Genomic DNA, 121,547 nt, shown 5'->3' with positions numbered 1-121,547 from the left:
CCGAGTGAGACTGGGGATGAAAATCAGTCGTCGCGACGGTCGCGCAATGGCAGGGCAACTAGCTCGTCGACAAAGAACTCGCGAATGAATGGCTCACCAGACGAGAATGAAGATGAAGACGAGGACGCAGAGTCAGAAGAAAATTCGAAGTCACGCGCATCGCCGGACGACTTGCACGTTGGTGTAGAAACTACCTCACTTACACCGGACGAAAAGCCGGTCAGCTTGAATAAAAAAGAGACTGATGAGGAGGATGTCTCAAAGGCATCTACTAAAGGCAAACCCGCTCCTGCAACAACATTGTCGAACATTACTCAATCGCGCAATCGACGCTCACGGAAACAGCAGACGATGGTAGACAGGGACGACGACACCGACACGTCGACAGCGACTGGACGTGCCACTTCAGTTGGCACCGCTGTCGAGAAGCCATCAAAGCCCCGGATTCCGCAAGGCAAGTCAAGTATCGTGGAGATGCGGAAACGCGTCGCCGCCATCCTCGAATTTATAGGTCGTACACAGGTCGACATGGCGATTGAGCAAGACGAGCGCAAGAAACTGCACTCCCAACGACGCAAACCCGGGTCTCCATTGACATCGTCGGTTTCGACGTCGGCGACCGCCACTGCCAGCGCGGCCGTGATTACTGAAGAAGACGAAATCGACACGCTTTTTGGCACGCAAAAGATTAGTCTCGAGATGATGGACGGTCTTACGCGCAAACTTCTGATATGGGAACAGCAATTTGGCCGCCATGGTGACAAAAACTGACTTTACTGCATGTCTATAACTGTCCATGGTAAGAGACGATAGGCTGTAATGTTACGCTTCCGGCATGGCGCCATTGCGATCGTTTTGTGATACCTGCGGTTTTGCATATTTGGGTTGCTTGTAATATACGGTTTGCTACTTAAATGGTGTTAATAGTCTAACACATGCCACGTTGTGAGGACGGAATTGGGTAGTTGTTACGATACATTGGTGTATTAATAGGATTATTGCTCTAAAATTTTGGTTTTGAAAGACAGGATGTGCGAAACAAGATGAAGATGACTTTTTTGTAATGATATCTGTAACCAATCTAGATCCGATTTAACTAATTTGACCATTGCCAATGCAAATGGCATGCAGTGATGCCGACCCAAAACCAAAGCAAACTATGTACAGTTATCGTGCTTCTCCAGCTTGTTTATTTGACGTTATTATCTGCTTCTGTCACATCCCTTTTCGACATCAGTATGCGACTTGTTCAGACTTCGACCGATCCTCAACCACCACACGAAATGCGACACAACGATTCCCGCCTCCATAAGTGGAACAAGAAGATACAGCACCATGCCCAAATAATCCTGTTTCTTCGGATTGCCGTCCTTATCCGTCTGCGCAAATAACAAACTCGCAAATGATAAAATCGCTCCCGAGCAGTCAATGGCTAAGAACCAAAAGTTGATACCAACGACTTGCCCTTGCCGTCTCCAGAGCTCGAAATATGGAGGCACGAGACCAATGACGACGAGGACTGCAGCCATGACGCCGATGAGGAGGAGTGGCCAGCATGTCGAATTCGGGCTGTTGTGGCATAAAGCGGAGCTCTGGAGTGGAATGATTGCTGCTAATTGAAGGCCAGCGCTGAATGCGACCACTAGTGAAACGACGACAAAGGTTTTTATGAACGGGAATTTGAAGCCGTAATAGAGGCACTGTGCCCATGTCACGAACGACAGGAATGTGAAAATTTCCGGCTGGATCATGAGAGGAAGATTAGGTCGCTGGACGATGAAATATATGCCAAACAGAATGCCAGCATAGGCCCAGAGGAGGAGCATTAGGTGTGGTAGGCCATCGGTCGATTTGCGCCGGAAGTTGGTGTAGATTTGCGGGATTAGCTGGACACACCAGAGGACGGTGCCGACCAAGCCTAAGGCCGTCGCGACCTGACATTGTTAGAATGAACAATAGATATGAACGACGGAGAGAACACACCTCGTTGTTGTAGTTGTAGTCTGTCATGTTGTTGATCAAAGTATATTTGTCGATAGACGAGCGAATTGACAACAATATATATCCGCAAGTGCCAGAAGCATATTTACAGTCGACGCATCAGGAAGCCAAAGAGTGCCGAGCAGATTAACAGGGAAAGAATGACCGTTTAGAGAAGTCTCGAGCGGCCATCACAGAAGTGATGCGGGCGATCAGGCCGATGCGCATCCCTTCTCGCCCGTGGCCAATAAACTTCGGCGCGTGATGTCACATGTACAGCAAGCAATTCACGACTGTTACTAAGTGTACTTTTGCGTGTTTTGAACGCGATGAATCTGATTTCTAAGCGATTGAGGAAGCCCCTACCGTAACCTTCGGAGTTGTGTGTGGAAAGAGGGGAGTTGGGGGCCACAATGAGTGTAAGTTGGTGACAGAGCCCCACTGAAGCGTCACTCAGACTCACCATTTAGTCGTATTGAAGAAGGGCATCCCATGTTCGTTGCAGTTTTACAAAGGTCACAGTCTCAAGCACTACGTCTTCAGATGGACCGACCGACCGACATGAACCCGAATCTAATTGTCGATGTTACGATCGAGTATCATGGCCGGGATAATTTTGCCGTTTCTGGAAACCGTTATAGCTTCACGTCATTTTTAACCTTCCGCCGGATCTCGGCTCTCACTGGATGTCTTGCATTTCCACCCCCTGAACTCTGTTTGATCACTCATCTCATAATTGAGCTAGTGTACGTGCTTTATACTGTAGTTTAGAGCACAACAGGGGGAGTAGCGAATGTATCTGGTAAATAGGGCAATTTGATTTATTCATAGCCAATCATTATCCTTGAGTCTAATAACTATAAGTTGCGCATGCTTTGTCAAAGCTAAAGTAAGAAGTTGTAAATTGAGGCAACTTCCTTGACATTTTGTAATAATACGCATGAGGTCGTAACAGTCTTTAAACGCCAACTTGTTTGACCAACATGCTCGTGTGCGCAGTGTTACTAATGATATTTGTCTCCGTCGCTATAAATATCGAAGCTATGCATGTAGCTATTGCGCCAACACAACGCAAGAGTAATGTGTAGGCACATAGTCTATACTCGGTCTTCTTTCACGTATCTCACAGTCGCTCCGATCGTGAACTCTCCCGTAGGGATTACAGAACGAACCAGTCGACTTTGAATATCCGTCCCATGCATAAGGACCACATCTCCATGGCCTAGCTCCAACTGCAAAATCGGCTTGAATCCACTCTTTCTAGTATTTGACGGAGGCACGCAGGTTGGACTTATACTGTCATCAGTACCAATATCGGACCATAACAACATGTCAATTTCTGCATTAGTCATCGCTTGGCTACTAGAATTGTGCAGCCTGCTGGTGGCTACGTTGGCGACTTTGTTGCGAAATTTCATAACGGCTCGCGACCCCAGCGAGATACTCGCGATTGTCTCGCCGATGTCAGTCTCGGAATCACTATGATAACCGATTCTTTGGCACTCGACGTGAGCAATGCTAAGTACTTCGTTAAATTGATCACAAGCTTGAATGCCTTCTGCAAGAAGAATATCTTGGATAAAGTTGAGAACCATTGGAATTGCTTTCGGACAAAGGCTAAACGGCGTGGATTTGTGTAACGTTTCACAAAATTTGTAATGTGCACCCGCGTTGTGTGCGAAATATTGGGCCAGAGTGCGAGAAGCCACTATTCAATAATAATTCATTAGCTGCTGTTCATTAGTATAGAGAGACTGACTCGGAATTTAAAACAAGAACAGAAACTGGTACACTTCGTATTTTGCACAGGGTATCGACGGAAGATCGACATGACACTCTTGTATTCTTTTAATATATCGTCGGGACCATTGGCAAACTCGCATAAGATCTTATTCGGGATCACATGATAAATCGTGCCCTCAACGTCCTTAACCTCATATTTCATAACACGGTAGCAACCTTGGATACCAAAATCCATTGTATGACTGGATACGGATACAATGCTCTCGTCTGGAATGACATCTGTCGAAATTGGTGTACCAGTGTATGTCGGATACAACCCGCCCGGTTCTCGTCTTGAGAGATAACTGTCGACACGGTCTAGAATCAGCGATTTCTCGTCACACCCTGGAGAATTGCATATCCATCCCTCCCATGCCTCTCTACAATTCAGTTTACCGCATTTATGGCAGTGCCAACCTCTTATGGACAAAGCATCTCGGACGTGCGGCAATGCGAGCAGATCGTACGGCATCGGCTCTCGATAGTCGAGGCTCGCCAACGCAAGGAAGTCTCCGTTATACTGCAATTTATCGGCAGGTTCTTCGCCATTGACTTTCCAAAATTGAGAACAGTCTCCGTTCAGGCACATGTATCCCTGCTTATAAATTTGGGGAAATAACTCTGTGCAGTCAGAGCATCGATGCACTTCTATCTCAGAAACTGGCAGATCATCTTTTCTATCATTGGGATTATGCCACCATGGTTTAACAGTCCTATCAGTCCGCTCAAAGCGAAACTTCCAGCTTTTATATCGGGTAGATTGGTCCAAATGCTGCCATGCATGTGTCACAAGAAACCAATCCATGACACAATATTTATGTGGCACCTTGACTGGTGAAACTGGACAATCACTCCCTAAAACCAGGACGAGAGGCGAGGCACGCTTTTGATTAGATATCAAAGCCTTGATCGCTTTGTCAGCTGATCCTTGCGAGCTTTGAAATTGGTGTTCTCCTGAATCCGATTCCAAATTGCGACCACTGCATGTACCTTTAGCATTTCATTGTTGTAATAAATTAAGTCGGCTGACTTACGCATGCAAGATTACAACATTGTCGCCAATATAATCGCTTTGAACAGTTAAGCCATCTATTAAATAGCCTAAAGCGACTCCGTTATAAGTATAACATCCTGACTGCAAACTTCGGAAAAAGGGTACAGATTCACAAAGCTCTTGACGTGTCTAGATATCTGTCAATTCGCGACTTGTCAGAGCGCACACAAAGACATACGTCACACCACATAGGAACTGGCATAATAGGGTCAGGCTTTTCAATCAGCACCGGAGTGGGGTCACTAATCGCCCTCTCTGCCGGACAGAATTGAATTGAAGTTGAAATTGCGATAGGAGTCGCAGTAGATGGTAAATTAGAGGTCATTTCCAGAGCCGGAGTGGGAGGTAGCATGGTAGAGACAGTAATCTTATTGTATAAAGGTCTGACTGGCTCGAGAACACGACGTGTTGCTCTAGCGATATCATACCTCTTTACTATTGGCTCCGATATTCGAAGCTTAAGCGCTTTCTCAGCGAAATATGGAACCGTTTGCTCGCTCAGGACGTGATTCTGGGGTAGCATCTTAGAAATCTGTGACAGCTTTATGACATTCTGCGAATTTTCAACTGGAATAAATCTGATCATATCGGACACCATTGAAAGGCTCGAATGCTCGCGCGCACAAGCCGGCTGAACACCAATGTCCTGTGACACAGACAAGGACTCTCCTGCGCTCAATACGAAAGGGATTGCTTCTAACTGTCTGTGTCTCCCCATCGAAGACGTCTCCTTCATCCGCGCTGTAATCCCCACAGCATGAGCCGGGCCGTGCAATGCCATTTCGTATTGCGCGGTTGCAGACCTTTCCAATGCCTGTGGCTGTTGACATAACAAACTCATGGACCCAGCTTGACTTAACTCTTTGTTACCTCTCACCGGACGTCCAAGCTTCCAACACACTGAAGACAATTGGTCACTTTGTTCTAGATTCTGCAACCGGACAGCCTCGCTCATCTGCATCTGCTGACACATATGCAGATTAGCATTTGCACCAAGTTGGACAATATGGGTGGATGGTTCAGCGGAGTTGGATTTTCTTGATCTTTTCCGACGCAGAGTCTCTTCTGGATCAGACACCGGTGCAGCATGACCAGTGGAGCATTCCTTGATCAATTTGCGAACAGATTTGCAATGGCTCTGCTTTCTTCTACTATCAGGCAAAATTCGTGCATTTGACCGGCAACGGTTACTTGTAATGCCGGTTTTTGTTTTGACATCAGGAAATAGTGTAGGGGAAATATCTGCCGCCAAATACGCGTCCTGCAGGCTCCGCTTGATCGTCAATCGGGTACTTTGACGCGCCGTATCCACCCAAGTCGACTGAAGTATCGTCAAATTATCCGCACTCATGGCCATAAATAAGTATTGACGACTATTGCAAATATGGCATATAGTGGGTGAAATGTAATGGAGAAGTCCAGATACAATTCCTGAGTAACTAACACTAGAAAGATATTGTGTCCCCTCGCGTTGGAGGCTTATAGTGAGCTAATGTATACCCTTACCCTATCCACGAATCGGTTTTACCAAACAACCCGTAGCACACAATAATGACTATCATGTCAACTGTGAACTCAGTAAGCGCATTTACATAATATACAGAATCATAGACTAGGATTTACAGTGAATCATCCATACTAGCAGCTCCACCAGGCATCCACGCAAAAGCCGTTGACGCAAAACTAATCTAATCATAAGTCCAAGTCAATGTCAATTTCAAACTCTGTGTTAGCGATGACGTCGTCAACGACGCTGCGTGGCTGTTTGGCCAACTTTTCTGCCAATTTCTTCTCTTTCTCAGCCTCGATCTCGTCGTCAATCTCATCGACGTGAATTGGATTGGCAACAACACCACTAGCTTCTTCCGCAGAATCGTAATACATTCGTGGATTTGTCTTCAATCTGCTAAATGGATCGGAAGTTACTTGCGACTTGTTCGCCAGCATCGCCTTTCGTCGTACTTCGGTTGCTTTGATTTCAGCTTTTCGAATTTCATCTTGATTCGCACGGCGATTTCGTTCATTGACCTTGGCAAGCATTTGCAACGGCGATTCCAGAACAGTGGTAGATAATTTTACCGTCTGGCGGTGGTCGATAGCACTTATCTGTCTATCAATTTCCGCAACCTCTTCCATATCACCATGGTTCATAGCAATCAATCGTTTCTGGTTAAGCATCGTTTTTTGAATAACTGCATTTGTTGGAAGATTAGACGACAGTAATTGCCGAAGGTCGATCATCGCGTTTATCTCGTCTGGCGACAGCGTTCGCTCACGCATTTTTTGTAGTTGCTGGAATTTCAAGTCGATCAGCCGTCTGGATAGAAGTGATATATTATCATTTTTGACTGCATGTTTCCATGTATCAAATTCCTCCGCGGTAAATGGTTTGTCGCTACAAACGCCCATTTCAAAGATCTTTTCGCTGGACCCGTGAGTAACCAGCAAGCTTGAGTTCACTGTCCGGTTCATGAATGAATATGTCTTGCTTTCGATTACGGCTGTGATTGTTAGCGAGAGAATAAAATATTACTTGAATAATATTTACCTTTAACTTGACACACACGATATATCTCCTTGTGCTTATATTCGTTGTAGCCAATATTTATGCGTACAAAACAGTCTGTTTCTAATTAGCAAGCACGAAACGGCTCATCATAGAGTGGTATCCAACCAACTGCGCATCTGTCAAATTCTGGATAGTGACAATATTTGGCCAACAATGTCCGACCAATTCGAATTTTGTTAACGTCATCTACGGTCAGTTCCTGTAGGACGATTATTATCCAATTTCGCAAAATTTGGCGAAGAGAGAGCTTACTCTGGGAGTGGCTGTGTCTGCCCAGACAACATCGTCCTCAGCTTCCACATCTATTTCATCCTCGTCGCCCGCGTCTTCGTCATAGTGTAACTTGGTACCGCCATAATCATGATCCTCGGTCTAGACAACATTTCATTAGTATTGTATATGGCATGAGGCGCAGACTCGTCTCTTACTCGTTGCCGTGCACGGAAATTCTTCTCTTCACGCTTCTTCTTAAGTTCCGAAAGCTGAGACCGCTTGCTCAAAGCTCCTTTTGGTGTATCACGCTTGGAACCTATCCGGCGTTAGTCAGGCCTAATACAAAATATTCTGAGGGATGGTGTACTTCTCGTAAGGGCTTTCGTCTTCTCTTTGCCTGCCCGTTTGCTTTCTTTAAGACGCTGAGCGAGATACTTTCGTTCATTAAATCGTTGCATCTATGACACAGTCAATATCTTCGCTGTGATCTGCAAAATTTGCAGGGAGCAAATTTCATACCTCCTGCGATCGTTCAAAAAGAATCTGTTCCCGTTCAAATTCACCAAGAGATTCCAACCTATCCCCGTCAGCGCCACTACTTCCTTATCTCCTACTCTAAGAAAATGATATCCTACCAATTCATGTCTTCCAAGCTTTTGTATTTGCCCTGCAAAGGGTACGGATTCACAAATTCGTCGTCAAGATCACCCTCATCCTCAGCGTTTCTATTCTCAAATTCATCGTCTACACCATTGTGCATTCCCCGACCTTTGGATACTTCTTTGAGATCATCGAATGCATCGCGATCGTCCTCATCCTCATCCTCAGCTAGCGAATCGAGGTCACCTTCGTCGCTCTCATCTCTATGTCCACAAAACAATCAGCATACTATTCTAACCTGCTCATCACCACACGTGGATAAGCGACATTAACATACCGAGTTTTTCGTCGGCGCTTAGTTGTAGTTGCTTTCCTCTTAGTTCCGCTTAATTTGCGTGATGGTTTCGACGAAATATCCTCATTGACGCCCTCAGCAAGAGCAAGCAGGTCCTCATCGAGATCAGACATTGCGTGTCGGAATGTGAAGTGTAACGTTCAACCAATATCTTACGGCATCAATCTAAATGTACGTTGTGGCAATGCCAGTTGTCACGAGTGGGAAGTCTTTGTGGATCTCGGGAATTTCATTGCGAATTAAGTTTATGAGCAAGCGTGGACCGTACCGTTATTAACAAAGTACGCCATTGTACAAGCACTTTTCTAATTTGGTGACAAAATATTTGAACCTGTCAAGTTGGTTTTGGGAGCTTGCCGCCTTGAATTTTAAACCACGCCGCCGGTTGCAAAAATGCTTTGATAGAGCTTTGCTAACACCGATGCGGCTATCGATATTGAAGCCGTGGGCATGACTATCATTCTCCATCTAACATTGCAGTTCGCCTCAGGCTCGAAGAACAGAGCTACACAATAGTCCACGTCAGGATGATTAACGCAGTGTTAATATGTAAGTTATTATTTGAGTCTTCAATTGCAATCGTAGGTAAGGGCATGATAACGAAATCAAACTCATGATTGACAGTCAACAACTTCGGGCTACCACGTCTGACAAAATTCTATACGCCAGTAGTAGGTCTTCTTCCATTATGGCACTCTTACGGATATTAACAATCCTAGGACCTGCAAACGCAGCAATTGCTACTCTCACAGCTCTTCCAATTGCTCTCAACGAGGCCCTCGACGCAATGCAACTTCCTGACCCCACCACCGCTGCTCTCCTCAGAGCTGGACGATATCCGAGTAATCTACCGGCACTACGCAACGCTCTACTTTGTCTTTGTAGTAGATGAGCAGGAGTCCGAGTTGGGTATTTTGGATTTAATCCAAGTGTTTGTCGAGTCGCTCGACCGGTGCTTTGACAACGTGTGCGAACTGGATCTTGTGTTTGGATGGGATGTGTTGCATGTAGTGTTAAACGAGATTGTGCAGGGGGGTATGGTGGTCGAGACAAATATCAATGACATTGTCGGCGCCGTGGACGAAATTGGAAAGTTACATGGAAATAAGAAAGGAGTCGTGGCCTCAAGTACTTTATCCTTGTCAGGGACTACGAGCACCTTGAGCGCGATTGCACGGGAAACTAGGGCGGCATGGAGTAATCGTTAACGAACAATGTTGTATAATAGTATGGCATGCTGGATTTATTAATCTGGCGAAGGTTTGATGTAAATAATATAGACTCTATTGTCATACAATATCAACTTAAGTGTGAATTACCCCCTGATAACGATATCCTTTCCTTGCGTTAGATATTTAACACCCTTGTATGGTTTAGCCCGATCATCAAGTCCATTCCCACTAACAATCCGCAAACTCTCGACCTTGGCGCCACTCACAAGCATGCCCTGGCAGTCGTACGATATCTTGATGTACTTTGGAAACTCCTGCGGTACAGTCCCGTCAGGCCCAGACTCCAAGTCTTCATTGACAACCATGGTGCCTCGAAGCGACGCGTTCCATCCCATAGGTGTCTTACCGGGAAAGCGCCACACGCCAACGCCTTTCTTCTCGATATTAAATTCCCCGGATGATGCACGCGTACCCTTCACATTCTGCACTCGCTCACCGTCAAAAACAACTTCCACTCGTAAATTCTCGACGAACTTGACGTTCCGCGGCACCCGGCTCCACACGCGTACCTCGAACTCGTCTTTCATAGGCCCGAGCCCGGTCTTCAAATCGCCACCAATTGGGCCGGACTCCACGCCCGAAATAGTGTACTGTAGTAGACAGCATTTGCCATCCGGAGGGATAAATGACAATGTACCCGGTCGCTCGCGCCAACGCGCTAATCGAATACACGGGTGGAACGCCGGACCTTCTAGTAGCCTGTTGCCGAAGGAGAGGATGAGTTGGATATCGGGTACGCCAGACAACTTTGTCGTCGCAAGGACTGAACCATGCGCGATAGCCACAATAGGTTCCGCGAGAACTTGTGGGACAGCAGGGGTGTAGAATGCTGACGCGGAAGGTACGGGATTCGAGCCCCCGCTTATGCTGTTGAGCAGCTGTTGCGTCGGTGATAGGGCAGGGATGATGACTGAGAGCGTCTCTTGAATGTCAATATAGAGTTCGTTGTTGTTGTGCTTAACGTTTGAACGTCGCCAGGGCACGTTTGAGCGCGAGAGGGAGGAGTCGGACGAGAATGACTTCGACGACGAGCTGGACGAAGTTAAGCTCTTCAATGAATTTGCCGCGCCCTTAGGCAGTGTCGGAAGAAATTTTGATAAACCGTCGGCAAATGGTACCAAGTCTCTTAGAGCATTCTCCTCGGTGACAAATGGATACCCGTCTTCGATCATCTCATTCAGAAGCATCATTATGGTGGAGTAATTCTTCTCGATCTTCTGTCTTGATAACGGCGGCTGAAAGTAATCATGCAAAACTTTAATAAGATGCGATATGAATTCAAGCGGAACCAGCGCCGGCATAGACGCTGTACAGGTGATTAAAAAATCCAGTGCATCTTGCCTTCTGTGGAATAAGAGCTCGTCGGAAGATAATCGCAGTAAGACATCTTCGGGAGACGCATCTCGCAGGGCCACTTGCAGAATCTTGTTAGTCGGTGGACTGTCTGACACGGGATACTCAAAAAGTTGTTGGCTATTCTATTAGATACTGTTTAAATCAATGTCATCAACTGGATATACGCACCCATTGATGTCGGTAATATACACAGCGAGAATTGACATGGCGCTTATCGAGTGTTGCCCGTTATTTTAAAATATAGTATGTCTCTGTCGACTAGTTTCACCGACGCTCAATTCGCAAAGAGTAATCAATAAACAGAAGCAAGCGTCGTCTCCGCGCCTGCTCGTCGTGTAAAAGTGTAGATGGGGAGTTATGCTGCAGCAAAAGAAAGGTGGTTCGTGTGCACGTGCAGCCGCGATATGATACTACGAGTTTGGTGACCAGATTTCGCGTGCAATGGCGAACGAATTTGCGCGGCTCATTTGTAGACGGACCGGCAACAATTACATTCTATCCACATTTTTTCTCGCACACCATTTTCCGATATTAATACTTTTATTAATATTTTCTACTTTTATTATCATACGGTTACCATGGTGCTCGAAGCAATCAAGTACACACCACGCAGCCTCGCAGTCCTCGATCAACTCCGTCTTCCACATGAGTCAGTTTACATCCCGATCAAGAATTCGGTCGACGGATTCAATGCTATAAAGTCTATGACAGTCCGCGGTGCGCCCGCAATCGCCATTGTCGCGGCCCTCGCACTCGCCGTAGAGCTCGCAAACACAGAATTCGAGAGTGCGGATGATGTCCGGGAGTTCGTGGGTGACAGACTAAAGTATTTAGTTACGTCCCGGCCCACGGCTGTTAATTTATCTGATGCGGCACGGAAGTTGAAAAACCTGGTGAACGAGACTGAGGGCGACGCGAAGGCGGTTGTGCGCGCTTATATCGCGGCTGCGGAAAAAATGTTGGTGGACGACGTCAGTGATAATAAGAATATTGGCAAGTATGGACTTGAGTGGGCTCAGAAAACTATTGGAACCGACAAGTTCTCGATTCTCACGATATGTAATACGGGGTATGTTGCAATATTCTGACTATAGAGCGTATGTTAATAACGTGAAGATCATTGGCCACGGCTGGATACGGTACGGCACTTGGGATCATTCGTTCGATCCACGGGGCCGGACTTCTTTCACACGCGTACGCCCTGGAAACTCGACCGTACAATCAGGGGTCCAGACTTACAGCCTACGAGCTCGTGCACGACAACATTCCAGCCACACTGATCACTGATTCCATGGCCAGCGTGTTACTGAAGACGCATCCCGGGATCAAGATGATCGTTGTCGGTGCGGACCGTGTCGCACAGAACGGTGACACTGCGAACAAAATCGGGACGTACCAGCTTTCTATCGTAGCCAAGCACCATGGCGTCAAGTTTGTCGTCGCGGCGCCGACAACGTCAATTGACATCCAAACAAAGACTGGCCAGGGAATTGTTATTGAACAACGCAAGCCCGAGGAACTCGTCACTGTGCGGGGACCGGTGGTCGACAAGGATGGAAAAGTGAACAAAGAGGAGGCTAAGACTGTCCACATTGCTGCTCCTGGAATTGGAGTCTGGAATCCTTCGTTCGATGTCGCCCCGGCGGCTTTGATCGATGCTATTGTGACTGAGAAGGGCGTCGCTGAGAAGGACCAGAACGGAGAGTTCCATTTAGAAACTTTCTTGTAACTTGCATATTATTCAATAACATCGCGCGTAAGAATCTATTCTATCGTATCTACAATGTCACTCATCGAGAGCCTTGACTTCTTCCTCCGGGACAGTGGGCATTCGGTCGGTAATTTCTATGCCGCCTTTCAATAAACTGATAATATCGTCGAGTCTTTGGACAACGGCATCGGTCTCTTGAGCGTCTTTTAAGTGGGTGTTAACGTCTGATTCAAGCAGAATCGTTGTGACTCCGGCGCGATGGCCGGCTAACATGTCGTCCACTGAGTCACCGACCATAATGAGGTGTTTTGGATCCATTTTCTGTCTCGTTAGCTTTAAGTCGAAGTAGAAGTTGAGATGACTTACCCAATGATTGGCAATATGGAGGATGCCGGCGGGGGATGGCTTTGGAGGTTTAAACTCCCGAGTCACGATCTATCACTGTGAGCCGGCTGGCAGTGGCCGATTGTTAAATATTGCACATACAGGGTGAAAGAGTTTTTTGGGGAGAAATGTAGTTAGAAGGTGGTTGACAGGGGTCTACCGGCGTTAGCCACTATATAATATGGCGATTAGATAAGAACTCACATTGAAGTTCCTTGTGCAGATTGCTTTACGGAGTTTGTTGGCTTCTAGGAACTGGAATGGACTTAGCGGTGTCAAAGACGATAGTGGGGATAGTTACCACCATCAGCTCCTCGAGACCTGCAGAGAGTTAGGAGATATAAGCTTGACCGTCCTTGTGAGAACATACCGGGCTGAGGTTTCTGTAGGGATGAAATGTCAGTTAAGCACAGATGGCATTATCTGTAAGGACATACCATCTGAACCATAGCGGTTCGCTCGACTTGACGAACTTTTTCGTGGGCAATTTCCTGCTCTGCCACTTCTAGCGAATAGATATGGTCGAGGATGTCGACGGACCGTGCGATTCCGAGTGCTCGACGCATTTCAGCTGATGGCCATTAGCAATTGTCTTAATAGTCGGAATTATAGTCCTACAAAACATCCACGTCTGTGAATAATTATTATTAGTTATACTCAAACGAAGTCCACCCAATGGTTCCGAAGTCCCTGACCTGCGGCAGACACAGAGTGCCGTCCATGTCGAAGATGAGGCCTTCCACCTGGATGTCAGTTGGCATTTTCGGAAAGAGCATCAACCGGGGCATTTTAGCTGCGTGGGTACGTGTATGGGAAGCTGATAAATAATATGTTAAGCGCGTCGCATGCGCTGATGGAGTTGCAGTCATGTCATTTGACAAAGGAGGGGTTAGGGTGTAGGAAAACAGCAGAGGTGGGCCTCTTGAGTTTGCTCGTCTCAATCTATTTCGTAGACAAATTATCCAGGACAGCACAAAAAATCCGATCTCAGATCACAATGGCGTCCGGCTACGAGGACGACTCGAGTCTGTTCCCAGAGTCGCCACCTGCCAGTGCTAGCACAGGAAGCGATATAACCGGCTCCGACAATCCGTATATGCGCACAGAAATACCCTCATCCTCATCCGATGCCCCAGCAGTCGATTTCGGCTTCAACTCCGTGTCAACGACGCCACTCTTCCCCGACGACTTCGACTCTGGGTCCGCCTTTTTCACAGATCCGATCGCGCGATCTACCGCCGCGCGCGCGGATACACTGTCCGGCGTGACAAACGACTTGGCGAACAGCATGTCGGCTTATGCCGATAGCGACAATACCTGGGGCGACGGCCATGACGCATTTGGCGGCCACGACTACATGGCCGTCGATGCTACTAAGGAGTCTGCTGAGGCTACCCGGCTCGAAGCATCTGAACCGTACGAACAGCCTGACGAGGTCTCTCGGAGTGTGCAACCTTCAACGTCAGTAGCATATGGCCCGACGCTCGATGAAGCAGAGCGCGAGGAAGAGAGCCGGCCCAAATTGTGGGACACTGACGACGACGACATTCCCGGCGGGCCAGATGTACCCGATACCGAGGACGAGCCTGTACGATCATCAACTGAGGCGCCGTCCACAGTGAGCACCGCGCCTTCTACTGCACCATCTGCCGCTCCGCATCTGAAGCAGTTGCAGCCCCAACGTGCCCAACCAAGCAGATCACAGCCTCAGGCACCCAGGCATCACGTCGTATACAACCCGCAGTCATACTACCAGCAGGAGCCGGCGCAGTCCTACGATAACCAGGCGGGCTACAACAACCAGCAGGGGCCGGTGCAGCTTGGCCGCGCTCCTCCGCCCCCCACAAAGACCGTCGCCGATTACGTTTTGCGCACAAAAGTCACTGGTATGGAGCGATCTGGAAAGAAGCCGCCATTAATCCGATTTGATGCTTATGTAGGTGGTTGAGTTGATTCAGTTATGACTGGGACTAACAAAAGTAGACCAACCTCCCACGATTCCGCACAACTCAATTCCGCGATATCAGAAGGACCTACAATGAATTTCTCAAACTCTTCAAACATCTCAGTACAGCAAACCCCGAGTGTTTTGTCCCGACCGTACCACTCGACACGACCTACGCTGGCCCTGGCACAGATGAAGACGAGTACCGCATTAAAGCAAATTTCCAGAAATGGCTCGACCGCGTGACCTCCAACCAGATTCTCATGCGTGACGAGGAAATGATGTATTTCATCGAATCCGATTTCGGCTATTCTCCTATGACGAAACGCAAGGCGCCGGCGACTGGATTACGACGAAAAGCCATTAAACAGCTACAGCCGCCACCTGACGACTGTCAGGAACTCGTCGACTTTAGGCCGCTTGCAAAGCGGTTTTATCTCATGTCGAGCGATGTCCGGACGCGGCTGGAAAAAGTTAGCAAGATCAGGAAAAGTTTGGGCATGGCAGAGATCGAGCTCGGACACAGATTCACGAACATGACGGCGCTCGAATTCCAGTCGGGTATGATCAACATGTGGAAAAAGCTCGGAAAGACGGTGATGAGTGTCGGTGACATTCAGGCCATCAAGACCACGACTGAAATGGCAACACTAGGTGACGGGCTTTTGTGGCTCTCGAATGACGCGTTTGTCGTCAAGGAAACACTCACAAACAGACAGATCTTGATTCGAGATCTTTTGTCCGCACAGTCAACTTCCAGGTCTCGCCACGCTACCGCCGCCAGATTACGGAGTTCCGCAACGATCAACCCTCTGCGCGTCGACGAAGCCCTCAACTCCCTCGAAGATGCCAAACAAATCGAAGCAGCCCTGACAGCAAAAGTAAACCGCGTGACTCACAACCTGATTAAAGAGAAAAACGAATGGTTTGCAAACACAGACGAAGACCTACAAAGCTACATTGCAGAATACGTCCGCCGAATGATTGACGCTGAACGTCGGACGCTTGCAGTGTGGGAGTCTATCAGGGTGGACATCCGCGCGGCTGACGGCTCCGGTGGATTGTCGCGGCTCGGACGGAGTGAATTGCCACCCATTGTCCGCCGATCTGGTGTCATATCCAGCCAAGGTCCCAAGGGCGACAGTTGGAGTGGCGATCGCCGGACCGCGCATGGAAGTAATGGGATTTTTCCTCCTATGTTTGATGACCAGAATGAGGATGGGGACGGCATTTCGGAAGTTGATGCAAAGAATGCGGCAGCTTTGTTGGCTGGATCGACATTTTAGTTTATGATTTTTGCAAGTTATTTGCATGAAATGATTTATTTGTTCGTTTAGTTTCCGTTGTGTTCGTTATTTGTGAGTTTCCATCGTTCTTTGTTGATTTAATTGATACTTTTCGACGAACTGATCCAATGCCAAGCATGATCAGAGCAAATGCACCAAAGGGCATTTCCAGCATATATTGAAGATTGCGCTGTCATGTCATGCATGTATAGTATACTAGCCACAATTTACGCTCTAAACATAATAGTGACCGCGAATTAGCAACAGAATGTTACAGTCTGCATCTTCTGTGCAATCTTCCCGCCGCAGAATCTAGCACAAAAATTAATACGTAATAATTCCCGCGGATGCTGTTAGTGCGTCGAGACTAAACATCCCGTGTTAGATGACAGAAGTACTTTCACCTGTCGAACGCTGACGCCAGTGGGCCGGAATGGATGACGAAGAACCGCTGCTATACTTCCCCGGCTTGGATGTGCCTGATGCGGCGACGTCACAGCAGTTGGAAGGCGGAGGCGCAGCTTGTTGTGAGCCGCGGCGGCGATGTCAGCTGAACCGACGCGTTTGTCCACACCCGGGGGCGTGGCGGCTGCTGCCTACTTTTTGCGCGCCACTCGTCCAAGGCACCACTTGCGTTCGTGGTGGCCACTCCATAATAAGCAACACCTAAAGGGCCATCCTGAATTCGATCTTCGCCTGCCAATTATTATTGACTCTACTACCTACACCCAATCGACAAGAGACCATTATATTCGCCCTTTCTTCTTCGGGGTACTACTCAATTCTTGACATAAACAGTCATTCTCCTTCGTTCATAACATCATGGCATCCAATTCGACTCCCTACAATAACTACGAGCCGTATGATCCGCCATCGACAGCCGGCGGTCCTAGTCGGACAGCGGAAATTCAGGCTGTACGTTCTCTTTATATTTGAATTATTCATTGGATGCTTTAGGTTCCATATACAGGGAGATTATGTGTGTGTGCGTGTGTGTGTGTGCGGAGACTGTGTGCGGAGACTAGGCTGTATTTCAAAAATTGCATGTTAGTTGACATTCTCTTGCTAGCAAATCGACGACACTGTTGGTATAATGAGAGACAACATAAACAAGGTTGCAGAGCGGTATGTACATAGAACAGCAGTGTTTCGTGCTACATTTTTGAATGGACTGGAGTTGACTTTTTATCTAGGGGTGGTCGCATTACAGACTTACGAGACAAGACCGACAACCTTGTTGTCTCGGCACAGGGGTTTCGAAGAGGCGCTAATAAGACCCGAAAGGCTATGTGGTGGAAAGATATGAAGATGAGAATGTGTCTGATTGGGTATGTTTACAATCTCCCAACCGATTATTTTGGCAAATAAGCTAATGAACCATAGTGGCATTGTCATATTGCTTGTAGTCATAATCGTGCCCGTCGTCATTCACTTCTCCAAATAGTCATGCCATTTTGGTTTACATCCTCTTTTTAATCAATGACCTGGGTGATTGGCAATGTTATCAGGTCTCTCATGTGTACCATTTAGTTTGAAAGATTTCCGACTCATAGCAGGATTCAATAACTTCCCACATTTTATCATCCAATTATTATGATCTAGTTGATGTGTTAAGAGTGTTTATGTTGTTAGTTTTTGCGCTTTACGCGTTTTGTATTGGTATCGTCCACGATGTGCTTCGTCGTTTCTGTTGATTAGGTTGTCTATAGGATTATGAACTTTACACGTTTTACTCAGGAGTTGAAAACAGTAGTGTATCCTGCACCTTTGTATTTACGACACAAAAACATAGTCCACAGATACCATGCAAAATACATTACCATAGTACTCTAATCGAAAATGCTTCGTCACGCGCCTGATCAAAATCTCGTAATCGAATATGCTGTACATGTCCAATCAACCCAGAGTAGCTATACAATAAACTGCATTTGGCGACATAAATAAGAATGCGATATGCGATATTGAAATCTATTTCTTCCGAGGCAATGAATCTATTTACGAGCACATTAGGTACTATTTCCCAAAAGGCTGCTGCCTTTCAAAAAGAGATACCGAGAATATCTATCAGAGTATATTTTAGTCGCATGCCACCAACGCTCTACAATAAGATTAGGCAATAATCTTAGAGTGAAGGCTCTCAAGCGCAAATTATATCATCATAGACAATAGTAGTCCCGTTATACATACATGCAAACAAATTTATAGCATACCTTATTCGCAAGCAAATGTGAATGAGCTAACATTTCACAAATTTACCCGCCGTACACAAAAGACATCTGCAGGATCAAATTCTGCTCAGCCTCTCGCTAGATGTAACTGTTAACAAACAAGTAATAACTTCTTGAACTGTTGCTAGTCACAGGACCATTCAGGGAAAAAAATCATAATCAGCAACCAGTCACAGGACATGAAATAATGAGAAGCAACTGCAGCCAATTTACCCCTTTTATGAATTTAGTTGCGATTACTTTACTTCGCGACGAAATTTATGCCATTTAGCTTTATGATCCAATGCGGATTGTTGAGCAGCGAGGGCTTAACCCTACCGCTGTTGGTTCGTGACTGTGAAAGAAGCTGAGCGCCGCACGGTGGTGTCGACAATTCTTCTTCGTCAGGCGTTCGTCACTTCGTAAATCCAAAATACAGGCCACAATCTATCTCGAAGTTCAGCACATACCGAGACAATCGTCCCACATACACCAGCACAAATGTCTGAAGAAGTCACTACCGTCAAGGGTTCTTCCTGGCGTCTCGTTGAGGTCGGCCGTGTTATCCTCATCAATAAGGGTGAGTACGCCGGAAAGCTGGCAGCTATCGTTGAGATCATCGACCACAAGCGTGTAAGTAGCCATAATTATACCAGTCTAGCAATAACTACGAGTAAGGCAGGTCAGCTAATTCAGAGTCACAGGTCCTTATTGACGGTCCTAATGATGTCGCAAGACAAGCATTCCCTCTGGCGCGAGCGACACTGACTCCTATCGTCATTCCAAAATTGACCCGAGGTGCCCGTACCGGAACTACTGCTAAGAAGTGGGCCGAGGCCGGCGTTGATGAGAAGTGGGCTAAGAGTTCGTGGGCGCAAAAGATTAACAGCCGTGCGTTAAGAAGGGAAAACACTGACTTTGGGCGATTCGAGGTTTTGTTGTTGAAGAAGCAGGTATGTTCGTCATTTAAATTTTTAATATCGAGAATGACAACAGTGGATGCTAAATAATTATTACAGAGACGGTACAAGGTTAAGAAGGCTCTCGCTAAGGCTAAAAAATTGGCGTAGATTGGGAATTGTATAGTTAGGCTGAAAGAGCATTGTCATATATGTGAATAAATACCTATGAAAACCTATATTGTCATTACTGGTTACGGAACATCTTGTCGTCCGGAGTCATCGACAAGATCGTTAACAACTAGTGAGCTCGTATACCAAGAGTAACATTTCATATATCTATACAATGCTCTCAATACGCAGTTAACAATCAAAATATAGTCTGGAATGCTCTCTCTTGCTGGGCGATCTTGCTACTCAACGCACGTCTGTTTACGTTCACGGACTCGTCTTCAAGAATGGACGGCGCCTTCGAGTGTTTGTATGTGAAGCCTATAAAGGCGCCTCGGTTCATCTTTTCAGGTCGCTCAGCCAGCATTTCCAACTGCGCCTGCTTATCGTGAACCTCCTTGTATTTCGCCATGTCTTCCTGGTTTGAAAAGTCGTCAAAGTACCCAGCGTCAATTTCCGAATCAAGTTGAGGAATGAACGGCGGCTTGACATGCGTTAGAATTGAATTACAAACCAAACTGTCAAGTGTCGTACCTGAATGCGTCTAATATTGGCCCAATCAATCTCGCTAAAGTATGGGTGATTGCGAATCTCGTGCATAGTGTGGATTCGAGTCCTCGGTGAACAAATAAGGCTATCTTGGCGTTAGCATTATCCCGCAGAAGGCTACAATTCACAGACCGAGTCATAATATCCCAGGTTCTATCACTAAACGCGTATTGATTATTTTCATACACGGGACGCTTCAAGACATCCTTCCAGCATCGTAGGTTATTATATGTTTCGTCCATACTTGCTCCAGCGAATGGTGGATATCCACAAAGCGTTTCAAAGAGCATACACCCCAGTGACCAGTAATCAATAGTGTAGTCGTATTGTTTGCCTTCCAGAACCTCCAAAGCCATATAATCTGGCGATCCCACAATAGAGTTCGCGTAATTGAGATCCTTTTCTCTCAGTGATCGATACAAAGCTTGGCGCTCAGTGATTGATCGGAATGTAATCCTCATATCTTTCACTTGATCCAGCTATTCATATTCGTTGTTAGACATTCGCCTACAAATATCTGGATGTCAACGTACCTTAAGTCGCATGCTCTCAACTCGGTCTTTACTTAATGCCCCAGCCGACAAACCGAAATCGGTCAATTTAATATGTCCAGAAGCATCGATAAGAAAATTTTCGGGTTTAAGGTCTCGGTGAATGTATCCTAGCTTATGAAGGCTCTCGATTGCACAAAACATCTCGCTGGTGTAAAACCTGGCATGTCGTGGACTCAAAATGCCCGTGTTGTTAAGCAAGGTACGATAATCTCCACCTGGGACGTACTCCTGTTGACTTGCTAAGTAGAAATTCCAAGCCTAATGACAGAAATCAGACATACCATCGCAAGATAAATATGCTCTGGATCTTGGAAGGCATACAGAAGCTTCACTAGCCACGGTGACTTTGCTGCTGTCAAAATGTCTCTCTCCGTTAAGACATGACGTATCTAATATTATAACTGTTAGGGTCTGGATCTGTTGGTCTTCAAATAATCCGTACGATATACCTCATCTAGTTTGAATAGTAATCGCTTCTTCATAACTTTCAGCGCGCAAATCTCCTTTGTGTCGTACTTTCGAGCCAGATACACTGCGCCATATCCGCCCTGCCCAACTTGTGTAAGAATATCAAAATCGCCATATCTTAGGCGAGTACGCCGCTTGCGGAGATATGCTCTCTCTCTCCCCTTATAGGACCGCCACTGCTGCATCTGTTCTGATGCACTGAAACCTTGAACTGACGTCTTAAATTTCTGAAGTCGCAGATGACGGTTGTGAATGTATGTCAGTAAGTCAAAATAGTAGTCAAGAAAGACTAAGTAGGTAAGCATACAGTCAAAGCGAATCTACTTTCCAAGAACTCACAAATCTGAGAAGCATTGACAAGCCTCTTTATTTTCGGATCGTTCAACTTCTTAAGCTCCTCTGCAGATAATCCGACTGTACCAGTCAATCTTCCAAAAGATGAAAAACTGTCTTCTTCTTTGAGATGGTGATTTTCTGCACTTGCGATGACATCCTTGGTACCCTCGACACGAATCAAAGCCGTTGTGTCGTCATGATTCTCGTTCACCGTAGCTAACTTCGACTTCATAGAACCTGCAGCTCTGTCTTGGGATCCCAAATAAAAGCCACTTAGACTTTTCGATAGGTGATCAACCGTCGCATTTTCTGACGAGTGATCTGGCAAGCGCTTGGGAGAAGTCGAATGTGATGAGTACAATTGCGAGCCTGTCGGAAACGGCAATGACATCCTTACACGCCTCAATAATACAACAGTATATTTGTAACTGCACTGAGATCAGCTGAGTGGAATGGGAAGTACCTGGTGCAGAAGTGGTTAGATGGGACGTCCGATGATTCGCAGTTGGTAAACAACACGACGCACAGCTGTGTATACAACCAATTTGGGAAAAGGTTGGTTGCCACGGAAACCAAACCTTCCTCGGGTCTCGCCTGAATTTTTGGGTGACCGAGTGCCCGCTTCGGACGCGGCTTTGCGGAGCCGCAAGCACGTCCCCGAATATTTTTGGGATAATATCAAAAAACACGATCGAATAGTTTTGAAATATCAAAAACACCATTTTTGCCCGTACCCTGGGTATCTCCCAACTAGCCATGATTGTGTGACGCCCGTGCGTTCTGAGGTACACAAACTTCGCACTAAGATCTGAGCTAATCCACATTGGTCAAACATATTGATTTAGCCTCCGGTCTAACTATTCACTCTCTTGATGTAACTTATATAAAATACAAATTATTTCGCTACGAAATAACAAATCTTTCCTCAAAACCATCGATTAACCCTGATGGTGTACGGGTCAGCTTAGAAGCTGGCGGTTACGGATTTCCGTGGCGATGAAACGGAAAATGGCCAGGCACTCAGCTAACTATGTCAGATTTAACAGTGATATCATAAGAAAATTAAGTTTGGGATGGGTACAATAAACGGAAATACCCAGGGTATGGGCAAAAAGGAAAATTTTGATATTTCAAAACTCGAAGTTCTGCTTTCGAGGGCAATTTTGATATTATTCCTTTTTTTCATTAGTCACGATCTGACGACTGCCTTAAGCTAAAAAACTCATTCGTGATCTATCTGGATATAAGCAGCCTTCCTCCGTCTCTCTAGATTTATTTGGCAAACCTTGTTCATCTCTCTGTGTTCGTGGTGACTGGCTTCTATTATATATTTAAAATGATTTTACGACGGGTAGGACTTCTTCTCGCACGGTCGCTAGGTTCGGCGAACTGTCCGCTAGCACCATCATCCTACATCCAGCACCAGCTGTCCACGACCGGCTGTCTGAATCGTGTTGCGCGGGCATCTATTAGATACAACTCGACACGGTCGACTGTCATTCAACTTCTGAACAATATTGGCAGTAAACGGGAAGTTGAGCAGTACTTGCGATATTTCACCTCCGTCGACAGGTAGGTCAGGTTGTTATTGCTTCGGATATATAGTACTAACATTGTGCCAACTTTAGCCAACAGTTCGCGGTCATCAAGGTTGGCGGTGCCATTATTACACAAAACCTTAACGAGCTAGCATCGTCGTTGGCATTCTTAAATCATGTCGGTCTCTTCCCAATCGTTCTCCACGGTACTGGACCCCAGATCAACGAAATCCTGGAGGCTGAGGGTGTTGTCCCGGAATATATCGATGGCATTAGAATTACGGATAGCAAGACGATGAGCGTTGTTCGCCGATGCTTTTTGGAACAGAATTTGAAATTGGTGGATGCGTTGGAAAAGCAGGGTGTTCGGGCGCGCCCAATTACTGGCGGCGTTTTTACCGCTGATTATTTAGACAAGGATAAGTATCAGTTAGTTGGAAAGATAACAAAAGTCGATAACACTCCCATCGAGGCCAGTATTCAGGCAGGAGCGTTGCCTATTCTCACCTCTTTGGCAGAAACAGCAGATGGACAGATTCTTAATGTCAATGCAGACGTCGCGGCTGGTGAGCTAGCTCGTGTCATTCAGCCATTGAAGATAGTCTACCTTAATGAGAAAGGTGGACTGATTCATGGTGAAAGCGGTGAGAAGATAAGCGTCATTAATTTGGATGAGGTAAGTCGTTGGTAATGTAACGTAAGATTTCGCTAACTCATATACAGGAATACGACAGTTTGATGAAACAGCCTTGGGTCAAATACGGCACGAAGTTGAAGATCAAGGAGATTCGTGATCTACTGATGCACCTTCCGCGATCTTCGTCAGTTGCCATTATCTCCACGGGTGATTTGCAAAAGGAGCTCTTTACAGATTCCGGCGCCGGTACCATGATTCGAAGAGGGTACAAGCTTCTCACTCGTGACAGGCTGGATCAGTTTGAGTCCTTGGATGCCTTTAAAAATGCGCTTGTCGAGGATCCTTTTTTTAACGGCAGCGCCGAGTTGGTCAATTCCTATGTGGACTCTTTGAATTATTCGAAGTTTAAGGTTTACGCCGACGAGCCATTTGAGGCTGTGGCTGTTGTTAAAGAGATTGACAGCGATATTCCTGTTCTTGACAAGTTTGTTGCTTCTAAGGACGGATGGCAGAATAACGTCGCCGACAACGTTTGGTCCGCTCTGCGATCGGATAAGAGTAGTTTGCAATGGGTTGTCCCCGAAGACAGTGAGCGAGCGTCATGGTTTTTCGATCGTGCTGATGGCTCTTTCATCAAGAATGGGAAGATTCTTTTCTGGTACGGCGTTGAGTCCGCCGACACGATTACTAAGATGATCAAGGACTTCTCAAAGACTGTGCCCCAGACCACTAGCTCTCGTTTTAAGCCATCCCAGCCTCGCCTTTACTCCACCCTTGCTCGTCCATATATCGGTCGCGTAGTGAACAAGAGCGATGCTAATCGATACTACTCGTCCAGCACGAAGAACGCTCGAGTTGCACTAATTGGTGCTCGTGGTTATACTGGCCAGAACCTCATCAGCCTTATTAACAATCATCCATATTTGGAGGTAGTTCATGTCTCCTCCAGAGAGTTGGCTGGTAAAGATGTTGAGGGCTACACCAAGTCCGCTGTCAAGTACGAGAACCTTCAAGTTGAAGACGTTGCGCGTCTAGAGAAAGAGGGAAGCGTCGATATGTGGGTGATGGCTCTTCCTAATGGCGTTTGCAAGCCATTCGTAAATGCTATTGCTGACGTTGGCGGCAATGGTGCGATCGTGGATCTTAGCGCGGATTATCGATTTGATAACAATTGGATTTATGGTCTGCCTGGTAGGCCTTCTCTCATGGGTTGCTCTGCATCGAAAATGTACTAATTGTGTGTAGAGTTGAACGACAGAACTGTCATTGCGAAGGCTAAGAGTGTTGCGAACCCTGGTTGCTATGCAACCGGTTCGCAACTTGCCATTGCTCCGCTGCTTCCCTATGTCAGCGGGCAGCCAACTATTTTCGGTGTGTCTGGATATTCAGGAGCTGGTACCAAGCCGTCACCGAAGAACGATATCAAATTTCTTAGTGACAACTTGATTCCGTATACTTTGACAGACCACATCCACGAGAGAGAGGTCTCTACTCGGCTAGGCACTAATGTGTCTTTTATTCCTCATGTTGGCCAGGTGTGTCGCCGTTACAGTCGTACATTGGCTACACTTTTCTAATTAATATGTAGTGGTTTCAAGGTATCACGCTCACTATATCGATTCCCCTAAAGAAGTATCTATCCTCAAAGGATATCAGAAGCATTTACGAAGAGAAGTATACCGGCGAGCCTTTGGTCCAGGTGTCACAGGATATCCCACTTGTGAGGGATATCGCTGGCAAACATGGTGTCGTCATCGGTGGATTTGGTGTCCATTCGAGCCAGCCTCGCGTCGTTGTCGTGGCCACAATTGACAACCTTCTCAAGGGAGCTGCTACTCAGGTATGTCTGGTTATTGGTCGTTTAGGCGATTATTTGTTAATGGCTCTTAAGTGCGTGCAAAATATCAACTTAATGCTGGGATACGATGAGCTGGCTGGTATTACGTTGAACTAAGGTTCTACTGTCACTTTCATATTAGTATTAGTTGTGTGTATATAATGTGAGGGAAAGGATTAAAAGTTCGTTTCGTACTTCTTTCTTGTATAATTTTGTCTTCAAAAGCTATCTGTGTTGCCCAAGTATACATGAAACAAATAATAGAATGGTATAAATCTTTAAAAACTCTCGGAATATCGAACATAGCAATACTTGACACACACCTAGCGATATACCAACCTACTCGTTTTCCTCTTTAGGATCCCCAATACCATCCTCGTTAATGGTAAAAACACACTCCGATTCTGGGAGACAAGGTGAATCATATACTTTGCAGATTCGCTGTTCGCCACGACCCTTCTTTAAAGACAATCTAGTGGTGGACGAATGAGCGAGGATGTTCTATAAGTGTTTAGCAGGCTGTTAAATTCAATATAAGATAGATTAAACATACTCCTCCTATAGGCTTCTTGGGATCTGGATTATACATGGATGCATTGCCGTCTACCTGAGCGACAACTTGGTTTGTAATAAGAACAGCAATACCATACTATCTAAGTTAGCAGACGCGCATTTAATGAAAGAGAGTCGCAATTACTTCATCTGCCAGGCGCTGAAGCGTTCTCAAAAATTTGGCCACATGCATCTGACGGGCTGCAAGTTCACCGCGTCCACTAAAATCTGTACGGTACAGCGACATTATGCTGTCGACAATCAAGATCGAGAACCTAAAAGTATCGCTTAGCAGTCTATTTTGTGTAGTGGAGAGTCCCGACATACCGAGAGTTTGCCATCAGTTCAGCGGCTTGGTTCAATAGTTGTTGTTGGTGATCTGCATTATAGGCTCGGGCATACGCGACGTTATCTAGGACTTCTTGACCGTTCAATCCAAATCTCTGAGCGATGGACAACAGTCGCACTGGTCGAAAAGTACCCTCTGTGTCAATATAGAGACACTTGCCTTCCCCACCACCCATATCAATGGGCAGCTGATTTATGATTAGCCACGTCAGTTAGTTAAGCCAATAAGTAATACCTGGCAAGTGACAGCTAGGGTGTGGCATAGCTGACTTTTTCCGGTTCTGAATTCTCCGAAAACTTCCGTAATCGATCCCGTCTCAATACCTCCTGCAAGTAGTGTGTCAAGCTGCTTGGATCCGGTGGTGATAGAGATAAGCTCACTTCGTCGTTGATGATATTCTGTTGCAGTAGTAAACCCCATAGGAACAAGCTTGCATGCTATACAATTAGTTGGGACTATTTGTGTATTATCTTCAAGGAGAGGCACCTTCTGTCAGCAACTTGTCAGCTTTCGATTCCGAGATTCCCCGAATATTGAGAAGAGTTCGCTTAGGGCTATGTTTGTATCAACTTAGTTAGAGCACAACATACTCTACGAGAATGATTATACATACGTGTAAGCAATCGACTCGACAGTGTTGAATCCAGCCTCAAGCACTTTGCGTAAGTCTCCAGCAGTAATGCCATTTCCCTTAACCGTTCACTATTAGTAAACGTAGCAGATACTATTAACCTATCGACTTACTTCTAACATCGAAAGCGGAGTAGGTCCACTTATTACCGGCTCGTCGCTGTAAGATTCCTGTGCAGTGTCTATACTAGGTAGCTGCGATGGCATTTTGAAAACACTTCAAAGAAGCAGGCAAAGCAATATAATCTAATTAAAACCAGCCTTAATCTGGTGAATAGAAGGCAGCTATGTGATAAGAAAATGCGGGTGAAGAAGATGTCGAAGATTTGTCTGGGCAGCGCGTCAGAGGAGACTAAGCGGACAATTGTAGCCGGGACAACAGTGACGACAGAGCGCAAGTAAACACCGATATAACGCGTAATCAGGTGATCAAATGACGGGTTGGCTGCGAATTTACCTGCCGCCCGCTCTGATTGGCCGATCGGCCGCCGCACAACAGATCAAGAAGAAAACAGGTCGCGTCGTGTTACAGGAACATTGGACTGACGTCCACCGTCGTGGAGAACGTTTCCTTAATATCTTACCAAACAACATCTGGATTTTGAACCACCTAAACAGTCGTCAGTCCATTATGTTTTATTCCTACGACATATTATCGCGACGCTCGAGCGGCCTGAGCACTGTCTGGTTGGTAAACTGTGCTTGAGTGCGTCGGCAAAACTAAATCCAGCATGCGCACTTTAGGCTCATTGCGACTCTTGGATCGAAGTCATCATTGAAGCGTGTCCATCGAAAAGTGAGTATCTAATTTGGTCTTTCTGTCTACAGGGCTAATGCATGTAGGATATCTTGTCAGTGTCGATTCCTGAAGCCTGCAATCTTATTATTCATCCTCCACAACCATTGGCCCTTAGACTTAGTTCCAGTCTGCTCTACGGAGTTACCAGTATCTATGATCAGCAGTCTGGTTTTCTCTACTGTATGGTCTGTCGCTCTTATTATGACGCGTAGTCTCCTGACCGTCACTCTTTAGCGGATGTTACAATCGCCTACACGAAATTGAAGCGCGTTATGTACAACATACCTGGCGAGCGCTCTCAAAATTTGAATGTGACCGCTCTACCGAATAAGTATATTGAACTTGTGAATGATACTGGCATTTGTAGGCGCTTGATGCTAATCTTCTTGCGGCTTAGACACGACGCCTATGTTATGGTTGACGATCCGAGCTTCTCGATCGAGTTCGGACTTTTACCCCCGCTCCCTATCGATGTGCGAAACTCGTTGGCGTCCAGTTCTAATGAGTTTGCCGCAAATTTGAACTCTCTCGACCTTGCAGACTTCTCCCTTGGTTACATGACTGCGTCAGATCAAACAGTCATTTACGATTATTCCATTACCCTACATAGTGACCAACTCCAACTATCGGAATCATTCTCAGCTGGCTTTGGTTATGACGACGATGCCGGACAAGTCAGCTTTGAGTTTGGCCCACATGGAGATATTGTAGATTTTGGTTTGCCTATTGTGGAGCGTGATGATGCCAATGCCGTAGCACGAAAGGGCAAACCCGATGACACTGTTGTCTCGATTGATGACTACGACAACTATGAACGAGATCAGGCGGTAAGTTAAGGTCTGATCGCGGTCAGGGCTCTGCTAACGGGACAGTAGCCATTTGATGAAGACAATGGACTTCCAATTGTATTTGACTATGATGACGCGAACTATAGAGTGGTCGAACGCGCAGCCTCTGTGGATATTCTTGATCAGAAGCATGCGCTTGACGACGAGGACGCCGACAAATCCATAAAAGTTAAGAAGCAGCGGGTTTCACGAGCGATGCGACATGATTCAACGACTCAGCTTCCTATTGCAAAGCTACGAGAAAGCCGGGAATCTTATATGAGCGATATGATTGAAGCTAAAGCTATTAGATTCAAGAAGGAAGAGGATGCCTTTGTACGCGCCTACGCGTCTGATTATTTTGTCTACAATGGAGCTCTAGTTGGAGTTCTGAACGATGCTTTTGGGACGCGAAATCGTTTACTGGAACGTAAAACAGCTGGAGTTATGCGCGGAAATATATACGAGCCCATGGACGATGACGTGATGCCAGAGATTGATATGGCTCGACTCCGTTTCGGTGGCGTAGATGATGGATACGACGAAGTGATTATGAAAGATGATGAAGAGGCTCCGGTGTTTGATGTTTGTTCCGTCGTCTTTTATCTAGATGCTGTAGCGGTTGTGTATTGACAGGTTACAACTTAGGATGTGGAAATGGCTCGACGCCTGTCATCAGATCAGAACTTGCCTATTGGCTCTTCCTCATTACTGCCATGGAATGTACCGTCGGCCGGCGCGAGTTCGACGTTCGGATCTAGACAGCACAGTGTAGCACCAGGGTCATCACTAAATTTTTCGTCTCCAAGGCGACAGTCATTGCGGCAAAGAGGACAACGCACATCAACAATGTCTTTCGCATTGGAACGCCTGAATAGCTTTAATGAGGACGACTATGATTTACCTCCTCCTGATGGTGATAAGCTTCTGGATCCTGTATTGTGTATGTTGCAAGCTAATGTTCAACAGCTCCAGAACTTCAAGATGACGCCAACATAGGGGCTCAGTATTCGACACTTGAGCATGATAGTCGCAATTTCTTTGAGTATGACTATATTGGGATTGTGTATTGAAAGAGTACACCAGACTAACAACGACAGCTACGTAATGATGAAAATGGATACGCTAGGCACTAACATTCTCACTTTCGACAACATTCTCGATACGCAGGATTGCACTGCCGCGGTGGCTGCTCAGGGCTTGATGCACGTCCTGGCTCTTGCTGGTGCGAGTGTTCTGTCAGTCCATCAGCGCTTATCGTATGGGCCCATTGATGTTAGACTAGCTCCAAATGTGGGTTGAACATCGACAACTGCGCTAGCTGCCATCATTGCTTTGTAATTGCTGTCGACTGTTGAATGATGTAAATAGTTAACTTCCGTCGGTTTGCTGTACGTTAAAAATAAAACGGGATCTGAAGTAGAACATGGATGGACAAATTTGACAATAACATTGAAGAATTTCATCCGGCGCTGGGACATTGACCGTGGTGATTCTTGCTACCGCTACCGCGCAGATTGGGGTAATTGTACGCTCCCAACGTCGGCTCGCAGCCAATAACGTGAGGAGCTGCACGTTCCCGACCGACTGGCTTTTCTCGCCGACCATAAAGTGTCCTGTAACTGCCTTTTTTGTCTGCGTGTGCATCCATCCTCATATTCTTGGTTTCTGACAATGTCGCTCACTAGCAAGCTCGCCATTACTGACGTCGATCTCAAGGACAAGAGAGTTTTCATCCGTGTTGGTAAGTTGCAAATCGCAGTCTAGTCTTGACCCATCGCGACAATTATCAATTTATTGACAACGCTAATCGTACTCGTCTTTCGTCAATACAGACTTCAATGTTCCCTTGGACGGCACCACCATCACCAATAATCAGCGAATTGTGGCTGCTTTGCCAACCATCAAGTATGCAATCGAACAGGGTGGGTGTGATTCAAAGCATCATAGGCAATTGATCCTTGCAACTAATAAATTCTACTATTAGAGCCGAAGGCCGTCATCCTTGCCTCCCATTTGGGTCGCCCTGATGGCCAAGTCAACCCCAAGTATTCGCTGAAGCCAGTCGCAGAGGAGCTTTCCAAGTTGCTGGGCACACCCGTTACCTTCTTGGATGATTGCGTCGGCTCTTCCGTCGAGGAGCACGTTTCTAAGGCCAAAGGTGGTCAGTACTTTCGTGCATAATGATGGTGGGGCATTATGAAGGTTGTGCTGATTAATGGCAGGAGAGATTATACTACTCGAGAACTTGCGTTTCCACGCAGAGGAGGAGGGCTCAGCCAAGATCGACGGCAAGAAGGTTAAGTGCTCCCCAGAGAAAGTTGAGGAATTCCGCAAGGGCCTTACTGCTCTCGCTGATGTCTACATTAGTACGTGCATTGTCCTTTTATTCACGCATTTCTCGTGGTTAACGCATTTCTTCTAGACGACGCGTTCGGTACAGCTCATCGAGCACACAGCTCTATGGTGGGAGTTGAACTTCCACTGAGAGCCAGTGGTTTCTTGGTCAAAAAAGAGCTGGACTTCTTTGCCAAAGCCCTCGAGAGCCCTGACCGTCCATTTTTGGCTATCCTGGGAGGGGCGAAGGTCTCTGATAAGATCCAGCTGATTGACAACCTTATCTCCAAGATCGATGCATTGATTATCGGTGGTGGCATGGCTTTCACTTTCAAAAAGGCCTTGGAAGGTGTTAGCGTAAGTCCCATGTGAGGCAAAGACAATAACCATACTAATAACAACCGTCTAGATTGGCAACTCTCTTTTCGATGAAGAGGGTGCTAAAATTGTCGGCGAGGTCATAGAGAAGGCCAAGAAGAACAACGTCAAGGTTGTCTTGCCTGTCGACTACGTCACCGGCGACAAGTTCTCCAAAGATGCTACTGTCGGTTACGCTACTGACAAGACCGGCATCGCGGATGGTTTGATTGGCCTCGATGTCGGCGAGGAGTCCTCTAAGCTCTTTGCTGAGGTAGTTAGCGAGGCAAAGACCATCTTGTGGAACGGGTATGTTTTTGACTGATTTTACTTTTGTAGCTGTGGTCTGACAAATGTCTAGTCCTCCTGGCGTTTTCGAGTTCGATAGCTTCTCCAAGGGCACGAAGTCGCTTCTCGACGCTGTCGTCGCTGCCGCCCAGGGTGGGACTACTGTCATCGTTGGCGGTGGTGACACCGCGACTGTAAGTGTTGTTTTCTCTGTTGGTCAATGCGTAGAAAGTGGCTAATAGGCATTGAAGGTCGCAAAGAAGTGGGGTGCCGAGGACAAGCTCTCGCACGTCTCAACTGGAGGCGGCGCATCGTTGGAGCTCCTTGAGGGCAAGGTACTCCCTGGTGTCGCGGCCTTGAGCGAGAAGTAACTCCCGTCAATGTTGTGATTCTAAATAGGTCGCCAAATGAGAGTTCACGCATATGGTGTAATCCATCACGAAGAAACGGAGCGTAGTGTTTGAAACTTGTCGTTAGTCTATGGAAACGAAAATTAGAATTAATGATACAAATTGTTCGTCTTGTAATACGTAACCGCTTGACGTTGCTGGTCAGTCTCCATTGCAGGCGGGGTCCCAAATCGTTTATGCACAGCACTTAAGGGTACAAGCCCCTCGCTGTGTCCGCCGCTTCACATGGCTCTCAGTTGCCAAACTAATGCAATCGCTAGTAATAGTGACATCTCAACTTGGGTACAATTGAAAAGCACTCGAAGCGCCTACTGATATCCACGCAAAGTCAACCTGTCACTACTTGCCTTTGGTCGGATAAAGTCATAGCAACTCACTCCACTCGACGCTTGTGAACAAAAGACCATTGTTGCTATTCGTTATTTACTAAGTGGTACCATTAAATTGACAGGATTGTCCATCACAATATTCAGCGTTGCATTCACGGGGTGTTTATTCAAGATGGCCCCGAGCACAATTGCTGTCATGAAGGACATAATAGCTGTGCAGTCTTCTCCATCGACTACGATTGTCCATGTGCCCGCTGAAACGAGAAAGCGGAAACGAGAAGCTAAACTGGTTTCGCGACCTTGTCATCCAGGACCGTTCGAATTACATAGCGAAGGCGTTCCAGACGAGCATTACGCCGAGGCATTATATTGCATGCTCCGCAAGTGCAGACGCCTTGTCGTTGTCGTCGGAGCGGGAATATCGGTCGGTGCTGGAATTCCTGACTTTAGATCCTCTACCGGTCTATTCCAAACAGTGAAAGATGATTTCAAGCTGAAGGGTAGCGGGCAGGCTATGTTTGATTCGTCTGTTTACAAAGACGCAGCGACAACGTCAATGTTTCATTCCATGGTCAACACGCTACATACCCTTAGCCAGGAAGCCAAAGTGACAAAGTTTCATAAGATGCTATCACAATTGTCTACAGAGAAACGGCTGTTGAGACTGTACACTCAAAATGTTGACTGCCTGGAGATCTCGCTATCAGGGTTGGAGACCGCAGTACCGCTACCTGTGAAGGCTCCTTGGCCGAAGACGATCCAGCTGCATGGAGGTTTACAGAAGATGGTTTGTGCAAAGTGTGGCTGGATGGCACCGTTCGATCCGACAGTGTTCCAAGTGGATAGGATTCCGGAGTGTAACGAATGCAGAGAATTGGATTCTGTCCGAGAAGTCGTTGGGAAAAGAACACAAGGAGTTGGACGGTTGCGGCCACGCATTGTCTTGTATAACGAGTTTAATCCAGATGGAGAGGCAATTGGGAAAGTGACCTCGTCTGATCTGAAGGCGAGGCCGGACGGGATGCTGGTCGTTGGTACAAGTTTGAAAGTCCCAGGTGTGCGGAGAATAGTCAAAGAGATGTCGGCTGCGGTCCACGCGGCTAACGGGATGGTTGTGTGGGTCAATGAGATTGACCCACCAGCAGCCAAGATGTTTGAAAATTGTTTTGATCTAATGCTGAGAGGTGACTGCCAAGAAATCCCAAGTATCTTGGAACGCTGGGAGAAGTCGAAGACCGAGCCAAAAGGGACGCCATCGACGAAGCAAAAGAAATCCGAGAGTGCAGTTGATATAGTTTCTTCCATTACTAGTAGGGCCATTTCGGAGAACGACAGGAAGATTACAGATGTGTTTAAGGTTAAGAAAAACGCCGTTGGCAGAGTTAAAAGTGTTAACCTAGAGAAATAGGCGCTTTTGTTTGGCTGGGTTATAGTTGTAAATAAGTTACTGAGCATAATCTTAGGCATTTCATTCTTACCGTATATTGGTCTCTATATACATAACATAAAACTGCAGCATTCATTCCTCTCTACCTCCTCCTGCTGCTGCTAGCATTTGGCCAAACTCGTCGTCGTCTTCAATATATTCGTCCTTTGGTTCCTTAGGCTCTTGAGCTTCCGCCCACTGAGTTATATCGTCAATATAACTCAGAATATTGCCCACGCTCTCCGGCGCAGTTGAATCAAGCGGCAAAAACTGGACCATTCCAAAATCATCTATAAGCTGTACCAATGCCCTATTCAGATTATAAAATTTCGGATTCGTGCTCGAATTGATTCCGGATAACAGCGTTGCATCTGGATTTAAAAACTGTTTCAGCTCTCGTTTTGAAACGTCATCTTTTATTAGATCCAGCTTGCTCAGAATATTAATATGCGGTAGTTCAAGTAAGATCATTGCTGACATTGCACTCATGACACCTGAGAAAAATTTGGGTTTGTCGATCACAAATGGAGCTTCGAGAAGATACGCTGCGCACAGTGAAAATCCGAGGTTTCGCGATAAATGCTTAGCAAGTGCAGGCAGAACTGGGATGTGTGTGTACAATTCAATTTGGCCTATTATTTTTCAGCTCTAGTGGTCAGATTATATATCGTTGACCTACCTGGACAATCAAATATTAAAAATTCGTCCTCGTAATCGCCAATTTCTTCATCTAGCCAATCTAAATGACTCATCAAAAATCTGTAGTTTATTAGACGACGTCCGTCAGAAATTGTCCACTGATACTCACTCAAAGCAGTATAACAGTCCGCCATTCGGTCCAAATGACATTTCTTCCATGACATCTTCGAGAGATATTAAATCGCGGATATCGACAGTAAATTCGTATTCGCCTGGTTCAGCCGCTGGATCCAAATTGACTAAATGCGCGCGTCGTCCTACGCTTTGTATATGATTTAACAGTGATGCGCAAAATGTGCTCTAAGAATCAGGTAAGATCGTTAGCTCGCATTCGCTAATTTCGGTACGAAACAGACTTACCTTGCCGACGCCAGCCGGGCCAAGAACGATCACTCCAACTCGAGACATTTTACATAATAATTCTAAAGTAAATAGGTAAATAGCGAATTGTAGTACTATGCGGAAGTGCCTTAATTCACGAAATCTTGACTCGCTGACGAAAGACGCTAGCTTTCTCCGGCGCTACGTTGGGAGATGGATTCAGATATCGACCGCCATTTTGCGATTCATCTCGCTTCAATCATGATTGATAAATGAGTTCGTCAACTATGACTAAGAGTCTATGAAATAGAACTAGTGGCTACGGCTTTCCGCTTACAGCTGATAATTGATAATTGATAATATTTTATATTTTGTATTATTTCGCTGCTTTCGTCCCGATGATTAGCTGGTGCACAAATCGCGTGCATGAGTGCAGCTGTCGGTCTTCTGCTTAGTGTTTCGAAGTTATTATTGTTAGACGCAGTAATTATACTACACAAATTTGACGTTTATACAACTGTCCACGGGTGAAATATCCCCGCCCTACCTTACAGGCGTAGGTAGCAGCATGTGGCAAGGCCCGTCATTCTATATATCTAAGCATCATGTAATTTGTGTAGAATAAATTGCCTGTATATACGTGTATTTATCGTGGTAGCAGTAGCAACATAATACAATGAGTACTCCAAACTAAATAACCAATGTGTCCCGTTAAAAAGAACATATGTTGGATAATATATTATGAAACAAGCAAAGCACAAACACATGACAAACACAATGAATACATTAATTAACAAACCCCCTAGCCGATAATTCCCTAAAATGACCCCACTCACTCCACATATAATAAGCGAAATAAATCTCAGTATAAAGGACTCCATACTACACACCACAATCTCAGTTCATTATTAACATAGAAACGAATACGAGAACTTATGTCAGACCTACAAATAATGAACGGAAACGGATATTAGATATCTACTTGCCCCAGAAGTCCGACAAGTTCCCACCGGCACCGTTGAAGACCAACAAGTTAGGGGTGCCCTCGGGGATTCCAGATAGGACATCAGCAGTGGCATAAGAAATCAAGTTTTTCTTAAGCTTAGCGGGGGTGAGAGAAGACGCGGCGTACTCGGAGTCGCTCTCCGGCTGGAGAGAAACGAAGTAAGCCAACAGACCGCAGACGTGGGGCGAGGCCATGGAAGTACCGGAGATGGTGTTGAGCGCATACGGTGAGCCAATCCAGGTGGACTGAATGTTCAAGCCAGGACCGAAAACATCCACGCACTTGCCGTAGTTAGAGAAGTAGGCGCGCTCATCGCCGAGAGTGGAAGCTCCAACGGTGACAGCCTTCTCCGCAGAAGCAGGAGAGTAGGAGCACGCATCAGCGTTGTCATTACCGGCAGCAACAGCGAAGTGGATGCCGAGGTCGACAGCCGCATTGACAGCCATATCAAGAGCAGGGGACTTGCCACCACCAAGCGACATGTTGGCAACGGAGCCCTTGAAGCCCTTCTTACCTGCCTTGGATTCTTTAACGTGGGACTCAGCGGCGAATTCAACACCTTTGATGACATCCGACATGGTGCCAGAGCCGTTGGACTTCAAGACCTTGATAGCGACGGGCTTTGACTTCTTGGCAACACCGTACTTCTTGCCAGCGACGGTACCAGAGCAGTGAGTGCCATGACCGTTTCCGTCATCATCAACATCACCAGAAGGAATGGTCTTGCCCCAAATAGCACGGCCCTCGAAGTCGACATGGTCGACGTTAATACCGGTATCAATGACATATGCCGTGACACCAGCACCACCCTCAGAGTCGTAAAGGTACTTGTTGAAAGTGCCAAAATTCAAGGCAGGTCGGTGAGAGACACGCGCAAGACCCCAAGGGGCGTTCTTCTCAGTCTCCAGCTCAGAAGCGTAAACCATGGAGTCGCGCTCAACATACAGGACCTTATCGCGATTATGTCAGCAAGGAATCTTCCGAAAGTAGCATAGTGTATGCCATCATCGAGGGTGACAACAACACAAACGAGTGGCAAATGAAAAAATACACTTACATCAGGATGTCTGCGGATCTGCTCGATAGTAGAGGCAGCAAAGCGACCGGAATATCCCTTAAAACTGCCAGCCAAGGAATATACGTGCTTGAGACCGTGCTCAAGACCGGATGCAAGGAACGGGTTTTCTTCAACATCACGCTTCTTCATGGCAGAGTCGTGGACAGACCGGACCCAGTTATGATGGGAACTGGCGGACATCTCGTTGATATGGTCCTTGAACACAATGATGTAGGAATCAGGGATGATGTGCTCGACAGCCGTGGAGGTGGTGAGAAGAGGAGCTTCAGTGGCTGCCTCAGACTTGAAGCCCTCAGGAAGGACGAGAGCCGAAGCAACCGCCGAGAAAGTGGTGATGGCAACGATGAATTTCATGATGCTGCTGTAATGTGCGAGTGTGCAGCGATTCGTAAATATATATATTTTATATACGACGAAGATTGGTGATGGGCTTGGAATAGATTGAGGGAGAGCAAGGGCGAGGAACAGCGAGGAAGTAGTTGCAAGGTATCAGTGGATCGGCTCACGCTTCTGCCGCGGTTTAGGGCTGCGCCTCAACCTTTATCGCTCACCTGCCGCGCGAGCAGCAAAAAATGGGCAACGTTGCCTTTTATGCGCCATAAACGTTTTGTTGTTGAGGGCTATGTGCCAGATAGCGGCATTCTCGTGTGTGACACGTCTCGACCCCGCCGATGCGTCATGCTAACAGTAATCAACGGTGCCACCAACTGTCATTTCTCTGTGGCTTATCCGTCACAACCGGACGTAAATTCGCCTGATTAACTCCGTCCTCGCGCCGTCGTTTCCGAGGCACTAAAACCACGCTGCATTTATGCCATATAGTACCGAACTATGCAAAGAAGGTGGCTTCCGTCATATCAGCCCTCGCAAACGCGTCTTGAGCAACTAGATCCACATTCGACCAACAGTCAATACAGACGCCTATGTGTTTCACGTCTTTTATCGTCCCCATCACAGTGACCGAGAGCGATACGTGTCTGCACCAATATGGAGGCCGTTGAAGCGCGTCTTGCCGAGCTTGAGCACTTGCTTGCGCTTGCACGAACATCTGCTGATGTGATCCCGCTTCAAGTCCCGGAAATGTCAGTTATAAATCATCTTGTCCTTCTCTTTCGATCGATTGAAAGTTTAGTTCAGGAGCACAGCATTCTCCAAAAGTACCTTGAATTAGGCACGTCATTCTATGCATTGATCGATGGCTGAGGTGAGCCGAACTAATTCTGATTGCAGATCCGAGTCATTTTGAAGACAACCAGAATGATCGGCCGAAGGACATGGCCTACGCAGCACACAAAACTACGATTGTTCTTGCACACTCTAACGAGATCGCTTACCTCTCTGCTGCGTTACCGACTGTTTCGTCATTAGAAGAAACTACGCTCGATTCCAAACAGGCCTGGATCCCGTCCGCAGCCCACTCATCGGAAGTGAATGGGCTTCATGTACGCATGGTCGCCGCCGAAGGAGATGTTGCCACACTTCTTGTCCAATCTGTCGCATTATTCGAACGTCTGCTCGCTCGCTCTGTAGCCGGTTCCAATCAAGCTTGGGCAGAGATTGAGGATCGGCTAGGAGCCATCGACAAGAGCATTCGTAGAACGGAGACCTCACTAGTCGAACGTCAACGGTGACCGTAATATCTACTAGAATCGGTAAATAGAAATAATAATATATACTTCACTATGTACTAAACAGACACTAACAAACAAAAAACCAACAAAAAATGGAGAACACATGATACACAATGACTCAGCTACAAAACAAACAATCCGTCAACGAAATTGGTGAAAATTTTTCAATCAATCCGGTCATGCAAATGGTAATAATAAGTACAAAAAAAATATTAAATAAGCTCTAAACAAAGAAACCCCTAGTTGTAAATACGAATGCACAAAACTTAATGAAAGGCCCCGCATACCAATAATGCAAAGTGTTCTCAATTCAAACGCAAAACCACACAAAAACAAAAATGAAATTGATGACAGTCTAAACTAGCCCAACGCGATAATGTCCGACCGCTGTGACTATTAGCATGGATCCTGTTAGTATCGGTTTAGGACAAATGTACGTTATCTGCGCCTCATCCACCTTTTATAAGCTCCGCTGAAATCAGCATGGAACCAACGCTATCTTCCTTCTTGACGTTCTTTTTCTTGCGAGATCTCTTTGAAGTCGAGGTAGTCCACTGATTTTGCTTGACGGTTACGCTGCTGCTGCTGCCAATACTTCCATTCGCTATCAAAGAGGGTCGTGATTTGGTGGAACCAGCCTGTACGTTCGACGCCGCGGCCGCCGCAGAGTACGACATCCCACCATTTTTCACGGGCACGGGTGTCGTAGCGGACGGAAGAGGCATATGTGTGGCAAGATATTCATTGTGGTTAGAAGCAAGAGGACCACCGCTGACGGCCCAATATTCGTCGTCTTCATGTTGAAGGTTCCTAACCTCATGATTCTGGCCGCGCATGCCGCTCGTTCTATTCAACTGATTCTTTCCAAACTCAGCTAGCAACGAATCCAATGGTTCTGACATTTCGTTACTGTACCGGACGTTTCCGATAACATTTGGTGATGAGTCTTCGCTGGCAGACCTCGCTACGGTCTTCGACGGAAATATGCGCTGATCCATTAAAACATCTGCATAAGACTTTGATCCTGACCTGCTGCTGGCGAGCTCCTGCGAGTGACTGTCCTCGATTAGTCCAATTGACCGCGGTACCAGAGACGATAGGTCCCCATTGACGATAACTGGACCATTGGGTTCCCGTCGACTGTCTTCGCTCTCTGTGGAATAAGACCGCGAGTACGTCGAGTTCGTTGATACAGATAGTGGCTTTGGAAGCGGAATTGACGACAGCATTGATGCTGGTGGCGAGGTATAGCCAGGACGACCCATTCCTTGCATTCGGTCGACCAACTCCTTCTGAGCAACAAACGTAGTACCCTCACTATCCGTTGTCATGCCTCCATCCTCATCATCTACGACCAGGACATCAACCTCATCTGAGTGACTAATATGTAATGAGGAGAACTTAAGATCGTAGTCATCTCCAGCGTCATTCACAAAGTCATCAAGTCGACAATCAGGTGGCGTTATCGGCGGATACGCATGTGGAGGAACATCGGGCGAGATATCCGACAAATCGGAACCACTCTCGGAAGACTGCGGCAGATATTCAGACCGCGATCTGGAAAGTGCGTTTCCCTTACTATTCTGATATGCGTAACTCTTGCCTCGTTTGCTTTCTTGACGCTGTGACTGTGGATAGCTCGCGTCATGATTCTGCTGCATCTGATGATGATGACGCAGCCGTGTCGATTGTCGGCTGGGGGATAATGACCGTGCTCTACCAGACCTTGTCTCGCTGGCGTCTGAGCCAGACTGATTGCTAGCTTCGTTAGCGTGTGCATCCTCATAGGCCGGCTGGTAATACAGCGGGAATCTCGGACTAGGAAAGTATGCCGGAATGATATAGCCAAACTGAGCACTGGCGGCGCTTTTCGACGGCTTTATTCGCTCGTTGGAACATAATGCCTCCGCACTGGAGGTGTTTCCGAGCTTAGCTATTGGCGGGAGCGATGCAATGGTGAACGGGTAGCCTTCGGGACTGACGGAATATATGGGCATCATGCCATACTCCGCAGGGAGTTTGAACATGGGAGGAGGATAAACACCGCCTGGGGCCATGATTCTTCTGCCTTGGTAGGTCCCATTGCTTCCCTTCCGGTGGGACTGCGACCGGTAAAATCCTCCCCCAGAATATGGTCGTCCTCCTAAACTTCTACTACTACTGTTTCCCGAGCTCGACACGCTTCGTGTTATTCGTCTGCCGGTACCACTACCCAAGATAAGTCCAAGCCCATCTTCTCTTATGGCATGTGGATTATCATCTTGAGGAAAATCGAATCTCTTCAGGAATTTGCCCAAATTGGCTTCACTGGATAATATTCCATATGCTCGTCGGAATTCTTGCAATATTCCTTTGGCTGATATATCATCTACTGTGTTTCCGAGATTGCGAGATGTGACAAGTGGCTCCTCGATGCAGAAACGGTTATTTTGTAACGTGTCCCAACCCTTTTCAGATTTTGATAATAATCGGCCGTGACGAACGGAGACAACATGGCGGTCGTAATCAAAGTCATATGCGTACCATTTGAAAAATTCGAACAACAGCTGCCCAATTGACTCCTTATTAATCTCTCCATAGCCCGCGAAGTGCTCAAGATCATCGCAAAAAGAAATATCTACGCCGTTAACAACTTTCTCAGGCCGTGACCCGGTGCCAATCTGATGCAGTATCGGAAGAATTGGTGGAGTTCGAAGTTGAAGGAAATTGATAATTAAGCAAATCCATGAATATGATGAAAGCGTGCCACCGCCAGCGGCATCGTTGAGCTCGCGCTGCTTAGTCCAATGTTTGATAATCATTGCCAGGGGACGAACTCGCCAATCGATCTGAACATATGTCTTGACCATCTTCGTATTCTCGAGAGCGAGAGTATTGTTAACATTCATATCGCAAGCAACGTCATATTCTGGATCCCATATTTTCACAATCGGCACCTTAGCACCCGGTACGCAAACAACACGCTCCATTTTGTCTAGCACCAAATTAGCTATAATGCCCGACCAACAATTACATTCACGACATACGGTTTGCCCAAAAATTTGCCAGCATACAGGTGTTCTCCAACCTTCTCCATGAAGTTGATATGCACACATCCACATCCGAATCATTAGAGCATAGTAAATTCTCTGTACTTCCAAATGGATGTACGCGGATGTCGTGTCCTGGCCACTCTTCATTCAACAGCCGTTCCAACTTCGCAATAAACTTTCGCCGTCGACACGCATTGTCGTCGCTAGGTAACAGCTCTCTGAACAACTTCTCCGTATCTGTCGTCAGAATCGCCTCGCCTTCAACCGATAATGTTTCTTTTATAATTGACGCTGGCATTGGAGGAAGAGGACTTGTTCCCAACGAATAAGGTATTCGCCTCCGTGCGTTTATCAGCGCCGTCTCATACTGACAGCTAGAAAGAGCAAATCCATTACCGCCGGATGACTTAGGTGGCGCAATATGAGTGGACTCGTTCGTAGAAATGTAGTTTGTGGGCGACGGACTGCGAGAAAGCCCACAGCTCGAAGATTGCATCACTGACGTCGGCGAGGATGACTCCCCTCGACGCGGAGGTATGGGTCTGCTGGAGGCCGATGACGGTATGGATGGACTAGCAAGTGTCCAAGAGCTAGCAGTTGGAGTCATAGTATAGCCTCTGAAATATCCGCCACCGTGGCCTTGTTGGCCATACGTTCCCAATATCGGTGTCGATGGCGCTGATCGGCTCATGCATCCATGCGAGAAGGTGTGCCGTCGTTGAGACATTGGTTGTTGGAGGTGATGCTGCTGTCCATAATTTATCGACTTATTACTACTAAGATGGCCTCGAGATCTCGTCGACGCAGCAGAGTCCGCGACGGCAACTCCGTCGATTGCAATAGCTGTGGCTTCCCTTTGGGTCAGTCCGCGTGCGGTTGTCGCACTGTTGCTTTTCTCAAGATCGGGCATATCTACTGCAAGTCACAACTTATTGATTTCGGTAAGACTGGTGAGATAAGAATAAATCGTTCCCAGCCCGAAACGAATGACTTTTAGATCAGCGACAAGCACCACCGCCGCCGAATACAGCAAGCAATGCAAAATATTATGCAGGCTGATAGTTAATGCCAAATCTCGAGTTTAGACACCAAGAAGTAAATGAGGCCTCGTGAGCGCTGACTAATATGTAGCCGTTGACTGGTGCACACGTCGGTAAGAACGTAGAAATGCGGATCGTACGTTCGTAAATCAATTTCTCAAACACTGATGAGCGCGGTTGAGTACGGATGAGCACGTTACAGTGCTGAAGGTTCCAAAAATTTAATAACAGAGGACTGAATACAGTGATACAGGCACTCGCCTATAAGATCTGGCACCTGTCAGCTCGACGGTGATGTCAAATATGGCTAGACGGGGGCTCCAAATCGCGACCTTGCTCACCAGGCAGATTGCGAATAAGTTCCTTTGCAATATGGCTCTCTGCTTTGCCACGCGCGAAGCACGCCTTGGCCGAGCTAGGACTGACGTGGAAGACGCGTGCCAGATCAATATACAAAGCTCACGGGGCGCAGGCAGCCTCTTTATGTGAACGAATACTTACGATTACTACCCTTCAAACGCGCGAGACCGCAGCAGAAGTCGAGGGCGAGACAGGTCCCAGGGCAGCAGACGCGAGGAATTGGCGATGTAGACGGCAGATCAATAGAGCAGATACGGGTTCTTTGAGTCACAGGCCGAGAAGTAGCGTGGAGGGCAAGATAATGCAAGTATTGGCGGCCGATTCAAGTCAGAAGCGCAGCGGCCGATTTCCAACGTAGAAGTTCCAGTCCACAACGCGCCGAGTGCTTTACGACGAAGCCTCGTTAAGAGAACAGGTGCGCAGGGTAACCTAGCTAGCACGTGCCCTGCCTGGGATACTTTTGGAACAAAAAAAAGTCCCAGCCAAATAACATTCGACATCTCATGTAGCAGAATGTCTATAGTTATAAGCAGCTAGAAATAAATATAATTTACAGTTCTAAGGAAGTACAGGTTGTGCCGCAGCCTCGCGATCCGTAAGCCACCGTCCAAAACTCTCCGATGTCGATGTGTTTGTCGCAAGCCAGATGAACAAGATATTATCATTAAATCTCACAATCACCTCATTTTGATGACCAGACAACCACATAAAAAAGTCCAGGGCATTAGCGCTCAGTGCTGGCCAATAACAGTTACATGCAAAACCCAATGCGCCAACCAATCTATTCCCTGCCCACAGAAACACGATTTTTTCCAAAACTGTTATCCAAATTCAGTCGTCAGTACTGCTTTCATACCTACCCAAGTTCAAGTTCAATGTTGTCGCGAAATGTTCTGAAGAAAGTCAGCAACAACATCAATCTCGCCAACTTGAGTCGCTGGCGGACTACGAGTATTCTCCAACAGTGCATCTGCATCCATCCAATTCATACCACAGGTGGTGATATCGTCTGACAAAAACTCCTGCCATGAAAGGAGTATCGTCTGCCGGGCTGCCTCAGAATATGATTCAGTGTCGCAAGTGTCGCAAGGTCCCGGAGTGTTCGAGTTTCCAGTAATAGGGCTAGCAACCTGTGTCAGGCTAGTAGGGGCCACAAAAAATGTAGAATACTCCGCGGATGGCGAAACAATTTCACTGCGGGTCTGAGCTAACTGCCATTTTCTCTGGCCAATGATTTCTGTAGCTACGTCCGTAAATTCGTGAGCCAACCCTGACAATCTCTGGAGAACTCCGCTCCCACTCGCTTCTTTGTTCAGTTTCTCCAACTCCCAGGTAATGCACTGCAATGACGACAAATCTGTCTCGTCCAGGTCGACCCCTGAACCGTTATCAGCAATAGCATTGAAAACACCAAAGAAGGGTGCAAAGGGCTGGAACACCAACGCCCAGGAAGTAGTCACGTTGCGTTGTAATTCGTTCGGCTGCTCATCTAAAATTTGTTTGAACAAATGAAGCGCCTGACGCGAGACTCTGACATAAATTTCCCTCGATTCTGGGGATACTGATGCGTGAACTCTGTGAATCATCGTCAGGCAGACGCAATGCAGGTAGTGAATCTCTGTAGCCAGACTGCCTGCTAGCTTCTGGCAATCCGGACCACCACTGTTCCTTACCCCTTCAATCCAAATCAAATTATTGTTCAACAAATTGTCAGCCTCTTGGTGCAACTTAGTTACAACTTCACCTCGCCTGCGCGTCCGCTCAATAGAACCTTCAGGACCCAAACTGGCCAGTTCGGTCTCCGCAGCCGCAGAGTACAATCGTATGTAAATCGCATCGTACATGAAAGCAATTTCAATGGACTGGCGGTACTTCCCATAGCCAAGGGTTGCCGGATCTGCAGCCGTATATGCCTTCTGTTGTGGTACTGGGACTGAACAATCGCGAGTCAGAAAACTTGGCGATCTTCCGAACGTCAATGACATCACTTTATCAACGACGAAGCACGACCAGAATAGACGTAATCGTTCACTGTCCGCGTCTGCCCTCTCGGCGTAGACCATACCCGCATCAATTCCACTAGAAATACCAGGATCATTGACTGTCATATCGTTGGACTGACGATGAAGACCCAGGTCGAGACAATGACGAGAAGCATGAGAAATGATAGTCCAGCACAAGCCGGGATTGTATATCTGCTTAGCGGAGATCGCAGCAATGAACAGAACTTGGATGTTAAGAAGCGAGGGGACAAACAGCACCCGTACATCGCGCAAAATGAGGAAGATGTTTCGGAACAGAATGTTTTCGATAGGTGTGCCGTCGATGACTTTCTCGAAATACGGGAACTCCGCATGCTGTAAAGACTGGATCATCATATAAGATGCGCAGGCCAACTTCTGGACGAAATACTTATCGTTATAGAAGTTGTAACTGCAAATACTATCGCGAATGACTTTGGCCAGCGATAGATGTAGCACTGGATGGATGGAAATCACATTCTCTATAAAGTCTGCGTTGGATTATAAGTAAGATCCCATAATATTCAAGTTTTAAACGTATACTCACAGTCAAGCAGCTCCAAGCAATATTTCTTCTCGGGCAGCCAAGGACGGTGAGAATCAATAGCCAGAGTGTCAGCAACCTCCTCGGACAGACCAACAGTTGTCTTTTCAGCTAACTCGCTCGACCATCTCAGTAATGAGCGATCGCACTCGCCTTGTGCAGCTCCATTGGACAGCACTCGATTCACTCGATTTCGCGCATCCGTTGACATGGAGAGCAGTGACGTTGTTCCCAGATGTCGTAACTGATCGTGGACCTTATCAACTAGGGACGCGCTGCCATTCTCGACTTGGGCCGTAGACGATGGTTTGCCAATAACTGGGAGGGTCAGCTGCGGATTACGGATCTTAGCGTAATTGGAGAAGTCCTCCTGGGCTTGTTGTTGCTGATCCAGCAGGCAGCTTAATTGCTCGAGGTGGTACTCAATTGCACCTAGCCTACCCTTGGTTGCCTGGTCGACGTGCGTATCTGCGCAACCATTCTGTTGTGGGGTCGCAGGGGCAATCGCGGCTGCACTGAAGTCAACCACCTTTGGATGCTTGCCGAGATTGTTAACAACTTCGTCATGGCAGATTCTACGTTTCCGCTTCTTGCGTGCAGAATAGACGCAGACGACGTCTCTCAAAGTGCATTGAAGACAAGGCTCTTTGCGGTCGCATTTTATCTAGATGGAGGTTAGTAATTGTTCCTGACATAATACGAAATTGCAGCGAGACTGGACCTTTCTTGATCTGCACGAGTCGCACTGGTGTGGACAGAGATATATTAGTCATTAACTGCAAGGAGTTGGGAAACAACAGGAGCAGAACATACAGCCCTAGACGATGAGTTCTCGGCAAGAGAGATAGCATTGGAGTCGAGCGATGAGATGGTCATCATGGCCACGCCGCCTCGAGTGTATGACCAAGGACGTATGGCCGCGGAGTTGGCACAGAGCCGAGTTATATTACACAAGAAAGACCGCGGTAATTAAGAGTCACCGAAGATATGAGTATTTTAGGGCGCCGCATATTATTCGGACTTGAGCCGGCAGGAAAGGGGAGGGGAGGGATAGTGGGTGGCAGAGCAAACCAGACACGTCGGTTGTTCGATGAGTCTTCCAAATGCCGCGGAGTTTTGTCAAGTAGATGATGTCTGCGGCGGCCGCGCCGCACGACTTCAGTGTCGCTTCTAAAGAAATGGAATCGTGTAGAACAGTCTGGCACTTCAAGCCAAACATACTGTCAACGGCGCATTTGTCGGACTGGTCGGGAAATGTTGATTAATTGGCTGTAAATATGATATCACTGATGTGACTTTCGAAATTCTAAATTTAGCCTTTTCAAACAAGAACTGAATTTCAGAGAAAAATCAGCATGATTTTTATTTTACCCAAAGTTTTAGATTTGTCTTGACACCAATTCATCGACTTTTACCGACCACTAGAATATAGATTATTAATATATATATAACGTATTTCCCATCGAACCGGCCAGTTCCACACCAAATACTAAATGAGCCAGCATCAACGACCACGTAGTTAAATTATACTAGCTAGAGCTGAAATATATAGCTATTTAGGACAATTTCCTTATAGTATGTCCAAGATTACGACAGCCACTGCAGCGAGGTGGAGCGCCCTGCCTATTCATTTCAGGCTGTTCATCAGGATGGACACTGAGTTGAACATTAAGCTCCTGCATACGGTCACGAGCCTCCCCTGCGGTCAAAACTACATCAGTCCCCAGTGAAGCACGTTTCTAAGCTTTCTTCCTAGTCTGGCGCTCTTTCTCGGCTCGTACACGTTTCAATTCATGTTCCGGTAGGAGACTTGTCTCGATCCCTTGATGGCAACACTTCACATCTGATTGATATGCAATTATGCATGCGGATGGGACTACTTGATTTCTCTGGCCGCTGTCGTCTCTCATATGGATGCTCTGTACCTTCCGGTCAGTTGACGAACTGTCTGCGGTGTTCGCTGGTCGGTTTGGCTTGAATTTGGCTCGCTAGTGGCTAATAGCCTCAGGATCTGGGGATGGTGTACGTAGTTGGAATGTGATATTCTCAAGGACCCGGTCCTGATCAAGAGGGACCAGTCCAGTTCTTGCGAATTCGGCATGTATATTCCGCATATTAACGCGGTTGCTCGTACGTTAGGGTAGATGTAGGAAGTCTTTGTTGATATGGTTTCTACCGGCCTGTATCATCCCCTCAAGAGTCGTGCCATATTCTCGCTTGATGGGTCCAAAGCAGCCTCGTCCAATGGTAGTAGTCGGTGAGACGAACGGGTTGGCATACAGAGCGATATAATACGATTTTCCCCTTGATCCTGTCCTGGAGGGTTGATCTAGAGACATTAAAAGTCGTCGCTGCCCGATTAATATGCTTAATTTGATGCGCATCTATAGCCAATTTGAATTCGGTTTTCATCAGTATATGGCATTTTATATAGAAGTAGTTGAAAGGTGACGCGTTGAAGAATGTTTAGATGCATGTCTTTGGTGTTTATTTTTTTTTTGGGAAAATGGCCCGTTCGATGGTTCGGCCGGTTCTATGGGGGAAAAATATATACATAAGTTATATATATTTTAATAGTACACAATACCATTAATTACGTACAAATCGTTTGTGATGCTACTCCAGTGACCTCTTTCTCACCGTGCCATTACCTGATGTATTTACTGAGCAAGGTGATGTATTTACTGAGCAAGGCATGCCAATATTTCAACAATGGCTATTATTAACTTCTTGTTAAATTGCCGTCTTCAATCTGGTCGGGTTTTGTGTCAAATTCGTGTGGTTAGAACCAAGTCCGGGTAACTTATGTGACCCGCGCATCTGAAAGTTAAACTTACCGGTTTCCCACACTAAACTTGACATGATAGATGCAATCTACCAGTCTTGATAAAAGTTTGTCTAGGTTTTATTGGTGACGCTGTAGATTGCGACTGCGACTGTGGTTTCACTCGTTGCCAAAATGTCTACCGCTGGCAGCCAAATCCTTTCAATATCACTGAGAGCCAGTCGCGGTCTGGTAAGTATTTCTCATGTCTGTATGATTTGTGCACTAATTATATTACTAGGGTGCTTCCCGTTTACTAACAAGTCGATCACTGAATGGAGGACTAGTTCAGTCACATTCGTGGCGTATACAGCTCCCAGGTCTACGAAATGAGCCATTCACCGCGCGGTTTTTCTCGTTCGGTCGCTCTCCTCCGAGTTCAGATCTTGACCGGAACCCAACAGCACTAGCAAACGCTTCTCCCTCAGATACTATACCTTCATGGAAGCCTAATGGAGGATCGGAATTTGTTGAAGACGTTCCTCAACTGACTGCTGAAGCTTATAATACCGACTTAAGCAATTTGGCCATCACCGAACAACCAGCGACCGATGTTTTACAAACTGTCGTAACCCACGCGGGTCAAAGCAGTAGTGATCATATTGGTTACTTAGAATCTATAGGGCTGGCGAAATCATGGATCTGGCCCGGAGATGTTTGCCAGCATTTGTTGGAGTACTTTCACGTATACACCGGCTTGCCGTGGTGGGCCACTATTATTGGGGCAAGTTTTGCTGTGCGAGTGTTGACATTCCCGTTGTATTTGAAGTCTTCAGATATGACTGCGCGTGCGGCTATTGCCAACCCTATCATTAATGAGATGACGATGGAGCTTCTTAAGTCGGGTCAGGTACCGATGCAGGAGATTCAGAAGAGGCGGAAAGAGGTGCTCAGAGAGCATGGAGTAGATACGAGGTGGATGCTGGCGCCACTGTTATTGAATCTTTTTTTTGGCATGGGGTTTTTCTTTGGACTTGAGCGTATGGCCCATGCGGATATGCCGGATCTTAAGACTCAGGGCGCGTATTGGTTTGAGGACCTGACGAAGAAAGATCCCTACTTGGTGTTAAGCGTACTTCCTGCAATTCTCTTTATGATTTTGTTTAAGGTTAGTGATGCTCTGTGATAGGCGCAGACGATAGCTAATTAGTACCTAGGGCGGCGGGGAGACAGGAGTACAGTCGATGAGCCCTAAGATGGTGAAAATCTTCATGGCGCTACCTTTCATTTCGATCTTGTTCACTATGAATCTTCCGGCTGCAGTGTTACTGAATTTCACGGCATCGTCGCTTGTAGGCGCTATCCAGGCAACAGTGCTGAAATCAGCTGCATTTCGGCGGATGGCAGGTCTAGCACCGATTGTGAAACGAAAACCGACAAGTACCGAAAGTACGGACTCGATGCGGAAGCAAATGCAGGTGATGGTGGATGCGCTCAAGAAAGCTGCAGCAGAAGAGGCGAAAAAGAACAAGAAGTTGTAGATTTGTATATTGCCATAAACTTAATTGAATGGACCATGAGCTAATTGGACATGAGTATGATATTGGTCTGCTTCGGATGGGTCAAAGATAGGCTTTAGTAGCTTCGTTGTCATAGAACCATGTATATAGTTTATTTTATGCAAAGTTAAAGATTTTTATTAAGTCAGAAATATGACTGCGTCTTTCGCTTAGCTCCAAATTGAGCGGCTTTGTCCTTTCCTTATTTTAGCCAGTATTAGCTACATTATAAAAGTTGGACACCGGTGCACTGACGCTTCTTCTCATGTCTCCTCGATGAACTGTCCTCAACCGTCCGGTGCATTCACTCAAATAAGTCAGTCGCAGATCAGCCAAATTAAAGAATCATTCACCATGCTGGACAACGACAGAGACAGCATTGTAAGCTCCGGGGATTTAGAGCAAATGCTGACATCTCTCGGTACGTCTGTTTGAAAGGTGTAAGTCCGTGAACTAATTCTAGGACAGGACAATACCACAGTTCGCAGACCATTAGCGATATGATGGCGCGTATGCCGTCACCTTTACAGTTCCCGTCATATTTGACCGCTATGTCATCTATTCTGTGTCAGTTCTCTAGCAAAGAAGAGTTGTTTACGGCGTTTAGTGCATTCGATGACGACGACAGCGGGCAAGCCGACATACGCACGTGAATTGTCCCAGCGCATTGCTCTACCTCAGCGTTTTTTAAGTGAGGTTGACACTATCACCTCCGACTTTTCGAACCAGGGCGGGAATTCCTCTGTCTATTTGCACCACGACTTGATATTACTCTGTCATCTTATCCACGGGCTACTGCCTGGGATATCAGTATGCCTTCCTCAGCTCACTTGACTGCAACGCGAGGAACGAAAAAGTCGCTAACGTCGCCTACTGTTAAATCTCCGAAAGTACTGCGAGCTGATATGAGGGCTCTCGAACTCTTCTTGGGCATAGAGTCGTCTTACGTTCTTCACACAGGTCGTGTTCATTTGCATCCGCCATGATCGAATAAATCTACTAAGTTTACGCTAACCAAACTGGGTTGCCTTTCGAAGTTTATTCGTTATTCCAAACTTGACACAGTTAGGCGTTAATGCCACTATAAACTATGGAACAGCCTAAATTTTCTGATATAGATCGATATTTGGACACACCGCGAGTCATTGTAAGTGATACGAGGCATAAATATGAATATCCACAAATGGCCAAGGCAGCAAGAGATTATCTTGCTATATCCGCGTCAGAAGTCTCCGTGGAAAGGCTGTTCAGCTCGGGCCGAGACCTATTGGGTTGTTCGTAGACACTAAACGGAGAAACAATGAGGATGTTAATGTTGATGGATAATATGTATAGAGATTAGAGAATAGTTGATATAACTGTTGACAGTATAGAGAGAACAATAAATATACAGCGATGACGCCAAGACGGATGGCGGATGGCGGATTTGGCGGATATGTATTCGACATTCCTATTCGCCTAGCTAAGTATGGCGGATAATTATTCGAGGCGGATATTTTGGCGGATACAATCCGCCATATCCGCCATCCGTGGACAGCCCTAGGAGCAGAGTCTGCAATGACTCGACTCCGAAACCTTGCTCTTTGGATCTGCAGAACACCTCAACGAAAGCAGAGCTGGAAGAATGTGTTTAGCATCAAAAACTGGTGTGATAAGTTTGATAACCCAGGTGCACCTCAGAAGCTTGATGATAACGTTGATCAAAGAGTCACGAGGAGTACATTTATTGGGGGCTGTTGACGATACGATATCAGCGACTTTTTCTAGGCTACGAATACTATATCAGCGAAGTAAAAAGCCTTCCGATATTTATTCGTAATTTTCTCGGCGGATTTTAGAGCCTACGATACTATATCCGCGGCTTCCGCCTGCCGTTCCGCTAAACTCACGTGACCTGCCATAGCCCCCATTGTTTAATATCCCCTCGACATCTGATGATTCTAACTGGACTGCTTAAATTCGACCTGGTAAGGAATGAGAGGCATTCGATGAAGGTCGAGACTATGCGAATGTTGATGTTAATGAAACACTACTAAAGTTATAAGCAATAGATTATTAGTCTAACAGTTTCGCCTGAAATGTCAATAGAGGTTGACATCTTTATAAATCGGCTGCACTGCTCGGCCGTCCAAGGAGCACGAAATTCTGTCAAGTTTCTTATCTCATCACTTTGATTTCTACATTCAGACCTACTAACGGTTAATCTGGCGGGTAATTGATATCTCTCCTGTCATCATGTGGCGTTTTAAATACCAGCTAGTCCTAATTAAAGAGATTTTCTGCCAGTAACCGATATTGTCGACTATATCGTAATTTTGTTCGCAAAAAGTAACGTCGCCGATATCTGCGATACGAAATCGGCAAACCGGCGCAAATCGTCAACAGCCGTAGATTCCTCCTTTCTCTTCCGAAAGCTGGCTCCATTTGTAGCAAGTACATAATGTGCCTACATATTTTACGAAGTTCCCGTTGCTTGTATCCTGCTACACCACAAATCAGCGTCACACGGGAGCATCACCTCTCAGACCTTCTGGGCGAGAAAATCTTCATCGAGCGGCCCATTTTAGCCAGAACATGCAGACAATTGCAGATAATTGGTGTCGGCCAGGCAGGCTGAAGAATGGGGCATGAAAGCTTTGCACCTGTCTTTTAGTAAAATCAAATTCCCTCCCAGCTAATGATAGCAGATACCGACGCATCACTGTCGACGCATGCTGTCGTATTCCTCAGCATTGAATTCTGTCTGCAGTGTATTCTGAGAGATTCACTCGAAATACGAACCTATAGAGAAGGAATCCGACAAAAGAATGTTTACAAATTTTATACACTGTACGAAGACATAGAGAGGTACGACCTTCTGTCAGTTTAAATTAGTTGAAGTAAGGCCGGATGGACACGCTAAATTTAGACAACAGATGACGACGACTTTGACGACAAATATATCGAAATCGAATCGCTGAGATTCCACATGATGCTCATCAAAGAAAGACTATGAGACAGTAAGACCAGAAGAAGTAATTGGTCAGTAAAGTGCACATCAACTGCAAATTTTCCATAAACACCTATGAGTTTCAGTGAGCCACTTACACTTAACAAATTCTTCGTCACTACTTCTTTGTGTTTAGTTCATAAGGATGTGGTTGGGTCAACAAACTCCTTCGACTACTTTGAATTCCCCACTTCTAGCACAAGTTGCAACTTAATTCCAATCAGCATGATGAACTATATAATAAAGCTCTTCTTTTTCACTTTTGATATATCAAGCCTCCATCCAGGCATACAGGCATCCACCACTTATCCCCACCATATTCATCTCTCATCGGCATTAACTAGCCTCATTGTTTCTGCGCTCACTAGCTGCCTCTTGAGACACAATAAATCCCGTCCTTAACACCTCACAACAGCAACTTCTGTGGGCTGGGATTGTTGCATTTTTTTTTCGCATGTTTCTAACGCCATCCCGGGAAACTGTCCTTGATGCTCGTTCCATCTGGAGCAGAGCCAAGCCTTTTCTTTAGAGGCTGTAACAGCGATAGGTTCGTTGTTAAAGTGTCATCTATGTCAGAACGCTGCTCTCTTTGAATCTGGTATTCTTGCAAGACGCTGCAACTCCACTTATGCTGTCTGCTGTCTCTCAAGCGATAAATAGAGTGGCCCTGCTCTACTTGGGAGGGATACTCTTTATGAAGCTTTCCTTTGCAGCATTCAGAAAATAAACTCCGAATCTTCAGCAAACTATCTCTGTAACAACGCATTATTTTTATATCTAGCGTTACTGCTTCGTAGTAAGGTTCCGGGTCGTCCATAAAGGTTTGACATTAGTCCAATAAAATTCTTCCTTACATTCCATTCAGACTCTGAAATTAGATTTCCACGGCTGCAAACCAATGCTGGGTGCGAATGCCGAATCCGCGCCGGCTCATGAAGCACTTTCTGGAAAATGTCACAGTTTGTAGGTTGTGTCGTGCATGCAGCCCGGAGCATAATAATCATCGCATTCAAACATCCCCACTGGTGAGAACTCAAACATATTGGACGCAAAAAGAGGATGCCCGGTCCGTTGTGTGTTTGCACATCGCCTGCCGCTTGACCGGCAAGTGCATTCCCTATCCAGCAAATCCAAATCCATTCTCTGTTTGCATATCAACTAAGGCATACCCGCGGAAGATTTGCCGTCCTAGGCCAGAGAATTCTTGTATTTTGACTTCCAGTAGCATCGAGAGGCAAGCTTGAAATTTTCGAACCGGGTGATGGCACAATTAGAAATGCTTCCTGCAAAGTGAACCGTGTCATCGGAATTCAAAGAGTTCAAACCAGTCCCAACGTCATCAGCATCGAGATCGACATGCTTCCCCATGGAAGGACATGTGGGCCGTGCCGAATTAGTGCTATTCCAGGCATGCGTAAGGCATAATTTATACATTATTAAATTGGGGGACTCAAGCTTTTGTAAACGCGAATGACTTCTCATCAGAGTATGGCGTGTGTGCCGCTGACTCTTGCTGGGCGCCACCGAAAGAACAGAGTGAGTGAGATAAAAAAGTAGTTCTTATAAAAATTGAATCATCTGAATGACACAAAAATAATTACTATCATAGAAATTATCTTGTTCGAATCTTTGCAGTGTTGTCGCACCCATCTTTGGGCTTTCTATATCTCTTGTAACGCGCAAGATATTACATATGATTGTTTTCGGAGTCAAAACGACCAGGCAGCAAAAAAAAAAACCGACGAACGAAGCTGTCTTCTTTCTCTCAATCCCCACTCAGCCATCATGTTTCTTTGTACCTGTAGCCAGACATCCATCCGACTCTTCGATGTACCTGTTGCGACATATCGAATATGCACTATGTCGCTGTGTCCTGAGTTGTCAAATTTCCGTGCGAAACATGATATTGTACCCGAAGCCAGGTGTTTTATTTTGACAATGATGCATCTTGTTATTTAACGGTTGGAAGTAGTTGAATCAATTTCTGAGACAGCAGTCAAGAAGTCGCTTCAATTGGACAATTCTCCATGAATGCGGAATCTAGCAGGCACAAATGTTGCGCAAGGTTAAGAATGGCTCGTACTCGTTCATATAATATACAACAGCAAAATGAGCAATCCAGGTGAATCCAATCACTTCAACATGTGATCCCGGATTTCCTCGGCTCAGGCGTAACGGGAGTCGTTGGTGGTTTAACAAATGTTGTATTAGCTAATGCAAGTAAGAAGGTAACTTATGACTTCGCTGAGAGTGCAGTTCATGTACTGTTAAGCAAAGCCGACGAAGTGACTTTCGGATGAATGAGTAAGGAAGCGGGCAAGCTTGTTGAACGAAGACATGGAAGAGCATGACGAGTTCACCAAGGCTCAATATTTGTCTGCTCTAACGTAGGGTATGGGTATTTGGGCCGTATGGGTATTTGGGCCATCGACCTGCCACTCTTCAACTTCAACACGTCTTTTTTCCAGCAATGGGATATCGAAGAAGCAAAACAGCCGTAGATCGTGAAGAACAGATCCAAATGGCTCTGTTGGCTCTGAAAAATAATGAGTGTAGCAGTGTCAACGCTGCTGCTGCTCGATTTCATGTTAGTCGGTCTGCCTTGCTACGACGCGTCTCTGGAGGCAAATCGCAATCTCAAGCAGCTGCAACTCGACAGAATCTCACAATCGCCGAGGAGAAGACTCTTGCACGCTGGATCTCTCGATATGCTATTACGGGAAACCCGGTAACTCATGCGTTGGTTGTGGAGATGGCTGAAGAAGTTCGCGTTCGACGCGTGAGGCACGCGTCAGCGGACATGAACCATCGCCTTACATACAAGCAAATCGGCCACGAATGGATCTTTCGCTTCTTGAATCGGTTCCCACATTTAAAGACGGTTACTACGCGTCAATTGGATTTGGCAAGGCATCGAGAGGCTACTCGTGAGAGAGTTGATCAGTGGTTTGGTGCAATTGAAGCGCAGTTTTCGGAAAAGAACTATGAAGCTTGTAATGTATTCAACATGGATGAAACGGGTTACGGCATCGGAACAAGTCAATCGAACAAGGTCATTATCGATACTTTCCAGAAAAGCCAGTCGAAAGTTGTTCCAGGGCGTCAGGAATGGATGACAACCATTGAATGCATTTCAGCCGATAACAAAGCTCTACCGCCTATGATGATCTTCAAGGGTTTGCACATCAATACCAACTGGGTAGTGCCAGATATTCCGCCAAATTGGAAATTCTCTGCTAGCAAGAGTGGTTGGACATCTGATAGCCATGGGATGGCCTGGTTGACCCAGGTTTTTGAGCCAGAAACCCGTGAACGGGCTGGATCCAACCCCCGTCTCTTGATTGCAGATGGTCATAGCAGCCACATTACGGCCCCATTCATCGCCTACTGCATGGAAAACAATATTGACCTTATGGTCATTCCACCTCACTGCTCACATGTGCTGCAACCACTTGATATCTCAGTGTTTGGTCCATTGAAAGCAGCTCTTGGGAAAGAGACCGATGCCATTACCAGGGTAGGTATCGGCCGGATTAAGCACTTTGAGTGGGTCCAGATGTACAAAAGGGCAAGGGATAAGGCAATTACAGGACGTAATATCCAGGGTGCGTGGAGAGGTGCTGGTTTGTTTCCATATAACCCTCAAAAGGTGGTACGCCATATTCCAGAACCTCCTCCAGCCATACAACAAATCCCACGAACACCTGAGAATCAAGGCGATCTCAATTGTTCCTTGTTGAAGAGCTCTCCCCCAGAAGGCACTGAGCTACGGCAATCGGTTCAAGTCTTGCGATCGATCTTGACTAGCCAGGAGAGGCTAACATCAGCGGTCAAGCGATATATCAATCGCCTGACTCATGTTGTTGAAGCCCAAAATACGGAGCTATCAATTATGCGCAAGCAACTGAGAGATAGCGCAGAGATAGTTCGGGCCGGTAAGGTTCGTTTGAGGGGCAAAAGGGTGCAACTAGAGGGGAATTTCTTGTTTAGCACCGAGGAGATATTGAAAGTTGCCGAGGATGCAAGGGAGAAACAGGCCGCAAAACGGCCTCGTGGACGCCCACGCAAAGGCAATTTTAAGGAAAGTGACGAACAGATTGAAAGGGACGACACCGAATAAATATTTATAACTTGTAATTCTTCTTTAGAGGATTGGTTGCTTAAGTATAATGTGTTGAAACTTCGAACAGTGGGTGTAGCCGGCCCAAATACCCATACGGCCCAAATACCCATACCCTACGTTACTTATATTCAAGAACAGTCTTACATGCGTAGTGTTATGCTGATGTGCTACTGGAGCCAGTTTCGATTGACAAAGAATGTGTAATATATTTAACGTACCCAACCGCCGAATGAGCCACCTGATCACTACTATCTGACCACAATCCTCGCAAAATTAACCATCACATCAAATTAATTCAATTACTCAGAAACCTCTTCCTCACACTCTCTTACCACTATTTCACAAGTACGCGAGTTATGGCCGGGCTGGCCGCATGTGCCACATCGCCGTTCCCTCGGCGCACTCCTCCTCTGCTGACTTGTATTATCTTGCATTTCTTACTCTCCCAGCCGCACATCGTCCCTGTGGCTCTGTAGCTGATGTCCTTCTTGTAGAGTAAGGCTTCCTTCCTCCTTCACGGAGTCGGGTTTTTCTAGCCCTTCGGCGTTTGCTTAATACATCATTTGCCGCTCGGAGAGAATCAACATCTGAGGTCAATAATGCAACCTGATGCATCATACATACCTTTCGCCCCCTTTGCAAACTGGTCGATAGCTGCATAGATCAATGTTGGCGAGTATTCTGATGATTGGCGGTTCGATTTTTGACATAGTCGATTTGCGCGGTCGATCGGGTTATTCGGGGTCTTCGGGACCCAAGGGGGGTCTGAAACGATCATGAATCTAGCTCGAGAATATACTGAACAATAGTAGATTCTTCCAGATCCGTGAGTTTTTGCGAATTGGCAACAGTGTCGCGTCACGACCGTTGACCACGTTGTCGTCGAGCGGGGGTTGCAGGACAAACGGAGTATATCCGAGCAGCCTCCCGATTATCTTAGCACTTTCTTGCATAGCCCGAAGGGCTAAAATTATTTGACCTTTGTCGCTTTTATTTGCCTTCTCTCTTCGCTTCCGTAATGTTCCGCTTCCGCCTCCTCATTAAGCCATCCTTTTGAGCCACACCATGCCTCCCGAGGTCGGATGGAAGTCATTAGCCAGAGTCCTTCACGGCCGCGTTGGCGTATATTCAGACGAGATCCGTTTCTGATATTTTCAGATTGAAAGCAGCTTTGGGCGAAATGTCGTAACGCACAATCAAGCCCAGGCTTCGGCAAACATATTCTCGCGCTGACACTTTTCACAGTCATGTGCAATTGGAGATTCCTTGTTTTTGCACCAAACGGAGAGATTAGATATTTTGAGCTTCTGATGTAATTGCTATCAGACCATGCACCAATCTTCTCTAACTGATTTGGACTTGGTGCAATTTGCCTTTCACTGTAACTTGAATCACGGATCGGTGCTAGTAGCATTGGAACAGCTAATTTTTTGCCAATCTGGTAGCCAAATCGACCTGCTACTGTATCATCGGTGAGACGTTTAAGTGGTCCGATGCATGAAGTGGTAGGTTCAAAGTAAGATAAGTTCGGAGTAGCCTTTCGGAGTAGCCTTGGCAAGTTGAACTCAATCTCGTTTTATGTTAGCAAATCGATAACGAGTTTCTGCATTTGCAGCAACAAATGCGGTTCGTTTTCAACGGCATAGCCGTCAGATGTAAAGTTGTGCTTCATAGGTTGTTGTTGTACGACTTCTGGGAGAATATGTACCAAACATATAAATGCATGCTAATCGGTCGGCTTGCAAACTATCTATTAAGGCTTTTTTCTCAGCACAATACCGATAATTAAGTGCTCGTGGTTGCGATCCTAGAGGAACATTTCAAACAGAATAATCCATCCAAAACTTAGGACACTTGGCTGATGCATTGAGTTGACAGTTTACCAACGTACATATTATATTATGTGCAAAGACACATCGTTGGAGAAAGCAATATAAGAATTCGAAGTCGTGAATCGATTGTCAGAAACAAAAGCGGAGAAACAGTTGGAGCGGGAAAAGCGACGGAGATGTGAAGGTTGAGAAGCGGAATCGCTGCCGGAACGAAAAAGGAAGGTTCAGACACATAAGATGAGTGGGCTTTCTACTCCTTCGTGTGACAAAATAACAGAAACCAACGATCGCGACTCAGAACCATGGATGCAGTAGCAATAGTCAGTGATGTGAATGATCTTAGAATAAAATTTGACTTTACTACAAAATAAAACGTAATAGATTGCTAATGCAGACTATAACACTCCCGAAAGAGCTATATTCCTATGTCATTATCCGGCCGCAAAAACTGATGTTGACCCCGAAAAATATGGGCTGCAGGGACCGAAAAAAAGGCCCATGACTACACACTGCCCTTTCAGCAATTTCACGTTTTCTTTCATCTCGTTTCGGAGTTATTTCATTTTTCATTGCCTGTACTTGTTCGCTATTCGGTCTGTCGCGAATACTTAGCTTTATATGGGATTTACCCGCTTAGAGCTGCGTTTCCAGACAAGCTACGCTTCGAAATCAGTTTACAAACAATTGAATTCCGAACTATGAACAGGATAATTCGTGTTCCTAGGAACATGCCAGGACAGGGCCAAGAGATGCTTTGCCAAAAACTCGGACATCTGGGAATTGATTATTACACGCAGGGACTGGATTAAACTGTTCACAAAAGAAAACTGTAATCGATGAGCCTGTGCGGCTCAGACTAGCACATTCCACAAACCTTTAAGACCGCACCTTGTGAAGGTTGTTTGGGATTCTCGTTCTACTAGACAAATTGCAGGCGGATATCCTAATACGGCCGGGAAATTGACCAGTATTCCCGTTTGTTTGGATCAACGATGGTGAAAGTCAGAATTAATGTTATGGAAGTGCGTGGGATGACAGACTTCGAATCTGCGCTCTAGAGGCTTCAGTTGCAGTTACTAAGACATTTTCTATTAGTTTCTTTTTCTCCGCATATTGGCACTCTGACGTTGGGTAGTCCTTCCTGATTTGAGGTCAAAATTAGAAAATTCCAATAATTAGTGGAGACTTAAAAGCTCTACATGCTACGAATTAACTTAATAGCATTTGGGTAACTCGCATTACTTGTAACGATCGCTACCGCTATATGGGAAAATCTAGCTTATGCCAAATACGTGCCAACAACCAAAACGAAGCTTTGTGTACATAATGACGCTGAAACAGGTGTACACTCCAATACCTGAAGGTATGCATTCAAAATTTTTAATGATTCACCAAATTCTGCAATTTACACGTACTATTATTTTGGCTGCGTTCTTCATCGATGCGAGAACAAGAAGTCCGCTGTGGTTTAATAGCCATTCGGCCTAATAGTGCAAAAAATAGAGTTTGTTGTGGATAGAAAGATGTCAACAAAGAACACGTTAATGATCGTTCCATAGGTTCACCTACGAAATATGCTTAGTATAGCTTACCATCAACCTCAATCCCTAAGAGGTTACATCGGGTGTGGATGTGAATGACAACATGTTCGGGGCTATTGCAGGAGCAGGCAGCAGTCATCAAGTGTTGTACTGATTTATTCGTCACAATCTGCCTTTTGCAAAATGGAAACGGTTTCCTTTGTAAACAGCACCTACCAAGGTCGTTATGTCAATTAATTCTTCATGTAGTCATGATCGATGAAATGCGTTATACTAAAACCATGTCATCTGAGTTTTTAAGATGGCTACATATCGTTGTCATCTGTTCCTATCATGACATATCGTTGTCATCTGTTCCTATCATGGGTCCCGGTATTTGCAATAACTAGGCGTTCGGCAGGTCCTCTGGAATAAGGGTCATCAAGTAGTAGAGTGAAGCTTGACGTACTGATAAACAGAACAGTGGATGTCGGGGACATTCAAATTCATCGATATCGCCAGTCCCAATAAAATCAGACAATTCAACACTAACAAAAGCATTGACGGAATAAGCCATCCATGGCCCTTAGGTAATACAGTTTTTACTTGCAAACCAACGCTAATTCCGTTTTTTTAGAAAGAGTCATTGTACCGCTGAATCGCTGTGCGTGGACCGCGGACTGGGCGATGTGAAATAGCAACTCAGTCTCCAACAAAATTGGCTGAGCCTTTTCGTCTGAACTTAACTGGGAATGCATCCTCCATAATAAGGCCAATATCCAGACTATCGGCCTGTGTAGTCGCGGCACCGTCCTCCACCACTACCTATTTGGACAACTATTGCTATAAACTGGCAAATGCCTGTATAAAGCTTAGTGATTCTTGCAGCTTAAAATCCCACTAAATCCATTTCTCTACGGTTGATTATGTAATACTTTGTAGAATATCGAATACCGGCAGGATATATCGAATATTCGATTCGACGGTCGAAGAGTGCTTCGATATTCGTATTCGATGTCGGGGAACTGGCCTATGTCGTATTCGACGTTGATAATCGGTCAAATAATATTAGCCAAGTCAAATATCATCAACAGCCCTAAATATTGTCTACGGACATGACTAGTCCAAATTGCTTTATCCGTATCTGTATCCATATGCCTATCAGTGTATTTTCGATCCATATCCGTATCCACGATGGATATCCGTGGATATGCGTGTATCCATGCCGATATTTATCATATACAGTAATGTCCGTCGCCTTGATGCAAACTATAGAATATCTGTACAAGCACATTCATTACTGCTAAATGTCAGTGATGCAGTTGTTATATCAGCTCCGTCAGCCCCGTCCGAGCATCGACAATCAGTGATGTTAATAAAAATAATTAATCATTAATTAACTCAATGTGAGGAGCGAAGGCATCGTTCAACAGATAGACCATCAGCTTTTGGTCGTTGCTTCGCTGCTTGTTTAGCTGTAGCCTGTACATTAATATGCGCAGAAAGCTTCAGTCATAATGCCGACGCATAACTCAACTCCGTAGATAGACAGATGCCATCGCGGGCTCAGTCGAGAAAAGCGGTGGATGCGGTCTAGCAGCACGTGGTATGCTTATGCCGGTAGCCCATGCAGATGAACACACAAACTACTTAAATGGGCCTGATTCAAAATCCCACAACGAGGTATTTGAGACTTGCTAATACTACCTATCATGTGAATTTGGTCTTTGGTGTTTACTAACGCTTACTGCCAGAGTATGCGCGTTTAGAGGCGTGCCTTCTTCGGGGCTATTCTCTAAAGTATAATAACCTAATGTCGGACTGGTCGTACCATTAGTTGTGCCAGCTAAACTTTTATCGAATAATTTCCCGAAGACCTTAAAAGAGTTTGAAATGATAACACTATATAGTCCGGTGCTCAGCAGGCGCGTCCCACGACTTTCGTCAGCTAAAGCCATGACTGACCAGGTGCGTTCGCGAACATTTGTTACGCGGTTGATTTAACGCCAACTGCTTCTGAGTACTATGAGTCATGCGTTTTCTAAGATTGAGAAGGACACTCTACAGCGCACCTTTAGTGCTCCGTCTTACCGCATCAACAATTGCGTACAAAACACACAAACATCAGTGGTATTCGAAACAACGGAGAAAGAGACTCCCATCTTTTGAGCAGCGAAATGGATCTCGATGAAAGGGATGTTGAGGGAAAGGTGGTACTGTTCCTAGTTTCTCCTTGATTCAGGATGTAACAAAGTCTGGCGCGATAATGTCTCTGGCGTTGCAGGTCACACCCCAAGAATCGCTGTCCAGAACCGAAATGAGGTAATTAATCATGCATAAGTAATATCCTCAATATTTGGGATCGAACACGAACACGGGAAGCCAGACGGTTGGATGGTGAGACATACTGTCAGAGTCCATGCAGTTGGACTGACATCAGAATCGGAAGATAAATTTTGATCCGACAATTTGAATGGGGGATCAAGCTTTCGACCATGCCAAATAACGCCGTGTGGGAACTTGATGAACTAAGATCTTTAGTAGAAGTACATGAACGAGCTATAAAGCAGGCTGTGATGCCGGTAGTTCAAAACAAGCGCAAATGCATAATGAACATTTCAACAGTTTACTCTATTCACAATCCCAACGCGGCCAAGGCTAAATGCGTGACAAGTGCAAAAAGCAGAATCTGCATGAGCATTTGACGCATCGATAATTAGCCTTTATCTTGTCCAAATGCAAACCAAAGTACAGACTAACGCCAAGGAACGCACAATAAGCAGTAAATCAAGCAAGGAGAGTGAGCTATAATATCGTTATGATTGATGCGACCCAGACAGCATTCCTCTACTACGCGTTCGATGCCGACGCCAGTGCAACGTGCTATTGCTGGTAGAAGCCGGATGAACAGAGCTGGTCTGGTCAGCATCTGCTGCGTCTACCGTGACATACTCGAAGATTGTCGTAGTTAGGGAGTAGCTTGGAGTTGAGGAGGCGGTAGTTATAGTTGTCAAGTCGCTCGTGGGCGTGGTGCTAACAGCAGAAACAGTACTGCTTACAAAGGTGGAGTTCGTGTAAGGAGTCGCGAGAAAATTCGTGGTTGCTTTACAGATCGTCCTAGTCCTGAAAATCGTAATGAATTGTGTAAGTGTGGAAGTGGTAGTGTCAATATCTGTGACAGTAGCTGGAACAGATATGACGATTTCGGTCACGTCCCCATCGTCGCCGACGCTGGCGACCGACGAAAGAGAATATGTAGTATAAGTGGACGAGACTTCGCCAACCACGTACTTAACATTTGTAGGCTTAACAATCGACTCAATGTGCGTTGCGGTCAAAGATTTTCTCAGTATGATATACCGAGTGGAAGATAAATTATCGGTAATGGTAGCCATATACTCAATCGTTCTGGTAACTGTGGTAGTGACGGGAACCGTGATAGTAGTGTCCGTCGTGTAGGTGCCCGCTGGACGATCGCTAGAGATGTCTGCAGACGTAACCGTCGGAGTGGGGGAAGCTGTTGAAGTTTCCGACGACGCACTCGTGGAGGAGAGCGTTGTAATGTACAAAGGCGATGTCGTATCGAGGTAGGCCGCAACAGTTTGAGCGTACGTCAAAGTTTCAGTTATAGTCTGCACAACTTGCGAGACAATCGTGGTAGCAGAATCGCCATTGTAAGTTTTTGTCACGTAGAGAGTGACTTGCTCGGTGATAGTGGTCGTGTCCTCTACAAAAGAATTAGCCCACTGCAACAGTCGAAACATTTAGAAGTCAGAAAAAAATACCGTTAATTTCAACTGCGGCCGTGTATAGGGTAGTAGGTTTTACCTGCGTCACGGTCTTCGTGAGAGTGATCACGCTAGTGCCATTAACGACGACGGTGTCATTGAGAGCGAAGCGACGATGGTACCGAACAGGCGATTTATCAAAAGGCACGGTCGCTCTGCGCCAGAAGAACGAGAAGTTAATTGGAAATGCGAGTGTTTCCGAGGCACAAGCTACCAGGGCTATTAACAAGGAAAGCGATAGAATCCGCATTATATTGACCAGGTCGAGACAGTTGAAGACGAATCAATAGAGGGCTTGCGAAACAAGGGGACGATCAAAAGAATGACTGACGGAAATAACGCGAGAAACAGTGAGGAACGGGCCAAAGGAACCACAAAGAAGGCCGCGGATAGAGAGGAAAGTCAAGTTAGGGACTCGTCGCGTAATTAAGAAGCGGACAGCAGAGGGAGCATGAGGGCGGGGGCGGGCCGGGGCGAAAGATATCGCCAGGGCCCTTTGGGTAGTAGTCGACAGTGTTAATTGCGGGCCACTAATAAATTTTAAGCTCACGACGCGTCGCGTGGAATTTTGATATGCAGGGGGCCGCGCCCGCGTCGGAGCCGCACAATCAGTCGCAGACAAGCCCCCGAGACAATAATGCCCTTGGCTACGAAACGTCACTGTGCTCATCAGCCAAGCCGTCCATCGAAGACATATGCAAAGTGTAATTTCGCTGTGCGCTATGCAATCGCCGTCAGTATGTTTTGTTCCACTTCCTGCCATATTAATGATACGACACGCAGTAATCTACAACATGCGCTTTACCAGAGCAGGAATGATGATCTGTACAATCTGGCAGCCGGAGATGCAGCGCGGGTGCAGTGTTTGTCTGTCGGACGAGTAGTGGCAGCTTTAATAATTGGAATGGGATGTCGCGGTTTGAAACCCAGCAAGAACCCCTTTATAAAATATTCTACGCCAACCAGATGAACGCGCATGGCGCTCTTTCGCTGCCTTTCGGTTCTCTACCCATCTACCACTGTTCATCTCCTAGCAACCGGAGTTACCCGAGTCCTTGCTGGCACGTACATATCGAGAGCTTGACGTGCAATGTGGCCCTCTCGTAAAGGTGGATTCAACTTTGGAATATGAACAGTATCTGCGCGTTGTCACAATTATTGATTCAATGCCTAAAATTTTTGGAATGGAGATCAAATATTACTCCGTTACATATCATCAACGCAAACAATAGTCCTATAATAGACGCAAGACGCTGGGAAAGAAATTCGTGCATGCTGAAAATAGCAAATCCATCATTAATACCCACGAATGGCTACCAAGTCGACATCCTCTGCTCACCGCGGGCAAACTTAGCAGTGTTGTCTTCAACCAATCAAGTTTATGCGCCAATCTCCGGCGATGGTACATATATCGTCACGAAGCATTGCGTTAGGTCCCGTTTGGACTCGGCGCTACCTCGCGATTCCAGCCTCTGATGTGGCTGTTGAGAGATTATTGCTAGAGTTAAGACGGCATTCGACGGAGTCAGGAATCATGAGAAAGCTTACTTTACTTGCAGATACCATTCAACAGCAGCTGAATTGTAATTTTTCAATTTTGTGTCTTTTTTATTCAATTTGTTTGTTTGTCCTCTACTGTAATTAGGGCAGATAATGAAGTTAACTAGATGATTTTTTGCGGGTAACCGACCTCACTCACCCTCGTATAGTTAATCGTAAAGTATCACATGGACTCGTATTGTAATCATATTTGACTTTACGAATAACGATTAATCGCAATCGTATCCACGCCTAGTCCTTTCGTAGTCTTTGTCGAAATAGCATGAATAGCACCATAAGACGAAGTCTAGAAAATCTTTTGTGCTGTGTAGGCACTTAAGGTATTACGACTCAGGGGCAACTCCCATGAGCAATCCACGCTGTATATTTGCCTGCTATAATTCGAATACGAATACATCGTATTTCGAATACGAATATATTCGTCATTCGTGGACACCATTATTGGCACCAAAGATACACACTGAAACGGAAAATTGAACCCCGATTTGCCCGGTGAAAGCGAACGGGCTATTATGGATAACAGATGTAGCTGGTCAGGTGATCGTTAGATCGTCGCAAGCGCCATTATGTTTGGGATTTTATAATGATAAATGCCACGGATTTATGCCATATTTATACTCCGCCGATGCCATCAAACTATCAAAAATGCGGACTCATTTATTTTTATTATTGTTAGCCATTAATGCATTGCTATTGGTACAGGTATTGCACCTTTCACTATGAGATACCTTGAAGCGTATCGACTCGTGGCTCTGCCGGATAGGGCGTATTACATCCCTGACTTCATTTCAGAGGGGGAGGAGCAATCGCTTATTGACAAAGTATGTTACGATTTTGCAATCCTGTTCTGCTCAGTGACTTAACATGTACATGCGAATAGATACAAACTGCCCCATCAGCACGATGGACGGCTCTCTCCCGTCGCCGGCTGCAATCTTGGCCAACGCAGCTCCTCCAAGGGTCGATCTTGCCAACTACCGACGCGATTCCGAATTGGCTGGCAGGTTCAATAATTCCACGCACGATTGATCTTGGAATATGGAGTGCATCACCACACGGTCGCGCAAACCATTGCTTGATCAATGAGTACGAACCTGGACAAGGGATCATGCCACACGAGGACGGGGATGTGTATTATCCGATGGTCGCAACCATCAGCTTGAACGATGGCATAATATTGGAGATCTATGAGAAGTCTGATGATGGTAAGCGTACAGTCAAGTATAGGATATATCAGGAGCCTAGGAGGTATGCAGATCGTTCTCATCTCAATTTGCTCGACGACCACTGACGAGATTTATCAGTCTCTTGGTAGTGACGGATGAAATGTACACGAAATACCTGCACGGTATACAAGAGATATTAATAGATAAAGACCTAAGCAGCGACACGGTCAGTAATTGGCACTTCTTAAGCAACGAAACCAGGGAGAGCATAGATATGAATGGCGGCTTGTTGAAGCGGCGAGCTAAGCGCATAAGCCTGACGTTTAGAGACGTGAAGAAAGTTCGGGACTTGTCAAAGTTTTTGCAAACGAAGTAAGCACGTACCTTTGTAGTTGTTGTAAAGGAATGACGGGCCCACAATTAATGCGGAACGGCGTTGGTTATCATCGCTGGTAGTCTTACATATAAGCTACAGAAACTAAGGACGCATACAATTGAAACAGGAAATTTGATTACCAAACGTTAGTAATTGTAATACGTATTCCGGAACTACGCAAAAATTAATTTGAAAGTAATACACTGCACTCTTGCGGCTTGCGGCTTCCAGGTCATCGCGGCTTATGTCTCCGAACTCGGGTGAAACTCCCGAGGATTGACAACATGTTAGCGAACGCAGCATGAGCGGCTCGTGTTATCATTTAGGGTGTTCCAGCCGCACATCAAGGTTAAGTTCCGGATGAGGCCGTTTCTACTTAAATGCAAAATTGCTTGCTTATTTAACGTTAAAGACTAAAGTTAATGTCGTATTTAGGGTACTAAGGAGACTGCGGCAAATGCCCGCGCGGCCCCGAGAATAGCCAATTTATGTCGTTGATCGACTATCCTAACTGCGAGCGCTATTTCAGAAGTGACGCCCGACCGACTTTTATATCGTATAGCCACAGCATATTCAAGAACTTGAAGAATACCAGTATTTCCAGGTAAGTTTTGAGTTGTCCGGGACCGCCGTCTGATTTCGTGATTGCAAGGCGACCGAGCTATTGTTGCTACTATTTGGCTTGGCCACCAAGAGAACCGTCTCTTCTAACGACATATCATATGTAGGTTGTTGCTTGCTTTTCCAACTAAGAGCCATTTTGCAACTGGTACCGTTATTTCTCGATTGCCAATGTGGATGCTTGTCCTCGAGTCCTAGTCGACTTAATACTTCGGAGTAGTTCCCAGTCATAGCAGCATCGGATTAAAATCGATTGAATTTTTTTTTTTTTGGAATTCTAACAACAAACTGTCATGGATTCTACATGCCGTACAAGTATATCGAGCAGTGCCAATAAGTCGCTTAGTATGTGGCGGTCACTATTACTGTCTTTCGTGATAATATTCAGACTCGTGGACGCATTCCCGATGATTCCATTCAAGATATGGGTGCAAGACGACGAGCAGGATTGGACAGTTACACCCGGAAAAATCCCAGATTATGTTGTAAAATATGGTAGGCTTGACCCATTAAATATGCTTGATGTGGCTTTCTGGACTGACGTGCTGCAGCACCAACTGTTCATTTATACTCTGAGGAGGTGTATTTACCATGCGACTGGCGAGAATTGTAAGTATTTGTGTCCGAAATGCTGAATGTGTAGTGCGCAACGAGAGTCACGAAGGACTAACGGCCATAGTACGGCGAATATGTATCCGGTTCTGGATGGCAAGAATATCAGTCACAACGTCGGCTTTCCAATGACAATCTACGACGTCGGCCGTTTGCCCCGAAATGAAGACGTGTATCTTACGTCGACCTCTGACTTTGACATTGGCCCGGATTGGATCACTGGCATTGGCAATAGGCCCGATATCGACACTGGACGGAATCCGGCACCAGCAATTTTAATAGTGTTCGACAAAGGGGATGGCTGGGTGGACTCATTCTGGTTCTATTTCTATTCCTTCAATCTGGGTCCATTTGTCATGGGAGGTGGGCCATATGGTAATCACATTGGCGACTGGGAACACTCGATTTTGCGGTTTTATAAAGGCCAGCCGCATTCGCTATGGATGTCGGCACATGGCGGTGGTAGCGGATTCACATTTAAGGCTCTTGAGAAATTGGAGACAGATCCGAATAGGCCAGTGATATTCTCCGCGCGAGGTACACATGCAAATTATGGATCTGCCGGGCAGCACTCTCATGATTTGCCATTCCGAATGCTGAGCGATTTCACTGACCGGGGGCCATTGTGGGACCCGGCAAAGAATTACGTGGCGTATACATATGACGGGACGCTGGTGTGTGGAGAAGGCGATACGACGTCGGCGAATGCAGGTATGTCGGTATGTCGCAAGTCACGGACGGTTTGGGCTAACTTGAAGATAGAATGGCTGTATTTCCCTGGTCACTGGGGAGACGAAAAGCTTGACCCATCCGATCCGCGACAGCATTTCCATCCGTTTGAATGGCGCTACATTGACGGTCCAACGGGCCCACTTTGGAAACATCTCGACCGTACCACAGTTTGCCAGCAGCCGAAGTGGTACAACATGAGAGGTACATGCCGCGTCCGACACTCGTTAGAGTATGGCGAAGGCATTGAGAGCGAAGGATTTGGATGTGCTGGTGTGTTCGATCATATATGGCCGAGATTTCTGGGGAAGTTTATTCGATTTTGGTTCTGGGGTGGGTGGGGCTGCGAATTCATTGACTGGATGTGGGGTTAGTCGGCTACAGTTTGTAAGTGGAGTTTGTGCTTAATGAATATTTGATCTGGGATTTGATTTTAATATTTTTACTTGCGCTCAAAGATGTGATGCTCTTTGCAATTTAATGTGATAGAAAGCAAAGGTTGTCCATAATTTCTTATGAGTTTTTGCTAGTTGTTAGAACTTGGGTATAGGATGCGAATTCATAATTTTATTTTTAAATATCATAACGTTATTTTAAATTGTTATTGTTTCCTGTAAGTAATTTTAATGAATTTCGCTTTCAAATGCTATATTGCTGTTAAAGTCTTGCAGAGCTTGTGTGTAAAATATGTAGCCTCTATGTCGTTAATATGGAAGAGGTAGGAATTTATGAATAATGCCACGTGCCGTAAAATGGGATAAGCACAGAGTCAATGATATAACGCGATAACGAATGCTATATGGCTGTAATAGGTGCGAGGAGATTGCGACCGCTTAGCAGTGAGCCTCATCTATTCCATAATGTCCCCCGCAACATTTAAAATAATCTTAACGTACCAACCAGCGAGAGTGACAGCCAAAGCCGTGCATCGATTCCGCAGATGGCAGCAATTTTTGATCGACAAGATGATTATAGATGGAAAATAGTAGAAGACAGTCAGCGGATAGTTTAGAATACGTATATAATATTTTGCATATATGCACATCAAAATTGACAAGTTATTAAGTGTTTCATGCTCTCTCTCAATGCTCTCGTTGATGAATGTAGTTTCATGGATAAGTAACCGGTTATTACTCGTCGGATTAGCGTTATGACATGATTGTATCTGCCGCGCCAGCTACAGAAATGCATTCCTTAGGAGCTACTGGATTAATTGATTCCTGACAAACCGCAATAATCTGGCGCATATTTCAAAATGGACAACTTCAATATCCACTTTTTCAACATCCATCGTACACTTTCCTTGCTTACACAAGTTATTTGGTGTCGGGTCTCCAACCGTTCAAGCAACGTTTCACATAATTCAACGCTGCTGCCGTATTCCGAGAGATCTGTATCGCTGGCGGTTGGTTTGTTTGCGGCGAAGAAGGTGTTTGCAGAAGATTACTTATGCAGGTTTCATTACACTATGACTGCCTTACAACTCACAATATGTGAAAATAGGTAAATTTCGCATGCCCATCTAATCACCACTGGTCAAGAAATAGTTGAACAAATCTTCACTAGTCCGAATGAGGAATAGTAAAACCTCACTAGATTATTAATTAATTTAACTACTATCTCTAACTAGTTAGTGGAAGATTTGCCAAACACGTCAGTCAAGTCTAGCACGGGCCACGTAGACTAAGGGACGGTAAGTTCGCGGGCGTATCGTCTCTGACTCCTTTCATTTCGTGTTTCCCCACGCGTTTCGGTGCGGAGGCCGAAATCTGAAGCATAGCGGATGGCTAGCGTGTGAATTGATGTGAATGCATGCTCGATTCATTCACTAGTTGTGATCAAACGATACCTTATCTGATCATTTGCGCTTTTATGACGTAAAAATGACGTGTTTGAACGGAAAAACATATATACCGTATACCTGGTAAGAGCAAGTTACTACAAGTGCAACCCTAGTAATCGCAACTATGGCCGGAATTGGCGGATTGAGACCAGCTGTTTTATGTTTAGTAGACACTTGCCTCTTCAAGCGATTTGATACAGTAGCACCTTAAGTTGTCAGGAGGCTGTAGCGGGACAGCTTGGATTCGCTCGTATTCGCATTGGTACAGCACCCGCACAAATTGGTAATTACTATTGGCGGAGTAGTCAAACCGCCCTTAAGCGAAGCTGCGAACGACTGCTCACTGTACTGTTGCGCCTGCGGTGACAATTGTTGCGCCAAGGGTGCACTTATGCCCAAACGAACAAGCACATGGCAGCAGTCGGGTGGGTTGATCGCGGGTTAGGGCTGTACGGGTACGGCGTTTCGGCTGGGCGGGGCATGTATCTACGACTGTACCAGCCGCGCGGGTACGCCACCATCCCGTCCAGCTAAGGCGCGTCCGAATATCCATATTTTGTCCCAGCATAGTAATTATAGTACGAAATTGCCAGCTTAATACCCTTTTGGTAACAGAGTTCCGACGAGATTCCATTGCGCAATTTGCGTGAACAACATGGACCCTAGCAATTAAGCCTTGCTACCCTTAGATCATCAGTATCTCTGTTTACCACTCCACCTTCCTCCCTACTACCCGTGCACGCGTTTGCTCTTGTTCACGTATCCTTGACCGTACTCGTTAGAAGACGTCATCAATCACAATTTCAATTCGCCACGCTCAGAGTTCGAACAGTATATATATCCTGAACTCACCTTGGCCTAATCTGAACTCCACCCCTCACTTTTGGTTCGACATCACTTCAGTGGCCAGGTCGCGTTATTTGTTGCCGTGCAGTTGTGCGTTCTCTCCGGATCATTCATTTCTTGCGCAATGCTAATCTTGCCTTGGTAGGAAAACTACAATATCGAGACACGTTCTCTTATCAGCAACGTCCCGAATCTCAATCCTCACCGACAGATAGCCAACCCTTCTCTTTCCCATACTCAGTTTCGAAATGCGTTGTGACACTTGTCTCCATCAGATTCCGGCGTTTTTGCCGTCGCCGATTACCCCTCCCGCAGAAACGTCTCCTGTATCTATTCTAAATACAGCCGTAACGATTTTGAGGAGCCAGTCGCTTGCGCTTTCGCACCTCACAGACCTCTACCGGGCAGACCCGGAAACACAGAATCAGTACGTTACTTCCATTCAGTTAATGCACAATGCCTTGATGACTGGAGGCAAAATTGTTTTGACCGGCATGGGAAAGTCCGGCAAGATAGCAGACAAGTTAGGGGCGACCATGAATTCTCTCGGCATCCACGCTGCTACATTACATCCTTGCGATGCCCTACATGGCGATCTCGGCGTTTTGCGTCCGGCAGATGTTCTGGTCATGATTACCTCGTCTGGAAACACGCCCGAGCTCAATCAGCTCTTGCCGTATCTCCCCAGTGGTTTACCTCGGATATGTTTGACGTGCACGCCAGATTCGCCTCTTGGCCGAGGTTCCGCCGCTGTGCTGTCCGCAGATTTACCTGGGTCGTTACTGGAGCGGGAGATCTACGGAGTCCCGGCGCCAACTACCTCGACCACGGCGTGCCTTGCCGTTGGTGACGCTGTTTGTATCACATTATCCGAGATTATTACCGCTGAGCAGGAGGAGCGCAAGAAGAACTTTGGACGATGGCATCCTGGAGGTGCGATTGGAAATGACTACAAGAGCGAGGAACAGAGCGCGAAACCTGTTTTCCGAGACGTCATGGTTCCTTGGGTGGATGTTGGCTCCGTGGAGACTGATGCGGATGAGCTCGAGATATTGCGCGCTGCAGCTGGTCGTCTATGGGTATGCGTTGGCAACAGAAAGTTATTCAAGGCCAATGAGTTTGGACAGTCTTCTCGCAAGGCTGCAGCTGTCGGTCTTGCTGTTGATGGTCTGCGACGCGTTGGCCCCAATGACGAAGTTTCTAAAATTGGCCGTGGTGAGGTTGTCCTCGTTGCGAAGGATATGAACAATATACTCGGTGTCTATCAGGGGATGTAATTGGCATGTTATATATCGTTTGGAGAAAAGGGGTTAGTTTAGTTTCTTTCTAACAAAACTATACATAAAAAAAGAAACCGGAAAGAATTTAGTTTGCTTTATTTATATTGTTGGCATTGGATATATATGAACGGTTCATGGAGACTTAGGAGTAGTTCGTTTGCTTGGTTTAGAAATAGGGTCGATTCTAATTGCTGTACCTTGTAATTTGTGTTTGGATATTGTAAGAGAACAATGAGGGAAGTATGAGAACAATAAATAGTTGTAATAGAAGCTAGTGGGATTTCGAATAAATTATTCTTTGTTTAATGTATGTGTCTTGAAGCAATGACGAGCTTGATTAAGATCGACAATACAGCATATAGGAACTCCGACCCTGTGTTTCAGGCAGGGGTGTGTGACACTGAACATGTGGCGGTTGAGCCCTAAACAACGGCAACAAAATGGGTCTCATCCGGGTCAAGACCCGACTCTGCCTTGCCTGATCGGATCAAACAAAACCCTGCGGTCATCCATCCGATCGAAAATTTCGACTAACCGCGTCGATGCTCTTCAATGACTTTGTCCTAGGCCGTTAACTTTCGAGCAGCGCTGAAAATATTATATTCAACAAGTTCAACAAGTTGTTTCAATAATTATGAAATGCGCGAATGACCTCCCTTGTTCCTCATTTAGTCCACCGAAGCCAGCGATTCCTCGAACGATTATTTTGTTTTTCTTTTTCTCGCCGATTCCATTGATGCCGCCACAATTTTTGTCCTAGCTATTAAATATCGTATTGCTGAACTGAAGTACTATTAAATAATACATCTCTGACATTTAACGCATAAAACTGGACTTCCAATGATGAGTAGCCTTAATTATCGTATCGAAAGTCATCCTTATACGGAATAGTCGGTTTGCGCCGACCATGACTGATAATAATGGGATTTATTCTGATGGTTTGTCCATGTCCAGCATCTCTTAAACGAAATTCATATTGTTTCTATATATAAAGAACAACACATCATTTACCCGACATATATATATATACACTTGTACGACTCATTGCACCCTTCTAAACTATCACTGTCTATGATCACATCTACTTCTCACCAGATGAGAATGGCATGACGGCCCACTTTCCACTCCATGCCCATGCCTTTCCTGTCTCAGGCTTACCCTTCGCGGTCGTAATGTCAACCCACGTCTTTTCCAGCTCTTCCTCCTGCCCATTTGTCAAACCGACAACAACGTCAGCCTTGCACGTCCGCAAACTGATCAGCTTGACATGATTAGTAGCAAGCGGGCTAATGGCAGTGCTGAACGGTGTAGTACGCGGCCAGGCGGCATCGTATGTCAATTTCCTGTAGTTCAAATCTCCCTTAAAGATCGCGAGTTTCGACTCCTTCAAATCCTGCCACACCTCGTGGCCACCGCCAAGACCGTTCTCACGAATTTCCCAGAAGGCAAGAGACGTAGTCCAGAATCCGAACGATCGAACTATGATTTTGCCGTCGTCATTGTATTTGACTAGTTGTTCCCGAAGAAAATCAATTTCCTCTCTGGCAATATTGAAGACCGATGCCGAGCCAAGAGCGTTGATCAAGACCGGAAGGTCGACTGGAAGGACGTCAGAAACAAACCACGGCATTGCTTTCGGGTGGAGGACGATTGTGTCGGCTAGGCCTGAGTCTAGGAGAAAAAGCGCAAAAATAATATCTGTATAAAACTCAAAGCCTAAAGCAGTTCGATCAGCACGACGTTCAAATACAAGTCAAATCGGGCGTACCGGCGTTGTCAAGAATCAGATCAACACGACCGCCATCGACCGAGGAAATAGCCTGCCATGCAAGGTCGACGTCGTTTACCAGGATATTTTTCTCGCTCTCCTTCCGAGCTTTCTCGCCTTGCAAGCTCTGAAGCTGGTCGAGCGAGAGATTGGTCAGAAGGGAGAGATCAGTCGCGTTGCCCCAGAGTGAAATGTCAATGAACTCGCGCTATCGAGAAATTAGTACGAATTTTCCAATACAGCTTCTCGCATGCCAGGTACGTACGAACAACAGATTCAATTGTTCTTTGTTAACGGAACCATGCAACTGTCCAGACAAGGTCTTATATCTTATTGCTAACTCAGCAACTGCCACCTCGGACGACTTGAATGCCTCCAGCTTCTGTCTGGCGAACAAGTCGTAGTCTTTCCAGTGCACTGTGGTCTGTAGGTATCCATACATCTTTCGGTACAGATAGCACTCAGAATATAGCCACGGCGCATTTCCCCAGGACATTGGACCTTGGCGCTCCAATTCCGAGTTGTAAAGCGCCACATCAAACAATCCGTCGTCTTCGAGAGGGCTGTAATGCCTTAGTTGATTGTCGTCAATTAAACAGAATGTCGATTAACTTACAGAAGTTTACGATCATGCTCAACGTCATATTTAAGCGCATCAATCTTTTCAATCAGAACCTTCCCTTCCTCGGCCTTTTCACCGTCCGATTCAAGCGTAGAGCGAGACAGGTCATCGACAATACCGGTGAGAATGACAGGCCAGCGAGAACGCGCAGACGTGTAAGCAAACGAATTGGGGTCCGAGGTCATATACGGCGGAGCCGCTGTTTCTCTAATTAGCATACTTCCAATATGATTTAGCACGTCCAAGAACGGAGACACTAAATGCAACATACAGCAGGGAACGGGGAATGCCATCTTGAAGTAGATCTACTTCTGTAAGCCTGGGACCGAGTTCAAATAACAATTAGTTCCAAGAAGTACCTAAGCAAACCAACAGTGCAAAATATTCTGCAGAAGGCGATAGCCAATTGACCAGTTTATATATATCGGTCTGATTGTAGTCGCAGCAGGTCGCTGAAAGAGGGTCCGGTTCGAGTTTGAAATGGTGCGGCGACGGCCCACTCGGCCCCGAACACGAATATTTGTCATGGGGGTTTGTACCATCCTAGTAATTACGCCACATTTTAGTGAGTACTTCGTACATAAGAGTCGTACCTACGTACCATTTCTGAAACCGACAACGACGTCATCAGCACCAGCACCCACTATACAGCAAATGCGCTATCTTCGTAAATTCAATCATTTTTTATGATATTCCCATGCAAAACAAACATGCACCGAAACTTATGCTCTAAATACAAGCAGCTATGAGTACCAATAGAAAAACCAGAATTCCATTTAAAAAAACCGCCGGATCTTAACCCTGAACCCAGGTTTTAATCTACTAGACATCATTATCCAAACGAACTTTCTTTTCATCAACTTCGCTCATGCCTTCAATGTCCGTAGTCGTCGCTGAATATGATCTGTTCACTTCTATTAACTCGTCTTCTACCAAGGTAGCATGGTTGCGTAGTTTGCGAGACTGAACACCGGCCAATATTGCCGCAATAATAGAGGAACTGCACTAGACGTTTAGCAATATCAATTTTAGATGGAAGGCCACAACTACTTACGCGAATCCCAGACCCATTGACATCCCGGTGAGCCATGGTGGCCGATTATGTCGATTGTATGCCCACATCCTAAACCACATGAGTATATCTACCAGTCAAGCAAATCCTAGCGTACTTACCCAGCAGCCATGACAACTTGGAAACAAGAGTTAAGTTCATACAAATACAACACGGCCGCCAAGGCCCACCAATTTCTGCCTGGCACATACCATGGATATCGCCTCATCAGCTGCACGTCAGCCCTTTCTTGATTATCAAGCTGACCCCGTATCAAGAAGTACAAATGCTTAGTTCGCTGAGGCATTAATCCAAATCCTGTAACACAAAACAAGGCATTGAGAACTTGCGAATCAATTTCAATCCACCGCTTTCCTGGCGTATCGGTACCATCTGGACCGTCATGTCGATTCATTGCTGGTGCAGCACCGACTAGTATAAGAAATAACATTCCACCAAAAGCTATGACGAGACAGAGATAAGTGGCTACAAAGAAACCTTTAACCGTAAGGCAAAACTTCAGAGCCATCTTGAGATACGTCCATATCAGGACTCGCAGATGCCGTCGTAGTGGTTCAGACACATGTTGTCCGCCGTTCTGCTTTGGATTTTCTACCGGCGAAGCTTGTTCTAATGTAGAGACATGTCGTTTTAAAACTTCACGTGGTCCGAGTACATCTACCATTATCGACATCATCGTAGCAGCCATGACACCTGGATGAGGAGATGCATCTGTGACTCCAGCCACAATCTTGACGCCTGCTTCTGACAGCGTCGGTCTTCGTGCTCGACCGTCGCCGTTGATAGGCAAACTAGAGAATCGTCTGAGGAGAGACGGAGGGGGTGGTTCGGATTTTGCACGAAGTCTCGTAGGTTTGTGTGGAGATATACTATCATTCGCCATATCGCTGTTCGTAGCATTGTCGATGACATCTGATTCGATATGACCGGAGATATCCCTGTTTTCTGCTTGGGGAGTTGTCTGATTGAGATACGAAGGCGCCTGTTGATTCTGTGATCGCAATGACAGTGACATATGTCGTGTTGCTCTAGTATTCCGCTTTACGCTACTACTATTACTACTCCTCCAACCGTCACCTTCCTGCTGTGGTGACGCAAAAAAAGCAATCGCTTGTCGGTCGAATCGATCGCTGATCGCATCATCATCACCATCCTCACCATCGTCTTGCACTGACGGAATCGATTGTAATGGGCCCCCATCCGACTCATTGCCAAGTCGCGACGTCAGCGCAGGAAGAAAATGGACACTTCGGCTCGATGTAGTCGAAGTAGAGCTCTTGTTTGATGAGCCATTGCCGTCCATTGCCATTGGATATCCGCAGGTGTGAACTTGACAATTCACCGACCTCCAGTCTAACTTTCGAAGTCGATATTAGCTCTCAATGTCGAATCCTTCAAAGACCAACCGTCAAGCTCCAGCACTATTATTCCACAGAACTATATGCCTACATATAAGACTTAACTAATAGCCTAACAACTTATCCTCAGGTATTCAACGTCGCCCAAAAGTTGGATGAAGTTATTATTTGCACCGTAGATGCTATCGATTATGTCCCAATCTATTAAATTGCACAGACGCACCCTAACCTGAGATCACGTGGTCTGTTGCTCTCCCGTCGGGTCGGCTTTCTGTTAACTAAAAAACTGTGAAAGGGCCCATAACAATTTGTAGAACAACACTGAACATTAACCTGCATTTAGTCCATAGTGTCTCTTAAGTATTGGTATAATAAATAACAATGCTGTCATCAGTGCGACCAGTTCTGGAACGAATAGCCTTTAAGGCGGGGTCTCCGGTGAGCTCGCGTGGCTTGAAATCTTTGAAGATTGGTCTCATTCCGGGAGACGGTATTGGAAAGGAGGTTATCCCTGTATGTTGTCTGAATTAGTACTGACCAACTGGGTGCGAAATGTGACTAACTGTGGGCACAGGCTGGTCGTCAGGTCCTTGAGGCACTGCCAGTCGAGGATGGCTTGAAGTTTCAGTTCGTGGATTTGATTGCCGGATTTGAGTGCTTTAAGGCTACCGGTGTTGCTCTGCCAGAGGAGACGGTCAAGGTCCTACAGGAAGAATGCGATGGTGCATTGTTCGGTGCTGTCAGGTCTGTTGTTTGTGTGACAAATGGAGTTGCCATACCAAGTTGCTAATTTGGCTAGTTCGCCTACGACTAAGGTTGCGGGCTACTCGTCACCTATAGTGGCGCTGCGCAAGAAGTTGGGCTTGTACGCGAATGTCCGACCTGTGAAATCAGTTGGTGATGACAGACCAGTTGACATGGTTATCGTCCGTGAGAACACCGAGGATTTGGTAGGTATTGAGATGCTGCTGGTTCACTCTGTCTAATAATGTGTAGTACGTCAAGGAGGAGAAGATCTGGACTCTTGAGGATGGCTCGAAAGTCGCTGAGGCTATCAAGCGTATTACTGAGAAGGCCTCGTACAATATTGGCAAGGTCGCATTCGAGCTTGCTGTCCAGCGCGGTGCTTCTCGAGCTGCATCAGCCATTCCCACACTCCACCCCAACGGCCCCATCGTCACTATTACTCACAAGTCCAACGTTCTGAGCACGACTGACGGTCTTTTCCGTGAGACTGTCCGCAAGGTCTACGAGAACAACAAGGACAAGTATGAAGGTGTCCAGGTCCAGGAGCAGATTGTGGACTCTATGGTTTACCGATTGTTCCGGGAACCAGAAATCTTTGACGTCGTCGTTGCGCCGAATTTATACGGTGATATTCTCAGTGACGGCGCTGCGGCCCTCGTCGGCTCGCTTGGTGTCATTCCGAGCGCAAATGTTGGTGACAGTTTTGTTATCGGTGAGCCATGCCACGGAAGCGCTCCTGATATAGAGGGAAAGTGAGTATTCTGTTGTGTTTCAACTGTCGCATACACTTGATTAACAGTTTCAGGAACATTGCTAACCCTATCGCGACTATTCGATCGACCGCGCTCATGCTCGAGTTCATGGGATATGCCAAGCCCGCGGCCCGCATCCACGCCGCTGTCGACGCTCACATGGTTGAGAAGAAGCTCAGGACTCCCGATCTCGGCGGCAGCGCAACCACGACGCAAGTCACCGAAGACATCATAAAGAGGTTGTAATTGTACAATTAGAATGGTTTACGATAAAAGTATAAACGAGATTGTTAGATCGTAAAAGTCTTGTCATTAACTCTTGAGTGTATGAAAATGAAGTTGCATATACGTATGATACATTTGTCTAGTCAGATTCTCTGGGACTGTCAACCTTGGCAGTTCCTGCCGTAGGATCCTCGACTAATTCGAAGAGGAGAGTGAAATACACCTTTTCGCTCTTGGACTTCAGTACATATCTTAAAGGTTGGCCATCCCAGTACTTCATAATACCCAAGGTATATCCGGGCAATCTAAGTGCAAACTCTTGACCCATTTCAATGTAGGGATTAAAAAAGTCGAATAAGTATGTCTCACCGGCCACAAAGGCGAATTTTTCGCGATTCTCCTGTTTGAGAAAGAACTTTCTTCGCTTGGTAGCCGTGAGCGGTATGCTTACATCCTGTTCTTCAATAGGCGCAATTGCCGACATATCTTCATTAACGAAAGGCTGCATGTCTTCATCGGGTTTTGCGACGGTGATAGCATTGATGCTAGTTACAGCGTACCCATACAAATACGGTTTGTCGGCATAGACGTCACCTGTCGCACTGGGATCAATCGCGTAATTAAAGATCTTATATGCGAGTCCAAAGCCATAGGGCAGATTGTCGCGAATTGGATAGTCGAAATCGTTGCCAAATAGGACGTCGTCGAATGAGGTGTCCTCATTGAATTTGATCTTGAACGAGATCGAGTAGAGATCTCGTTCGTGTTCGTTGTATCCGAAGTAGAGGTTCATTTTTGGGCAGCCGTCCGGCAAGCCTACGTGATTTTCAGATACCGGCAGTAAAAACAGCAAGTTTTTTTTAGTGAACATACCTGAGAAATTCTGAATGCGGACGACAATACTAGACTCGGATGACGGAGATATGACGTCGACAGGCGTATCGGTGTTCACAGGGACAGCCCTCTTGTCTGCCGCGTCGTACGACGGTGCAGCAGACACCTGGAGCCTGTACTTTTTTCGATTAAAAGTCATTTTGCATTCAGCAGAAGTTGCCGGAGATCACATTTAAGTAGCGACATAACTCATTTAGTATATGCTGCTCTGGTGGTTATGTTTGGATCGCCAACGCACAGCGAGCACATGCGTGCGGCTCAGCTTAGCCCTAACCTGATATTTTTCGAATCAGACTCACTGAGGCTCATAGGGAATGAAAGGTTACAGTCGTTCATGTTTAATATTTCCATTTAAATCATTTCCATAAACTCCAATACATCTCTGTTGAAACACACACTGCAGTGTATATATTAGCCCGTATAAGATTATTACTTGATTCAATCATATCGTCCATGGCATATGGGACCACGGTCGCGATGTATAAAACAGTAAAATTATTACAACGACATTCTTCATTGTCCGCCGATGACTACAACAAAAGCGAGGAACAAAGTAACCCATATCCTTCAAGCCTACCCACTAGTTGTGGCCAAAGCCTTCTGCGCAAGCTCGAATTTGAGCCTCTCAGCATTCCTTAGCTCATTCTTCTTAATCTTGCCTGTTGAGGTCTTTGGCAACTCATTCACAAAGTCAATCTCTCGCGGAACTTCGAACCCGCCCAGTCTTCCACGTGCAAATTTAATCAACTCGGTTTTTAGGGTCGCAGGATCCTTAGCTATACCGCTGGCGCGCAGAATAATCAGTGCCTTTGGTCGCTCCCCATATACCTTGTCAGGAACACCAACAACCGCGACTTCGACGACATCGGGGTGAGCGGAGATTACGTTTTCGACCCCTACGCTGGAGATGTTCTCGCCACCAGAAATAATGATATCCTTGTTGCGATCCATGACCTCTAGTGCGCCATCAGGATGCCAGACTGCCAAATCGCCTGTATGCAGCCATCCACCGGCGAACACCTTCTGCGTGGCTTGCTCGTCTCCGTGGTATCCTTTCATGCACGTGTTACCCCGCACTATGACCTCTCCAAGCTCCTTGCCGTTGCGTTCGACATCAACAAGTTCGCCCTTATCGGCCAAGGAGGGCTTGACCACCCGCGCCTTCTGAGCAGTAAGAAATCCATGACCCTGCCTGGACATCTTCTTGAACTGCAGATCATCGTCATGCGCTCTCCACTCCGGCAGGAAATAGCATCGCGTGATCGGGCCGTAAGTTTCGGTCAAGCCATACACGTGTACGGGAATCAAATTGAGCGATATCATCCGTTTGAGCAAGGAGGGCGACGGCGGTGACGCAGCAACAGTGACCAGCACCCGCTCTGGGAGCCGTGTGGCATTCGGATGCTCGCAAATCTGGATATTGACTGTCGGCGCCGCGTTGTAATGCGTTATACCTTGCCCACTGGTCAGGTAGTGCCAGATGAGGGTATAGTCTATTTTCCGTAAACACACATGCGTGCCGCGGACTGCGGTGACGGCGAAGGGGTATGACCAGCCTACGGCGTGGAACATCGGGAGGGTCCAGAGATATCGGCAGCCCTTGTCGGTGTGGTTGCATTCGGACTCTGTGAGGCCTGCTATTGCCGCCATGTACATTCCTCGGTGAGTGTACTCAACGGCTTTGGGCTTGCCAGTCGTGCCTGACGTAAATGCAAGAGCAAAGACATTGTTTTCAGGCTGATCCTCAAAGTGGAGCTTGTCAAATGGCGTCTTGTCGAGACCGGTGGACGCCATGAGCTCGCCGTACGTCTGGTTCTTGTGGCCAGCTGCGCGGAAGTCGCGCAAGTCCTCTTCGCGCTCGGAATCAAGATCGACGACGAGTTCGAGATTGGGGAAGTCTTCACCCAATGCTCTCTTGAGGAGGTCAAGACAGTCAATGTCAACAAATACGACGTCGACAGCGGACAGCTCGACAACGGTTCTGATCTCAACCGGCGATAGGCGGTAGTTAAAGGCAGCCTGGATACGACCCGAGCCAGCTATGCCGAAAATCAGTTCGAAGAACATAGGCGTGTTCGGCGCGAGGATACCAATCTTAGTGCCATCTGTGTAACGGCGCTTGAAGTAAGCGGCCAGACGGCGAGCGCGGTCAGCCTCAGTGAAGTAGTCCCGCTGGACGGTCGCACCTGACCTGTCGCAGTGGACAATTGCGATGGCAGCAGGCTCAATTGCGGCTGCGCGTGGGAGGAAGTACGCCGGATCGAGCTCGTGAAGGTGCGGCTGGGTGGTGGGAACAGGCGGCGGGCGGAAGTGAGCTGCTAGAGCATGGAGACGCTTTGCCATATTAGATGTTGACAATGATAGATCGAGAGCAAAGTCTTCCTAGTGGTGGAGAGATTAGAAGGATATATACGGGGGGCTACAAAAGAATGTAGTAGTAGATAACATGCGACATGGCGCGTGAGCAAGCAAAGTCGCGTTCGACGCGACCCCGCAGTGATCTGCCACCACATGAGAGAGCCAAAGGAACTCGGCGACAATAATAAAAATATGGGGAAGGGCAATGTCACAAATCCACGCCGCTGGCCAACAAACAATTTCCAAAATCATCCCAATATAAACGCCCTAACCCCTATTAGAGGTTAAATATTGCCTAATATGGAAATGTAGCAGCCGTCTGCAGTAATTTCCTGTCACCTCCTGCGCCGCACGCTCACTACGCGTATGTATCGCAATTTGCACTTTTTAGGCGTCAACCTGTTATCAGTTGGGCATTTCATCCACCACCAGCAATTCATCACAAATGGACCATTCAGTGCACGGGGCTAAGTCAATTCTCCTGGCGACTTACCTCGCGTCGACCTCAAAGACTGGCGAACTCCGCAAACTCTTTGGATCATCGGCCTGGAACAGTGCTGCCACGACGAGCCAAGCCCTGAATGTTTTGTTGAAGTTCGTGCCAGAGACGGCAGAACCGAGTTCCTACTTGCCGCTAGTGTTCGACATTGCCTATTCAAGACTGGACGAGACTGATGACTCGGAAAACCTGGCAGATCTGCTACCCGACGAAATTCGGCTACTAGACGACGACACGGCGACAACAGTCGGAGACAAATTATTATCTGATGGCATGGCATCGGTAGATTTCTACGAAAGTGACCCACAATTAACTATCGCATCTTGGGTGTTTGAACGAATATACTCGATTGATTCTTCATTCGGCCTTCTCGAGTTGATCGATGCCATCGTATCGGCAGATGTATCGGAGCCACTGCCAGGAACTGTCCTGCAATGGCGCGACGGCGTTCTTCGACCGCTACAGCTATTCTATGTCTATTATCCTATCGCCACTGACAAGGAATCGTATCGTCTACAAGAATACACGTCGACAAATCCTCAGCTCATCATCAAGCACTTCCTGCAATATACCACGGCCCAGACCATCAATCGCGACGTGGCTATGATCGTCACCCCATATCTGCATTACATTGACACAGTCTCGGCTGACAGAATAAAGCCATGGAACAACTTTTATGAATGGTTAGTTGTCACTGCGGCTACAAATTTCCAGATCATCATAGAACTCGCCAAGAACTGGAATGGACCAGATGGAGATTCGAGTGCGTTGATCGACTATGTGTCTACCATCATAGCGTCATGCTACCAATGCTCTGAAGCTAGCTCTGAATATTTTGAGGCAATGCACATTTTGCAAAAGCGTGGAACTTACGTCTTAAATCTGGCGGATATCATTCCTGTCGACGACGACGATCAATTTATTGAGACACAAATGGCTTCCTACTCAGACGCTGATTCGGCATTCAAGTTCCCAGACTGTCCATTGTATCAAGCTACACAGAGCAATCTTTACCTTCTTGACCAACTGATAACCTCTGCCGCCATGATTTCAGTTTATGTTCCAACAAGTCTGCAGAGTATTGCAAAGCTCCGCTTCTTCGCGCCCCATCAGGCCCAATTACAATTCCTCCTCAGAGTCGTCCGAGGAAATTCAAAGGAATACGCATATCGAGATGACAGCAACTGGCGGACGCTCCGCAGTGGTTCACGGTGGTTGAAGAACAAGGGCTATGTTCTCTCCAAACTCTCTGATGCAGACATTGAGAACGCTTTCCTTTCTGCGCTACTGGATTTTGGGCGAATTAGCCTTGTTCGCGAGATTTACATCGATCCAATACATCCGCCTTTAGAGATGGACGATATTGAGACCCATGTCTTGAATTCCTTCCGGGAGCATTATGATGGTGCTTCAAACTGTAATGCAACTCGAGGAAGTCTCAAGACTGCATCGCAAGTGTGAGTATTACGTCCCACCGAATGTTCAATTGTGGCCGTGTGCTAATAATATAGGCTGCATTTAATTTATCCCAGCATGCTCAAGACGGAAAAATTAGAAAAAGCAGAACTTCTTCTCAAAGCAACGCACGAGCTGTCTAAATACTCTCTCATACTAGTCCAAGGAGTGCCTCTCTCTCCACTACAAATTCGGATCAACAACAATCCTGAGCAAATCATGTCCCAACTCTTACAATCCAACGAGAAAGCATATTTACAAGTGGACGAGATGGTCAGTATCACAAAGAACTTAGTAATCGGTCTTGACACGTCGTTGGACGTTTTGCAAGGGATTGAATTCCGAGTGATCAGGATGTGTATATACGCTGCACTGGCCGCCGAAGATTTCAACGTCGCGTACGACTACTGCATGAACAAGCTATGGTCCCACGCAGATGTAATAAACGCGTTCGACCAAGATCTCCTCTGGCAAGTTTTTTTTGCAGCTGGCCGCTACGTTTCGCCGAACGCACCATCTCTAAGTCCGTCGCCCGGTTTCCAAGCTGCACCTCAAACGCAAATGATGGTGCTGCAGCTCAACAATCGGATTAAGTATTTGCGCTTACAAATGGAGCTGCTGTCCCGGGCTTTGGATATTTGTCCTGAAAGACATATGTTTGAGATTTTGAATATTTGGCAGGATTTTGAGTTGCAGGTCGCTCAGTTTACTGCAAAGTGATGTATATTACGCGAGTTTGCTGGATTGTTTTGCATTTTGTATATAATTTCATGAATCTGTATTGTACTATATATACCATTTAAAAGAAGAAAGATACAATCAGTTTATTATCAGTTACAGAACTATCAGAACATAACCAATCAGTATTAGTCCAAATCGAGTCCAATAATCACTCTACTTCAGGAAATTGTGGAACGGTTTCTAGGATACTTTGCAAGGTAGTAGAGCACACGCCGAGCGGCACATCTGTGTCAAAGTGCATCTTTATCTCGCTCGATAGGGACCATAAATAAAACTCTGGACATACTTCTGGCTGTCTAGCCAGGTGGTATTGCAGGATATCTCTCTCGTATTCGTACATTAAATTTGGAACCCTGGATGGACGCGAATTTTTAGTAGAAGTAATATCATGGTCACGACAAAAACTTACCGTCTAACATTAGTAGTCATCCAGACAAAAGCTCCCAAACAAAAAAATCCTGCTGCAACACGTCGATCATGGCCTAGGATCTCTGCATACACACCCTTCATATCCAAATCAAAGTGATGCCGCAACGCGTTTGTTATCAAGTATGGCATCTCATCCGCCACTCCACAATGGATATTCCTGTCGCGCATTATGGCTTGTACGGCCCGGCTAATTATATAGTCGATTAAGTCGATAGCGGCTGCGCAATTAGGCATGCTAGCGTAGCTGCGTCTGTGCAAGAATATTTTGTTTATAAAAGGTTTAGATACGATTCCGTAGGCCACATCGGTCAGCTTCTCGAGGAGAGCCATGTCAGAGACTTCAAAGTAATGATCAAGTAGAGTATCCAGGACCAGGTATATAGATGCATGGTAGTCCAGCATTCGAGTGATCTATACCTCCGTTAATTCTCTTCGTCGCAGACGTAGTTGTAAAAGGCATACGAATACGGCATCGCTGATCGCTTCGAAAGCTTTCTTCGCCACATCGATATATAGTTTCCTGATAGGGGCTCCGCGCCGGAGCGGCAAGTCTATGTGACTAAGTAGCGAAAAAAATACCACAATTTTCAACATAACCGGCCCTTGGTCACTATCCACCCATTCAGGAGCTCGCACCGACAGGAAGCGCGACAATAGCGCGAGACCACATGGAACATTGACCGACATGCTGACGGGCAAATCATACCGCATGAGCCGATTCCAGGCTTCGAGAAATTTTTTGACCAAAAGACTCTGGATACTGTATACTTGATAGTCTTGCGTAACGTAGAGTATTGCTGGATATGTAAGCCTAGTTCTTCAGAAGTGATAAAACAGGCATACTCAGAAGACTGTCCAACGCTTGTCCGAGGAGTGTATAATTAGGCGAATTGATCGTGATATTAAGCGTCCGGCGCTCGATATGCGCATACGTCAAAAACTGACTGTCCTACCATCATCAGTATACTTTCGTTTGGTCCGAGTACAACTAGACCACACTGTTTGCAAAATGCATCCTAGTAATCTAAAATTCGCAACGGCCCGAATATATTGCCGCATGTACTTCGCAAACGGTATCGCCAGACTCATCTCAGTAACACCATTGAAATCACCAAGCCTCGTCAGGCCATCCGGTAAAGCATGGCCCATGCCAGTGAGGTCTAGAGGTGAAATTGATCTCTCCGAGATTGCGCCATCTAGTGTCTCGATATTCTCCATCTCCTAATACAGTCCTCTAATATACACAAGCTGCACTAGCGGATTGCTGAGTTGCTTCCGCATCGCGTATAGATCTGTTATCAGCACCCGGGCTGCCTACCTTAGATAGCCTCGTTTTGGAAAAACGCAGTCGAAACAGCATCCGATTTATTCAGGGGTATGTGTAGATACGAGCCCTGCGTAGAATTCAGCATCACGTGTGAGGCGAGCGACTTTCGGCTAACCAGGGGTATACGACACCAAAATCCAAATACGTCAACAATCTGACGGCTTCTATGCCATTATCCCAACTTGTTTTCTGATTCGCCATGGCCAGTGTTCTGTTGCGACTGATATACATTGCGGGCATTTAATTTGAGTAACGGAATATTGATCAATAGGCAGTTCATAAGGACAGCCATAGCAATGGACGACTTGCCGTCCTCCCCTGAATTCCTCCGCGCTCGGCATCGATATTCTGACGGTGCAGCCTTGAAACCATCTGCTGCTGACAGTCTTCCATCGTCACCATACTGGACATTGCGGAATTCCGGAGGTGCATCGAATAGTCCTGTCCGGAGCGTATGTCTCCAGATCAATTGGTATTTTAGAGCCTTGTCTAACAAGGTTGTAGAAGGGCAGTTCCGATAGATTGTCGGCTCATTCTTCTTCGCCGCTGCGGCGGACAAAGTCAAGTTATTTAAAGTCGAGTCCAGAACAACAGCCACTATCTCGCGTACACAGTACCCAGTCGCTTCGCACGTCTACAAGGCGCGGTGCCCCACAAGAAGACTTCGACCCTGAATCAGACCAAGAAGACCAAACGATCACTGCCGACATATTGAACAATGGACGAACCAAACCACGCCAGTTCTCTACCGAAACCGTAACCGACTCGAACGCCCGCTTGCACAAGGAAGAGGAAGACGACGTGTCGATATGGGAAGCAGTCGAAGATCTCCGGAGTCGGGTCGTGAAACTCGAAATGTCAGACCGCGAGCGAAAATCTCACGCCGCGCTACTCGAATCGACGATGGCGTCATCGACGACGTCGCTGGATTTGCTGTCTTCGTCCAGTCGCACGAGCACGGCAGTGTTGTCTGCAACTCAAGGACACCTTCGCACGGCGCTGGCCAATGCGCGCGAGACCGTGCCGGATGACGTGTACCAATGTCTGGAAACTGCGGTGGCTGATATCGAGAATCTCGCGAACAAATTGCCAGCCGACCGCGCCGTGAAGTTGAAAATGGAAGCACTCTACCGAACGCTAGCTGAACTTTCTACGATCCTGTACGAAAACGCATATTTCCAGGAGGACAGCAGTGTATCGCAGCTGTACTTGCGACAGCATCAACGAGGACGCAGCACCCCCTCCATCGCCATTCGATCCGATCCAAACCCGGTCCCAGACGCTGACAGCGACATCACTAGTCGTTTGCCTGTTCGCGCCGCGTCGCGGATGCGAAGTTCGCTTGAAATAAGTCAGTTGCCGCCGCAATTACGCCCGGCGTCCCGTCTTGCGACTAGAAGCGACACACTCCACGGCGACGAGTACAGATCAACAACAGCGTTCGACTGGTCATCAACGCTGAACCGACGACGCACGGTTGCCGGGACTACCTCGGCATCGAGACCGATAAGCAGGGTCGCTATGCCGCGCTCATTGTTTCCGCGTGACGATGTAGCATACCGCCCCCAAAGCGTGATTGGTATGCGCCTGCCAGTTTCAGCAGGCAGACAGTCCGACATAATATTGAGCTCACCACCTAATACTTCCCGAGGCACCGATCGCGTTGATTAAATTTTGCATACGAGGCAGCATGTAAGGCATACCTTGGAGTTCGAGGTTCTTGTGTAAATTATAATAATTGATGCTTTTCTACAATGTACTCTTCAAATGTCATGTAAATCATGAATGCACCAAAATGCACAAATAAAACTTCCAAATCCCAAACACTAAAATGCATATATCAAAAAATTTAGACTAATTAAGTAGGCAGTTACGAGCTTGCCGAGTATGCTTAACCAAGGCAACACTTGACTCATTCTCGGTCCTGATCATTCGCCGACGAGCTGTGTCTTCGGAATCTGTGATTCGCAATCTGTCGCCTTCTGACCAGAATAAGCGCTGCAGATTGAAAGAGTGGATAGTAAAAGTCGTGATGCGCCACAAAAATGTTATGATCTTGACTCTCCAAGGTTGCAAGGTGTTGTTCGTATTCGTTGCATTGATGGCGGTTATCGAGAGCTGCGTCAGCTGTCGTCTATGCGACCACTGCCTTGATGAATTTTGCCTCCGTGTGGCAGGCTTGGGTGAGCGCGCAAGTGTAACACAGTCCTTCAATCGACAGCCAGGTCGCTTATGTGGACCAGCACAGGAACGGATACATCTCTCACACACATCTTTCAACTGGCTACCTCCTTGTTGCCTTCCAGAGGACGCCCCCGAGCCATCTTTTGGGATTCGAGGGAACTTGAAGTTCGCTAAGCACGGGCCGAAACATTTCTCGCATAATCTGTTGCGGCAGCATTGGCACGGCATCAATGCGCGGTCAGATGATATTCTGCACGCGTCGCATCTAATATTCTGGAACTGGATATCGGTTGCTGGGTCGATATCTACCCCGGTAGAGCAGTACACCTCGTCTGATAGCGGCTGCGCGATGTAATCGTCCACAAAGGCGAGATTGTACGCGATGTGGTCGGATTCCAGGTCATCGTACTCTTGAGTCGGCGAGTTAGGTGGCAGAAGCTCGGAGAAGCATGTTAACGAACTATGGTCTATAGTATCCAGCGCCGAAAATGTCGAGTCTAGCTGTTTCTTTGGCCGTGACGATGCGAACGGGATTGTGGCTGCCGATGTCGGCCGCCCTGGCAACTGCGATGGAATCATGGTTTGGTACCACCGCATCTTGCCCGTGAGTGTGAACTGTAGAGGAGAAGATCGTTCCCGTATTCGAGGTCTATATTTGTTAGGGAGTTACCAAAATCACAATGATGAGTTTGTATACACTTACGGAGAAGGTAATGTCGCTGATATCCTGGACGACTTGAGTGTCCGCTCCTGTTCAACATCATCATGTAGCTTTGGGAATATGTTCTGTACTTTGGGACTGGCCATACCAGCCAATCTTGAGCCGGTTTGAGTCATGTTTGTAATATTTGTCGAAATAGTAGCTAGTACTTTTCCATTCTGTCCGGTCTGAGCACTAGACTCATATTGCCCGGCAGTCGGTGCATCATCACTTACGGACGCAGGCATTCCCATCCACAAGTCAATAACTTCAATCGTGATACCACAATCCAATGCGTGCTATAGCACAATCACACACATGCCGCGTCCTGAATTGACCCAAGCCACGAAAAGATTTTGATAACTCGGAATAAAGAGGCGAGTCGTTAAATAAATATATGCCCAATCTCGAACGTTCGAGCACACGGCGCAGGTATCAAAATAATAATATAAAATAAATATATCCGAGCGTTTCGGTCAACAGACCGTCGTGCCAAGTGCTGATTTTGGTGAGTGTTGCCGCATTCGCTGAACCCGGGCCGGCTTTTGCGGAACTCTCCCTGGTCGTGACGTGTTGTTGACATAAGATCTGGGTTAGGAATTTAATGTTGGCCGGGCAACAGGCAATAACAGCATTATTGGGTCGGGGCAACACGTTTTGCGTGGGGCAGCGAAACGAGGGTACGTTTTTTTTGATCGCGTTTCCGTGGTCCAGACGTCCAAGCAACGACTCCACTGTCGCGCGTTGCATATAAACCGAGTGTTCGCTGAGCAATTGTGCAGCAAGCTATGTCTCTGGAAGCACGAGAAGAAGACATTGCTAGGCTGGAGGCAGAGTTGCAACGCCTGAACACGAGTCTCGCAAGTCAACATCGAGAGATAGAGACGCTCTCGCTGCAAAACAGCGACCTGGTGAAACAAATCGAGGACTTGGAGCACGACATCCACCAACGCGGGACAAATGCCGAACGTTGGCGGCAACGATTCTTGACAGAGAAGAAAGCGCATGAGGAGACAAAGGCGCAGGTTCAGGCGCTCCAGGCAGCGGTCAAGAGTCGAGACGATAGTAATCGAGAATTGGCGGCGCAAAAGGTCAGCGTTGTGCAGGACCTTGGGAGCGTGAGGGAGCAAGTACGTCGGTTAAATGCGGAGTTATATGAGATGTCCCAGGCCAACGGAGTGCTTGATGTGAGATTAAGCACGTTGGTTGAGCAGAATGAGGTACTCGAGCAGGAGATCGAATTTTTGCACGCACAAGAGGAGCAAATAGGGACTACAAGGGAAATTACGCGACGGTACTCGGATCCGGAACCGGTGCGGAGTTTGTCAGAGGAACTGGCGGGGTCGTCGGACTCGGATGGATCAGGACAGACGTTGTTTGAAACGTTTGATGATACGGAGCATGTGGATTTGCGCGAAAAATTGGATCAGTTGCGAGACGAGATTGGATGGGAGAATATGGGCTGGCTGACACCAGACGAGATGACAAATATGACTGCTGCGCTAAAGAATATCTGGAAGGAGGCCGGGGGGGAGGTTTGGCACGAGAAGATGTCAGCTGCTGAAGTGTTAGTAGCTGCGTTGGCCAAGCAGCAGTTACTAATAGAGAAGTTGCTGCAGAGTGACGTGGGGATAGGCATTGCTGATTCAGAGACACAAACACAAAAAATATCAACGGACGATCAGGTAGATACGGGGATAAGGGATGCAGAGCCAGACTCAAAAGTTTCACTGCAGGCAGACGATCAAACTGCTCAAATGGAGAGCACTGGAGGAAATCCTGACGACGGTGTAATGAAGGTGTACAAACTTGTCGCGCACCGGCTCCCGTTTTTGCAATACATTGCGTATGTCGTGCCAAAGCACATACTAGAGAGCTACGCGCAGGACGACATCGCTGTCAAAGTCACAATACTGCTGTCGTTCTTGTTCGCACTCGTACTGTCTGTCGCGCTTGGGATAGGAACGGGATTTGGATATTGGGCGGCGTCATCCAGCACCGCAAATTCTTGGTGCTCGGCCAACCACTTGTCGTTTGCCCGAGCCATGGCACGACGAAACCAGCCGTGGTGGATTGGCAGCCGGATGCCGTTTGTTGAGGGAATAATGTTTCGCCTGGAAGGATGGGCTGCGAATCGGTACGGATACAATAGGATTTTAGTAAGCTAGGATTTCATCATAAACGTGTATTTTTTTTGTTACTTCGCATGGTATTGAAGTCATGGAGTTATTGCTATGGATTACCTAATGTATTAATTAAGGCAGTTCCTGCCCACGACATGAATTAAACCGAAAACCCATTACTAGCATATTGTAAAATAGTAGCAGTAAATGATAGATAAATCAAACTCCAGATTGGGACTGATCATACGATCAACGGATATACTAAGCCAAGTTTCAATTTGTGGCTACTTAACTAGACCTGAGTCATGGTAGGGCGGGTAGTGGCAGCGGCAGCGGCAGGTGCAGGGGCAGCAGCGCCGTGCCTGCTTGGAACGGTTCCCCAGCCAGTACGGAAACCAGTCGTGATGGAGAGGATAAGTGCGATGAGGGAGACGATAAAAGCAAAATACATGAACACCGTATCGGCCTAAACTGTGTTAGTGGCTGCTTGGAACTTTCAGAGCGAGATGTGAGAAACTCACCTGAGCCTTGCGGCATCTAGAGGTGCTGCCCTGCGCGACCCTGTTGGTGTTCAGGTAAAGGTCATTAGTACATGAGTGTACTCTGATTACGACAGCAAGAGCAGTCGCACCGGCGAAGGCGAAGACAGTGACGAGGAAGTCAACTACGGCGACGGCGAACGGGAAGGCCATGCCGGTCAGGAACAGACCGATGAAACCATACAACGCACCAAACAGGAGACCGAATACTGAGGCGAACATCATGAAGTTGACTTGCGGTGTTCCGAAGTTCTGGCCGGCGATGAGGGAGCCGGTGAGGCCGAGAGTGATGACCAAGAAGGCGAAGAGCAAACTTCGAAGGACGATGTTGGAGATGAATAGGCCGCCCATTGCCATTGCTGCTGTTGTTGTTGTTGTTGTTGTTGTTGTTGTTTAAGATAGATTATAGAAATAGATCCGGTTTGTCAGGAGATGTAGTAATATGCTCACTGTGCAGAAGACTCACTATGTGCACGGTGGGCGACCGCGAGAAATATATGGCGAGCCCACTCGGAGTCACGGCGGCAAACCCGCCCCGGATGATGTCATCTTCAAGCGTAGCCGCACGTGGTTACCCTGCCTTGAAAACGTCATAGTCACGGCAGCATCGCATGATCGACCAAACCTTATCGGCATTCTTGTGTGACCCTCACCAGAGCCCCAAGTAGCCTGATTACCAAAAAAATTTGAGCTATGGGCCAGCATTATCGGTCAGCACAGGCCACATGACTGGTTCAACAGACATGCCCGGACCTAATTTATTCCCAGTGTGACTGACTATTCAATTGAGCCATGCGATGTACCGCCGTTCCGCTGCCGATTTGGCAAATCAATCGAGTTGAGTGTCATGGTCGCGAGCAGTGCAATTGCCTAGCAATTGTTATATAACATGGACCCCCTACGTCAAATGATGAATTACTGTCTGATCCGCGGGCCCGATCTCAGTGATTCAGAAGGCACAGCGTGTATCGAACGACGCTTCATGTCGACACTACGCCATCGCTCCCCAAGGATTAGCGATAATTTGTCGCTCTAAATCTCACCATCATAACATCGTATCTATTACTTCTACATCATAGCAAAATAGACTTATCCTCCTAGTCATAAAACAGTGCCCACTGTAATATGTCTCCCCTCTCCAAGCGGGTCACGCCGCCTGGCTGTTCACAGCCAACTCCATAATCAGCCGTGTGGCCATGTGCAGAAACGGATATGTCGAGAGTGTCTCGTCCTCCTTCTGCTTCGTGTTACCGGGGCCCCCGGGAGCTACCTTACCCTTCTCCTTCTCCCCATTCTGATGCCCTTTTTCATTCTCGCTCTCGCTGTTGCCATTCTCCGGCTTGACCTTCTCCATAGTCGTCAAGTTCGTCAGAAAGTTTATATTATTCACGTTCGCGCTGTCCATTGTCACAACGCTGCTGCTCCGGCTCACGTTAGTGCTGCTTGTACTCCGCCGCCGCCGCACCTTCTCCCTCGCCATTTCATGCTCATCTCCCTCATTCCACCACCCGTCAAACTTAAAATCTACCAGATAATTGTTCTGCTCGAGCTGGTACAGTTGAATCTGCATCTTCATCAACTTTCCTTGCTCACCCTGCAATGGCTGCCCCTCTCTATGATCGCGCGGAATGTATTTCCATCGTACTAATATCGTCCATGGATCCTCTTCCGTAGGCTTCGCCCATTCCGCACCAAGGCCTTTCAGTGCACGGTAAATCTCGCCCATGACATCAAGTGGATAAGACCGGCTACGAATACCAAAATGCCACCGTGTCTTTGACTTTCGGCTCGACGATGACGCAGCTTGTGTCAGTTTCTCGAGATTGGTCGCGAGTCCTGGATTCGACGCCAGCATGTTCGCACGGTGGTATGTCGGTAACGAGGATGGTAGGACGGCAATCGTGGTGTTTGGGGTTGACAGGTCGGCTGCGTTTAGTGCGGATGACAGGTGATGGCTATCGAATGTGAGCGTTTGTTCGTTGCCCTTTCTGTTTATTGATCCTTGATTCGATCTTATCCCGTCAGTCCACGACGGACTCGACGACAAAAATCCGTCCTTGTTGTCCGCTGCGCCTTGTTAGTATATATTAAACACAATAACGCAATCTGAAGGTAACTTACAACCTTTCTCCATGAGCTTGTTTTCCCTCATCAATTCATACGCATCTCTAATCTCATTGCTCTCTCCCTTGCTCTTCAGAGCATCATAGACCGCCTCTTTGTCGTATCCCATCGTCCGGCCAAGAGCACCGACTACAGTGTCGTCAATCTCGGCGCTGCTTTTGTCTTCCGGTCGCAGTAAGTAGTCCGGCAAACTAACTTTAAACCACTTGTCCTGCATGATCTCCCTCACCGTGATCCGGTTTAGAGGGTTTACAACGAGCATGCGTTGCAACAAATGCTTCGCTCCCGGCGATAAATACGACGGTAGTGTGTAAACTCCGCCATTGATCTTCTTGAACAGTGTCGGAATAAACTCGTCGTCAAACGGCAACCGACCACACAGCATGACATACAATATGACGCCACAACTCCAAACGTCGACTTCCGGTCCTGCATATAACTTGCCAGAGATAACTTCAGGTGCAGCATAATTCGGCGATCCACAACTTGTCTTCAGAAAGTTACCGTCCGTCATGATATTCGACAGTCCAAAATCCGCTATCTTGACATTCAGATTCTCGTCCAATAACAAGTTTTCTGGTTTCAAATCGCGATGGACAATCTTATGTCGGTGGCAGTATTCCACTGCGCATATGATCTGCTGGAAAAACCGCCGAGCCTCATCCTCCGGCATCTTGCCCCGTTGTACAATATAATCGAACAGTTCCTTTCCGGCAAACTCGATCACCATGATAATTTCGTCTTTCGACTTGATGACATCGTACAGCTTGATGATATGCGGGTGGCGCAAGAGACGCAAATACGATATCTCGCGCTCCACGCGGCCCTGCATGTCGGATTTCGCCAATGTCTTGCGGTTGATGATTTTCAGCGCGACACGCTGATGCGTCGCCAGATGATATGCCACTACGGCTTCGTTAGCATGTTCGGAATAATATTCGTCACCTTCACATACATTTCACTTTGCCAAACGAGCCTTCTCCCAGTGTCTTTATGATCTGGTATCGGCCGATTCGTTGGCCGGACGACCCACGGTCGCGCGACTCTCGCGTCTCTCTCTGTTCATCTGCTTCTCGGCCATCCTGTGGCTTGGAAGACATTGTCGCTATATTCTTGTGCCGATGTACGATGTCGTAACTGTATTCTATATCTAATTAAGCGCTATAAATTATACGACTATTCTAAGGATGAATTAAGCATAACCCCCCAGATGGCGAATAGTGGGTAATATGATCGTCGATTGAATGTGAGAAGTGCCACTCGAGATTGCTGCTGAGCGAGGCCGCCCGCAGGCGCAGGCGGGGAAATTTGGTGTTTAGGGTAGAACTCACATCTGATCACTCGGGATCACACGGAGTCACAGCTGCGCCGCAGCGTTACCCGTACAGGCCATTCAACACCTACTTCTACCAGCAACAATATTATCATCATCATCTGATTGCTCGCCTCTCACTGCGTATAATATATATCTATAGCCGGTGTTCGCCATGGCTGACATGAACGCCGCGTTCGTAAACAGATCGCTCACGAGCATCTACAACGTGAGTATAATGGATAGAAACAAATGCACTTCTCTTACATTAAATGGCTGACCTATGCCAGGAACTTGACACCCTCAAAGCAGTCGGAGTCATCACTCCTCAACTCTTCGACCACATCTGCGAGTTGCTCCCAAAGTCCTACTCGCCTGGAATGGCTCCGTTCGATCTTAAGGTGTCCAGCTCGATTGTGAAAAGCAGCGACGACGAAAAGTCGCGCACTCCTCAACCGGCCCAGCAGATTCCACCTCCACCGCGGTACTCTCCAGGTCCTCAGGAACAGCATCAGTTGGCAGAGGCAATCTACGACTATCGTCCGACCGATGCGTCCGACCTGGCGCTCTACCGAGGTGCGCAGATCATCATTCTCGAGAAAATCAACCCGGACTGGTGGCGCGGACGCGATAAGGGCACAAACACAGAGGGCATTTTCCCCTCCTCTTACGTCCGCGTAGTCGGTGCCTTCTCGCCGCCTGCGCCGGTGCAGCCTTCGTATGGGCAGCTGTATCCCCCGCAGCAGCAGCAGCAGCAGCAATACATAGCCCCACCGCCACAGCAGTATGCCGCGCCGTCTCCATCTCCACAGCCGTATTATCCCCCAATCCAGCCGCAGGCTGAGTCCAGCAACCAAGGCCAAAAGCGCACCGAAAGCGAGTTTGAGAGGCAGGGCAAGAAGTTCGGTAAAAAGCTCGGTAATGCAGCTATATTCGGTGCCGGCGCGACTATCGGCTCTGAAATTGTGCACTCGATTTTCTAACTCGACATTGAAAACATATGACAAAACGTAATTGGGTATATCACATTGCTAGATTTTTCGGTCTGAATAGGATGGCTGGTTCGGTACAGGTTTTTGTTTTAATTTGAAGTTACAAGGTTTTTTTTTCTTTAGTATATTGATATGCCGCAGTAAAGTGTAACATAGACAAATGTCCGCATATGTGTAGTCTGATAACACTGAATCAGACGACTCAAACAGTGACAGGATAAACCTGTCTTGAAATTAAATTATTCATTCTGTGAAATGTAGTGACATAACGTAGTGAACTCTGTCGGAACGGAAGTTTTGGCTGGTGTAGCTGTTGTGATGCTTACTCCCAACGACTTCGCATCGTTGCTGGAAAAATGGTCGAAAAATACACATCCTACATCTGTATCAGCCATTCGCACTCGCAGACAGCTCACAATGACGGGACTAGAATCCGTCTCGAAATACATATACTTTGGCAACTCGGGCTTCTTCCGCTCTTTATATCTCCGCTGGAAGGCCCTTCGAAAAGTGCCATTCCGGAAACGATTTCTAATCGGTAATTCGCTTCTGATCTACATGCTTTAGAAAGTTAAAAAAAAATGGAACATACGAGTGCAAGGCTAACTTAAGCAGGAACCGATCTCGAGGGAAATACGTTCTGGGAATGGCGAAATCTCAATAATCCCGGCCGACAACGACGCATGGTCGAACTGCGCACAGCGAAACGAGATTACGTCGACTATAAACTTCCCCGTACGCCTGCTCCCATTTTTCTCCACTTGGACAATCTAAATACTATGAGATGCTAATATTGAACAGCGCAATGGAATCAGTGGCTTCGTCATGTACGCATTGTGCCGCCGACCATCGAGGAATTGATGCAGGACGAAGCGAGGATAGCTGGCATACAGGCCAAGATCCAGGCTGCGGAGAAGCGCTGGAAAAGCGTGCCATTGAAGCAAACTCCAGTTGGGCCCGGGTCGGTTTCGCCGCAGGGAATGCCGGGGAGCGGAATGCTGAATACTGATGCCAGACCGGCCGGGGCTACAAGTTCGAAGTCAACACCCCAAGCGCCTGCGAGCGGGTTTACGACAAAGAAGGAGAGAACGGAACGCAAGAGAGAGGACGGGACGATCAATCTGGCTGTCGAAGAGCACAGTGCAGGTGTGGTTTTCGTAGAGTTCTCTTCACTTTATGTTACTGATATTTTTTTAGGCGGAGCGGAGTTTCAACCTCAGGCATGGCAGAGTAAGCCAATTAAACGTGATTAAATACAAGACTAAATTGGATTCGCATGATGAAGGAATCATTGGATATGGGGTGGTTGTACGATTTATTGGCGCATTATTACATGAAGAATGATTTTGGTTAGAACTGTAAATATATGTACTATATTACATTAACAAAATATCGTATCGAATATAATAATAGTATTGCATTAAAAAGAACAATTTCCAATAGAAATTCGAGATAGTCGGCGACATGGCAGGGGTGACTCATGCCCTTGATATCCCGCGAAGAAGCAGCGCCGCTGCGGCGGGCGAATCTTGAAGAGCAGTCAAAAAAGAAAATTCGTAACGCTGCCCCAAACACCACGATTAAACCACACAAGTCGGTCATACTCAACACCGCAATGGCCGAACTTCCTTCGTTAGACGAATTGAAGATTTCCGACACTCCGACTGCGCCAGGCGACCAAGGCGAGCATGCGCAGCTGGTCACGCCGTGGGAAGTCGGCGGTGCGGTCGTAGACGGCAAGGCGCAGGAAATCGACTACGATCGGTTGATCGAGGCATTTGGCACAAAGAAGGTCACGCCGGAGCTGCTCGAACGGTTTGAGAGGGTCACCGGATATAGACCGCATCGGCTTCTTAGACGCGGGGTGTTCTTCTCCGAGAGGTCAGTAATTGAGGATATTAAACAGGTGAACGCAATGATATTAACGAAAGAAGAGATCTGGATAGAATTTTGACAAGATATGAGGAAGGAAAGCCCTTCTTTTTGTATACGGGCCGAGGAGCCTCGAGCGAAAGTATGCATCTAGGACATATGATTCCGTTCATGTTCACCAAGTACGTAGCTGTTGATAGCTATTCACATTCGCGAAGTCCGGTCACTAACATTGTGGGGTAGGTGGCTTCAGGATGTTTTTGACGTGCCATTGGTTATTGAAATGACAGGTTAGTTTTTCGATGCGAATTTGATAAATGTATTCTAATATTAAGTAGACGACGAGAAGTTCCTCTTCCGGTCTGAGTTAACAATCGAAGCCGTCAAGAAGTACACGTTGCAAAACGTAAAAGACATCATCGCCGTTGGCTTCGACCCGAAGAAAACTTTTATTTTCTCAGACTTGCAGTACATGGGAGGCGCATACTACGAGAACGTCGTCCGCGTTTCCCGACAGGTCACAACGCGAACTGCGAAGGCTGTGTTTGGATTCGACGATTCCGATAACATTGGCAAGATTCATTTCGCGTCGATTCAGATTACTGCTGCGTTTTCAAATTCATTTCCCCATATTTTTGGCACCAGGAAGGATATTCCTTCCCTAATTCCTTGTGCTATTGATCAGGTAATGCATCGCGGTTTTAGGAGACTGTTAGTTGAGGCTAACAAATTAGGACCCATATTTCCGATTGTGCAGAGACGTCGCGTTTAAGCTCAGGTATCCCAAGCCGTCTCTTATCCACTCGCGATTTTTCCCTGCTCTTCAGGTGGGTTATATCCTATTTGTTATTCCATCACATGCTTACGACAATGGTTTTAGGGCTCCCAAAGCAAAATGTCATCGTCTGTTGACTCGTCCGCGATATTTATGACTGACACGGCAAAGGCGATTGACAAGAAGATGAAGAAATATGCGTTTTCCGGCGGCAGAGACACTCTTGAAGAGCAGCGCAAGTACGGCGGCAACCCCGACGTTGACGTAGCTTACCAATACCTCTCGTTCTTCCTCGAAGACGATGAGGAGCTTGAGAAAACCAGGAACGCGTACATCAAGGGGGAGCTGCTGACCGGCGAGCTCAAGCTCAAGTGTATCAAGGTGCTCCAGGAGTACATTTGTGACTTCCAGAAGGACCGGGGCATGGTCACGGACGAAGTTGTTCAGGAGTTTATGACGCCGCGGCCGCTCGAGTGGGGAAAGCAGGAGAGGAGGGTGCCGATTAAGCCTAAGGAGGAGCAGAAGTAATATTATAGACATATATTACATAGTTATAGTATTTAGTATAGTTACTAGATAAGCTATACACAATTTACTAATTTCGATTTGCTACTGATAGCCTTTGGCTGAGCCTAGAGTGTAACAAAAAAGCTGATAATTATTACAAATAAGAATAAGCTTTTGTCCATGTGGAAATACAAGTATAAGTTAATAAGTTATAATAAATTATTTTGCTGGTGGACAAAGAGGGAATTGGTCACTGGACCATTATCCATACAAATAAAGTTTCCTCAGTCGTCCCCGCCCAGACGTCGAAATCAGCTCCACTCAAATATACAACTCACGTCCAGCCACTTTTTAGTATTTCTTCCCTTTTCCACCTTGGTGCTCTCGTTGCCCTTTTGACTGCATCGACAAAAGACAGTGGATACCTTATAAATCTATATATTTATCATATATAGTTTGCGAGCAGCTTTACTCAATTGGTATTCCCAGTTTCTGAATAGGTCCAACAGACATTCTCAAGGAATACGAAAAAGTCTAGCATGGTCAAGTTCTACAGATCTATATACACGCATGACCACGACTTTGAGACCTTTAGCGTTGCCTATTTTCTACGATATCCCAAGTATGATCTTCTTTTTTTTTTTCGTACTGTTTGCATTGAGTATTCAATGCTAACAAAATAGTCCTTACGCCACGCATGTAGTGTCTGTCGATACACTCTCCCGCCACGTTGACGACCAAGGACGGCTGCACACACACAGGCTGATAGTTAAGAAAGGCAAGCTTCCGCGATGGTGTAAAATGCTACTCGCATCCTCTGGCATCAACATCTCCGAGAGCATGATCCTCGAGACCTCGATCATCGACCCGAAGAGCCAAGAGATCTGGACCGAGACAAAGAACATCGATTTCACCAGAATCATGCGCGTCGTTGAAACAGCAACGTACAAAGGCGGCCTTGATGCCGACAAGAAACCGATTGTAAAAGCGTTTACGACAGTATGGTTCTTGTCCTCATTCGGGTTCGGGTCTATGAAGGAGCGCATGGAGACCTGGGGCCAGCGCAAGATGAGCGAGAATCTCAATCGGTCACGGATGGGAATGGGATTTGTGATGGATAGGTTGCGGGAGCAAGGTGGCAAGATTAAGCTGTTCCAGCTTGCGATGCAGAAGGCGCTCGCTCAAGATCCTCAAGGATTTTAATCCCGCCATGATTTACGAGATATGTTAAGCATTGATAGGTTTGGCGACAAGGCGTTTTGATTTATATTTGATGCGTTAGTTTCTGGTTTGGCGCTGGGATCTCTTTACGTTCTCATAGTATGATATTTGCTTTGTTCACGCCACTCTTTCTTTATGTGAACTTGTACATAAATAAAAATAGGAAGTAATCTCTACCGATTGCATCACTATTATCCACCTAATTAAGAGAGAGCAACGGAAGCGGATGGCCCATTTCCGACACCGTTAATTTCGTAATATAATTTGTTGTCTAATACTTTAGTAACTACTGCAGCAGATTATTGTACAAATCTTACTGCTGATTGATGCTCTGCTGCGAAGTGATCTACTGTGCTATGCGGAAGCTTTATTATTCACAAGCAGAATCACTGTCAGTGGTAAACCATTCTACAAACAAAATAAATTCGACTAAAACACTCAAATCGGGCGACCAAATCCGGCTCAATTCATGCAAAGGCTGATGACTAAAGTTGCTCATGGTAACTAATCATTTCGGTCGCACTCATCACGGGGAATTTATTGACGTGAAATTTCAGATAACTAATGAGATGAATAATAACGTTTTTGTAAATGAGCTCGTAACCAGATCCCACACGTATGAACTCAAATGGAAACACACAAAAACAAACATACATGTGCCAACATTCCGTTCCAATAGATCCATTTGCAAAGAAAAAAAAAATAGCACATACAACCCCGTGCACTAACCTACCCGTGCACTTGTACACTTTGTATATAATTAACATTAGACTCCAAAACTAGCCCGAAAATATTGAGAGAGGAGAGGAAAACCCGTTCCGGAAATTCAACCATAATCCTTATTAGACCCTATACATAAATAATCCTTATATCCTGAACCCAATTTAATGAAAAAAAAAGCTTAAATTACACCAAGACTGCTGGAGCCCTCGTCTATGTATGTTTCCCTGAACCACGGATGCTCGAGTGCTTCTCTGGCGGACAATCGCTGTGAAGGATCGTACATGAATATCCGCTTTAATAAGTCCAAGAAAAGCCGGTGGAAGTTATCATTTGTTGGAATGATTTCATCCAGACTCTTCATTGCTCGAACATATTTCCGGCTTGTCTTGGATGTTTGCGCGTTCGGATAATCTAGCTTGCCGTTGCGAAGAAAATACTTTTGTGCCTGTCTTCCAGCTGCCTTGGATATTGTCCGGTCGAAGGGCTTACCAACAACGACTTCCATCATCGCCAGATGTTCGACATTGTCGTGAGTCTGGAAAAGTGCCTCGCCGGTGAGAAATTCGACCAGAATACATCCGATCGACCACATATCGCAAGGAAACGACCAGCCCATACCTAGAATGATTTCCGGCGCACGGTAGTGCCGGGTCGAAACCACTGAGCTGTGATACTCGTCCTGAAACGTAGCGCTTCCAAAGTCTATCAGGTGGATCGTCGTGTCTCGGAGTACCTTTCGTATCTCACAGCCCCGTCTATTGAATGGATATGTGTCGAAGCTGTTGTCGACAAGAAGAATATTTTCAGGCTTCAAGTCCGTGTGGATCAAATTCAGTTCATGAAGGACTAAATTGTCAGCGGATGACATCCGCAAAGGTTGCGATGAACGATAACTTACAATTAACGCTAGTTAACAGCTGCTTAGCAAACCTCTGAATATGTGAAGCTGGGAAGGGTACAAAGTCATTCGACTTTAAAAAGTCAAACACGGATATGCTCAGCAAGTCTGTCACAATGCAAATGTGATTCCGGTAGTCGAAGCAGTCGCGCAAGTGAATGCATCGGTTGACATTATACTGATCGTGCATGGACAGGGTTTCTAGTACTCGCAGTTCGATCTTGCTGGCATCCCGGTACTTTTGAACTGCCCGAATAATCTTGATAGCACAATGGGTTCGATTCTGCTTGTCATACGCAGCCACAACCTTGCCGAATGTGCCCTGTCCAAGCAACTTTGTAATTTTGTCTGTAATCATTAGCCTGACTGTACTGTAATAGCGACCGGCAACAACTAACATCTTGTAGTGAGTTCGGAATCTGGGATAATAATGTAATGTCCGTCATCATCGTCGACTTTAGGATTATGCCTGGCAAAGTACGGCTAGATGGCAGTCAGCACATGTCTGTGATTAATCAATTGATCCACGCACATCTTCAATTGCTTGGACATGAACGTCCTTCGCTTTCACAACTGGCTTCTTTGGCGCGACATATTCTAATCGCCGCCGTTTGTTGAGATCTGCTGTCAACGAGGATTCAGAGTTCAGACCGACAGAGCCCAAGGTTTCGAGCGACGGCTTTGAGTTGTTCAAATCAGCGTATTTCCGCCGCTTAGCGTTGATCTCGCCAGCCGAAGAGTCTAAAAACCGACTGTCGATGTCAAATAAGTTCGCATTTTCCTGTGGCACGTAATAAGAGGGATTCGTAAAGTACGACACTTTTTGCTGTGTGACGAAGGGGTGCCTAGCATGATAATGTGATCCAATGCCACAGATTCCACCAGTTGGCGGGTGTAGCACACCGTGGTTGTGTAGCTGCATGCCCGACTGAATTTCCCTTGGTGTGGACGAGGTAGAGTTATTGTTGATAAGAATGTGACTGATGGAGGTCGCCACCGACACAGCCGACGACGTTGACGACGCGGATCCGGACCCACGCGAGACGCCAGAAGACGAGTACGATGACGAGCCGGAGTCAGATTTAGACTGAGGAGGCGGCGGAGTGTCGTCGTCGATTGTGATAATGTCGGTCGGATAGCCATTTCTGTAGAATTCTGCCCAATTTGGCGACCGCTTGCGACGACGGGCAGGCTGCTGCTGCTGCTGCTGCTGCGGAGGTCGGGGAGGCGCAAGCGCAGAGGTCATGGTGCAGGAGCACGTCTGCGGAAGTCAGACCGAGAGGCTAGGCGCGAGATCGTGACGGAAGAGCGTCTGGTGTGGAATGAATGGACATTGAGGGCTGCGATGGTTATGCGACTTTTGTGAGGAGAGGGGAAAACACTATTTGCTTGATGTACAGTTGCGGATCCGCAATTAGTGTGAAAGTTGCCCTGACAGCATCAAGGGTTTTGTGTCTTAACTTTGCCCGTCTGTGGCAACTCAAACCAAATTAAAATACTCAGTGCCCAATCACCCGCCAGAATCCAGCCGTCATAGTGTCTGAAGTCGTTTATGTGGCATTTTTTGCTCCAGAATAATATTTACGTACTAAATTCAATTCGCTTGTATATTTTGGACAGTATCCACCCAGTCGATACCAATTCACACCACCCACAGCCTTGACCCTCGTCATTCTCGACAAATCACAGCCTCTTGCGAGTCGCATTCGTTTTCCCTGACAATTCGTGCTTAATTTACGAAAATGCTGACTGCTGACTGAGACTTCCATCAGTGGTCTGGCCAAAGGCTTAGCAACTCGGAATTACTTATATAGCCGGTGACGCTAACTATATTATCCACAGTAATTATTAACTTCAGCACATTATAATTTGCATCTAACCTGCCTCAACGTGTCTGACATATATACAGCTGGTGTTAATATGCGATACCAGGGATTTCTCTCTCCACTAGTTGCGGACAGTTTATTAGCGTTCCTTTCATAGTTCAGACTGTACACAACCTGTGACAAACCAATGATCCTAATGACGTCACCGAAGCCGCTTTACACTGCGAGCTTTGCAGCAGCCTCCTTGCGTCGACTAATTAATGATCGTTATTATTTATCCACTACTTGAAATAACGCTGTAGCAAAAATAACCCAGAGTGGCGTTGAGAAAATTTGTGTGCAGTTTGGGGCTACAGAGCTTACGTCAGCCTCACTCCACATATACTTCCCATACCTTATGATCTATTTTCAATGCAAATTGATATTTCATCACCCAATGTTGAACCCAGCTATGTCATACATCCATCGCATGTTGCGCCCGTATCAAACCAAAGATGATTGCAGTTATCAAAACCCTGAGGTCATGCCTCACTAGTAAAACTAAAAATACAACCTAAATCCGTGCCGCGTTAAGGACCCCACCGACGGTCGCCACTATTCCCTCCGAACCGGCCTCCCCGACCCGAAATCCGTCGATCGAGCTTATTCTCAACAGCGGACCAATCTCTGCTCCTCGCTTGTCCTGAACTAGTAGGAGGCGGTGGCGGAGCGTCGGGCGAGGTGATATTGACATCGAGATAATCACCAATTCTGAACTGAAAGTCATACAAGGTAAAGCTCGACTCGTCTAGCGGGTTTCCTTCTGTGTCCGTCCAACTTTCGTCTTTAGATCCCCGAGTAGGCATGAAGACTGCAATATCTTTAAACATTAAGCTCGGCACGTTGTTCTTCGGGTCCTGGAAGACATGTCGGAACGTGCACCGGCTGCCTGACGCCTCAGGGACTACTGTCGCAAAGACTGCGAGGATTTCCTTAAGTGTTCCGTTAAACCTGTGAATTCATTAATTTTCTCCACACATCTCCCCTGTCACGGACATGAATCAACATACCAAGTATACATCTGTAATTCTTCACTCGTAGTAATTGACACTGGCGGCAAAAAGGCATCCATCCTGTGAAACATATTCCTCCGGAAAAACATGCGAATCAGAAAAGGTGGAATTTTCTGTCTGTCTACTTCCTTCCGTACCTTCTCGTCGTCGGCATCGCGACCTGGCGAATCTGAGCGTCTCTGGTCATCAGCCATTGCGATGGGTAAGAGATTACCGTAAACAACGAGCCAAGATTTGAATCCTATAGTCAGAAAATGTGACTAGGTTCGTGACCTGTTTCGTCCTATTTTTGATTTGTTTTTTAGAGCCGCGATGTGGTTGATGAGTCGCGTCTGTTTGCTAAACAGTACGATCATCAGATGCTCAAACGACGTGGGGTTTGAGCCGTAACTTATGCGAGTTTTAACCTGCTACTAGACCCTTACTATTACCACTCCGATTTCCTAGCACATACTTGGAACTTAAACAATATCGAACAAAGCCGCTTTTCCTATCCGCACCATACGAATCATACAAATCCAACGAAGTTAAAGCATTCAGATATATTCTGAACTAATCAAATATTGAGCGGATATACAACGTGTATTAAACGGAGTAGCACTCCTTTCGACATGACAATGTCTGTTGACGAGGCACACGATGGCCATTCATTTGGTCCCAATCCGTCTCCACGTATTGTCATGATGGGATTACGACGGTGAGTATTTTAAACAAGTACTGTCGCGTGAGATACTTTGCTAATGAAGTACTAGAGGAGGAAAATCGTCGATCTGTCAGGTCATGTTTCATAATATGCAGCCTTTGGATACCCTATACATCGAGAGCACCACTGCTCCGACAACTTCAGTATTTAGTTCATTCATAGACTTTGCGGTCATGGAGCTCCCGGGCCAAATCAATTTCACAGAAGCCATGATCGATGCCGAACGGATATTTTCCAGCTGCGGCGCATTAATATACGTTATCGACAGTCAAGACGAATACATCAATTCTCTCGCAAACCTCCACAGCATCATCCTCCACGCCGTCAACGCAAACCCAAACATAAACATCGAAGTCTTCATCCACAAAGTGGACGGCTTGAGTGAAGACTTCCGCCTCGACGCCCAACGCGACATCACGCAGCGCGTAACCGACGAATTGCTCGACGACGGTCTCGTCAACGTGTCGATTTCGTTCCATCTCACATCGATTTTCGATCACTCCATCTACGAAGCTTTTTCGCGAGTGGTGCAAAAGTTGATTCCGCAGCTCGCGACGTTGGAGAACTTGCTTAACGTTCTTTGCCAGCATTCTGGGATTGAAAAAGCGTTTTTGTTTGATATCGGGTCGAAGATTTTCGTCGCCACGGATTCTAGTCCGATGGATATCCCGACATATGAAATATGTACGGACTTCATCGACATCACAGTCGACATGAACAACATCTACGCCGTCGACAGACGACCTAAACCCGTGACCCGAAACGATGCAAATACAAACAACGGAACAGTAAACATCGCAAATCAACTAGAATCAATACCACAAGGTCGGCCAATAGGCTCAACGTCGCGGCTAAGTAACGGCGTGATCTTGTATCTCCAGCAGATGGTCAAAGGGCTTGCGCTTGTTTGTCTTATGCGGAAAGAAAGTATGCCGAAAATCGCGCTTGTCGAATATAATATCGAATTCTTTAGAGACGCGCTCGAGCAGTTGTGGCTTATTGGTTGATTGTTTTCGACACGTTTGCACGACAAGAAGTCTTTAGCATCTCTGCATGGTTATCGGGCTGCGATTTAGTTTTGTTGGCTTAACGAATACGTATACCACCTATGGTATTCATAATCAGCCAAAAGTGTACGATAGACCCCGCACACTTGCAATCGTATACTCCAGTTTCAGTCATCGCAAGAGTTTTGTGAGTAGATTCTGCAACTGATCAAGAACAACAAGTGCAATGAAGTGGGGAAACAAAAATACTGTATAGTGTTTTGGAATTTGTACATGCAATCAATCGAAATTAGGTCAGAAGAAGCTATTTTAGGCGCATAATCCAGCTCGCTGCTTCAATTTAGATGTTCCCGGACCCGTCACGTCCAAATGTTTGAAGACATATATCTAGGCTAAAAAGAAACACATCTAGGAATTGCTACGCGTTGATAAATCTGGATCAGTCCATCGGGTAAAGTGTGCGTCTAAATGAAAATTGTTTACATAACTCAGTCACCTTTTAATTAAGGGAGGTATAAAATCATACATCAGTCAGAACAGAAGTGAAGAGTTGCCGTCTTCTCGCTCCCGACCTTATCAATTTTCCGTGATGAATTACAAACACGAGTCTCACGTCATAAGTCCCGGAGAGTAATCTCAAAGTCTACCTCCTGCCCTTGCATGAGAAAACGCCACTCGTGCGCAAGCCACTATGATGAACAAATGATTGAGCGAGCTGCCGGCACCAGGCATGATTATTCAACACAAGATTTCTATCTTTTTACATCTAGCGATACCTGACTCAGACCGCACGACTTCGGGCGGTTCCACAAAGGCGTCGCTGCTCTTTTCTCTGGTACATCCGGATGGTGACTCCCACTCCTATGATCTTCATTATCGGGAGCTTCTGGCTATTGTGCTCGCATTCGCCGAACCGCCCACTACTTGGATGGCGCTGATTAGCCCATTCTTGTTGGAGACCCTCGAGTATTTCACGGCCATGGCTTTCACGGCCATGGCTGATCAATCGTCGCCGTTCGCTGATTTTTGTTATTTTTTTCGGTTCCATTACCTGACCTCCTACCGTCCTGGTCGACTGAGTACTACCAAGCCTGACGCGCTCCCTGGGAGCTCAGAAGATTGCTGTCCATATTGATTCTCAAATCCGGGTACTTCTGAGTATGAGCATGTAACGTCGCATCTATGCCGCGCAACCTGCACGCTCTCCACCTCAGGAGGTTGTTGGACGGCAGTTGTTAGCTTGTTGCTGTGCTATGTTGTGGTGCACTTGTTGGGTCTGGTCTTGGTGCCGCAGCCAGCATTGCCTTCCTCGATGTGTTTGTCGATCCGTTCTTTTGGGTTGAGTCCAGAATATATAAAGATGACGGCAGGCTCGGTTCAAATATAACCGAGGCCGTCGCTAATAGCCCTTACCCGATATCACTTGAAATCTTATCACTTCAATATGTTCTCATGAATTACGTTTCCAACTTTGTAATGAAAAGTTCGAAGAAACTTGGACATCGCTCATGATAATACTAATTCGCGACGCAACGCCTCATCAGCAAATCTTTATCGATTTGGTTTGACTGCATAAAGGGAATCACTTATGTCACTCGGCTAGACCAACCCTAGGACATAAACCTGCCCGTGTCCGACAAAGTCCGCCGCGACAAGCTGGACAACGGTAAAATCATCGCAATCATCGCAATCAGAAGTTCACGGTTTTTGGACGCGTGATTCAGTTATACACTATAAGTTAGAAATAATGTTTCAACGAAAAGCCACGAGGAATTCTTACAAATTCCACGAATTGCTTCTGGTTTCTCACATTGGTAGGGTCTGCATCAACCCGCTAAAATACGTGTCTGAGTCAAAAAATATTTCATAGCGCAATGGTTTGTCAGTCATTTATTTATGTCATTTTTGATGTAATATGATCGTGATCGTGTGAGCATCGACCGCAAGAGAGAGTAGACGAGGAGACTTTTTCATCATTGCAAAACGACGTTGCTCATCAGAAGTTGTAAAACAGCTAGAATCAACAAATAGTACAGTCGTCGCAGACCAAAGTTATGCAGTTCAAAATAGTGCGCAGATCAGTCCTCCTTGGCTGGATTTCATTGTCCAGAGAGCCATACCATTGTACACGTCCATCGAAATCATTTGCAATTTCAGTTTCGCAATAGCACAGCAGCATGCAGCGCTTGGTAATTTGATCACAGACCCATCTCAATGCCGATGTCGCCCCAGTCCAGTACCTCACTGACTAATGACATGAGACATGCACTAAAATATGCGGGGACGAAGTTGGCCAATGCCAATAATATTCCCACAATATTTATCATTTTGCCAGACTAGTTTTCCGGCTTTTGACTCTGAGTTAGCCAGCGATGGTGATAGTGCCAGTGTGATGATAAATACGGGGTTGACATGAGCAGTGGTAGTAGTGGTGGTGGTGGTGGTCGTTAGTGTTATGGAGGTTGGTTCACAGGCCATTTTAAAATTAACTCTCCTCGGCATCAAGGCCACGGTGTCTTTCTTCTACCATTGATTTACAAGGTCATCGTAGTGCGAGTAGGTACGCTCACTCTGATAATAACATTGCTACCAAATTACCAATTAAATATTACTAAACTTATGGACATCATGACAAAAAGGCAGACACTAGCGACGGTTGCCATATAATTCATCAAAGCAAACTAAGAATGACAAAACGCCCAAACTAATAAGCAAATCCGTATTTTACGTCCCGTGGAGAACAAGATGTCCTGTCTCATCAAAAGTCTAGAAAAATCAACATGACGCATCCTATTCATACATCTCGTGAATATCATTACATCGACGTTATTTAATCGTCATCGGGATTGAGGATTTTGAGTACACGTCGGGAATAATCGTACTCATCGCGCAGACTACCCCGGGAGTAGTTGTCGTGGTACTGCACGTACATCGTCCCCGGGTCGAGCCGCTGGTCGACCTGAAATCTGTCGCTCGACGGCGGCGGCGCCGAGTATGCGCCCCCGTAGCCCGCGGCCGCGACTACACTTGGGTGTTTTTCGGAGTCAATCGTCGTGGCTCCTGCTCCCGTGGTGGCTGCGGATCGGTGACGGCCATTACCGGACAAACCGTATTTCGTTAGCGGCAGATCGTTCATTGGAGGAGTGTGCGGCGCTTTGTTCACCGCGGGCTCTTCGTCATTACGATGACGATGACGGCGGATGAGAAAGACAAGAAGTAGTAGGAGGAGTAATGCGAGAATACCGGCAGCGACAAAAGCGCCCGCGACTTTGCCTTTGTGACTCCAGAATGAGGAAGATGAGTGGGAAGTGGACTGGGCAGTGCCAGTTGTTGAGGAGCCGACATCGGGGGTCGCCAACGAAGAAGACGAGGCTGTCGGGGTTGCGGTCGAGACGGTTTGCGTAATGACAAGAGTCTCTGTCCCTCCGGCGACGGTTACGACTGACACGATGAGTGACGGTGTGGAGGTGTCTATCGAGGTTGAAGAAGTAGTAGACGAGATAGAAGATGCCAAAGTTGATGTTGAGGAGAAGGGTGTGCTCGATGTCGTGGTGGAGGTGAGCTCGGTGCTCGAGGCCTCCGTCGATGCGGTCGGGGTAGACGAATGGCTGGAAGGCGCCGTCTTGGTTGCTCCACCGGACCTGGCGGTCGACGCAGCGGACGCGCTGGCAGTACCGCTTGGCGGGCTGATAAGGATATACCCGTACAGACCTTCTATGAGATTTCCGCAGGGGTCGGAGGGATAACCCGGACAGGAGTCGACGGAGCATGAGGACACAGACGTGGTATCGCCGGGGGCCTCGTTGGAGCACCAACATTGGAAGTCCTGCAAGATTGCGAGCGCGTATCCGGACTGACAGTTGCTCATGCACGCGCCGTAGGACTGATAGATGTCATAGACAGCCTGGTAGTCGGAGCCTGTGTTTTGAGACGAGCAGAACGTGAACGTGTTTGCTGCGAATGATGGCCAGGCGAGTGAAAGCAGGGCCACCAGCCCGTAGCAGGACCAGGAACTCTGAGGCCGCGATATCCGGCGCATTGATGCGAATATACTCCCTCGCTCAAAATGCAGGAATAGTAGCCGTAGTAACTCTAGATGAGAATATCGCCCGTAAGTAGAAGAGTAGAATGTGGTGAATAATAATTATAATTAGAATGTAAATAATATTATGACCCGCGTGTTTGGTTGCGCGTTTGCCTAAGGCCGCACGAGCTGTGATTTGTGACTGTGAGCTGCGTGACTTTTCCGGGGCGGCTTTGTGCGACATCTTCCTCGTGCAAGGAACTCGCGTTTAACAAAATGGATTCATACTCTCGCAATCGCAGTAAAAGTCAGCATCCTGGACTATTGATATACGATACATATAATATGTACAAATATTACTGCAAAGGCCGGTGTGGTTTATCCCCCGTTTAATCTTAGTATTAATGCAGTAGCCAGTTCGCGAGTCATACGCGTACCTCGTCGCGTGCTTCACGTGGGTCACCCGTTAGCGATAATCATATATAGAGCGGTCAAACCAGGCCCATCAGACCGAAATTGATGAGAGAGCAGAGTAGCGTGGAGTGCCGTCTTTTGCCAGGGCATCATCACGGCAAACATGATGGCGAATGTCGAACGCAGTTAATCAAATCGACGCTACTCCACGATGCGAGTTTAGACAAATACTATCCCAATGGAATCACGCCGACACGATCGCGAGGGGTGCCACGCTCAGTGTCTTCATCAAGAATCACTTATTAGGTCACCAACAGATGGAACAACATTGCCAGAAAATTGGGCAGCAAAATCGTAAATTTATGGCTACAAAGCACAATATGTTCTAAAAAATTTAACTTCCCCGGGAATATACGGAATGCCAAATCTCCAAGTCATACAAAATACGCATTTTGCAGCTCCTCACGCCTCAAGCCCGCGCGTTCATCTATATCACCCAACAAACTCTGTATTGTGTAATAACTACACAATAACAGGTGGCCGCCCCGACAGCGTCTCCGAAACAGTCTTCATCGTCGCCCAAAACGTCCTTCGCGGCCGACGGTTCTGCAACTCGGTCTCGTGATCGTACAGGTACTTGACGCCGGTAAACACAACTTTGGCGCCCAAAATGCCAATCACGGACGCAGATTCGGGTGCCATTCCGCGTTTGCCAATGTCGGATTCTTGGTTGTTCTCAATGAATTGCATGCATTTCACAGCCAGTCTGGTTGCCCTTAGACGGTCCATGGGCGACGGGATGCCGCCTTGCTGGAGGTGGCCAGGGTTAGCTGTGCGGGCGTCAAACCGGTTTTTGGCTTCCTCACGGATGATATCGCCGATCAATTCGGTCGTGAAGACCTTTGAAGCTTTCTCGTTCCTAGCCGAATCAGTCGATATATTCATTAAAATGTTAATAAACTGGCACTCACCTCAAAATCAGTTTGCCAGCCCGGTTCTGGCCTTGGTCCTGGGCGTAGGACTCACGAAGATGGACAATGTCGTTTTCGAGCGTGCGAAGGCTGATGCCTTCTTCGGGAGTGTACACCGCCAGTGCGCCAACGCACAAACCTGCGTACGTGGCTACATACCCGGACTTTCCTCCCTGCACCTCAACGACGAAAACACGGCGACGGGTGGCGCTGGCGGATTGCTTAATAACATCGCAGTAGTCCACCAACGCGTTAAGACAAGTGTCGCTCCCAAGCGAGTATTCCGTTCCAGGCACATTATTCGAGATCGTAGCAGGCAGACAAACCATCGGAATTCGGAAGGCAGGATAATTAACCCGCGCTTGCCCGAGCTGGTACAATGATAGAAACGCCTCGAAACCACCGACAATCATCAAGCCGTCGAACGCGTACTTCTGGAAATAGTACGCGACCATGCCAAGGTCAACGTCCGGTAGATTGCGGTTAGTGCCGATTTCAGACCCGCCGCGGATAACCCAGTTATCGACGTCGAGCCAGTTCAACTCGCGAACAGAATCGTGGCGAGAAAGACCCGTGAAGCCGTTGTGAATCGCATACGGAGTGTGACCCTTCGAAAGGCAATAGCATGCGGCCGCACGAGCGGCGGCGTTCATGCCACCTGCTGGCGCACCGATGTTGACAATTGCAATCTTCAGACGCTTTTCTACAGGGACTTTGAGTGATTCGTCGTCAATGATCGTCGTCGCCAGGAACGCACGATAATACTCTTCGAACTCCGTGTCGCGGAGCGCCATGGCTTTTTGGAAGTCCTTGTTCTTGATTGCCGTCGCGACACTTTTAGTGAGTGCAACCGCCCCAACGAGAGGCATGCGACAGATCTTGTTCTCGGTAATGCCAATCATGGGCGATGGCGTTTCTGGAGTAGATTCGAGCACGGCGTTCACGGCGTCGAATCCCTGCAGCGTCGAGAGCATCCGATCATAAGCAACAGCGGATCCACCGCGCTGGACGTGACCGAGCGTCGTGATACGGGTATCGAGACCGAGTTTATCAACAAGCAGCTGCTTGACGTCCTCGGCTGTGACAGTGTTCAACTGGTCATCGATCGCACCTTCAGCGACAATGACAATCGTCTTTCTCTTGCCTTTCTTGCGGTGCTGTTTCTGTTAGCGGAAAAGTCTAGGGTCCAGATGGGAGGACTTACGGCGTGGACGATCGCGCACATTTCGTCTCCCCACGTTTTGGAGTTCGGAGGTTGCTCGGGAATGAAGACGTAGTCCGCGCCAGTCGCGATACCAGCCATGAGTGCAAGCCATCCGCAGTGCCGCCCCATGACCTCGACGACGAAGGCACGAGAATGAGAGAGTGCGGTCGCATCAATGAAATCGACCGATTGACAGATTCGAGATAATGAAGAAAAGGCACCGATAGTCGCGTCAGTAGAGGACATGTCGTTGTCGATGGAGCCCACGAGACCGACAATGGTGAGGTGCTCATGTCCTTTGACCTGCTCTTCCGTGAGCTCCCCAGTCGACACTAGCTCGGCCAGCAAGCCATGCCACTCAGAACGGAAGAGGTCGGCACCAGTGAGCGAGCCGTCACCACCACAGACAATGAGCGCGTCAATGCCGTTGACAATCATGTTCTTCGCGGCCGTGAGTCTGCCCCAGCGTTCGCGGAATGGGGCGCACCGCGCGGTACCAATCAGCGTGCCACCCTCGGACAACCAACCGCGGACGTCTTCCCAATGCATTTGTTTCATCATGCTGCCGCCTTCGATTAGACCTTGGTAACCCTCATAGATCGCGTACGGGGTGCAGCCCTTTGCAATCGCGGCCCGCACGACAGCTCGGACAGCACCATTCATGCCTGGAGCATCGCCTCCAGACGTTATGATGCCGATTTTTTTCTTCTTCCCGCCAGCAGGTGGAGATTGAGTAGTCCGTGCAGTGACAGCATCGTAAATCACAGCAGTGAAACCGATACTGGAGTGCGCGCGCGATGGCGGCGACTCGGTCGTAAACGGGTTCTTCCTCGAGGTGAAGCCGAGGAGGGTACCTAGAGGATCGTGGGCGTAGACCTCGATGAGCGACGTCTCGGACGGAAGCGCCTGGTAGAGGATGTTATTCCTGTGAAGCATCTGGACGACGGAATCGATGTAAGGCGTGTAGAGTACGAGCGCAGGGCTTTCGCCACGCCAGTCACGGGCCTTCTGCTCGTCGGTCGAACGTGGAGCAATATCCGCTGATGGCACGTACCGCAGCTTAATGGTGACGCGCTCGCCCTCGGTATCGTTCGAGCCGGCGGAGTGCAGCCACGACTCGTGCACAGAATCGAAGCAGTGGTCAACACGGGAAACAACTGACTGGGTACCGCGATCGTAGACGAGCAGCTCCTTGAAGCCGAGGTCGAGGTAGAACGTGAGTGTCTTGCTGAAGGATTGTTCGTCGCTGGCCAGCAGCGACTGGAAAGACACGCCGTGCACGAGGGAGAGCATGTCAATAGACGCGACCTCGCCGACTGGCGGCTGGGGCAGATTGTTTGACGGAAGAATATATGGCGACGACTCCATTGTGGTGTCTAGATCAACCGGTGAGGTCAATACTTAGCCTTGTTAGTAGAGTGACGATGGGAGAAACTAAGCGGCGGCGTTGAGGCGCGCTTTAGTTTTGTTAGGTCGGCACCTTCTCGGGGTTTTTTTTTGTATGTGCTTCGGTCAAAATCCCCATCATCGCCGATGACGCTAGCTATAACCAGCAATATTGCCTTATATGGACTAGCCTGTTTGGATACTCTAAATCCTAGGCTGCGGCGGCGCTCGACTCAAATTTAGGCCAAATGTCCACTTTAAGGAAGGAATCCGCACAGTTAGCCTTGGTTATATAGTGTTTCTAGAAGTCTGGATAGCCCAGGCAACGGTAGGCAGTAGGCACCAGTCGACAATACAAAAGTATAAAAGTAATCCTATATTCGTACAGCGCCTAAAATACATTATATTACATGGGTTCACTCTCGTCATCCTCCGCAGCGGCCGAAGCAAGCTTCTCCAACATCTCTTTCCCGTACAACTTCTCAATTTCTCCTCTCGGAACATATTTACCCAGATCCAGTGGCGAGAAGTCTGTCTTGAGCTCCCGGCTCTTCTTCGTCTTCGGCGTCGGTGCTATCCTCCTTTAGTATTAACACCATATTATAAATACCCTTCCTCGGCTTACCCTTTTCGTTCTCTTGCAGGTAAAATCGCCGTAGCAACATAATTGCCTCTTCCCTGTAAAACCCCGGATACGCCGGAAATGGTCTCTCAACGCCAGGACTATCTCAGCATTAGCACACCGTGCTTATAATCCAAGCATATCCACTACATACTCCGAATTCACTCGTAAAACGCTACCGCATCCGCCAAATCGATCATTCGCACACCCAAAATACACCGCCCGGATATTCAACTGTCGCAGCGCAGACGCACACATCACACATGGCTCGACGGTGACATACAAATCAGTCTCTTCGAATATACTCGCCGGATGGGTCTCTAGTATCTTTTCTATTCCCAAAAACTCGGCGTGTCTCGTTCCCTATAACCGCAAATTAGTTTTGCAGGTCATTTGTCAACAGATTTGACGTACGCATAGTGATCGATTCGTGTCATTCATGCCCTCTGCTATTACTTCCCCGTCGTGCACGTATACACAGCCCACTGGAACCTCGTCGGACTCAAATGCCAAATTCGCCTGTTCATGATCAGTACAGCCATTGATGACATCGCTAGTGATTTCGACCACTGACCATTCGCAAGGCTCTTTCCATAAAATCGTGGTGAATCGTTCCCATTATATGTCCAAATATTTAGAAGGTAAATAAACTGACCATAGGCTTGTATAACCGAGCAAGTATCGTGTGATTTAGATGGATCCAACTTGTGTCTGAATATCATTTTGTCAAAAGTTACGCAAGTCGAGGGTCTCGTACTCGTTCCCTGCCCGCCCCTGAAAGAAACATGTTCAGAAGCCTGGCAACAGGGACATACTCGACCTACGGGCAATATCGACATTTCAATTAAAATGTCCATGTCCCAGCATGCTGATATATTACTCAAAGAAGCCAAAATATGCTTGTCTAATATCTCATCTCTCAACCACCGTCTGAACGCACTCATCTCGGTGCGGCCACCCGAATCAGTGTTGACTCGCGTGTCAGAAGTCGCGCTGAAATGTACGGGACCGCAGTCGGGACTTGCGGGGAAGCTATTCGCGTTTAAGGACAATTTTTGTACTGTCGATCAGCCTACGACATGTGCGTCGAAGATGCTGCAAGGTACGATTCGATATCGTGTGGTTAAAGGACAACTTGGACTAATATAACATGTTAGGATACGAGAGTCCATTTGAGGCGACTGTTATGACACGATTGTACAAAATTGCCCACGCCATCGACATTGGACGAGCAAATATGGATGAATTTGCAATGGGGTGAGATTCACTGACTTGCGTCGTCGTCGAATAATCTAACATTACTTCAGTACGGACAACATTTTCTCGGTATATGGACCAACGTTAAACCCGCTCTACTCCACCGCTCGCTCAGCAGGCGGTTCTTCCGGCGGCAGCGCATGCGCCGTCGCTGCAGGCATGTGCCACTTTGCGCTAGGCACTGATACCGGTGGCTCAGTCCGTCTACCAGCGGCATATTGCGGCGTCGTGGGATTCAAGCCTTCTTACGGCCTCGTGTCGCGCCATGGCGTGGTCGCGTTCGCGCAGAGTTTAGATACTGTTGGTGTATTCGCGAGGGATGTGCAGACTGTGCGGGAAGTTTTTAGCGTGATATCCGCTTACGATCCGCTTGATCCAACCAGCGTTTCAAATGAGTTGCGACGACAACTGCAAGCTAACACTGTCCGTCGCAGGCAGGCAAGCAAAGGAAAGTACAAACTTGGCATCCCATTAGAATTCATTGTTGACAGTTGCTCGCCGGACATTACAAACGCATGGGCAGACGTACTGAAGAAACTCTACGCGCAGGGTCACGAATTATATGCCGTGTCAATGCCGTCGATCAAGAGCGCCCTGCCGACATATTACATTCTCGGCCCATCTGAAGCGGCGTCGAATTTATCGAGGTATGACGGTGTCAGATACGGATACCGAGCGAACATCGACAGGGAGGTCAATGGAGTTTTGTATGGCGTTACACGCAGCGAAGGATTTGGATCCGAGGTCAGGAGACGAATTTTGCTTGGAAATTACAATCTTTCGTCAGGGTATGTAGTCAGTCTTTATTGTCATGATACCACACTGACAGATTAGGGCCTTTAACAATCACTACATTCAGGCGCAAAAAGTGCGTCGAAAAATGCAGCTAAATTTTGATAGAGTGTTTTCTGTCGACCATCCGCTAGAAAAAGGAATCGACAGAGACGACCAGCCGACTGTCGACTTTCTCGTGGCGCCGTGCTCGACAGGCACAGCGCCACTGCTGTCTGACGTCTTGTCACAGCAATCACCCCTGGATTCATACGTCAACGACGTCCTCACAGTGCCTGCAAGTCTCGCCGGAATACCAGCTATCAGCATACCATGGCATACTGACGACGGAAAAGTTGTTGGAATTCAAGTCATGGGCCAGTACGGTGACGATGATAGAGTATTAGACGTTTCCGAAACGATCATGAGCTTATAATGCATAATAGACTGTATCAGCAGGAATTAGGAATTTGTACAACGTGATTACTTATGGGCAAGGACCTGCTTCCGTCCTCTTGAACCGTTAATATACTTTTCTACCCCATGCTTGAATGCATCCAATCTTTCCTGGTCAGACATATCGGCCGTCCAGACCACCTCATCGACAGGCACATCCTTCAACTCGCCTGCTTTCAACAATCCTAAAATCTCATTCACAATCTGCTCCTTCTCGTCCGGATGCGAGTCCGACCATCGCGTCAACCAGTACCCATGCAAATGAATATCCTTGAAAATAAACAAACTAACCGGCACGGTTACGGGTTTGCGCGCCATGCCGCCGTAAGTGACTAAGTGTCCGCCAGTACCCAGCTGGCGAGCAATGTTCGTTGTCGATTCCCCGCCAGTGCAGTTCAGTCCCAGCTTAATCTCTCTGTCGCCGATCCACTCTTTAATCGTGTTTCGAAACCCTTTATCCTTAATTTCATCTTCCGTGACGACCTTCGTCGCGCCTAAACTCTGGAGATCACGTTTCAAATCATCGATGTCCTCACGGTCCCGAACGACATTAATACTTCTCAACCCCCACAACCGACCCAACTGTATCGCGGCACGTCCAACACCTGAGTTCGCAGCAGTCTGAATAAACCAGTCGCCGTCTTTCATCTCGACAAAGTCCGTCAACATCCTATATGCCGTCGTCGGATTCACACTCGCGGTTGCAGCTTGAACAGCAGTGATGTCAGAACTTGGGAACGGAACTTTCGTTAGGTCAGAAACATTTGCAATCGCATGCGTGCGCCAGGTGCCGAAGAGAGTATGGCGCATGATAGCGCGGTCGCCGGGCTTGAATTGCGTGACGGACTTGCCAACCTCGAGGATTTCCACCGCGCCTTCATTGCCGCCAATGGCGAGGGGTGTGGTGGAGGATATCACTTCGGTCAGAAAAGGCGGCTTGGTTGGGTAAACTCCTTCGACTTGGTTAATATCCGCGGGATTAATTGGCGACGCGAGGAATTTGACGAGGATTGTGTCGTCGGTGACGTCCGGTAATGGGAATGTATGAAGCCTATGCCGTCAGCCGAATCCCACTTGGAGAGACATACAGCAAAAACAAAATATCGAAGCAGGTTCGTGTAAACGCATACTTGAGAACATCCAGAGGCTTGCCGTTGGTTTCGAAAACAATTGCCTTCGCCTCAGCCGAGAAGTCACGTCGAGTGCCAATCGCTGAGCGCGATACGCTCCCTCTCACATATCGGGTACAGATCCGCAATGTCGCATAGTAGACTAGTCTCGATGACATCATTGGTAGACGGTTCAGAATTTCCAGTACGTATATCTATAGGGAGGGTGAGAAATCGAGTGCCGAGACAGATCCGATCAACCAACCGGCATTAAGTCGAGAGATCGGATATTGATTGTGCGGCTCACCCGGGTAAGCTGAGAGCATCTAATCAACTTGATCGGCTGTCCATCTCAGGGGTACAAACACCAATACTAGTCTCGCTTCAATACGACAACATACATATTGCTAGTGGTACTGTCACCCGTGATTCCTGTTTATTACCGGGAATAAATAACTGAAGAATGATTGAATCTCGGGATTCCGAGTCTGTCAGTAAGTGCCAAATCCTTATCGAGTGGTCAATCGTTATTGCAATCGCTGACCTGTTGTGTTCAGATGTAGCTGATCTGACTCGTCAAGGCGTAGAATCAGCCTACGCTCTAATAAAATCCAAGGTCAAGAAAACACCAGTCCTAACAAATGAATCGATTTCGACAATTGCGACTGGTTCAGACGAAATACCAACCACGCTCTTTTTTAAATGCGAGAATTTCCAAAAAGGCGGCGCGTTCAAGATTCGTGTACATGACTATCTAATTTGACATATGGGCAAGTGTTACTAACTATGGTAGGGAGCTACGCATGCATTGGAAAAGTTGCTGCCAGAGGAGTTGGATAATGGTGTTATTACCCATTCATCTGGAAATCATGCGCAAGCACTTGCAATCGCCGCCAAAGCCAAGGGCGTGAGAGCATACATAGTCATGGTAGTTTTCATCTCAGTTTCGACACTCGGCTTTTGACTGACTTTGATAGCCATCAAACTCCGCGCGACCAAAGATCGAAGCAACTCAATCCTACGGCGGCCACATCACTTTCTCAGGTCCGACTGCGTCCGAACGGGAATACGTTACAGAATCGATCCGCAAGAAGACAAATGCGCGTCTTATACCTCCGTACGATCACCCGCATATCATACTAGGCCAGGGCACCGTGTTGCTGGAGCTAATGTCGCAGACGCAAGCGGAGTATGGACGCAAGCTGGACGCGGTTATTGTCC

At 46.9% G+C, this 121,547-nt stretch overlaps 51 protein-coding genes across 51 annotated transcripts in view; 26 read left to right on the top strand and 25 right to left on the bottom strand.

Annotated features, from left to right (window-relative positions):
• Positions 1–1,096, top strand: part of V1513DRAFT_439636 (uncharacterized protein) — a 2,422-nt gene extending 1,326 nt beyond the window's left edge. Inside the window, exon 2 of the mRNA XM_066897239.1 lies at positions 1–1,096. This exon is cut by the window's left edge and continues 665 nt beyond it. Coding sequence (XP_066754991.1) covers positions 1–771 — 771 coding nt within the window. The 3' untranslated portion in view covers positions 772–1,096.
• A 106-nt stretch (positions 1,097–1,202) lies between these two features.
• On the bottom strand, positions 1,203–2,010 carry V1513DRAFT_457161 (PQ loop repeat-domain-containing protein; the record flags this gene model as incomplete). Its single annotated transcript, XM_066899609.1, has 2 exons — positions 1,203–1,934; positions 1,984–2,010. The coding sequence occupies 2 exons, from the start codon at positions 2,008–2,010 to the stop codon at positions 1,203–1,205; spliced, it is 759 nt and encodes a 252-aa protein (XP_066754990.1).
• Positions 2,011–2,787: 777 nt separating this feature from the next.
• On the bottom strand, positions 2,788–8,753 carry V1513DRAFT_483399 (uncharacterized protein). The gene is made up of 15 exons (XM_066900415.1): positions 8,536–8,753; positions 8,234–8,461; positions 8,118–8,175; positions 7,966–8,056; positions 7,814–7,914; positions 7,638–7,757; positions 7,491–7,584; positions 7,365–7,439; positions 6,557–7,317; positions 6,456–6,504; positions 6,323–6,428; positions 4,995–6,189; positions 4,797–4,945; positions 3,772–4,742; positions 2,788–3,688 (listed from the first exon to the last, which is right to left on the bottom strand). The coding sequence occupies exons 1-15, from the start codon at positions 8,664–8,666 to the stop codon at positions 3,078–3,080; spliced, it is 4,740 nt and encodes a 1,579-aa protein (XP_066754989.1). The 5' UTR covers positions 8,667–8,753; the 3' UTR covers positions 2,788–3,077.
• Positions 8,754–8,904: 151 nt separating this feature from the next.
• Positions 8,905–9,850, top strand: V1513DRAFT_439622 (clathrin adaptor complex small chain-domain-containing protein). Its single transcript, XM_066897238.1, has 3 exons — positions 8,905–9,102; positions 9,178–9,224; positions 9,273–9,850. Exons 1-3 carry the CDS (start codon positions 9,081–9,083, stop codon positions 9,759–9,761), a joined length of 558 nt encoding a protein of 185 aa, XP_066754988.1. The 5' UTR covers positions 8,905–9,080; the 3' UTR covers positions 9,762–9,850.
• V1513DRAFT_439621 (Mu homology domain-containing protein) lies at positions 9,779–11,532 on the bottom strand. The gene has a single exon (XM_066897237.1). It carries the CDS (start codon positions 11,084–11,086, stop codon positions 9,869–9,871), a length of 1,218 nt encoding a protein of 405 aa, XP_066754987.1. The 5' UTR covers positions 11,087–11,532; the 3' UTR covers positions 9,779–9,868.
• Positions 11,533–11,589: 57 nt separating this feature from the next.
• Positions 11,590–13,045, top strand: V1513DRAFT_439617 (uncharacterized protein). The gene is made up of 2 exons (XM_066897236.1): positions 11,590–12,210; positions 12,258–13,045. Exons 1-2 carry the CDS (start codon positions 11,720–11,722, stop codon positions 12,868–12,870), a joined length of 1,104 nt encoding a protein of 367 aa, XP_066754986.1. The 5' UTR covers positions 11,590–11,719; the 3' UTR covers positions 12,871–13,045.
• On the bottom strand, positions 12,928–14,024 carry V1513DRAFT_375593 (HAD-like domain-containing protein; the record flags this gene model as incomplete). Its single annotated transcript, XM_066894903.1, has 8 exons — positions 12,928–13,173; positions 13,219–13,287; positions 13,339–13,392; positions 13,441–13,501; positions 13,588–13,619; positions 13,674–13,807; positions 13,855–13,867; positions 13,932–14,024. The coding sequence occupies 8 exons, from the start codon at positions 14,022–14,024 to the stop codon at positions 12,928–12,930; spliced, it is 702 nt and encodes a 233-aa protein (XP_066754985.1).
• A 165-nt stretch (positions 14,025–14,189) lies between these two features.
• On the top strand, positions 14,190–16,711 carry V1513DRAFT_439610 (uncharacterized protein). Its single transcript, XM_066897235.1, has 2 exons — positions 14,190–15,172; positions 15,220–16,711. The coding sequence occupies exons 1-2, from the start codon at positions 14,234–14,236 to the stop codon at positions 16,465–16,467; spliced, it is 2,187 nt and encodes a 728-aa protein (XP_066754984.1). The 5' UTR covers positions 14,190–14,233; the 3' UTR covers positions 16,468–16,711.
• Positions 16,712–17,068: 357 nt separating this feature from the next.
• Positions 17,069–18,275, top strand: V1513DRAFT_439606 (synaptobrevin-domain-containing protein). The gene is made up of 4 exons (XM_066897234.1): positions 17,069–17,382; positions 17,537–17,592; positions 17,661–17,795; positions 17,851–18,275. The coding sequence occupies exons 1-4, from the start codon at positions 17,290–17,292 to the stop codon at positions 17,909–17,911; spliced, it is 345 nt and encodes a 114-aa protein (XP_066754983.1). The 5' UTR covers positions 17,069–17,289; the 3' UTR covers positions 17,912–18,275.
• An 822-nt stretch (positions 18,276–19,097) lies between these two features.
• V1513DRAFT_411012 (60S ribosomal protein eL14) lies at positions 19,098–19,962 on the top strand. The gene is made up of 3 exons (XM_066895722.1): positions 19,098–19,307; positions 19,379–19,627; positions 19,694–19,962. The coding sequence occupies exons 1-3, from the start codon at positions 19,176–19,178 to the stop codon at positions 19,742–19,744; spliced, it is 432 nt and encodes a 143-aa protein (XP_066754982.1). The 5' UTR covers positions 19,098–19,175; the 3' UTR covers positions 19,745–19,962.
• V1513DRAFT_439596 (kinase-like domain-containing protein) lies at positions 19,655–22,174 on the bottom strand. The gene is made up of 7 exons (XM_066897233.1): positions 21,655–22,174; positions 21,297–21,604; positions 21,129–21,236; positions 20,827–21,075; positions 20,426–20,772; positions 20,279–20,378; positions 19,655–20,228 (listed from the first exon to the last, which is right to left on the bottom strand). Exons 1-7 carry the CDS (start codon positions 22,040–22,042, stop codon positions 19,944–19,946), a joined length of 1,785 nt encoding a protein of 594 aa, XP_066754981.1. The 5' UTR covers positions 22,043–22,174; the 3' UTR covers positions 19,655–19,943.
• An 813-nt stretch (positions 22,175–22,987) lies between these two features.
• Positions 22,988–25,780, top strand: V1513DRAFT_375458 (Aspartate/glutamate/uridylate kinase; the record flags this gene model as incomplete). The annotated part of the gene is made up of 6 exons (XM_066894898.1): positions 22,988–23,223; positions 23,280–23,865; positions 23,913–25,017; positions 25,072–25,361; positions 25,415–25,666; positions 25,718–25,780. The coding sequence occupies 6 exons, from the start codon at positions 22,988–22,990 to the stop codon at positions 25,778–25,780; spliced, it is 2,532 nt and encodes an 843-aa protein (XP_066754980.1).
• A 69-nt stretch (positions 25,781–25,849) lies between these two features.
• V1513DRAFT_439585 (Rad51-domain-containing protein) lies at positions 25,850–27,604 on the bottom strand. The gene is made up of 8 exons (XM_066897232.1): positions 27,309–27,604; positions 27,178–27,254; positions 27,051–27,118; positions 26,799–27,001; positions 26,543–26,751; positions 26,361–26,490; positions 26,217–26,312; positions 25,850–26,164 (listed from the first exon to the last, which is right to left on the bottom strand). The coding sequence occupies exons 1-8, from the start codon at positions 27,399–27,401 to the stop codon at positions 26,003–26,005; spliced, it is 1,038 nt and encodes a 345-aa protein (XP_066754979.1). The 5' UTR covers positions 27,402–27,604; the 3' UTR covers positions 25,850–26,002.
• Positions 27,605–27,825: 221 nt separating this feature from the next.
• V1513DRAFT_375445 (Rec8 like protein-domain-containing protein) lies at positions 27,826–30,122 on the top strand (the record flags this gene model as incomplete). Its single annotated transcript, XM_066894897.1, has 8 exons — positions 27,826–27,881; positions 27,939–27,990; positions 28,038–28,173; positions 28,228–28,820; positions 28,869–29,405; positions 29,469–29,736; positions 29,790–29,865; positions 29,921–30,122. 8 exons carry the CDS (start codon positions 27,826–27,828, stop codon positions 30,120–30,122), a joined length of 1,920 nt encoding a protein of 639 aa, XP_066754978.1.
• A 220-nt stretch (positions 30,123–30,342) lies between these two features.
• Positions 30,343–32,313, top strand: V1513DRAFT_462852 (phosphoglycerate kinase). The gene is made up of 8 exons (XM_066899950.1): positions 30,343–30,564; positions 30,656–30,745; positions 30,808–30,984; positions 31,046–31,189; positions 31,246–31,514; positions 31,567–31,823; positions 31,876–31,996; positions 32,054–32,313. Exons 1-8 carry the CDS (start codon positions 30,495–30,497, stop codon positions 32,171–32,173), a joined length of 1,248 nt encoding a protein of 415 aa, XP_066754977.1. The 5' UTR covers positions 30,343–30,494; the 3' UTR covers positions 32,174–32,313.
• Positions 32,313–34,023, top strand: V1513DRAFT_439565 (DHS-like NAD/FAD-binding domain-containing protein). The gene has a single exon (XM_066897231.1). The coding sequence runs from the start codon at positions 32,714–32,716 to the stop codon at positions 33,947–33,949; it is 1,236 nt and encodes a 411-aa protein (XP_066754976.1). The 5' UTR covers positions 32,313–32,713; the 3' UTR covers positions 33,950–34,023.
• On the bottom strand, positions 34,009–35,180 carry V1513DRAFT_439564 (GPN-loop GTPase). The gene is made up of 4 exons (XM_066897230.1): positions 35,027–35,180; positions 34,776–34,966; positions 34,647–34,726; positions 34,009–34,599 (listed from the first exon to the last, which is right to left on the bottom strand). Exons 1-4 carry the CDS (start codon positions 35,072–35,074, stop codon positions 34,061–34,063), a joined length of 858 nt encoding a protein of 285 aa, XP_066754975.1. The 5' UTR covers positions 35,075–35,180; the 3' UTR covers positions 34,009–34,060.
• A 429-nt stretch (positions 35,181–35,609) lies between these two features.
• Positions 35,610–37,616, bottom strand: V1513DRAFT_477846 (peptidase S8/S53 domain-containing protein). The gene is made up of 2 exons (XM_066900251.1): positions 37,051–37,616; positions 35,610–36,943 (listed from the first exon to the last, which is right to left on the bottom strand). The coding sequence occupies exons 1-2, from the start codon at positions 37,423–37,425 to the stop codon at positions 35,966–35,968; spliced, it is 1,353 nt and encodes a 450-aa protein (XP_066754974.1). The 5' UTR covers positions 37,426–37,616; the 3' UTR covers positions 35,610–35,965.
• A 1,310-nt stretch (positions 37,617–38,926) lies between these two features.
• On the bottom strand, positions 38,927–42,973 carry V1513DRAFT_269074 (uncharacterized protein). Its single transcript, XM_066894544.1, has 2 exons — positions 41,729–42,973; positions 38,927–41,676 (listed from the first exon to the last, which is right to left on the bottom strand). The coding sequence occupies exons 1-2, from the start codon at positions 42,642–42,644 to the stop codon at positions 39,152–39,154; spliced, it is 3,441 nt and encodes a 1,146-aa protein (XP_066754973.1). The 5' UTR covers positions 42,645–42,973; the 3' UTR covers positions 38,927–39,151.
• A 676-nt stretch (positions 42,974–43,649) lies between these two features.
• Positions 43,650–46,887, bottom strand: V1513DRAFT_439550 (uncharacterized protein). Its single transcript, XM_066897229.1, has 4 exons — positions 46,513–46,887; positions 46,421–46,444; positions 45,703–46,363; positions 43,650–45,646 (listed from the first exon to the last, which is right to left on the bottom strand). Exons 1-4 carry the CDS (start codon positions 46,576–46,578, stop codon positions 44,007–44,009), a joined length of 2,391 nt encoding a protein of 796 aa, XP_066754972.1. The 5' UTR covers positions 46,579–46,887; the 3' UTR covers positions 43,650–44,006.
• Positions 46,888–48,485: 1,598 nt separating this feature from the next.
• Positions 48,486–50,211, top strand: V1513DRAFT_462845 (60Kd inner membrane protein-domain-containing protein). Its single transcript, XM_066899949.1, has 3 exons — positions 48,486–48,715; positions 48,765–49,631; positions 49,681–50,211. The coding sequence occupies exons 1-3, from the start codon at positions 48,659–48,661 to the stop codon at positions 50,002–50,004; spliced, it is 1,248 nt and encodes a 415-aa protein (XP_066754971.1). The 5' UTR covers positions 48,486–48,658; the 3' UTR covers positions 50,005–50,211.
• On the top strand, positions 49,975–50,972 carry V1513DRAFT_267635 (uncharacterized protein). The gene is made up of 2 exons (XM_066894543.1): positions 49,975–50,443; positions 50,491–50,972. Exons 1-2 carry the CDS (start codon positions 50,299–50,301, stop codon positions 50,673–50,675), a joined length of 330 nt encoding a protein of 109 aa, XP_066754970.1. The 5' UTR covers positions 49,975–50,298; the 3' UTR covers positions 50,676–50,972.
• Positions 50,973–63,013: 12,041 nt separating this feature from the next.
• Positions 63,014–64,763, bottom strand: V1513DRAFT_483379 (uncharacterized protein). The gene is made up of 2 exons (XM_066900414.1): positions 64,272–64,763; positions 63,014–64,213 (listed from the first exon to the last, which is right to left on the bottom strand). The coding sequence occupies exons 1-2, from the start codon at positions 64,522–64,524 to the stop codon at positions 63,303–63,305; spliced, it is 1,164 nt and encodes a 387-aa protein (XP_066754969.1). The 5' UTR covers positions 64,525–64,763; the 3' UTR covers positions 63,014–63,302.
• A 1,700-nt stretch (positions 64,764–66,463) lies between these two features.
• V1513DRAFT_439516 (uncharacterized protein) lies at positions 66,464–67,762 on the top strand. The gene is made up of 3 exons (XM_066897228.1): positions 66,464–66,655; positions 66,715–67,082; positions 67,139–67,762. Exons 1-3 carry the CDS (start codon positions 66,554–66,556, stop codon positions 67,374–67,376), a joined length of 708 nt encoding a protein of 235 aa, XP_066754968.1. The 5' UTR covers positions 66,464–66,553; the 3' UTR covers positions 67,377–67,762.
• Positions 67,763–67,839: 77 nt separating this feature from the next.
• Positions 67,840–69,986, top strand: V1513DRAFT_439514 (uncharacterized protein). The gene is made up of 5 exons (XM_066897227.1): positions 67,840–67,980; positions 68,105–68,492; positions 68,549–68,606; positions 68,677–69,320; positions 69,372–69,986. The coding sequence occupies exons 2-5, from the start codon at positions 68,291–68,293 to the stop codon at positions 69,710–69,712; spliced, it is 1,245 nt and encodes a 414-aa protein (XP_066754967.1). The 5' UTR covers positions 67,840–67,980; positions 68,105–68,290; the 3' UTR covers positions 69,713–69,986.
• A 1,906-nt stretch (positions 69,987–71,892) lies between these two features.
• On the top strand, positions 71,893–73,615 carry V1513DRAFT_439511 (uncharacterized protein). The gene has a single exon (XM_066897226.1). The coding sequence runs from the start codon at positions 72,276–72,278 to the stop codon at positions 73,302–73,304; it is 1,029 nt and encodes a 342-aa protein (XP_066754966.1). The 5' UTR covers positions 71,893–72,275; the 3' UTR covers positions 73,305–73,615.
• A 329-nt stretch (positions 73,616–73,944) lies between these two features.
• Positions 73,945–76,163, bottom strand: V1513DRAFT_439510 (uncharacterized protein). The gene is made up of 5 exons (XM_066897225.1): positions 75,969–76,163; positions 75,692–75,896; positions 75,341–75,638; positions 75,076–75,283; positions 73,945–75,023 (listed from the first exon to the last, which is right to left on the bottom strand). Exons 1-5 carry the CDS (start codon positions 75,988–75,990, stop codon positions 74,389–74,391), a joined length of 1,368 nt encoding a protein of 455 aa, XP_066754965.1. The 5' UTR covers positions 75,991–76,163; the 3' UTR covers positions 73,945–74,388.
• Positions 76,164–76,747: 584 nt separating this feature from the next.
• Positions 76,748–78,072, bottom strand: V1513DRAFT_376066 (uncharacterized protein; the record flags this gene model as incomplete). Its single annotated transcript, XM_066894917.1, has 2 exons — positions 76,748–76,820; positions 76,871–78,072. The coding sequence occupies 2 exons, from the start codon at positions 78,070–78,072 to the stop codon at positions 76,748–76,750; spliced, it is 1,275 nt and encodes a 424-aa protein (XP_066754964.1).
• Positions 78,073–78,415: 343 nt separating this feature from the next.
• V1513DRAFT_439499 (uncharacterized protein) lies at positions 78,416–79,983 on the top strand. Its single transcript, XM_066897224.1, has 5 exons — positions 78,416–78,640; positions 78,702–78,871; positions 78,927–79,077; positions 79,124–79,626; positions 79,680–79,983. The coding sequence occupies exons 1-5, from the start codon at positions 78,509–78,511 to the stop codon at positions 79,870–79,872; spliced, it is 1,149 nt and encodes a 382-aa protein (XP_066754963.1). The 5' UTR covers positions 78,416–78,508; the 3' UTR covers positions 79,873–79,983.
• Positions 79,921–80,954, bottom strand: V1513DRAFT_410961 (DUF1769-domain-containing protein). Its single transcript, XM_066895721.1, has 2 exons — positions 80,725–80,954; positions 79,921–80,667 (listed from the first exon to the last, which is right to left on the bottom strand). The coding sequence occupies exons 1-2, from the start codon at positions 80,882–80,884 to the stop codon at positions 79,991–79,993; spliced, it is 837 nt and encodes a 278-aa protein (XP_066754962.1). The 5' UTR covers positions 80,885–80,954; the 3' UTR covers positions 79,921–79,990.
• Positions 80,955–81,089: 135 nt separating this feature from the next.
• V1513DRAFT_439496 (uncharacterized protein) lies at positions 81,090–83,495 on the bottom strand. The gene has a single exon (XM_066897223.1). It carries the CDS (start codon positions 83,086–83,088, stop codon positions 81,319–81,321), a length of 1,770 nt encoding a protein of 589 aa, XP_066754961.1. The 5' UTR covers positions 83,089–83,495; the 3' UTR covers positions 81,090–81,318.
• On the top strand, positions 83,319–85,990 carry V1513DRAFT_267294 (Sec39 domain-containing protein). The gene is made up of 2 exons (XM_066894542.1): positions 83,319–85,059; positions 85,114–85,990. Exons 1-2 carry the CDS (start codon positions 83,549–83,551, stop codon positions 85,775–85,777), a joined length of 2,175 nt encoding a protein of 724 aa, XP_066754960.1. The 5' UTR covers positions 83,319–83,548; the 3' UTR covers positions 85,778–85,990.
• Positions 85,840–87,070, bottom strand: V1513DRAFT_439493 (uncharacterized protein). Its single transcript, XM_066897222.1, has 2 exons — positions 86,690–87,070; positions 85,840–86,638 (listed from the first exon to the last, which is right to left on the bottom strand). The coding sequence occupies exons 1-2, from the start codon at positions 86,936–86,938 to the stop codon at positions 86,204–86,206; spliced, it is 684 nt and encodes a 227-aa protein (XP_066754959.1). The 5' UTR covers positions 86,939–87,070; the 3' UTR covers positions 85,840–86,203.
• A 628-nt stretch (positions 87,071–87,698) lies between these two features.
• On the top strand, positions 87,699–89,368 carry V1513DRAFT_439486 (uncharacterized protein; the record flags this gene model as incomplete). Its single annotated transcript, XM_066897221.1, has 2 exons — positions 87,699–88,006; positions 88,059–89,368. Coding segments are annotated over exons 1-2 (1,319 nt in total), but the record flags the coding sequence as incomplete, so codon positions are not given.
• Positions 89,272–91,078, bottom strand: V1513DRAFT_439484 (uncharacterized protein). Its single transcript, XM_066897220.1, has 2 exons — positions 90,442–91,078; positions 89,272–90,387 (listed from the first exon to the last, which is right to left on the bottom strand). The coding sequence occupies exons 1-2, from the start codon at positions 90,690–90,692 to the stop codon at positions 89,409–89,411; spliced, it is 1,230 nt and encodes a 409-aa protein (XP_066754957.1). The 5' UTR covers positions 90,693–91,078; the 3' UTR covers positions 89,272–89,408.
• Positions 91,079–91,093: 15 nt separating this feature from the next.
• On the top strand, positions 91,094–92,822 carry V1513DRAFT_266961 (uncharacterized protein). Its single transcript, XM_066894540.1, has one exon. The coding sequence runs from the start codon at positions 91,227–91,229 to the stop codon at positions 92,604–92,606; it is 1,380 nt and encodes a 459-aa protein (XP_066754956.1). The 5' UTR covers positions 91,094–91,226; the 3' UTR covers positions 92,607–92,822.
• V1513DRAFT_477829 (membrane-associating domain-containing protein) lies at positions 92,639–93,486 on the bottom strand. Its single transcript, XM_066900250.1, has 2 exons — positions 93,083–93,486; positions 92,639–93,027 (listed from the first exon to the last, which is right to left on the bottom strand). The coding sequence occupies exons 1-2, from the start codon at positions 93,455–93,457 to the stop codon at positions 92,854–92,856; spliced, it is 549 nt and encodes a 182-aa protein (XP_066754955.1). The 5' UTR covers positions 93,458–93,486; the 3' UTR covers positions 92,639–92,853.
• Positions 93,487–94,139: 653 nt separating this feature from the next.
• Positions 94,140–96,489, bottom strand: V1513DRAFT_439477 (kinase-like domain-containing protein). Its single transcript, XM_066897219.1, has 3 exons — positions 96,180–96,489; positions 95,222–96,130; positions 94,140–95,167 (listed from the first exon to the last, which is right to left on the bottom strand). Exons 1-3 carry the CDS (start codon positions 96,322–96,324, stop codon positions 94,248–94,250), a joined length of 1,974 nt encoding a protein of 657 aa, XP_066754954.1. The 5' UTR covers positions 96,325–96,489; the 3' UTR covers positions 94,140–94,247.
• Positions 96,490–96,711: 222 nt separating this feature from the next.
• V1513DRAFT_430017 (SH3 domain-containing protein) lies at positions 96,712–97,519 on the top strand (the record flags this gene model as incomplete). The annotated part of the gene is made up of 2 exons (XM_066896338.1): positions 96,712–96,765; positions 96,827–97,519. 2 exons carry the CDS (start codon positions 96,712–96,714, stop codon positions 97,517–97,519), a joined length of 747 nt encoding a protein of 248 aa, XP_066754953.1.
• Positions 97,520–97,945: 426 nt separating this feature from the next.
• Positions 97,946–98,781, top strand: V1513DRAFT_423656 (uncharacterized protein; the record flags this gene model as incomplete). Its single annotated transcript, XM_066896049.1, has 4 exons — positions 97,946–98,066; positions 98,144–98,263; positions 98,330–98,674; positions 98,726–98,781. 4 exons carry the CDS (start codon positions 97,946–97,948, stop codon positions 98,779–98,781), a joined length of 642 nt encoding a protein of 213 aa, XP_066754952.1.
• A 214-nt stretch (positions 98,782–98,995) lies between these two features.
• On the top strand, positions 98,996–100,891 carry V1513DRAFT_395994 (uncharacterized protein). Its single transcript, XM_066895380.1, has 6 exons — positions 98,996–99,409; positions 99,463–99,582; positions 99,644–99,690; positions 99,739–100,085; positions 100,135–100,227; positions 100,281–100,891. The coding sequence occupies exons 1-6, from the start codon at positions 99,009–99,011 to the stop codon at positions 100,701–100,703; spliced, it is 1,431 nt and encodes a 476-aa protein (XP_066754951.1). The 5' UTR covers positions 98,996–99,008; the 3' UTR covers positions 100,704–100,891.
• A 138-nt stretch (positions 100,892–101,029) lies between these two features.
• V1513DRAFT_439468 (PRELI-like family-domain-containing protein) lies at positions 101,030–102,106 on the top strand. The gene is made up of 2 exons (XM_066897218.1): positions 101,030–101,304; positions 101,366–102,106. Exons 1-2 carry the CDS (start codon positions 101,222–101,224, stop codon positions 101,883–101,885), a joined length of 603 nt encoding a protein of 200 aa, XP_066754950.1. The 5' UTR covers positions 101,030–101,221; the 3' UTR covers positions 101,886–102,106.
• Positions 102,107–102,804: 698 nt separating this feature from the next.
• V1513DRAFT_430013 (kinase-like domain-containing protein) lies at positions 102,805–104,770 on the bottom strand (the record flags this gene model as incomplete). Its single annotated transcript, XM_066896337.1, has 4 exons — positions 102,805–103,472; positions 103,525–103,890; positions 103,923–104,007; positions 104,057–104,770. The coding sequence occupies 4 exons, from the start codon at positions 104,768–104,770 to the stop codon at positions 102,805–102,807; spliced, it is 1,833 nt and encodes a 610-aa protein (XP_066754949.1).
• A 1,149-nt stretch (positions 104,771–105,919) lies between these two features.
• Positions 105,920–106,596, bottom strand: V1513DRAFT_423652 (Sin3 associated polypeptide p18-domain-containing protein; the record flags this gene model as incomplete). The annotated part of the gene is made up of 2 exons (XM_066896048.1): positions 105,920–106,340; positions 106,400–106,596. 2 exons carry the CDS (start codon positions 106,594–106,596, stop codon positions 105,920–105,922), a joined length of 618 nt encoding a protein of 205 aa, XP_066754948.1.
• A 423-nt stretch (positions 106,597–107,019) lies between these two features.
• On the top strand, positions 107,020–108,112 carry V1513DRAFT_423651 (Gtr1/RagA G protein conserved region-domain-containing protein; the record flags this gene model as incomplete). Its single annotated transcript, XM_066896047.1, has 2 exons — positions 107,020–107,099; positions 107,155–108,112. The coding sequence occupies 2 exons, from the start codon at positions 107,020–107,022 to the stop codon at positions 108,110–108,112; spliced, it is 1,038 nt and encodes a 345-aa protein (XP_066754947.1).
• A 2,582-nt stretch (positions 108,113–110,694) lies between these two features.
• Positions 110,695–112,267, bottom strand: V1513DRAFT_439458 (uncharacterized protein). The gene has a single exon (XM_066897217.1). The coding sequence runs from the start codon at positions 112,149–112,151 to the stop codon at positions 110,943–110,945; it is 1,209 nt and encodes a 402-aa protein (XP_066754946.1). The 5' UTR covers positions 112,152–112,267; the 3' UTR covers positions 110,695–110,942.
• Positions 112,268–113,072: 805 nt separating this feature from the next.
• On the bottom strand, positions 113,073–115,388 carry V1513DRAFT_457117 (phosphofructokinase-domain-containing protein; the record flags this gene model as incomplete). Its single annotated transcript, XM_066899608.1, has 3 exons — positions 113,073–113,469; positions 113,522–114,678; positions 114,726–115,388. 3 exons carry the CDS (start codon positions 115,386–115,388, stop codon positions 113,073–113,075), a joined length of 2,217 nt encoding a protein of 738 aa, XP_066754945.1.
• A 1,084-nt stretch (positions 115,389–116,472) lies between these two features.
• Positions 116,473–117,469, bottom strand: V1513DRAFT_439455 (cytidine deaminase-like protein). The gene is made up of 5 exons (XM_066897216.1): positions 117,308–117,469; positions 117,148–117,252; positions 116,888–117,096; positions 116,737–116,834; positions 116,473–116,684 (listed from the first exon to the last, which is right to left on the bottom strand). Exons 1-5 carry the CDS (start codon positions 117,350–117,352, stop codon positions 116,518–116,520), a joined length of 624 nt encoding a protein of 207 aa, XP_066754944.1. The 5' UTR covers positions 117,353–117,469; the 3' UTR covers positions 116,473–116,517.
• V1513DRAFT_266624 (amidase signature domain-containing protein) lies at positions 117,141–119,221 on the top strand. Its single transcript, XM_066894539.1, has 4 exons — positions 117,141–117,835; positions 117,891–117,990; positions 118,041–118,778; positions 118,825–119,221. Exons 1-4 carry the CDS (start codon positions 117,583–117,585, stop codon positions 119,195–119,197), a joined length of 1,464 nt encoding a protein of 487 aa, XP_066754943.1. The 5' UTR covers positions 117,141–117,582; the 3' UTR covers positions 119,198–119,221.
• Positions 119,206–120,607, bottom strand: V1513DRAFT_439451 (uncharacterized protein). The gene is made up of 2 exons (XM_066897215.1): positions 120,348–120,607; positions 119,206–120,268 (listed from the first exon to the last, which is right to left on the bottom strand). The coding sequence occupies exons 1-2, from the start codon at positions 120,506–120,508 to the stop codon at positions 119,245–119,247; spliced, it is 1,185 nt and encodes a 394-aa protein (XP_066754942.1). The 5' UTR covers positions 120,509–120,607; the 3' UTR covers positions 119,206–119,244.
• Positions 120,608–120,671: 64 nt separating this feature from the next.
• V1513DRAFT_410914 (tryptophan synthase beta subunit-like PLP-dependent enzyme) lies at positions 120,672–121,547 on the top strand (the record flags this gene model as incomplete). Its single annotated transcript, XM_066895720.1, has 3 exons — positions 120,672–121,068; positions 121,120–121,254; positions 121,304–121,547. Coding segments are annotated over exons 1-3 (658 nt in total), but the record flags the coding sequence as incomplete, so codon positions are not given.

This window comes from Lipomyces chichibuensis, assembly GCF_038497645.1.
Source record: "Lipomyces chichibuensis strain CBS 12929 unplaced genomic scaffold V1513scaffold_6, whole genome shotgun sequence".
NCBI classification, from domain to species: domain Eukaryota; kingdom Fungi; phylum Ascomycota; class Lipomycetes; order Lipomycetales; family Lipomycetaceae; genus Lipomyces; species Lipomyces chichibuensis.
The sequence above is the reverse complement of the archived record's forward strand: the minus strand, read 5'-3'. Positions and strand labels throughout refer to the sequence as shown.

Bases quoted from the DNA above. Each gene is read 5' to 3' on its own strand.
- V1513DRAFT_439622 (XM_066897238.1), top strand. From the start codon at position 9,081: ATGATTAACGCAGTGTTAATAT. The intron at 9,103-9,177 runs GTAAGTTATTAT...CATGATTGACAG, and splicing joins GATTAACGCAGTGTTAATAT to TCAACAACTTCGGGCTACCA. The intron at 9,225-9,272 runs GTAGGTCTTCTT...TAACAATCCTAG, and splicing joins CAAAATTCTATACGCCAGTA to GACCTGCAAACGCAGCAATT.
- V1513DRAFT_266961 (XM_066894540.1), top strand. From the start codon at position 91,227: ATGTCTCTGGAAGCACGAGAAGAAGACATTGCTAGGCTGGAGGCAGAG.
- V1513DRAFT_395994 (XM_066895380.1), top strand. From the start codon at position 99,009: ATGCCCTTGATATCCCGCGAAGAAGCAGCGCCGCTGCGGCGGGCGAAT. The intron at 99,410-99,462 runs GTCAGTAATTGA...TAACGAAAGAAG, and splicing joins GGGGTGTTCTTCTCCGAGAG to AGATCTGGATAGAATTTTGA. The intron at 100,228-100,280 runs GTGGGTTATATC...CAATGGTTTTAG, and splicing joins GATTTTTCCCTGCTCTTCAG to GGCTCCCAAAGCAAAATGTC.
- V1513DRAFT_439617 (XM_066897236.1), top strand. From the start codon at position 11,720: ATGGTGCTCGAAGCAATCAAGTACACACCACGCAGCCTCGCAGTCCTC. The intron at 12,211-12,257 runs GTATGTTGCAAT...AATAACGTGAAG, and splicing joins CTCACGATATGTAATACGGG to ATCATTGGCCACGGCTGGAT.
- V1513DRAFT_410961 (XM_066895721.1), bottom strand. From the start codon at position 80,884: ATGACTTTTAATCGAAAAAAGTACAGGCTCCAGGTGTCTGCTGCACCG. The intron at 80,668-80,724 runs GTATGTTCACTA...AAAATCACGTAG, and splicing joins CCGCATTCAGAATTTCTCAG to GCTTGCCGGACGGCTGCCCA.
- V1513DRAFT_411012 (XM_066895722.1), top strand. From the start codon at position 19,176: ATGTCTGAAGAAGTCACTACCGTCAAGGGTTCTTCCTGGCGTCTCGTT. The intron at 19,308-19,378 runs GTAAGTAGCCAT...TCAGAGTCACAG, and splicing joins AGATCATCGACCACAAGCGT to GTCCTTATTGACGGTCCTAA. The intron at 19,628-19,693 runs GTATGTTCGTCA...TAATTATTACAG, and splicing joins TTTTGTTGTTGAAGAAGCAG to AGACGGTACAAGGTTAAGAA.
- V1513DRAFT_439484 (XM_066897220.1), bottom strand. From the start codon at position 90,692: ATGGGAATGCCTGCGTCCGTAAGTGATGATGCACCGACTGCCGGGCAA. The intron at 90,388-90,441 runs GTAAGTGTATAC...TAACAAATATAG, and splicing joins TCAGCGACATTACCTTCTCC to ACCTCGAATACGGGAACGAT.
- V1513DRAFT_477829 (XM_066900250.1), bottom strand. From the start codon at position 93,457: ATGGCAATGGGCGGCCTATTCATCTCCAACATCGTCCTTCGAAGTTTG. The intron at 93,028-93,082 runs GTGAGTTTCTCA...AACACAGTTTAG, and splicing joins CTAGATGCCGCAAGGCTCAG to GCCGATACGGTGTTCATGTA.
- V1513DRAFT_439516 (XM_066897228.1), top strand. From the start codon at position 66,554: ATGAGATACCTTGAAGCGTATCGACTCGTGGCTCTGCCGGATAGGGCG. The intron at 66,656-66,714 runs GTATGTTACGAT...ACATGCGAATAG, and splicing joins AGCAATCGCTTATTGACAAA to ATACAAACTGCCCCATCAGC. The intron at 67,083-67,138 runs GTATGCAGATCG...GAGATTTATCAG, and splicing joins ATATATCAGGAGCCTAGGAG to TCTCTTGGTAGTGACGGATG.
- V1513DRAFT_439468 (XM_066897218.1), top strand. From the start codon at position 101,222: ATGGTCAAGTTCTACAGATCTATATACACGCATGACCACGACTTTGAG. The intron at 101,305-101,365 runs GTATGATCTTCT...CTAACAAAATAG, and splicing joins TATTTTCTACGATATCCCAA to TCCTTACGCCACGCATGTAG.
- V1513DRAFT_439510 (XM_066897225.1), bottom strand. From the start codon at position 75,990: ATGGCATTCCCCGTTCCCTGCT. The intron at 75,897-75,968 runs GTATGTTGCATT...TTAGAGAAACAG, and splicing joins GGCATTCCCCGTTCCCTGCT to CGGCTCCGCCGTATATGACC. The intron at 75,639-75,691 runs GTAAGTTAATCG...AAGGCATTACAG, and splicing joins GAGCATGATCGTAAACTTCT to CCCTCTCGAAGACGACGGAT.
- V1513DRAFT_462845 (XM_066899949.1), top strand. From the start codon at position 48,659: ATGTCTACCGCTGGCAGCCAAATCCTTTCAATATCACTGAGAGCCAGT. The intron at 48,716-48,764 runs GTAAGTATTTCT...TTATATTACTAG, and splicing joins TGAGAGCCAGTCGCGGTCTG to GGTGCTTCCCGTTTACTAAC. The intron at 49,632-49,680 runs GTTAGTGATGCT...ATTAGTACCTAG, and splicing joins TCTTTATGATTTTGTTTAAG to GGCGGCGGGGAGACAGGAGT.
- V1513DRAFT_439458 (XM_066897217.1), bottom strand. From the start codon at position 112,151: ATGCGCCGGATATCGCGGCCTCAGAGTTCCTGGTCCTGCTACGGGCTG.
- V1513DRAFT_269074 (XM_066894544.1), bottom strand. From the start codon at position 42,644: ATGCCCGATCTTGAGAAAAGCAACAGTGCGACAACCGCACGCGGACTG. The intron at 41,677-41,728 runs GTATGTCGTGAA...ATTTGGTGCTAG, and splicing joins GGCAAATTTTTGGGCAAACC to ACAAAATGGAGCGTGTTGTT.
- V1513DRAFT_266624 (XM_066894539.1), top strand. From the start codon at position 117,583: ATGTCCATGTCCCAGCATGCTGATATATTACTCAAAGAAGCCAAAATA. The intron at 117,991-118,040 runs GTGAGATTCACT...ACATTACTTCAG, and splicing joins ATGGATGAATTTGCAATGGG to TACGGACAACATTTTCTCGG. The intron at 118,779-118,824 runs GTATGTAGTCAG...CTGACAGATTAG, and splicing joins AATTACAATCTTTCGTCAGG to GGCCTTTAACAATCACTACA.
- V1513DRAFT_439606 (XM_066897234.1), top strand. From the start codon at position 17,290: ATGGCATCCAATTCGACTCCCTACAATAACTACGAGCCGTATGATCCG. The intron at 17,383-17,536 runs GTACGTTCTCTT...TTCTCTTGCTAG, and splicing joins GGACAGCGGAAATTCAGGCT to CAAATCGACGACACTGTTGG. The intron at 17,593-17,660 runs GTATGTACATAG...CTTTTTATCTAG, and splicing joins ATAAACAAGGTTGCAGAGCG to GGGTGGTCGCATTACAGACT.
- V1513DRAFT_267635 (XM_066894543.1), top strand. From the start codon at position 50,299: ATGAACTGTCCTCAACCGTCCGGTGCATTCACTCAAATAAGTCAGTCG. The intron at 50,444-50,490 runs GTACGTCTGTTT...ATTCTAGGACAG, and splicing joins GCAAATGCTGACATCTCTCG to GACAATACCACAGTTCGCAG.
- V1513DRAFT_439451 (XM_066897215.1), bottom strand. From the start codon at position 120,508: ATGATGTCATCGAGACTAGTCTACTATGCGACATTGCGGATCTGTACC. The intron at 120,269-120,347 runs GTATGCGTTTAC...CTGACGGCATAG, and splicing joins AAGCCTCTGGATGTTCTCAA to GCTTCATACATTCCCATTAC.
- V1513DRAFT_477846 (XM_066900251.1), bottom strand. From the start codon at position 37,425: ATGAAATTCATCGTTGCCATCACCACTTTCTCGGCGGTTGCTTCGGCT. The intron at 36,944-37,050 runs GTAAGTGTATTT...AATCGCGATAAG, and splicing joins AGATCCGCAGACATCCTGAT to GTCCTGTATGTTGAGCGCGA.
- V1513DRAFT_483399 (XM_066900415.1), bottom strand. From the start codon at position 8,666: ATGTCTGATCTCGATGAGGACCTGCTTGCTCTTGCTGAGGGCGTCAAT. The intron at 7,585-7,637 runs GTAAGCTCTCTC...ATCGTCCTACAG, and splicing joins CAGACACAGCCACTCCCAGA to GAACTGACCGTAGATGACGT. The intron at 7,440-7,490 runs GTTGGATACCAC...AATTAGAAACAG, and splicing joins ATTTGACAGATGCGCAGTTG to ACTGTTTTGTACGCATAAAT.
- V1513DRAFT_439565 (XM_066897231.1), top strand. From the start codon at position 32,714: ATGGCCCCGAGCACAATTGCTGTCATGAAGGACATAATAGCTGTGCAG.
- V1513DRAFT_439610 (XM_066897235.1), top strand. From the start codon at position 14,234: ATGGCGTCCGGCTACGAGGACGACTCGAGTCTGTTCCCAGAGTCGCCA. The intron at 15,173-15,219 runs GTAGGTGGTTGA...TAACAAAAGTAG, and splicing joins TAATCCGATTTGATGCTTAT to ACCAACCTCCCACGATTCCG.
- V1513DRAFT_439493 (XM_066897222.1), bottom strand. From the start codon at position 86,938: ATGCGGTATGATTTGCCCGTCAGCATGTCGGTCAATGTTCCATGTGGT. The intron at 86,639-86,689 runs GTATGCCTTTTA...ACGGAGGTATAG, and splicing joins CGATCAGCGATGCCGTATTC to ATCACTCGAATGCTGGACTA.
- V1513DRAFT_439564 (XM_066897230.1), bottom strand. From the start codon at position 35,074: ATGTCTCGAGTTGGAGTGATCGTTCTTGGCCCGGCTGGCGTCGGCAAG. The intron at 34,967-35,026 runs GTAAGTCTGTTT...CCTGATTCTTAG, and splicing joins GCCCGGCTGGCGTCGGCAAG to AGCACATTTTGCGCATCACT. The intron at 34,727-34,775 runs GTGAGTATCAGT...AATAAACTACAG, and splicing joins GGACTGTTATACTGCTTTGA to ATTTTTGATGAGTCATTTAG.
- V1513DRAFT_439585 (XM_066897232.1), bottom strand. From the start codon at position 27,401: ATGCCATCGCAGCTACCTAGTATAGACACTGCACAGGAATCTTACAGC. The intron at 27,255-27,308 runs GTAAGTCGATAG...TGAACGGTTAAG, and splicing joins CTCCGCTTTCGATGTTAGAA to GGAAATGGCATTACTGCTGG. The intron at 26,491-26,542 runs GTATGTCGGGAC...CGATACTTTTAG, and splicing joins GAACTGATGGCAAACTCTCG to GTTCTCGATCTTGATTGTCG.
- V1513DRAFT_439514 (XM_066897227.1), top strand. From the start codon at position 68,291: ATGGATTCTACATGCCGTACAAGTATATCGAGCAGTGCCAATAAGTCG. The intron at 68,493-68,548 runs GTAGGCTTGACC...GACGTGCTGCAG, and splicing joins AGATTATGTTGTAAAATATG to CACCAACTGTTCATTTATAC. The intron at 69,321-69,371 runs GTATGTCGGTAT...ACTTGAAGATAG, and splicing joins TACGACGTCGGCGAATGCAG to AATGGCTGTATTTCCCTGGT.
- V1513DRAFT_439596 (XM_066897233.1), bottom strand. From the start codon at position 22,042: ATGTCATTGCCGTTTCCGACAGGCTCGCAATTGTACTCATCACATTCG. The intron at 21,076-21,128 runs GTATGTCTGATT...GCAAGTCAACAG, and splicing joins AGCATATTTATCTTGCGATG to GAGTACGTCCCAGGTGGAGA. The intron at 20,229-20,278 runs GTACGACACTTG...ACGCATGTCAAG, and splicing joins CCAATATTAGACGCATTCAG to CCGCCGTTCATTCCTCAACT.
- V1513DRAFT_439455 (XM_066897216.1), bottom strand. From the start codon at position 117,352: ATGGGAACGATTCACCACGATTTTATGGAAAGAGCCTTGCGAATG. The intron at 117,097-117,147 runs GTACGTCAAATC...TTGCGGTTATAG, and splicing joins ACACGAATCGATCACTATGC to GGAACGAGACACGCCGAGTT. The intron at 116,685-116,736 runs GTAAGCCGAGGA...AAAGGAGGATAG, and splicing joins CCTGCAAGAGAACGAAAAGG to CACCGACGCCGAAGACGAAG.
- V1513DRAFT_439496 (XM_066897223.1), bottom strand. From the start codon at position 83,088: ATGGCAAAGCGTCTCCATGCTCTAGCAGCTCACTTCCGCCCGCCGCCT.
- V1513DRAFT_483379 (XM_066900414.1), bottom strand. From the start codon at position 64,524: ATGCGGATTCTATCGCTTTCCTTGTTAATAGCCCTGGTAGCTTGTGCC. The intron at 64,214-64,271 runs GTATTTTTTTCT...ATTCTTTTGTAG, and splicing joins GGCCGCAGTTGAAATTAACG to AGGACACGACCACTATCACC.
- V1513DRAFT_267294 (XM_066894542.1), top strand. From the start codon at position 83,549: ATGGACCATTCAGTGCACGGGGCTAAGTCAATTCTCCTGGCGACTTAC. The intron at 85,060-85,113 runs GTGAGTATTACG...CTAATAATATAG, and splicing joins CTCAAGACTGCATCGCAAGT to GCTGCATTTAATTTATCCCA.
- V1513DRAFT_439511 (XM_066897226.1), top strand. From the start codon at position 72,276: ATGCGTTGTGACACTTGTCTCCATCAGATTCCGGCGTTTTTGCCGTCG.
- V1513DRAFT_439499 (XM_066897224.1), top strand. From the start codon at position 78,509: ATGCTGTCATCAGTGCGACCAGTTCTGGAACGAATAGCCTTTAAGGCG. The intron at 78,641-78,701 runs GTATGTTGTCTG...CTGTGGGCACAG, and splicing joins TTGGAAAGGAGGTTATCCCT to GCTGGTCGTCAGGTCCTTGA. The intron at 78,872-78,926 runs GTCTGTTGTTTG...TAATTTGGCTAG, and splicing joins GCATTGTTCGGTGCTGTCAG to TTCGCCTACGACTAAGGTTG.
- V1513DRAFT_439477 (XM_066897219.1), bottom strand. From the start codon at position 96,324: ATGTCTTCCAAGCCACAGGATGGCCGAGAAGCAGATGAACAGAGAGAG. The intron at 96,131-96,179 runs GTATGTGAAGGT...ACGAAGCCGTAG, and splicing joins CTCGTTTGGCAAAGTGAAAT to TGGCATATCATCTGGCGACG. The intron at 95,168-95,221 runs GTAAGTTACCTT...AACAAGGCGCAG, and splicing joins CAAGCTCATGGAGAAAGGTT to CGGACAACAAGGACGGATTT.
- V1513DRAFT_462852 (XM_066899950.1), top strand. From the start codon at position 30,495: ATGTCGCTCACTAGCAAGCTCGCCATTACTGACGTCGATCTCAAGGAC. The intron at 30,746-30,807 runs GTGGGTGTGATT...TTCTACTATTAG, and splicing joins CAAGTATGCAATCGAACAGG to AGCCGAAGGCCGTCATCCTT. The intron at 31,515-31,566 runs GTAAGTCCCATG...ACAACCGTCTAG, and splicing joins AGGCCTTGGAAGGTGTTAGC to ATTGGCAACTCTCTTTTCGA.
- V1513DRAFT_439550 (XM_066897229.1), bottom strand. From the start codon at position 46,578: ATGATGACCATCTCATCGCTCGACTCCAATGCTATCTCTCTTGCCGAG. The intron at 46,364-46,420 runs GTCCAGTCTCGC...ACCTCCATCTAG, and splicing joins ACTCGTGCAGATCAAGAAAG to ATAAAATGCGACCGCAAAGA. The intron at 45,647-45,702 runs GTGAGTATACGT...AATCCAACGCAG, and splicing joins TTGCTTGGAGCTGCTTGACT to ACTTTATAGAGAATGTGATT.
- V1513DRAFT_439621 (XM_066897237.1), bottom strand. From the start codon at position 11,086: ATGCCGGCGCTGGTTCCGCTTGAATTCATATCGCATCTTATTAAAGTT.